General features: G+C 38.9%; 6 protein-coding genes across 17 annotated transcripts in view; 3 read left to right on the top strand and 3 right to left on the bottom strand.

Annotated features, from left to right (window-relative positions):
• Positions 1–32,258: 32,258 nt before the first annotated feature.
• LOC120426892 (uncharacterized) lies at positions 32,259–33,028 on the bottom strand. Its single transcript, XM_039591697.2, has 2 exons — positions 32,792–33,028; positions 32,259–32,736 (listed from the first exon to the last, which is right to left on the bottom strand). Exons 1-2 carry the CDS (start codon positions 32,957–32,959, stop codon positions 32,278–32,280), a joined length of 627 nt encoding a protein of 208 aa, XP_039447631.1. The 5' UTR covers positions 32,960–33,028; the 3' UTR covers positions 32,259–32,277.
• A 17,883-nt stretch (positions 33,029–50,911) lies between these two features.
• On the top strand, positions 50,912–66,843 carry LOC120426898 (tRNA-dihydrouridine(16/17) synthase [NAD(P)(+)]-like). The gene is made up of 7 exons (XM_039591708.2): positions 50,912–51,480; positions 51,860–52,030; positions 55,697–55,856; positions 65,364–65,559; positions 65,625–65,873; positions 65,932–66,412; positions 66,492–66,843. The coding sequence occupies exons 1-7, from the start codon at positions 51,157–51,159 to the stop codon at positions 66,738–66,740; spliced, it is 1,830 nt and encodes a 609-aa protein (XP_039447642.1). The 5' UTR covers positions 50,912–51,156; the 3' UTR covers positions 66,741–66,843.
• On the bottom strand, positions 52,047–52,453 carry LOC120426899 (uncharacterized). Its single transcript, XM_039591710.2, has one exon. It carries the CDS (start codon positions 52,411–52,413, stop codon positions 52,108–52,110), a length of 306 nt encoding a protein of 101 aa, XP_039447644.1. The 5' UTR covers positions 52,414–52,453; the 3' UTR covers positions 52,047–52,107.
• Positions 52,818–53,163, top strand: LOC128092725 (uncharacterized). The gene has a single exon (XM_052707162.1). It carries the CDS (start codon positions 52,850–52,852, stop codon positions 53,153–53,155), a length of 306 nt encoding a protein of 101 aa, XP_052563122.1. The 5' UTR covers positions 52,818–52,849; the 3' UTR covers positions 53,156–53,163.
• A 3,975-nt stretch (positions 66,844–70,818) lies between the features above and the next one.
• LOC120426896 (uncharacterized) lies at positions 70,819–138,167 on the bottom strand. 12 transcript variants are annotated; one of them, XM_039591701.2, is made up of 18 exons: positions 138,046–138,167; positions 105,273–105,477; positions 103,436–105,012; positions 99,694–103,361; positions 96,232–99,458; positions 96,084–96,171; positions 95,734–95,887; positions 95,389–95,674; positions 95,236–95,325; positions 91,372–91,581; positions 90,542–90,645; positions 90,210–90,397; positions 81,946–82,332; positions 81,536–81,711; positions 80,185–81,479; positions 79,558–80,118; positions 79,033–79,264; positions 70,819–76,913 (listed from the first exon to the last, which is right to left on the bottom strand). In XM_039591701.2, coding segments are annotated over exons 2-18 (16,731 nt in total). In that variant the 5' UTR covers positions 105,275–105,477; positions 138,046–138,167; the 3' UTR covers positions 70,819–72,427. The 12 variants fall into 12 exon arrangements, with proteins under 12 accessions (XP_039447635.1, XP_052564491.1, XP_052564490.1 ...); XM_052708531.1 differs by lacking the exon at positions 138,046–138,167 and adding an exon at positions 137,895–138,007; XM_052708530.1 differs by lacking the exon at positions 138,046–138,167 and adding an exon at positions 129,020–129,171.
• Positions 138,168–143,416: 5,249 nt separating this feature from the next.
• Positions 143,417–144,179, top strand: part of LOC120426893 (uncharacterized) — a 5,340-nt gene continuing 4,577 nt past the window's right edge. Inside the window, exon 1 of the mRNA XM_039591698.1 lies at positions 143,417–144,179. This exon is cut by the window's right edge and continues 4,577 nt beyond it. Within this exon, the coding sequence (XP_039447632.1) occupies positions 143,417–144,179 (763 nt within the window).

Here is a 144,179-nt window from a genome sequence, read left to right as displayed (position 1 = left end):
GCAAACAAAATACTTAGCTTTATGTAAAAAAGAAAGAAACAACGCAAAACATGTTAATTACAACACTCCATTGACCACTCTACCCGTGCCGGTCAACCATTCAGCATGGAGTTCCGTCCACTGCCGGGGCCAGAATAAGTTCAAGGTTGATGCTAAAAATACTTCCCTCTTTTTTTCCCCAACCAACCAACACTCGGGGACGATTGCTGCTGCTGCATGCCTGGAGGCATTATATCGGCCACCGTACACTAGCCGCGACCCATTATGCGCCATAAAGCCTCCAGGCGGATTATTTATGTTCAACGCCGACGGAGGGGGTTGAGCTTCTAGGGGTCGGAAAATGAAAATATGGATGAGAAAATAACCATTCCTGCAAGCTGTTGCTGAGAACTGTGTTTTTTTTTCTATCTGGGCGAACGTCCGTGGTTACTTTTGCACGTTGGACGATGACTATAGTTGGTGGTGGGTGGGAAATTATTCATGTACTAAATGTTGTAAGACAGGTGCACTGTTGCTCCAGGGATGGAACTGGACAATTGTCTAAGAACAACACGAAGTACATTTTTAATCTCTTTTCACTGTCATTTCAATTTGTCTATTTCGTTATAAAGAATCATACAAATTTATGAAATGATGAAAATTCTCCAACTAAAAACCTCCTTCGAAAAACGACTCCCAGCCAAAAAGGATGGTGCTTTGTGGTTTCTTATGCTAAGGCAATTACTCGAAGCCTTACATCCTTACATCGAAGGACAATTTCCAAACTTTTCATCTGTTCTAAACGGTCCACAAAGGTCGGAGCGAGAACGGCGGGAACAGGGCAAACCACAAAGCCTGAAAGTGATTGTCGGTTTCGAGGTGGATGGATTTCACATAATTGATGAATTGTTCTGGAAACGTCAGGCTCGTCGCGCGAGTCGGACGATGGACACGTGTCCTGCCGATTGTATGGACGGATTCAGTTCGGGGAAGTCGTGTAGTTCTCATTGCAAACGATGCACGCATGGCTTGTTCGAGACCAGCTGGCAAACCATGGGTGGTTACGTCCACCCCTGAATCTAATCACGGGCATGACGACTCAAAATACTGCAATGACGTGACTTTTGGGACAGTGGGGTGATACGAACCGGTTATATAATTATGATTAAGTCGAATAATATAAATAAAATAAAATTTAGACAAGACAGCTTATAGAGATCAGTTTAAAATAAAACTCGTTTACCTTAAATAGGAATAGAAATACTTTATTTTACCCCGATTCTCCTAGTCAACGAAAAGCTTCCAATGCTCACCTGTAACTGTGTACGGATAGGATTTAATATCGGATGGTTCTGATGTTTCGAGGAATCATCGATCCGAAAGTCACGGGCGGTGAACGTTGGCGGAGATTTATTGGCGCACCATTTGAGCTGAATGTGATTCCAGAGCACTTGATTTCCGCAGGGGGGAGGGCTGGTACACCCCAATTTCCCTATAGTGTACAACGGTTTCACGGTTCCGGATTGAATCGTGAATCGTGCTTTGTTTGGGGAGCTATATTTTATTGCATGACCTTTTGTTCTTCCACGCGCCCAGGGAACAATTCGGAGATTTATTGCGAGTACGCGTAAGCATTCTGGGTGTGCATTCCCGAGCTGGAAAACGTGCAATTCAGCGCGGGAAATCAATTAGGTACAAGGAAATTGACCGAGTTCAAGCTGCTTGAGTCCTTTGTGCAACTGTATTGCATGTCATTTTGAGTTTAAGCGTTGAAATTTTCATAATTTTGACTATAAAGATGAAATTTGTGAAATACAAAGGGTAACGGTTGTACGTAAATGAGTTTTTAGAGTTAAAGAATAAAATTTAATGCACTCAATAAAATAATTTGAACATTATCTGCTTACATTTTTATATCTGACATTTTCATGAACTGATATTTTTTTCGTATCTTTGAAATACTTGTTCACAAATAAAAACTAACAAAGACAAAAAAACACAGCAGCTGTAAGAAATGAATGCTAGTTGCAAATTTTTCCAACTCAAGGAAAATTCCGGGTCCTCTGGTGTCTCGACAAATTTCATTCGAAATGAGTTAAAATCTCTCAAACGTTTTAACAATCCGGCCGATTGATATCTGAGTAATCTGAAATAAATATTTTCAGAAGATTGCACACAAGTTCAAAAATTAAAATTCACCATACATCATGTTGAACAACTGCAACGAACGAAAATGGGACCCAATTGGTATGGCCGTGGTCCTGGTGTAAACATTGCGCTGTACTATTTGCAGATCACACGATATAGACGGCATTAAACTTCCACGAATAAGGTTATGTAAATCAACTGTACTGCTTGGTGCTATAAACCCCAACATGCTTTTAGATTTACAAATGTTTTCAATCTGGGTTTCCAAAAGCACACCGTTGAACATTAGTGGACACTTTTCAATCTCAATTCTGTTTTCGAGATCGCTGAAACGTTTGTCATATTTGTGAATACCCAGAAAATATTTCAAAGCGCTTCCTTCCTGGATGCACAACTTGTATTGAGAGTTTTCGACAAGTTCCAGTATACTCCGAAATGGAAGCAGATGCTTTTGAAGTGTTAGCACAGAGAACAAAACGGTTGAATGAGCCGTTAAAATGAGCATGCTAAATGTGGCAAAAATTATTTGCAGTATGCGAAAAGAGCAGGGTAAATGTGGGTCAATGATTTCTAAATAAATAAAAATGAATTAGTTCACCTTTCCATGAAAAAGGAAACCAACATTGATCGATTTTATTAAAATTTTAATCAAGGGTCCTGATTGCTCAAAATCAACCACTCCATTCGCGAGCACAAATAGCAGACGACGCGATACTGCCCTGATGAATTCCTACCGTTTGTCACTTTCACACCATTCGCTCCCGAACACTCTCTCTTCTACTCTTCTTCTCTCTCTGATGGGCTCAGTCTCCGAACGGCTCCGGCAGGCCGATCGTCTCCGATCACTCTTAACTGAAAACATTTTTTCTCTGATGCAATGCGTTATACTCATTGATTTGGGTTGCTTAAAATCAATGTTATCAATTAAATTTTGCATTTATTTTGATTTCATAACATTATAGACACCATTCAAAGAAATTTCCACCAAGAAAAAATCAAATTGATGGCAAACTGAGGGCGTGAAGACAAAAAGACTGCCGCTCTGGCATTTTGTGAGAATGGCTCTTCGCTGAGCATGGTATGTAGTGTGTGAGTGTCGTCGAGCGACGGAGTAGGCAAATATTTTCACGATGTATTTGTTCGCTGAGTGAACAGTTCGGGCCACTCGCTGGCTGCTTGCGAGTATCATTCGCTCATGAATGCTAGCGGGTTGGAATAGGCGACGAATGGATAGGCAGTGAGTGAGTGGTTTCTGTTCATTGAACCGAAAATCAGGACCATTGATTTTAATTTTGTTGAAAAAATCATTGTAAAATCGATCAAAGTTAATTTTTTTGACATTATTTAATTCATACCTTCATTAGTTAGCAATTCGTAGCAGTAAAATAACCTTTGAGGAATATGTACCATTTTTCTAGAGGCGAAAAAACTTCCTATCGGCACTGTACAAAAAACCGCCAGTATCGATATCCACAGCCAATTTGAAAATACTTGCAGAAAAAATGTTGGCTGTTCATCCAGTCCGATTGGTTTTGCGTAAAGGTTGTATCTAGAGTTCTTCATTAGTATCTGTCTTTCTACAAATATCAGTAAATACCTTTCAATTTGCAATGGTCTAGAACTCCTTCGGAATGGTGCAAACGATGTTAAAGTTATGTCCATATCAATTATACCAGTGTACAGAAGTTGCTTGATAGTTGGTATGTTTTTGCTAAAATGAAATTAAATATGTAAATTTCCACTATTTGTGATTTTTTGTTGAAACTCACATGGAGCGGATTCCAAGTTTCAAACCAAACACTTCTACCAATTCTTTCAACATACGAAACACAAATAATCTCGAAAGTTGCACCCTGTTTTGAATCTAACGGAAAAGGAGTTTATTTAGCGACAGATTTAATTTTCTACAACCTGAACGTTATAACCCCAAGTTGCAAAATTGAACTTCTGAAAGTTGTAATATTTCTAACACCCTCATTATGGTTTAATCCTTCAAAGGTGCATATGATTCCCATTTGGTCACTGTATATAAATATATTTTTATACTTGGACACATTCGTGAAAACAGTAAATATGTATAATCGGTACAAATTTGCCTGATTCCATAACATTCTTTCAATGCTGTGCAAAATAGAAGACTGACTGAGGGACAGGGAAATCAGATATATTTAAGATGCACTTTAACAAATTGAATCGAACTGAATTATTTCGAATACTTCATTAAAATTATGCATTTTGCATCAATATCTCTGGTTTCAACAAAAAAGTCTGTCGAAGCAAAAGAAAACTAATTTTAAATTAGCTCTCTTACAATACTCGCATTTAACCATATCTCACAAAACAAAACTGAGCCGTCAGCAGCTGCAACCATTCACAAATGGCAGTAATTTTCTCGGCCCTGCGCGCTATCCGGACCACCATAAATCACACCTGTCCAGAGGCTAGGGCGACATCCGTGTCCGTTCCTCGGTGGGTCCATTCTGCCGTTTGGTTCCGTTCGGTGTCGCCACGCTCGGCATAGATTTTCATTTCGCAAGTGCTTTTTTGTGTTGTGCCTTCTCGGACGATATCTGTAGGATATATATGTATTGGTGACTGTGTAGGTTGGTACTCTAGGTAGTAGTCCCTTGCGATGGGGGGAGAACCTTTTCGGGTCACAAGTTCACCCTTGTACAGGCTAATGAACGCGTAATGCGAATTATTACCTGTTGGCATACGTTTCGTTGAGATGGCTGAAATTTAAGTTTTTCAGGTGAATCATGAGATTTTTAAACTATGTAGATCCAAAAGAATCTCAACATCTACAATTGAGATTAAGGGTAACTAAAGAAGGATGTTTCTTTGCTTCAGAAGGACGCGAGGAGAAAGTTATTAAACAACGAAATAGCGAGCGACATATTGAATCACTGTTGCAGTCCATCAAAACAACATTTGGTCAAATACATAATGGTTTTGTTAACCCTTTCAACTTGTTTCTCGGAGTTTTCAGTAGGGATGCTTTAGCAAATTTTGGGCACCCTACTGTTCAGTAAAGGTACTGATAAAGTGTGTTCTTTCAAGTGCAATTGCACAAACCAACCAACCGGCATGCCCTGCACTGTTTGCACACTGTGTGTGCGTGCCGTCACACCGGACCTGGTGAATAGTTTCGGTAAACAGTGCGGTAATGCATTCTCCATTACACACTTGTGCCGGAGTGACGACCGACCACTATACGTTGTCATAGATGTTGTCCAACTTCCATGGAACTGTTTGTTTGATAAAACTTGTTTACTTCGGGAATGAAACTCGTGAGCTCCATACAAGATTGCAAGTAGTATTCGTAGAAATGTCCTTGAAACCATCCCCAAACAACGTGGTTCAAAAATTGCTGTTACAGTACAAACAAAAATCTTCTCAGCTTTTGTATAACTCAACCAGCTGAATCAAAAGCTGTTATTCACCGCAATCATTACAATATCTTGCTCACCTTTTGCCAACGGCACTCCTGGCTGCCATTTTGCCATGATTCAATGCATGCAAAATTGGCGCTAGGGCTCCATCGTTTTCTCGTACAGATAGGCACACCTCGCAACACAGGCAGTTATTGCTCGTCCTTCCGAACCTCCTCCTCCGGTTATGTGTCGAGCATATGCCTGAAGTGTAAACCGTTTTGCTACCGCTTTTCGACGCTTCCTCCCGTTAACACTCGACCACTCGACCTGTTCAACCTGCCCCCCCAACAACTCAAAAGGGCACAATTTGCCGCGCACAAAAGGCCCCACCACCTCTTCTTCAGAAAACAGTTGCTGCACAAAAGCTTTTGTTTTCCCTCCTTCTGCTACTGCTGCTGTCAGTGGAGCTTCCGGTGACTAGAAACTTCTCCGTGGTGTTGAGAAGTGCTCACCGGAGCGCATCTTCTGTTGGAAAGGACGAATGGAGCCTCACCACATCGCAACAGGGAAAAAGGATAAATCAACATATTTGAACAATTTGATTGCTTTACCGGTCTATTTGAACTGCAATCGGTGAGAACGGGGATGTTTTGAGGAGATAAATTTTGATGAATTTCGGATCTTGAAATTTTGGCATTTTTTTAAACACCGTGGAAGTGTCTAACCCTTCATAGATACGCATGGTGTTTAAATCCGTTTGACGTTACTTTAAATTATTTGAATAAAAATAAACAAATTTCAGATCCGGTTAATTTTATTTGGGTACTTTAGTACCACCAGTTTTTTTTTATCTTGTAAAAAAAAAATGTTTAAACGGTTTAATATCACACATAACCAAGGGTACTGATTTTTAGTTCAAAGATCAGAAATCACTCGCTCATCACCGAACGAATCTTTGCCGACTGGAGCGCTTGCTCAATCGCTTCACTCAGCGAAACAAATACTTCGTGAATTTCTTTTCCTGCTCCGTTCGTCAACCCGAGTCACACACAAAAATGCTCAGAGAGGAGAGAGCCTACAAAAATACTAGTGCGGCGCTCACTTGGCCTACAAAACAATAGTTTGCTGTCAAATAAAATTTGGCATGGTGGAAATTGCTGCCAAATTTGTCTTTGATGCTGTGTAAACAACAAAATTGCAAAATATCATTGGTATCATTGATTTTAAGCAATTTCTGAAATGATCAAAACAAAGCCGATCGCAAACTATTCTCAGTCAGGTTTGAGCGACTTAACGAAATCGGTACCCGATTGGAGTGAGAGGGAGATCAAAGAGAGAGAGCTGCTATTGAACAATTACTTTAAATTTTAAACATGCATTTCGAAACAACAATTACATACAAATATTTTGATGTATAACAAGTTAAAAAGATTGCACTATAAAAAATATAGTCTACCAACAAATGTTTTGTTCTAAACCCCGTTCTCTGGCTTTGGTAAACCCGATTTCCCTATTCAAATCCTCAATTTTTCATCGAAATGTTCAGAAGTTATTCTTCCCATCTCCCTCCCACACCTCTCGCAACTTCCCCCATAAAAGCTACAATGTTTCCGTATCCTTAGTTAACGGATGCTCATTGTTCCGACGTCAGGCACACTTGTCTTGAAAACAAAGATATACTGTAAATAAAACCATTAGAAATTTATAAGTAGCTTTCTGCGCTTGCCAGCTCAACCAAAGAGCAGCAGCGTGTATGAATGCCAAGCCAAGCCGAGAAATGCTCTCGTGATAAGGCTTTCAAAAACGAGGCGTTGTGGCACGACATTTCACGTGGTAGTTTTGTCATCATTCCTCTTCCTGTTGGCAGGGTGGGGAGGGATTCTCCCCTTTTTGAGGAAGCTAAAGTTCAACCACCCGTTTTTTATTTCCCTTTTTCTCTTGTGTGATTGTGATTGTGTATGAACGTGTGTGTGTGTCTTCAGCACTCGTGGGAAAATTTTCTCAAGTGGATGTATAACGGGATGGAAAACCGGGTGGAAAAGTCAAGTGGTTGTTCTATTGTTACATATTGTGTGTGTATGTACATTGCACTTACAAACACACACACACACAGCGATCCATCATATGGTGGCACCCCGGGTGAATTGTCGTGAGCCATTATCTCTGTCGCCTTTATGATAAGTGACGAAAGAGTGGGTTTTTGAATACGCTCGACGGAATCAGGAAGAAGAAGTAAAAGTTGCCATCGGGTGCGGATAAGTGTCACTTGGTTGTTTTTTTTTATCTTCGCTTCTGAGCGAGGAGAATACCGGAAATTTATGCAACACTTATGTGCTTGAACATTTATAAATGGATTAATGATGTTCAACAGGGTAGCTTTTGATAGGAATGGCGGGTGGATTCGTTTGAGGAAAGTTTAGAAATAGTTTTTTTTAAATGATTGCTAATGAGTCCATTGAAGGATCTGGAAAAGTTCGTCGTTGAAATCCAATAATAATAGAGGGTGACGAGCGGGAATTCCCGGGAAAAATTTCCCGGGAAATCGACCATTTTTGGACATCTCGATTCCCGGGAAATTTGGTCGAGACTCCCGGGAAATTTTTAACTTATGAATATCGAAGCAAAATTATATAAACTAATCAGAAAAACATTTGAAAAATTAAAATTTTTGTCTTTGGATGTTAAATATTCGGTGTTCAAGTTTGAGTAAATCAATGCATATCTAATCTTCTTATTCAGAAAGTGTCAATTTTAACTTAAGCATACTTAGCAGTTATTGTTTCTATTTATTATTTCTAAGAGGGAAAAGCCTTTTCAAGATAAGTATAATTTACATATCCTCTCTCGAGCATAGCAACCCTCTTAATCTAGTTTTTTTTTTGTAATCAGTTTTTGATATTGTGAGAAGATCGAAATATGTTATTGGGATGATCGGATTAGTTGTTAAAATAACAAAAATCAATAACAAAGATTTGTTCGAAGAATAACTTAAACTGTTATTATGTTGTTATTGCAAAAACAAACCAATAACACAGAAGGAATCATGAAGGAATAACAAGATTTGTTATTTTGTGCGGAGAGGTGGAGCAGCATAATAACAAAAAATGTTATTGAACTGGTATGTCTCCATAACAAAAAAAGTGATTGTTTTGGTTTATTTGTAATTTGCAAATAAACCTGCAGTTGCCATAACTCCTCTGTACTAGTCAGGGCTGCAGAGTTGGGTACCTCCAAGCGACTTTGAATCCATACTTGAAGACAACTCCGACTCTGGATGCAGGATATGACGTCAACGACGACTTCAGCTCTCCAAAAATACCCGACTTCAGAGACTCCGACTCCAAGTAAAAGTTGCTGAAAATTTGCTGAATCCGATGCAGTCTCCGAGGTCTCACTCCAGCTCGAACTTCAACGTCAGCTCCGACTTCCTGGCTCTGTGAAAATAATAACAGTTTTTGTTATTCACACTTCAAAAATTCTCAATAAATAAATCAATTCCGTTAGGGAATATAACAAAATTTAAAAAAAAATTAACTCTCAAAAGTTAATTTTATCGGATTAATTTTAGCTTGAAACCCCATTTCATGGTGAAATAAATGACCCCGATGAAATTGGTCAAAATTATTTCATAGTTCTAGCCAATTTTAGTAAAATCCCTTAGGGGGTATATCAAATAATTAAAAAAATCAACTTTCAAAATTTCAACTTTTCAGAATAATTTTAGCTTAAGGGCACCATTTCATGGCCAAAATAATGACCCCGACGAAATTGGTCAAAATTATCCCATAGTTCTAACCATTTTAAACAAAGTCCTTTAGGGGGTATATCAAATAATTAGAAAAATCAACTTTTAAAATTTCAACTTTTTAGAATAATTTTAGCTTAAGGACCCCATTTCATGGCCAAAATAATGACCCAGACGAAATTGGTCAAAATTATTTCATAGTTCTAGCCAATTTTAGTAAAATCCCTTAGGGGGTATATCAAATAATTAAAAATATCAACTTTCAAAATTTCAACTTTTTAAAATAATTTTAGCTTAAGGACCCCATTTCATGGCCAAGATAATGATCCCGACGAAATTGGTCAAAATTATCCCAAAGTTCTAACCATTTTAAACAAAGTCCTTTAGGGGGTATATCAAAAAATTAAAAAATCAACTTTCAAAATTTCAACTTTTCAGAATAATTTTAGCTTAAGGACCCCATTTCATGGCCAAGATAATGATCCCGACGAAATTGGTCAAAATTATCCCAAAGTTCTAACCATTTTAAACAAAGTCCTTTAGGGGGTATATCAAAAAATTAAAAAATCAACTTTCAAAATTTCAACTTTTAAGAATAATTTTAGCTTAAGGACCCCATTTCATGGCCAAAATAATGACCCCTATGAAATTGGTCAAAATTATCCCATAGTTCTAGCCAATTTTAGCAAAGTCCCTTAGGGGGTATATCAAATAATTAAAAAAATCAACTTTCAAAATTTCAACTTTTCAGAATAATTTTAGCTTAAAGGCACCATTTCATGGCCAAAATAATGACCCCGACGAAATTGGTCAAAATTATCTCATAGTTCTAACCATTTTAAACAAAGTCCTTTAGGGGGTATATCAAATAATTAGAAAAATCAACTTTTAAAATTTCAACTTTTTAGAATAATTTTAGCTTAAGGACCCCATTTCATGGCCAAAATAATGACCCAGACGAAATTGGTCAAAATTATTTCATAGTTCTAGCCAATTTTAGTAAAATCCCTTAGGGGGTATATCAAATAATTAAAAATATCAACTTTCAAAATTTCAACTTTTTAAAATAATTTTAGCTTAAGGACCCCATTTCATGGCCAAGATAATGATCCCGACGAAATTGGTCAAAATTATCCCAAAGTTCTAACCATTTTAAACAAAGTCCTTTAGGGGGTATATCAAAAAATTAAAAAATCAACTTTCAAAATTTCAACTTTTCAGAATAATTTTAGCTTAAGGACCCCATTTCATGGCCAAAATAATGACCCCGACGAAATTGGTCCATTTTAAACCATTTTAAACAAAGTCCTTTAGGGGGTATATCGAATAATTTAAAAAATCAACTTTCAAAATTTCAACTTTTTAGAATAATTTTAGCTTAAGGACCCCATTTCATGGCCAAAATAATGACCCAGACGAAATTGGTCAAAATTATCCCAAAGTTCTAACCATTTTAAACAAAGTCCTTTAGGGGGTATATCAAAAAATTAAAAAAATCAACTTTCAAAATTTCAACTTTTTAAAATAATTTTAGCTTAAGGACCCCATTTCATGGCCAAGATAATGACCCCGACGAAATTGGTCAAAATTATCCCAAAGTTCTAACCATTTTAAACAAAGTCCTTTAGGGGGTATATCAAAAAATTAAAAAATCAACTTTCAAAATTTCAACTTTTCAGAATAATTTTAGCTTAAGGACCCCATTTCATGGCCAAAATAATGACCCCGACGAAATTGGTCCATTTTAAACCATTTTAAACAAAGTCCTTTAGGGGGTATATCAAATAATTAGAAAAATCAACTTTTAAAATTTCAACTTTTTAGAATAATTTTAGCTTAAGGACCCCATTTCATGGCCAAAATAATGACCCCTATGAAATTGGTCAAAATTATCCCATAGTTCTAGCCAATTTTAGCAAAGTCCCTTAGGGGGTATATCAAATAATTAAAAAAATCAACTTTCAAAATTTCAACTTTTTAAAATAATTTTAGCTTAAGGACCCCATTTCATGGCCAAGATAATGACCCCGACGAAATTAGACAAAATTATCCCAAAGATCTAAACATATTTAACAAAAGAAAAAATAATAACAGGTTGTGTTATGGACACTTAGAAACTTTTCCATTTGTGCGATTTATGGTAATTTTATTCCTAAGTCAGTATACCGAACGAATAACAAATTTTGTTATTAGGAGATTTTTTGAAATGTATAACATTTCCTCTTATTAGCGTGTTATTAAACATTTTTAATATAATATCACTTCAATACCAAATTTGTTATTTTATCAGAAACTGTTATTATTTGTTCTTCTTTATGTTGAACTTCAGGATAAAATAATAACACTTTTTGTTATTTTAACAGGATTTGTTATTGAAATATTATTGATTTTGTTATTACCGTCTGCCCGGGATGCTGAGTAAGTTAATTTCGCTGTATCAAGGTAATTTTCTTTTTCGATGTCAATAAGTCATTTTGTGTTTTGCATCAACCTCATTTTTAATAAAAAAAAACTCTGGCAATCTTTGTATCGCCACATATGAACATTCGGATTTTCCTGATAACTTTTTCTTTAATGAATATTTACAGTTGACCTCAAAAAGGAAAAAAAAACAATTTTAAATTGTTGTTTTGAGTCCTTATGTATCAAATTGCAAAAATCCCGATACTGGGAAATTATATGTTAGCTATGTTTTTACATCACAAAAATCTATTAACAAGTTTGTGCAATTTATGAAAAATCACTCAGTACGAATTAAGATTTGTAAACATTTTAAACTACAATTAAGAGTCCCAAAAAGCTCAAGAAATGATCTTGTAAATCTCGAGAATCGTCACCCTCTAAATAATAAATATAAATAAAATAGTACAGAAGAATTTGAACTCGCTTAGGTATTATTTTTGCCTTTTTCCTTAAAATTACAATATTTTATTTAATATCAGCTATGTGATCTGGAAAAGAAATCAAAATATATTAAAATATAATCATATCAGCTCGAAACCTAGAGGAATCATATCAGCTCGAAACCTAGAGGAAGAACAAATCTTTTTGAAGAAGTAAAAACAAAAAAAGGAAAAAGATTCAACTGATTATACTTAGTCAAGTATTTAATCTCTTTAACATGCTTTTTTCAAATAATGTTCAGAAACCATTTAAAACAGGGGTGACAAAGTATGGCCCGCGAGCCATACGTGGCCTGCGAGGTCTTTTTTTTGTGGACCGCGGACCCATTTTGAATGATCATGTAAAATGGCCCCTTAACGCATCTTTAAGTAATTTTATATTTCCTAGAAATTAAGGTTAAGTTTATGCCTATTTTGTGAACCTTTTTAGATTTTGTTAATATTAAACTAATTGTATAATCGGGATCAAAGTATCGAAAAGCCATACTTTGATCCCGATTATATGAAACAAATATTGTGTCAAAAACATATTTTCATCAAATATTTAATGAAATTTTGTTAAAGAAGGAATAAATTTTGAAAAATTCTCAAGCAATCATTTATAATTAAGATTGCACTTAATTAAAAAAAATATTTACACGCTTTTACAAAGTTTGTGTCACCCCTTCTAAAATATATTTAAAAAATAAATAAAACAAATCGATTTAAATACAACTTTAAAACATTCACTATATTTGTGAAATCACGATAGTTGAGGCACGAAAGTTTCAATGAAAAGCAGATGAATAATATTTATGTTGGTTTTTTTTTTTTGGATTTTCTGATTTTAATAAATTTTAACCAATTGATTTAAGCCTTTTTTGTACAAACCTGTTTATTTATTTTTTGTTTTCTAATATTTTGTTTTTTTTTAGCTTTATAGATTGAAATTTAAAAAAAATCATGTGAGCTGGCCCGCCATTCAAAAATTGTGAGCATCCCTGATTAAAAAGACTATTTTCCTCAAATTTCGCATTAATATACGGAAAGAATTTTATAATAAATCCAACTACCGACCCCCCCTCATGGACAATTATCCATACAAAAGTTCCAGAGTTAGTTCCACTTGAAATAAGTAAGCTCTGCCAAGTGCCAAGCAAGTTTATACAACAAACTAAACTTAGATTTATTCAGGACAAACAATTAACCCATTGATTGTGAGATTTGCCTTAAACAGATTTATTCTAAAATCCTTACGTACTTAATGTTAACTTGAATTTACCTGATCTCTGCATTTTAACAGTCACCGAAAAAGTCTTAATTTATGTTGATAGGATTCAAACATGACCTTAAAATCCCATCCGATTTCAAGCGACCCATTCGCGTTCATACTGTATTTTCACAAATACTCATTGATTTATATCACTACCCATCAACCCAGAATATATGTAAACCAATTTCGTATTACGACAACCGAACCGCACATTTAGCCTCCGGAGTCGTCCCACAATTTGCATAATTGACCACCCAATGGATAATCTGCGGTAATTCCGTAAGTGCCGCAATTAGCTGGCCCCCACTTTCCCACGCCACCGAATCGTCCTGAACAAATTAGAGAGAGTCAATTTGGCGGAACATTATCCGACCATCGCTAGGCTAGCGACTTCATTCCACAACTAGCGAAATCCAGCCTCACGAATTGGTCTTGCCAATCTTGCCAACAATTTCAGCCATCCCCTTTCCACATTTGGAATTCGTAGCTAAATGGAAAACACCTTTCCCCATCCCCGTAATCAGGGGCATCTTCTTTTGGGAATACCTTTCGTTATCCCGTTTAAATATTTACATCTGTCCGTTTCGGATCGTCCACCCCGCAGCCTAGCACCTGTGCTAGGGGTTGGTCCAGCAGCATCCAGTGAAATCGAAACCGAAATCGGCACGTTCTATTGCTGGCAACATGCCAGTGCAAAAAACGGATAATGATGCCGATGGTGACGCTGATGGCGTTCCTTAAAATTTCATGTCCACCTTCACACCTAAATCCCAATACAGAGTGTCAAGCAGAGCCACCGATAATCATCCATCAACACGTGACGAGCACATTAGAGGGGAGTAGGAGTATAGAGCGTTTCGATTCATTTTCCATAAATATGGTCCCATGATTGAGTGGATCAATCGACCAGATGTACTGTTGTGCAGTGTCATGAAATTATCACCTCGATGCGATGTGCGGATTATGCATGGGCTGGCGTCATTATCGCCACGCTGCAGTGGAGCCACACTGACAATTATCTAAATTGAAATTAACGGTCTAGCGGTTCATATTTAATGAGCAAAAGGCGGGAAGCGTGCCAAAAATCTGACCATGCGTTACGCCCCCCTATACTCTGGTCAACCATAAAGTCTGGGCTTGCGTATGGTTTTGTGCGATATATTTTAATTAGTCGTGCATATCGGATTATATCGTGATGAAATTGGGTTCCTTTGTATCGAGATGCGGTTAATTTGTCTGCGTACTTTTATTGTTTTATTTTATTTATGGCATGGATTTGTTATTTAGGCCATAAATTTGTTATTATTTAAAAAGATTATTAATTGTTTTTGATTTTCTTTATTCCAGGAAACTTGCTTGGCGAAATTAAGGTAAGTTCAGCTAATATTTATAAAAAATTCACGCAAATTGCGTTCAATTTAGAGCGTCCAATTTCCCGTCCCGGGAAAAAATTTCCCGTCCCGGGAAAAAATTTCCCGGGAATTCCCGGGATTTCCCGAAAAAAAAATATTTCCCGTTTCCCGGGAAATTTGTAAATTTCCCGGGAATTCCCGAAATTCAAGAGGAAGTATACATTTTCTTAAATTTTTGGAACTATTTTTTGAAAATGCTCTACAAAAAATAATAAATGAACAAATTCAACATGATTTTGTTCAATTAAATGTATTGTTTGGTTTATATATAATTAATCAGATTATCAGATATTATGATATCAGAATTATTTCTGATAATATTTTTTTTTTAAGCAACTGGGAATAGATCTTGCTTAATGAGTATTAAATTATTACGATTAGGTTAGCTTTTAACAGATTGATGTTATTTCATCAAAACATTGTTAACTCCTTGCCTCCAAATTAAAATTGAGATTTTTTTACGTTTTTGTTTACCATGATCAAATGTTGTTGTTGTTTATTTTATTAACGTGACTTTAACCTAGAAAGGTCATTCGTCACTTCATGATCAAATGAGATGAAAATCAAATTTGTGCAAAAAGAATTAATTCAATTGGTTGAATACCTAGTACTAAAGAAATTGTTAGAGGGTTAAATGCTAAAAAATAGAAGACTTTTTGTGGAATGATGTTAATTTATCGTATAATTTAAATCATGTTGCATAATAATACAAAAAAAATCATTGAAAAATTACTTTCTATTGTTTGTTCTCTAAAAATGCAATAATAAATTCAAAGCTTGCTACAAATATTTGAAAACATTGGGTTGTTTGGAGTAAAACCAACACTAAAAAGCTTTACCATTTGTTCAAGAGCTGAATCCAGAATTAGTCATGAATAACATAATTTCTGCACGTTTTTTTTTTTTTCTCATTTCAATAAACTGGTCACAGAGGCAAGTTAAAAATGTCTCATCAAAAATACCACAATACATTTTCTTGTAGTTGGATGATTTTTTACATGCAGTCAAGCTGTTCATTGATCTTCACACTTATTTAAACCATTAATGTTGATATGCTATACAATTTTGATGCATAATATTAATTAAAACCACGATCATAACAATTTTCAATAAATTTAAAATTTCCCGGGAATTCCCGGGATTTCCCGGGAAATTGGCTAAAAATTTCCCGTTTCCCGGGAAATTTGTAACCCCGGGAAATTGGACGCTCTAGTTCAATTATTACACTGTTCTTAGTTTTTTAATATCTGCATAAAAATGTCATTCATTCGAAGATGGTTATTACTTTCCCAACATGTTTCCTTTTAATCTAAAATACCTATATTCAGATTTTCAAATGCTAACTTTGGAGGCCTGTACTGAGCTCCAGATTGCTCAAAATAAAAATGAAAACTTGCACAAGCATCTGGCCTACAAGCCAGTAATGTTGAAAATAATCCATTAGTGGCCGAAGTGTATCCAAAATTTACATTTTTTAAGGATTGTCTTTTTACATGTTACGTCCAATGAAGTTTAAAAAAAAATTTTTTTCGTTGTCTTATTTTTGATTGTTGAGCTTAAGTATGACCCCAAACTACTCTTAAGTGATTTAAAATTTGTTTATACAAATGGGCGGCGATTAAATATTGGAAAAATGCATTTTGTTATTTTTAAGGCAATCGACTGTTCAAATTTGACTAAAATGGGGTCGCAGAATTCGAATTTGATGTTTAAAAGTATGAAAATAAAAAATACGAAAAAAAATGTTTCGGTCGTGATTCGATTATCCGAAGTCCAAATCAAACCTTCGGATAATTGAAACTTCAGATAATCGAGGCTTCGAATAACTGAGTCTGGACTGTATTACAAACTTGCCGATTTCAAATTTCCACGGTACACTATCAACCAAATCATGAAATTTCTTGAAAAATTAAATATTCGTAAATGTTCTTCAAAAGGCCTGAGATCTAGAATAATATTACGATGTTAATAAATCTTAATTAAATATTAATCTAACAGTATTCAATTGAAAAGTAAAATAGTTAACATAAAAATGCTTAATGGATGAGAAAACTGTTGATTTACCCAACATTTCTAGAATTTCTGTGAATATCCGTGAAATCCTTGGTGAAATCATAAAGAAATCTTCTACCTTTTATATGCCTAACGGCTAGTCAGGATTAGAAAAATGATTCATTGGAAAGTCTTTCATTTACCAACGCAATGACTTGTAAAGAAATAAGTTTTTTTAGGGCTAATGCCGGGTGAAATGCCGCGAAATTTGAAATATTGAATTGATTAATCGCTACTCAGTACATTTAAGCTTTATTTTTTAATTCAAACATTTTAAAAGATTTTTAACAAGCATTCTAAATGCAGTTTACAATAAAAAAAAATCATATGGGATCTACAATTTTTTTTGAAGATATTCATTACAATATTCAACAAAATGCAGATAGTTTCTTTATTCAACAAAATTCCAAAAAGATTTTGAAAGAACATTACTCAACACTTCTTTGAAATAAAAAGCTAGCTTTTTTATTTTTAAATTTCTGTAAAATATATTTTAATTAATCAACGATATTAAACAACGATGAACAAATTGCATTTAAATATTTTGAATATAAATTATGTGTTTTAATTCAATTGATTAGTAAAATAATACATATTGAAATCATATTTGTTAATTAATTTGCAATTTATTATATTTGTTGTGCATTATCTTTAAATGTTAAACTGCTTTTAATGAAGTTTTGCCTGAGCTTTATTAAAATACTAAAATTTCCCTATTGCTGAAATTAAGGAAAGCAAAAAAATCTTTATTGCACTTATTTTAATGATTCTAGTTTTGATGAATTAGAGGTTCAGGACGTGCTTCGTTTTGGAGGTATTTAAGCAAATTAATTTTATAAAATCTCAATAAAATTAAAACAGCTGAATCATAAATTCTTGAAATTTTTATTAGGTCCTATAAACAAATGTTAACATTGAGTGTATCCCTTTCACACCTTATGTCAATGTTCATTGGAGTAAGCGGGATACACTCAATGTTTACATTTGTTTGTAAGACCTAATTAAAAAAATAGAATTCAACTGACGGAAATTCTTCAAAATTTCCCAAGATTAGTCCAATACTCGTTTTTCAAATAAATAAACTGTGACAGGGGTTTTATTTTGTATCTAGAACTACTGCTAACTTTTAAGACACTTTTCTGTTAATAATTTTGCTAAAAGTATACACTTTACCGTTTATTTTGAGCAAGTTTGAGAGTACCGTGAAATTGCCGTGAAATTTCAATGTTTTGTAATTGGCATGCCGCGTAATTTCGATTTTTTACCGTGAAAAATCGCTAGCCCTAGTTATTTTGAATGCCATTAAATTATTATCTTTATTTATAGAATGAATCAACATAATTTAAAAAGTTGAACAAAAACAAATAGTAGTCAATCTTTTAGCCTGTGCCAAATTCAACAAAAGCCTTTTATTCATTGCAAAAGTCTTTTAAATCCAGTAAGATTTAATCCAATTGCACTAAATCGGCAGTGCACGTAGCACGTTTTATAGCGTGTCATTATTAATTTATTTCCCACTCTTTCCACGAGATCTTGGCGGATCTTCCCGACGCTACACCGTCGTCAACTCAATCCCATTTTCAACTTCACTTTCGAAAGGATTTCCCCAAAGTTCCTCAGTGGCCCAGTTTGCCGGACGTGGGGTCGTAAGGATTTCGTGATCTTATTTTTACGACCCCGATTTTTCCGCTGCAGCGCGCAGCAGCCGAGTTGCACGAGGACGAACGCTAGCACGTCCCTTGTTTCTTCGGGGTTGGGATTGGCCTTTTTTTTCAACCCCGGACCCACATAAAACGATGGCTCACGCCGAGGGAAAAGTAAGTTAACAGCATTAAAATGTTTGAGTTGGTGGAGGAGGGTGGGGTTGACCTGAGTTTTCGGGGGGTGGAAATTCGAAATTATAGGCAATTTCATTGCCATTATCATAATGCTGATTGTGCGAGAAGCAGCAGGTTTCCAGGAACTGTTGCTAACTTTGTGGGACGTCCTTCCGCGAAGATTTTCGTTTCGGATTTCGAGACTGATGAAGTCGTCGTCGCAATCGGAGATGATTTAGGATTTGGATGTTTTTCATTAGAATTATTGCCTCTGGAGGCTGCGTACGGGCTCGCCTCGACGTGGAAAATTTCAAAGTTGCGGATTAGGAAATGGAAAGCCGCTGTCATTTCTAGCTGAGACGTGGAAGACGGCGGGCTTAAGCTCATCACTTCTTTATCAACGGTTTATGCTGAACCGTCTCCATCGCGTTGGTCGTCTAGGTGTCTCATGTCTCAGATGCTATTAAAAAAAACTCGTTATTTCATCACTTTCAGTCTCCCAGTGGGACGTAAACACGATTGTGATGAACAACAACAACTCTTCGAAGAACGACGACGAAGGCAGAATCCGTTAAGGGTTCATGCCATGTAGAGCACACTGAGGTTAAAGAAGATGTATCGCTTTTATCTACTTATATCGCTTCTGTAAGAAGCTAAGGAGCTTTTCAAAGGCAAAAGAAACCCAAGACTTTGCGCCATCCCGACCCGTAAGTCGTCCTATTGAGACACTTGAGACATGTGTGTAACGATGCCATATAAAACGAAGTGTGGAGCCTCAAGGTGGTGGCGTGTATTGCAGCATAAAAAAAGAACCGAAACACCCACCGGAGGGGATGGCGGAATATGTGTCACCCAGCCGGCAATGGCTTAAAAGATGAAGATGGAGTGTACGCTGAAATTGCAACCATATGGACTGTGATTCCTGTGTCAGCCGGCGCACGGCCGTTTTGTTGGCCTTGCACGTTTTGTGCTCGTGTGAGTCACTTTATGTTGACAGTCGCTCCGGGACCCGTTGCATAAAAAAGGATTTGCGATGTATTGCGAATTGGACAATTTTTGGAAAGTTGGAGGGTTTTGGATATAGACAATTTCAGATTTTTTTTGTTCTTAATATTGTATGCTCCTAATTGTAAAACATATTTTTATTTTATTGTGTTAGTTTTGCGTCTCTTAAAGAGTTGTGTTGTTCCTTTCAACTATGTTTTGCATCGGAGAAACTATTACTCGTAACCATTATGAATAAGAGTTTGTCGAGAGCAATGTGCGTAAGATGTGGAAAATATTGTCAATTTGAATGACTGAGCTGAGCAATTCTCTACCAAAACCGGAAATGGATTTTATTTGTATTTTTTGATTTTCCGATCTTTTCGAAAAAAATATTTTGAAAAAAATTAAATCAAGACTAACATTTTAAATGGGCGTAATATTCAATGTTTGGCCCTTTTAAAATGTTAGTCTTGATTAAAAAAAAAAATTCAAAATACTTTTTTCGAAAAGATCGGAAAATTTCACGAATGTTTCATGATTTAACATTGAAAATATAACCATTAGTTGCTGAGATATCGACATTAGAAAATGGTGGGTTGTTTGGGTGAGACTAAGAAAATTTCAATTTTCCTGTTTCTTTTTCATAAAGCCGCTGTATCTCAGCAACCAGAGGTCCAATCTTCAATGTCTCTTAGACAATTTTTTAGCAAATTTACTGAACTTTTCGCAAAAAAAAAAATATTTTTAGAAATTGTTACTCATGGTCACTATTTTTAAAAATCGAAAAACTTCAAATATTTCGCCAAAATCAAACTTTCGGTGGCTATATCTTGAAAACAGAGCCCTTTATCAACAAAATCTGTAATGTACTTTTCGATTGCAAAATAAATTTTGCATTAAAAAATTACGTCAAATTCTATTTTTTCAAAAAAACACAAACACTATTTTTTTCAAAAAATCATAACTCGGCGGCTGATTTTTTGACCATGTTTCTCTATGGCTCAAAAGTTGCGGGTTTTTGTCCCCTAAAAAAAATCAAAAAATCTCGAAAATCAAAAAATACGTATTTTGGGAAAATGAGTTTTTGTGAAAAAAAAGCTTATTAAAAAAATCTGCAAATTTTTTTCCGTGTACCTTTTTTTTCTCAATAGTCCTCAACAATACCTACAACTTTGCCGAAGACACCGAATTGATCAGAAAATTCACTCAAAAGTTACAGCTGTTTGAATATTTACGTACCATTTTTGTATGGACAGCAGCCAAAATTGTATGGAGACTTGTATGGGTGAACCAATGACACAAAATAGCTTATTTGGTCATAGGCAAGGCCCCCATAAAGTTTGAGCTAAATAAAAAAATACAAAAAATAAAAATGGTCGAAATCGGCCGATTTCGTAGAGAGTTGCTCAGCTTTCTTTATCCAGAAAAAAATCAACTTCCACAAACAAAAACAGCAATTTAAAATAATTGCTTCCAGCTACCATCAAAATGAAGTTTCAAATTCCAATTGACAGAGACTTACCCCCTGTCTGTGGGAAATATCCCTTCTCTGAAGCACATTCTACCCCGACTGCTGCCGCTTTGGAAATCCAATTCGCAGAAAGAAAGTTAAGCTAAATATTTAATAGATTATTGATTCATTCCTGGCCGAGATCACACCGCCCAACAACAACAACAACGCTTGTACACATCCCACAGGCCATAAAATGTGGGAGTTCAGTTTAATTGCAAGCAATAAATTTCAAATTTATCTAGCAATTTCCAGCTCTGGCTCGTTTCATCCTGACAGCAGGGCAATGAAAAGTGGGGTGGGCGGTGGTTTGGTGAAGAAGTGAAACACGAACCAGGTGCCATGGCAGGAGCTTTTACCGTATAATTAAAATCGATCTGTATGCGGTGAAATCGGATCCGTACGCAAACACTTGGCCGGGTCCTTCTCCCCCGTCTCTGTTTACCAGGTATCGACCATCGATCCGAGAGGGAATCAATTACCATAGATGCTGGGCGGGCTGGGGGTCGTCGTCGGTTGTCAATGTTGCCCCTCTGTTGATAGACAATATTCAACCGTTACCGGCTGATAGCAGGAAGAAACACGCTTTCTGCCTATGCGAGGAAGTTTGCATCCATATCGGTATCGAGAGAAGGGGAAATCAGCAACAACCTTTATCAATCATGATATACATCTGGGTCCAGGGAAAAAATAAGGAAAAGTACGAATTGTCGTTCCACTTGAAGTTTTCGGGAAAAAGAGGGAAAGCTTGTTCCCATCTACAGCTTCGCAGCAGTGTAGAATAGCAAATAAGGGACGTCGAACGAAGCAAAATCGTATTAACTTTTGTAATTTAGATCAAGATTCGATACGACACTAGGTTTTCATTCTAGCAATTTATATTTGTCCCATTGGACGATAACGAAATATGGAACCGAGTGGGGACAAATTTGAGGGAAGTATTCGGGAAATTGAGCTTTTGTATCTTAAAAATTTAGCAAAACAATCAATGCAAAAACAAACGTTTCGCAAAAATGAGCTGAGTTCTCCAAAACACCGAAAAAAAATCTCGAAAATCTGGAATCTTGCTTTTAAAAAGGACACGGATTTTTATTTAAAGAATCTCATGCCAGGGTTACCAGATCATAAAACTCGGATATGGTGCCAATAATTTGAACAAGATTTAATAAATATATTAAATTGGAGTCAAACTAATTCTCTGGGTAGTTCTCCGCCATCGCACACAGCAGTTATCCCAAACCCCTCTTCGATTTGCGTGAAACTTTTTCTCAAAAGTTGTTTTTGTACTTTATCATGAACCCGATTTTAATTTTTCGATATCTCGTTACGGAGGCGTTACGACCTCTTTTATTTTTTGAACATTGAAAAAAAAAGACATGCAATTTTCTTTTAAAAAAAAAAATGCCAAAAAGTGTCAAGAGGATGACTTTTCAAGTTATTCCTAAGCCTATTCGCAATTGAAGGCATAATTCATTTGTGTTTGTATTTTGTAATTAATACGTTTATGTTCTATTAAAGCACCTCCATTAAAAAGGGTTAAAGATATTACTTTTAATGTATCCACCAAACGACATCTAAAGTCTAGTTCTTTTTTTTTTATTCATAATGACTCTATCTGCTGACGATGGTTGAATACAAAGCTCGGTACATCCTTTTTTGCCTCTGCTGTCATCCCCCAAGTCTCAAGAGAGCTGAAATTAATTAGCGTCCATTACGCGAACCCATATCGTGACTCGGCCAAAACCAGACAATGAGAATACCTAGCTGGAGCTCTGGAATGACAGGAGGAAAAATTACGTGTCGAATGCAGCCGCCACATCTCACGCACAATTGAAGGATAAACGCCCCGGAGTCACGGACCCGTGAAAGCAAGATTGATGAGCCGCGTTGGTGTGCGGCGGCCAATTTGACGTCCGGAAAAACGGATCCAGAGGTCGAATAAACTAATTAGGAAATGTTTGAGTCTCTAGGACACGTCCGCAGGATTTGTGTCTTCGATTGATGGGTGTACGGGATGATGGGGAGGGCATCGGACAAATCTGCACGGATGCAATGGATCATAATTATGCACGCTTCCGTCGATTTAGCTGAGGACGTGTCAACGTCAACAGGATGACGGGGCCGGTCACGTATAACGTGTCATGGTCGCAGCATGGGCGTAACGGTACATTTTTAAACACTTGGAGTTTTCAATACTCTGAATTGCATGAACACTAGGGTGCCCAGAATATGGGACTTTTTCTCTAAACCTCGCTCCACAAGCTGAATATTGTTCCTTGAGCTATTTTAGGACTCTGGGCCAAATATGAGCAAAATCGGTCAACATTTACCCATTGATACTCGAAGGTGAAGTTTGTATGGGAAAAATCGAAAAAATGTATGGGAAAACCAATTTTCTTACAGTTTGGTCTGCACGGTGCGCTACTTCCATCAAAATATTCCCAAAAGTGAGATTCTTATTGAAAATTTAATGCTCCACAACTTTGTAGAACATACCAAAGCTGCAAAACTCGATCCTGAAAAGTTATTAGCGATTTAAAAAAGTCATTTTTGTATGAAAAACTTTTTTTTCACCAACTTCAGGCTCGGGTATCAATGAGTTAATCTCATCCGATTTCGCTCAAAATTTGCACAGATGCCTAAAATAACTCAAAAAACCGTTTTCCGCTTGTGGAGCAGGGGGTCATTTTTTCTGGGCACCCTAATGAACACTTAACGTTTAAACTTGAATACTTGAAAACTTGAATACTTGAATACCTGAATACATGAATACATGAATACTTGAAAACTTGAATACTTGAATACTTGAATACTTGCATACTTGAATCCTTGAATACTTGAATACTTGAATACTTGAATACTTGAATACTTGAATATTTGAATACTTGAATACTTGAATACTTGAATACTTGAATACTTGAATACTTGCATACTTGAATACAGTGAAACCTCTTTTTACACGGTGGGTTACGTTTTTCTAATTTGAAGATTTCTCTGAAACGACGCAACATTTTTGCAATGTTTTAAAAGCAATTTGTAGGTTTTGTTCAGATCTACAAAACGCTTTTAGAAGCTTTCAAAAATATTGTATGGTTTAAGAGAAATCTACGAAACAAAAAGCGTAACGCCACCGCGTAAAAAGAGGTTTCTCTGTACTTGAATACTTGAATACTTGAATACTTGAATACTTGAATACTTGAATACTTGAATACTTGAATACTTGAATACTTGAATACTTGAATACTTGAATACTTGAATACTTGAATACTTGGATACTTGAATACTTGAATACTTGAATACTTGAATACCTGAATACTTGGATACTTGAATACTTGAATACTTGAATACTTCAACACATGAATACTTGAATACTTGAATACTTGAATACTTGAATACTTGAATACTTGAATACTTGAATACTTGAATACTTGAATACTTGAATACTTGAATACTTGAATACTTGAATACTTGAATACTTGAATACTTGAATACTTGAATACTTGAATACTTGAATACTTGAATACTTGAATACTTGAATACTTGAATACTTGAATACTTGAATACTTGAATACTTGAATACTTGAATACTTGAATACTTGAATACTTGAATACTTGAATACTTGAATACTTGAATACTTGAATACTTGAATACTTGAATACTTGAATACTTGAATACTTGAATACTTGAATACTTGAATACTTGAATACTTGAATACTTGAATACTTGAATACTTGAATACTTGAATACTTGAATACTTGAATACTTGAATACTTGAATACTTGAATACTTGCATACTTGCATACTTGCATACTTGCATACTTGAATACTTGCATACTTGAATACTTGAAAAAAAACAAGTATTTCAGCGTATAAGTGTTAAAGTGTCCAATTGTGCATTATGTTCATTTGTTGAATTATTAATTTTCGAGTCTAAAAAAATTTAAAGTCTTCAAGTTTTTCAACGTTAACGTCTAGTGTTTTCATGTGTTTAAATGTTTAGGTTCAAGTCCTCAAATCTACAAATCTTCAAGTTTTCTAATTTTCACATCTTCAAGTGCTCATGTTTTCAATTGTAAAAGTGTTCTAGTGTTGTTGATATTTTTAAGCTATTAAACACTTGAATATCAGGTCCCAGCACCGAAAAGGACCTAATAAAAATAATTTTATGAAAAAAAAACACTTGAATACTTTAACATTCCAACTTTCAAATTAAGAGGCAGTATTTGTAAATATTGCTCGGTTTGTTCTAGAGGTCGTATCGAGGTGCTCCGATTTGGATGAAACTTTCAGCGTTTGTTTGTCTATACATGAGATGCACTCATGCCAAATATGAGCCCTCTACGATAAAGGGAAGTGGGGAAAAACGGGCATGGAAGTTTGAGGTTGAAAAAACCTAAAAAATCTTAAAATTGCTCGCATTTCCGTAAAACTTCATTAATTCTAACTCTCTTAAATGCATTCGAACGGTCGTTTGAAGCACTTCAAAATGTGCTAAAGACATCCAGGATTGGTTCGACTATTTCTCTTAGCTTTTGCAAATTACTTCAAAAAATTGATTTTTTTTAAATCTTAATATCTTTTTGCAACAGCCTCCAACACCCATACTCCCTTAGGTCAAAAGATAGGTAGGGGAGAGTGGGGAGACTTGATCCCCGGGGACACTTGATCCCAAGCCTGTATCTCGTCAGCATGTGGGTAAAACAATTAGCATTGTTCTAGAAAGTTGTGCGAAATTGACTAAAACTCATTTTAGAAAAAAAAGAAAAAAAATAAAAAAATGTTTAGATTGAGTTACACACATTTTTCTAAAAAGTGCTGCAAAAAACTTCCAAGAGATCTTTTTTCTTTGTTTTGATAAGCATAGATAACACTCAAAAATTATTCAAAAAAATATTTTTTATACATGAATTGTTTGATAAACATATCAACTCCAAACCCCTTACGCATTTGACGTTAAATTTATCGTCATGCTTTTTTTTACAATCAATTGTTTAAAAAAGTGTGTTCAGGGAGACTTGATCCCTGCATTTTTACAGTCACTGGAATCAGCCTCAAGATTAAAAAAATTGGCTGGGTTTTCGTACATAGTTTCCTTTAGTATAGTTGTACATAACTTACTGCAGTTTGAACCATTTTTCAAAAGATTTGTAAACAAAAATTACCAGCTTTTGTAAACATGCTCAATTTAGGTCTAAAAAAGAAAATTTTAAGTTTTTAAATATTTTGCATGCTAAACTTGTTATATTTTGAACACAAACGTACAGGTTTTATGTGAAATTGCTGTAACTTATAGAAAATTAAAAGTTTGGATGAATAAAAAACATTTTGCTTAAAATTTCTTCAAAATGTTGAAAGGGGGATCAAATTACCCCCAACATTTTGAAAATGCCGGTTTAAAATATGTTTTTAAAACGCTTGGCATGATTCGAAGAGTTTATCTGATGAAATACCCTTATCAGCCAAACATAGTTGAATGTTTAAGCTTTCAATTCATGCAAAAAGTTCATGGTTTTGTGAAAAATTGACAGAGTTATGTGCGATACAAAAAAAAGGGATCAAGTCTCCCCACTCTCCCCTAATTACATGGACTATAAGCCTACGGTGTTAACTTTTTGGCCAATCGCAGTTTTTCTCATAGTTTTTCGATTTTTCTAGAACAAACATTTTACAACGTTAGTTTTTGCCCTGCAGGCCAAGAAGACGGCACTTTTTGGTCTCAATTTTGTCATATTCGGAATCCTCGGACAATTTCACGTAACTTAGAAGTATTAGAGTTGTAAATTTGATTTAAAAAATAATTAAATAAAACATTTTTGAAAAAGAAATAGATCTTATTTACCCTGTGATCAATACGTGAAATGCTGTATCAAGTAGGAGAAAACCTGTTTTACCCCTAATCCAACAAATTGTTAAAAAATATTTTAATTCATTCTAAATGGCAATCTTTCCAATCAAATTTGCAACTCCAATACTTCTTACTTACGTGAAATTGTCCGAGGATTCCGAATATGACAAAATTGAGACCAAAAAGTGCCGCTATGGTGGCCTACAGGGCAAAAACTAACGTTGTAAAATGTTTGTTCTAGAAAAATCAAAAAACTATGAGAAAAACTGCGATTGGCCAAAAAGTTAATACCGTAGGTTTATAGTCAATGAAATTACCTATCTTTTGACCTATGAGAGTATGGGTGTTGAAGGCTGTTGCAAAAAGATATTAAGGTTTTAAAAAAATCCATTTTTGACAGTAATTTGCAAAAGCTAAGAGAAAAAGTCGAACCAATCCTGGATGTCTATGGCACATTTTGAAGTGCTTCAAAAGACCTTTCGAATGCATCTAAGAGAGTTGGAATTGTTGGAGTTTTACGGAAATGCGAGCAATTTTAAGATTTTTTATGTTTTTTCGACCTCAAACTTCCAAGCCCGTTTTACCCACTTCCCTTTGTCGTAGAGGGCTCATATTTGGCATGAGTTCATCTCATGTATAGATAAACAAACGCCGAAAGTTTCATCCAAATTGGAGCACCTCGATACGACCTGTTACACATTGGTGAAAAACTCGCTCTTAATGATAATTTTGATCAGCACAGGCAGACAATGATCCCATTACAATTACCTCCTCTGTTTAAAAAGCTTGGTTCTCAGCTTAAAATCCCGGCTTTAAAAGTTTTCCAATTTTCCATCCAACTACGCACATGGCATCGTTCCGACAGTGCAAAAACTTTTCATTTCTGCTACATTGAACATTTCTTCGGCAGCACGAGCAAGAACCCCCCAGCTCGAGAGTGTAGAACGGAGTGCGCAAACATGTCGCATTATGGTTGTAGGTCAGCCGGACATTCCAACGCTCCAAAGAACCATCGTCATCGAAGGGAACGGGGCCCGACAAAAAGCAGCAATCGTTCCGATTTGGTGAAATTAATTTTCAACTAATTTGATACTTTGTCTCAACAGAACGATCTTCCTGTGTCGAATGTGTGTGTTTTGTAGGGCTGACATTGGCCCGGGGCCAAATGGGTTATAATTTCTGGCCCTTGCCAGCCAGCAAGTGCCAGTAGATTCTCTACACTTTCACATGGATGCTGCGGCCAAACCAATTCGTCTATATATTCTGCGGTGATGCACTGCTCTCTGGCCGCTGGCAAACTGCTCTGGTTCTGCTGTTTGCAGTTCGGCCAACGTGGCTACAAGAAACATATGTATGAAGCATGACTATTGCGTTTTTTTCATCTCCACGGCCAAGAACGACCTAACTTTCAAGATATGTAGAGGACTTTGGATCAATATCAGAAGGGTCCTTGTACAACGTTTGACATAGTGTAACCCCCGTGGACCACAATCGGCCCGTTGACCCTATTCCCTCAGCATGCCGTCCCAATTGGTGGCAAACTTTTCACTGTTTGTCCAAAAAACGGGAAGACCTCTCTTTGGAATAACACACACACAGGGAACCACTCCAGCCTTGACATGTAGTCACTTTTTGGCACCCGTGCCGGGTTTGTCCGCAAGTGGCCACTGGCAAACCGGGCCTTGATATGAATATAATTTCCAATGAATACAAATTATGGCCCCCAAACTCCGCCCCTCTTTCAACGCCAGAGTCCCGCCGTGCACTTATCACAATTCCCGAATGAGAGAAGCTAAAGTTTAAAAGGTCACACCAGACCCGTTTTGGATTAAGGGCATTAGCAGTGTACGTCCGGTTTAGGCCGGCTTGTACGGCAGCATTTAGTCGAAGGGCATCGACAAAAAGTGTCCTCATCTGTGTTTGCAAGGAGTGTGTCGTGCTACTTGCTAGGGGAGCCCAAATGTAGAGGCAATTTTAAAGTCAAGTATATGCGACGAAAGCTCGGAGCTTTGCACGGGGGTTTTAGAATTAAGGCGTCTGCAGATGTTGAACGAGACGGAATTGGGGTGGTTTTGGGCATGCACAGCATAAAGAGACGTTTCAAATATTTATAAGTTTAGGTTTGTTTACGATTGTGTTGAGAGGGAACGGGCATTTGCTGCATCGTAGTTACAGAGCCAATTATGAAGAAGATGAAAAAAATTGATTAATGTTGCAGTATTTTCTTTTCTTTAGTAATATAGAAACTTAACATCAAATTTATTCAAAAAAAAGTACTTGAGGCATGGAAGCACTCATAATTTTGACAAAAAAAGAAAACTGAATCAATTAAAATTTGAAAAAAAAACACAAAGCACAAAAGATTTAATGGTTCATTTGAAACGTTGCCAGACTTTAAGGTTTTGTTTAGTTTGAAAAAAGAGAATGGCATAAAGTTTAAAACAATCGATTTCTGTATTCTTTCAAAAAATCATAATATCAGAAAGTTCATGCAAAATTATTTTTTTATAAGGCTTTATTTTAATTTTGTGAATTTGATGTTTAATACTAAAAATCTGCCTGATTATTTATTGAAATAAGATTTCATCCCAAATAATCCTTAGCTAATTAGGCAAAAATTGATTGTACACCACTGTAGGAAACTGCTGTATAATCTAAAAAAAATAGTATACGGTGAGTTTCTGTGCTAGCCCACAGGACAGAGCAAGAACGACACGCAATACAGGGCAGAATAAAACTGAAAAATGAAAGAAAATCACAAAGATTAATCTGATTAATTATCTGATTAAGGTCAAATTCAGTGGTGTTGATTTAGACACCGTCCGAACAATAATCTTTTTTTGTTTGTCAATCATTTCGATATCTTGGAAAACGATACAGCTGTTGTCCACATCTATCAGAAGTATATGGTTTTGATTTTGAAATTAAATGTACCAGAATTGAAAAAAAAATCAACAATTATTCAGATGAAACTGGCTAACAATATAAAATATCTGTTTAATAAGATCAATCTTTATTTATTTATTCAGATGAAACTGGCTTACAATATAAAAATCGGTTTAATATAATCAATCTTTCAAACCGTAAGGCAGATTTTGGGGTTTTTGCTAAATGGCACTATTTCGCTACCGCACATGGCAAAAGCTCTAGAATCCATGAGAATTATTTCATCTACTACAACCAGCTCTACATTTGTTCTCGCTTCAAATAATAGAAGAAATAAAAAAATTAGGAAAAATATGAAAACAATAGAAAATGATAATTGTATTGTAAAAACGTTGTAGCATTTGCAAATAAATATTAAAATTTAAAATTTTACTTAATATGGTTCAATGACACTGGGATCAGGAAAAACAGTGCATTAAAAATTATCAAATAAATATTCCTTAAACAAAAAATCGATTGTTCAAGGTATTGATTATCTCAAAATCGTATAAAGTTATAAAAATAATTCATCTTACAGAACACCAGGTAGTAATTATTGATCAGCACGACTGAGTGCTTCTAGCATATGCGGCGAATAAAGCTAATTTAGGTAATCTCAAATACGCAAAACTTTAAAATTCGATATCTCTGGAACAAAACATATTCCTTTCTGTCGATAAGTGATTCTTATGTAAAATTGGCCGGGGAATACGATGGTGAGGTCAAATTTAAAAAATAAATAGAGCTGTTTCGAGATACGGCCATTTAAAATTTTCAATTGCGCAATACAGGTAAAAAAAATCAATCTAAATTTTGATCACTGAAATGGATTCTACGTCCAATTTCCTTCAAAATTGAGTCTATGACCGACCCTCTAAGATTTGTGGTTCCTGAGTTATCGTCGTTTGAAGATAGGGGTTTCGCTAAAAAATCGCCAAAAAGTCGATTTTTTGGGAGGGTCCAACAATGGAGGGGGTGGTCCGATTTGGATGAAATTCGGGATTTTTGCATGTTTTGATAGTCTCAACAGCTTGGCCAAATTTGAGCAGAATCGGAGATGGTAATTTTCAAATGCTGTTCCGCTTCAGATGGAATGACCGATATTACAAAAAATTTCAAAAGATAGAAAATATTTTTTTAACGAGTATGCTAGGAATTCCAGACTTTTTCCGACTTTTTGACCAAAAATCACAAGTTTCCGATTTTTCCTGATTTTTTGCGGATTTTGGCGAATTGCAGACTTTTTTTCGACTTTTCCGAATTTCCCGATTTCCCGACTTGAGTGGTCACTAGGGCGATAAGGAAAACAAGTATCCTTGATGTCGATGTTTTTTATTGTTATCCTGGTGGCCACCCTAATATTTAGTCATCGAAAATAAAAAAAAACAACAGCAAAAACAGATTTGGAATTGACGATACAAAACGAAATCAAATTTATTACACCCTACACCCTATGTTCGTTTCATGTTTGTCCACATATTTTTTCAGAGTTTATGGTGAAACCATGGCTTGCCATAGTATTTATGAATTTTTAGATCCAATTGATGACAAATTGATAGCGTAGACTAGAATCCCAGAGCATTTTTCTTTTTCAACACACCCAATGTGCCATGGGTTTCTTATGTTCATAAGATCTTTTGAAAAAGTATGTGACAATTGTTCCACCTTCAATATTGCATTTTCAAAATAAGTTAAACAAGAATTCAGTTATCTCAAACTTCGCACTCCCTTCAATCTCCACAAAATGCAAATAAATCAAACCTGCCCAAAGTTTCACCAACTGTCTCATTGCACCTGTTCAGCGCAACTTCAACAATAACTGACGTAACGAGTTCCGAGCTCTTTCGGCCAGCGAGAGCTGTTTCATTCGAAAGACAGTTTCCCCCTCCACCGAGACCTGAAAAGGAAACAATCTCACCCTCCTAGCCTAGTCGAGAGCTGGGTAAATTTGATGTAAATTCCTTTGTTTCTTGTGGGTCCCCGCCACCGGTCGTAGTCGTAGTCTTCGGTGCTAATTGCAATCAAGCGTTTAACTTGTTCAGGAAGTGTGCGGTAAGTGGGTTGAGCTGTGATGGGTGCCAAGTAGGTGAGGTGAGGTTGGATAAGCAGCAGAATTACAACTGCTGCTTTCCGGGGAAAATTGTTCTTGTGGAACCAGCTTTACAAGCTCTTCCCGCTCCCGCGTGCCCCCCTTCTGGGAAAAGTTTTTCGTTAAGAACGGGGGGTTCAACGTGTCTCGTGTTGGCTTTACTACTTACTAGGTCTCATCAGGATTGGGTGGAATTATGTTTCGTTGCATAAGCAGAAGGAATTTTTAGATTTTTCGTTTATTTTCGTTTAAACATGTTTGAAAAATCTGGCTTGGGCTTTGAAAGCATATTGGTTCTGGGGCTGGCAACCGCCATCAGTGCTTCCGGTTTGACCGCGAACGGGTCCTGCTGGGGAAAGCAGAGGTACTGGTACTTTGGCCGTGCCAGTGACTTCAACCGGCCAAGGCCTTTGGGCAAAACTTGATCTCCCACGCACGCGATGCCCTGCTTGGGGAAGCACCGGACAACCTCGCGGTAGTCAAACTTTGGCTGACTCAGCATCTTGATCCGCTTGGTGGCCTTGTACTGCTGGGCCTCTCGGGATACCTGCCGGATGGGATCCGCTGCGTGGCAGTGACACCGTTCCGGGCCCAAATGGCACCGATGGGCAGTTATTTTGGGGTCGAAAATGGTTTTGGGACGAGCCAACCGGGTCATTTTGGGACGCAGAGCACTCAGGGGTAGCTTGCACTCTTTCTGGAATTAAATTTTCCTTAATTGTTACCTTATCGCTTTAATTGAAATTACGTACAGGGGTTTGCCTCAGATACTCCTCTTGGAAGTCCTTTTTGGGGATGGAAAGCTCCTCCAGGTATCGGCCGTGCTTTTGCCAATCGGCTTGGGTCCAACCTTTTCGCTTGGGTTTGCATTTTTTTGTTGCCGGTGTTGGCTTTTTCTTTTTTCGACCCCAACAGCCCATTTTTTTAGATTTTTTTAACGGAGAATTTAGCCGATGCAAGGATGTCAAACTATCTCTAATTTCAAATGTGTTACAAGCCTACTGTGTTTGCTCGTTACTTTCAAAAATTTCAAAGCCTTCAAAATTCGATTTTTCAATGTTTCCAAAGAAATTTATTTAGCTGATTTTTTTCCAAGCTAATGGCTTAACAGTAACATCTTCTTGAACCCAACACACATCTACGGCAGGTTGTTCTGGGGTAAAATATGGGTTTGGGACAAGCCAGCCGAACAATTCGGGGACACAGCGCACACAGGGGAACCGTTCGCTCTTTCTGTGAAAAATATTTGTTTAATTACAAAATTCTTTGATGCAAATTGAACCTGTACAAACCCGAATTTGACCTAGCAACTCCAGCTGGAAGTCCTTTTTCGGGGTTGCAAGTTTCGACAGATAGCGGCCGTGTCTCTGCCACTCGGCTTGGGTCCATGCTTTTCGCTTTGGTTTGCACGGCTTTGGAACCGGTGCAGGCTTTTTCTTCTTGCAACAGAAACAGCCCATTATGTATTGCTATTATTGATTTCCTTTTTTTTATCACGGGGAAATTTGCTAAATCTAAAATTTGGCTAAAATGTCAATAAATCTCAGAACTTCAATGGTCAGGAAGCCTGCTTTGTTTGAAGATAAGTTCGATAAAAATATAAATTAAAATTAACCCTCTAATGGCCAAATTTTTTTTTCAAAATTTTATTTTTCCCGTGACCTCCCATTTTGAGCAACTTTTGTTCTACGAAAAATTGGACTTCTCTTGTTTTATGTTTATCTTGTTTTATTTTTAGTGCAAATTTAAAGCATTTATCTTGTTTTTTGTCACTTTTAGAATGTTTGCTTTTTTTCACATTGTCTGATATATAATGGCACCATTATCATTTAAATTGTAAAAAAAAAATGCGTAGAGATATAGTCTGGGACACTACAAAAATTACTACTAACTTCTTTTTACTTTTTTCTTTTTTAAAATATAGGAAATGTTTGTGAAAAACACAGCCAAAGTTGACGCCTAAAAATTTACTTTTTTTTAAACATTGGCAAAGTCACATAAAACTTCCAACCCTAAAAATATCAAAAATTTTAAGATAAAAGGATTTTCCAATGCTTTTTAAAGATCAATAATTAGCTGAAAAAATGATGTTTGGTGAATTTTTAGATCGAAGCCCGTCTAGAGACGGGGTGTAATTGTAGTGGGTTAAATTAAGAGTTAAATATTATTTGTAGAATCTACTTCAGAAGCTAAAAGCACTAAATTACCTACAAAAAAGAACTCCCGCTAAAAATTATCAAATTTAACGCACACACATCCATCTTTCCGCGCAAACTTCCGGAGTCGAAATATAATGAGCGCGAGCCCACCATCAATCATCGACCCACCGGAAATGTAGGCCAAAAAGGCTAAAAGAAAAGTAATCTTTCACAACATAAAAGCTGCCCGGTCCCGTCCCGTTACGTTCCTCCGTAAGGGTTTTGGCACATTTTGCCTTTACGAGTGACGGCCGTTTAGGGATTTTTTTGTTGTTTGTGCTTTAATATATTACTGGCAAAATGTTGACTAAGTAACGATAAATTTGAAGAATGGAATCTCCCCCTCCATTAAGCTTCGTTATGTATACCACATTAATGTGGAAATGTGGTAGATAATGGCGGGATTCCTATTTTTCGCTCACGTCTCCAGCCCTGAAGATTTGCAAATTTTGCAGCCTGCAAAGAGACCAACATTTTCCCGCCACCCCCCTGCATAACTTCGTCTATCGAAGGAAGCACGTTCTTCTTTGCCTGCCTGCGCTGAGGAGAATACATAAAATACATAACTAACGGAATTAATTTGCATGTGGAAAACTATGCCCTACAGAATGTGGTCTACACAGAGAAAAAAACGAATTTAATTTTTTCTCATTGTATTTTTAGAGACAGTTTAAAAAAACAAATTTTGTCTGAAAATTTATTGAATGCAAAAAACTTTAAAATAAAACTTAAAAGACAAGATTGCAAATCTTCAACCCCCGAACGAGACGACTTTCTACTTGAAATTCCTTTGCGCTTTTGCGCTTTCAATTCACCCGTTCCTCGTTGGCACATGCAATATTTCCTATCATTATTGAAAATGCGTGACATGAATGCCGTATCTCAAGGAGCGAGGGAATGAATAGGCAGGGTTTTACCATCTCCGGGAACCGTTGAATGGCCGCCCCTGGAGGGCGACGGCGACAGATTCTATTGTGTGACGAACGTCTTCGCAAAAGGGCGAAGAAAGCTGCTTAAATCGGCTCGGTGGGAGGTTTTGCTTGAAAACTTTAAATTTCGGCAATTTCATCTCAGCCATACCAGGAATTATTCAATTAGCAAAGTAAACACCGTAACCAACTCCAATGGAAGCAGCATTCCATTGATGTGAATGTGTCCCAAAAAAAACCTCACAAACGCTATGAACTGTAAAGCTGTAATCCGATTGTGTTGTAGAAACAAACATTTCTTCGTAAAACATCTATTGTCAGCAGTGTGTCAGCAGCACCCTTCAGGCTGACTCCATCATCCCACCCTGAATGACCTACCCCAGCTCTGTCCAAGTATCTGGTGGCATGATTTCCGGTAAAACTGAGCATCGACAGGTTCGAGAGCACAAAGCAAAACCCGCAACAAAATCCGACAAAGGAAAACCGCTTTATTTCTTAGAATAAATACTAACGCTTCGGTGAGTTGCTCTGGCTTTTTTTTCATGAGGCAAAGCAGGATTTGCCACTGGCAAATAACGCAGCTGTACCATCAGTACTAGGTGGCACTCTGGTTGAGGTTTTGGTTTGTGTGCTTAGGGCGCCTTCGAATGATGTCAAGCAGATGCTCCCCGAGTCGGTTCAGTTTGAGTTCAGGACCTGAGGGGCAATGTAGTTCAACACTGGTGAAGGAATGTCGTACATTAGGTAGTTGCTCAGATCTCTGTCAGGATGATGGGAAGATATTTCTTGAGGTAAGGTGGGCCAAATCGTCTTGCGTAATAAGCGAAGAAAAAAGCATTATGATCTTTAAACGTTTTAAGAAGATGAATTTGAAAAAAAAATCTACTTTAAAATGGACCTAATTTTAGTTTTTTCTACAAATGACGAAAACCACTCAATACTGAGTGTTACATGAAAGTCATTCCCTCTCAGAAAATGCCACAGCCCAACCTCACAAAGAAATCCTATTCTTCCTACAACAGTTCTGTCATGGTAGAATTGAAAGTTCGTATCAAAGCACCATGCGCTTCCATCAAAGTTTAAGTTCCACATTTAATTTGCTGGAGACGCATTGTACATTAAGTTTCAGTGATGACGACATGAATATTTGTTTTCCTTTTCATAAAAAAAAAATCTTGGGGCCATTTTTTTCATAACTTTTTTTTCGTGAAATCGCGAAAACTCGTGATGGTTACAAGCAAACCCCTTATGTTTATACATAAATTTTTTCTGGTCTACAACTTTGTAGAACATTGTTACACTCTAAAAAATTACCCTACAAAGCTAAAAAAACGCGAAATTTTAAAATGAAATAAAAATTCTGATTCTAAACCCTTCTGGGTAATTGCAGATTCAAAAAGTATATTAATTTTCCCATAAAATGGCATGTCCCAAATTTTTTTTTTGACATATTTTTTGAAACTATTCTTGTATGTTTTTCAATGAAAAAAACGTTTTTTCCGAATTCTGAGTTATAGCCATTTTTAGGTAACTTTTTTGAAAATAGTCGCAATTGTTAATTTTTGTATTAGTGCCCATTTTTGAAAAGCTTAGAAAATTCTCTATATTTTGCTTTTTTGAAGTTTGTTGTTTGTTACTATAACATGAAAAAGGTGCACTAAAGTACTTTTTGATTGCAAATTCAATTTTACATCGAAAAATGAAATTGAAAATTTTTTGCGACCAACATTTCGATTTTTTGAAAAAAAAACAGAATTGATTCAAAAATTCATAACTCGGTCAAAGATTTGTTGAAATTTCTGAAAAGTTGGCATTTGATGTTCCCTAAACATATTAAAAAATAAAAAAATAAATGTTTTTTGCAAATCAAGTTTTAGTGACAAAAAGTGAAATTAAAAATTACCTAAAATACCGTGTATCATGTTTTCAGTGTAGTTCTTATCCATACCTACAACTTTGCCGAAGACACCAAATCGATCACAAAGATCCTTCAAAAGATACAGATTTTTGAATTTTCATATATCATTTTTGTATGGACAGCTGCCAAATTTGTATGGAAAATTATATGGACAAACTAATGATGCAAAATGGCTTCTTTGGACATACAGAAGGCACCAAAAAAGTTTCAGTCGGATTAAAAAATACAAAAAAAAATCGAATGGTCCTTTTGAAATTTTAGTCTAGATTACAAAAATTTCAAAATATTTTTTCGATAGCATCAGAAAATTTAACAAAAGTGCAATTTTTTTACATTGAAAATTGGCTGATGTTGTTGGATAAATTTACGACTCGTTCTGCAAAAATATCCAGGGTTATCAGGTCTGAACAGAAAATAATCTGGCAAAAATGTGGAAAAAACCTGGCAAGCCACTTTTCTCAAAGTAATAAGCAACATTTGTTCAAAAATGTAGTATTTTCTCTTTTTATACATTATAGCTTCACAAAATAAACATCATACATCAATTTAACAAAGTCTGGAAGAAATGGATATTTTTTCAAATTTCCACTCAAGAAATCTGACAATGCCAGATTTATCCGGCACTCTGGCATCACAAAAAAAAAGTGTTTTCCAAAAGAAGTAGAATTTGGAAAAATTTTAAATTCACCAAATGAGTGATTTTGATTTAGATTACACAGAAAAAAAAATTATGGTAATATTCATCAGGAAATGGTGACAGATTTTGTGGCAAAAAAAATGATTAATTTTACCCCAGAAAATGATGAATTTTCATCAGTTTTTGATGAATATTCATCAGGTTCACATTTTTACACATTTTTTATGTAATATTACTCAAAAATAGAGTTAATATTCAACCTACCAAATTTTCAACATTCCAAATTTCAACTTTTTTTTTCTGTGTAGTTGGGATTTTTTGTGACCTCACCGTGGTTACGAAGCTACATTGAAGTTATCGTCCAATTGCAGAAAATGGCTTCACTTTCCAATCAAAACAAATCAACCATTAACTGATTGATTCGAAAACCTCCGGTTCTGCGGCCTCATTAGCTTATAATCCAAAACTAAACATCGGCAACAAATTCGAAACCAATCTGTGAAAATGTTTTTGCACCTGCAACACTGATCATCACATTAAAGCTTTTGGGGCCAGATGCGCACCAGCTTCCCGAAATAAATCCAACACTAATCCGCAACCTAACGAGATAATTAAATTCGTTCGCATTATCGCCCTCGGTGGCATTAATTTTATGACAGGTGGGAAAAACTTCCGCATCAGTGCGCCACGTATTTCCAAAATAAGACAGAGAGAGGCTCGAAAAAAAACATTCTCAGTTAAATTGGTGAACCCAGAGCCAATGGTCCGGAACACTGCTGCTGCGACAAATGCGTCCAAACGGTCGTCATCGTCATCCTCGGTGGCCGTTAGAATCTGCGCTGGACAAATTGCCTGGGCGTTAATTTCGTTTTCTGCTTCATCGCATCCGACACCGTTCCTGGGGGGCCGTGATTCTCCCCAGGGGGCAGACGAGAACGGCCGTGGCCAATAAAGCGGTGCAGTTTATTTACGCGCTTATTCCTGCTTCAAGGTGTGGACCAGGGAAATCTCCGTGTGACCATGGGCATAATTTTTATCGTGTGAAATAATCGTAAAGGTGAATAGGTTTTTTCGGGTTGGCTTCTTTGGCACCAGCAGCGTTGATGACCTGGGAGTCACCAAAGGGACTTCTTTTTTTGGTCGTTTTTCTGAGTCGGCAGGAATGCGAACGATTTTTTGGCTCAGTTTCAATACCACTTCTCCGGGCTTTTCGCGCTGGTATGAAGTCACGTTCGGCCGACGATGGAGGGTGGCCGGACTGAGGGACAAATATTTTCACCAGTTTACACCTCCCAGACATTTATGGCAATGATGATGATGATGACCGTTGCGAGGGCGATGGCCAACGCAATCCCGGTGGTTAAACGTGGTTTCATGGGATTGGACTAGTCAGCGGTTTTTTTTTTTGTTGTGTTTTGTTTGATGTTTGTCATTGCTGAGCAATATAAATATATGAATGAAACATTTTTTCGCTGTATCCATTTCATCAACGTTGATTGACAATCTGGGAAATTCATCAACAGTTTGGGCAGCTCAATTAGTTCGTGGTTATTTTTTATTATTATCCGTTCATAACATTTTTACCATTATCCACCCTTAACTAAATCAAAATACAGTGAGTCAGTTTTTCAGCAAATCAACGCTTTGAAAGTTGTTGATGATAGATGCTGTTTCTCAAATATGAGGTATAATTATTTTCTGGAAATAATCAGAACGTAAAATAGTAAAATTCTCCATAGAAAAAATCGTTAGTTAAATTTCTATTTTGAGCCAACAAAATACGACCGAATTCAATATGAAATAAAATTACAGGTAATTACTGCAAACTACATTTCAAACGGGCGTATTTCCTTATCATCACTGCTTACATGAACATAGATTCCAGATTAGGACTCAGCGGCCAAATTTCAATAAGAAACCTTCTAAGTCAAATGTCAAATTCCTAGAAAAATTTGAAAATCGGTTTTTTTTCTGATTCAAAAGTAAAATACATTAAAATTTAAAAAAAAGAGTGGTAAAATTGTCTGCAAGCTATTTTATTTTGCAAGCTGGTTTACTGGCAAAAATCGTGTTCCCTAATTTAACTGAGCATTTAGGAAAAAAGGTTTTCAAATTACATTTTAAATTTAAATATCCATAAACAATTATATATTGAGCCATTTTAAAAATTAAAACTAAATTTGGAATTTTCAAAATATTGTTTTCGAAAATATCGGATAATTTCACGAATGTTTCATTTAAAAAAAATTAAACTGCAAATATATGGGCTAAACCTAAATTTTGGTGGCTATATCTTAAAACGGGGCACTTTTTCAAAAATCAGTTAAGTAATTTTCGATTGTAAATTATAAAAATAAAAAAAATTAGGTGAAAAATTTTGTATGTGAGCAATTATTCCATGCCAAAAAGGGAATCGGTTGTACCGGACCCTCTCCGATTTCAATGAAACTTTGTAGACATGTTATCCTACGCTTATATAAGCCATTTTTTGTATATGGAGCCAGTTTCACTCGATAATGACATTTGAGAAGGGCTAAGTGTTTTAAATATTTTTGCAATTCTGAATTTAAATATTTCTGTATCTCAAAGCCGTTGCATCGCATCAAAAAAGTATCAAAGACAAACTTGTAGGAAATTTGACGGGCTTTCCGAAAAAAAATACACTGAATGAAAAAAACACGCCACTTTTATGAGATTTTCTGATTTTTAAGTTTAAAAGTCAAATTTGAGGGGGAGCCCACGATTTTTTTTCGTTCAAAATTTTTGTGAAGATAGCCTAAGATGTTACAAAAAGACTCACGAAAAATGCAGGATGGAGCAACTCACCTTAAAAAAATACAAAAATCATTTACTGAAACTGTTTTTTTTTTTCAAAAGTGCTCTAAACATCAAATTTTCAAAAACCAAACACTATAGGCGATACTCCAGACAATTTTACATAAAAGTATCCATATTGACCACTGTCCTAAGTCCAATCCGTGTAAAGTTACAGCGGTTTTGAAATAAAAATGTTGAAAAAAATGTTTTTAATGGTTTTTGACAATTTCTATATGACAGACTTGATTTTTCAGTCTCGTAAATATGTTTACCGGAAAGCTCGTCGAATTTCCCATAAGATTGTCTTTGACCACATTTCAATTGGAAGTATGGACTCACAGATACATATAAGCGAATTGCATTACTGATAACAGAATATTTTTTTCAGTGTAGTTCAGTGGATGGTAAGAACCTGGATAGTAAATTAGCTTAAATTATCAAAAAAACGAGTTATTTCGAAAAGTGGTCAAAGACAATCTTATGGGAAATTGGACGAGCTTTCCGGTAAAAATATTTACGAGACTGAAAAATCAAGTCTGTCATATAGAAATTGTCAAAAACCATCAAAAAACCATTTTTTTTCAACATTATTATTTTTAAAAGCGCGGTAACTTCACATGGATTGGACTTAGGACAGTAGTCAATATGGAGACTAAAAAATTGTCTGGAGAATCGATTTCCGTATTCGGTTTTTGAAGATTTTGACGTTTAGAGCACTTTTCAAAAAATCAGTTTCAGTAAATGATTTTTGTATTTTTTTAGGTGAGTTGTTCCATCCTGCACTTTTCGTGAGTTTTTTGTAACATCTTAGGCTATCTTCAAAAAAAAATTGAACGAAAAAAAATCGTGGGCTCCCCCTCAAATTTGACTTTTAAACTTAAAAATCAGAAAATCATATAAAAGTAGCGTGTTTTTTTAATCCAGTTTTTTTTTCGGAAAGCCCGTCAAATTTCCTACAAGTTTGTCTTTGATACTTTTTTGATACGATGCAATGGCATCGAGATACAGAAATATTTAAATTCAGAATTACAAAAATATTTAAAACACTTACGCCCTTCTCGAATGTCATTATCGAGTGAAACTGGCTCCATGTACACAAAAATGGCTTATATAAGCGTAGGATAACATGTCTACAAAGTTTCATTGCAATCGGAGAGGGTCGAGAAAAAAGTACTTAAAAAAATCCTGTTTTGGGCTAGAAAAGCTCATGCATAGAATTTTGATTTTTTCCAAAATGTATAATTCGAAGGCAATTTTTTTACCGTACTTCTCTATACTTCAAACGTTGTGGGGTTTTTGTCCCCTAAAACATATCAAAAACTCACAAAAAAAATGCGGATTTTGGGAAATTATTTTTTGTAAAAAAAGGTTATTTAAAAATCGGCATTTTTTTCATGTACTCATTTTTCTGAATAGTCCTCATCAATACCTATAATTTTGCCGAATACAACTTTGATCAGAAAATTCCTTCAAAAGTTACAGATTTTCGAATATTTACGTGCCATTTTTGTGTGGACAGCTGTCGCTGTGTTGTTGTATGGAGACTTGGGTGAACCAATGACAATATGACACAAAATGGCTTTTTAAATGGCCCCCACAATGTTTGAGTAAAATATGCCGATTTTGTACACACCAAAAAAAAAGTTGCATTTTAGAAGGTTACAAATTTGGTTGGTTGGATTTTACTTTTTTTGCGTAACTTTACCCAACAAATTTGTAAAAAAGTGAACCTGATGAAAATTTACCAGAAACTAGTCAAAATAAGTGTCAAATTAGTAATAGTTTTGGTTAAATAAAAAAATCAGTTTAATTAATAAAAAGGTATTGCAATAATTAAAATTCCGCACAAATCCGTATTATACGGGAAAAACCATACAAAAAACCGGGCTGTTAAAAATCGGCGAAGGGGGTCTAAAATCCGTACGGTAACGAAAAACTCCGTACAGTTGGTAGCCTTAATATTTACGAGAGTTAAAAGCATTCAGTACGGCGGTCCATTATTTTTTTCTATACAGGTCTTCAAACAATTTTGGCAACCAGTTTGAGCAGGTGTTGTTTTTTTTTTCAAGTTTAGGAGCTATTCAGAATAAATGGTCACATTTGAAAAAGTCTATTTTTCAAATTTTATATTTTAATGACATGGGAAAAACATTACTTTTAAAACAATAAATAACATTCTTGTGAGTTTAGGTGAAAAACTGTGCAATGTGCATTTCATCCAAATTCTAAAAAAAATAAGTACTGAGACTATTAAATGATTATTTTGTAATGATTTTTCCGCAATTGTTTTAAATGCTTTTCCCTGTTTTATTAACTCAGAAGTTGAAAGTTTATTCAGGTCAAAAATATTCAAATCTAATTCGATTTAAAAAATGCATTATTTTTTTCTAAAGAGTATTGAAAATGTGGCCTGTCTGACGTCACGAGCTCCAACCCTCAACCATGAGCTCCAAGCGCTTCAACCGTCAACCACAGCGCTCGCCGTCTCATCAATGGGTCGCTGATCGATTGATAGACGAGCCTGGTACCAGGAAAGCAGGAGAGCAGGAGAGCAGTCAACAATGGCGCGGAGCAGCTGACTTCGTATATCAACAAACCGACTGGTCACGTGACCGATCGGCTGATTGCTGTGGAGCAACGAACAACGAGACAGCTGACCGACGATTGTTGCTGAACAAAAGGAGAACGAAGAACAGCTGATCGACCCGATCAGCTGACTGATGTCAACAGAGAGCCGAACAAACACGTTGTTGTAACGAAGAAGAAGATCGAACTAAACAGAGAAAATAACGTACACATATTTGTAGTAATAGGTCTAACAGTAGATTTTAGGTTAAAAGGTAGGCTTTTAACGGTGGCCGGCATATGTTAAAGATAAGAACCCTATTGCTAACTGTTATATTTAAGATTCTCTCGCGGCACAATTGCGTTTACTCTTTCCGCTCAGATTTATCTCTCGATTTCGCTATATATTGCCCAGTAAGCCACGTTCAGTCCTCTTAGTACGAAATATATCGCTATACCAGACGGAGATCATCTCCATTTCGTTTTCGTCGGGAATAAAATTTTAGTAGTTTTTTTTTACTCTACATTCCTCGCGTGTGATTTTTAGTTTAACCTTAATCCGAATATTTTTTTATTTAGGAGTAAAAGAGTAAATTTTAGCTCATTTGGTTGAATTCACTTATTTTGAAAAGAAACCGTTTTGAATGAGAATTTTACCCGTACAAAGTTATTATTTTCTCAGAATAGTCAATTTTGCGCTAAATTTCTAGAACAAAGGCATTTAGGCCAGATTCTTACGATGAATTTGGTAATTATATAAAAGATAAAATTTGAGCTTACTGCACTGCCGCTCTAATCGAGTCCGTCCCATATATAAAAACAGCAAGCTGAGAAAAACGCAAATCAAATTTGTCCCGTCCATAAAGTTACGTGTTAGTTTTTTTTTTCGAAAAATCGAATTTTCTACGGTTTTCTGGAGCAAAGTACAAAAGTTTATTGGTTTTTCTGTTAGTTCATTAATTCAAAACTGACGAAATTACATATGGAACGGACTTGATTTGAGCGGCAGTGCAGTTCTGAAGAGGTTTTCGAAGTTTGCAAACATAATTTTCAAAATTAAACTCTGAAAAATAAATTTTAGTATATCTTTGAATTTATCGAAAAAAATCTTAATAAACACTTAGTAGATCAACTCGAAGGTTGAAATACTCTTCCAAAACTAAAGCGGAATACAATCTTATTCAACTGTCATCAACTGACTTGATTGCTGTCATTCAAAATAAAACTTTTGATCAACTTTCAGAAAACGAAGAAAGAGAACTACTTATGCAGTCACGATATTCAGTGATCGAAATACACCCCCTCCAAGCCATCATCAAAAACTTTTTTGCTGAAGAACAGCTAAACATGCAGCACAATCGATTCCCTCCTTTAAAAACATCCGTCATCTGGGGTCGACTTACTGACGATAAAATCAATCGAAACGGAAAAATGAGAAAATTCGGAAAATCCCCACCCAGAAAACTGTGCGTTGGCTGGTCAAAGAAAATGAAATACCCGAGTGCAGCGCCAACTTCAGAAACCAATAGTTGGCATTAAAAAAGCTTACTTTTCAGCATGCTGCTCGAATTGCTGCTCGCTGATGATGCTGGCCATTCGCTGTGCGGGGGTGGTTTTCTCATTAGCTTCCTCACTCGCCCGGAAGGAAGCTGCTGGGCGTGGGAAGGAGGGGCGTGAGGAAAAGTGCAGAAAACTTTTCCCCAACCAGCTGGACTAGTTTTCGACTCGGATGGGCTTCCCCCTTCCGTAATGTTAGTAAGTTTCACTTTGCTCGCTTTGATTTGATATTTTCCTTACAGCTTTGCAGCGAGCAGTTTTCAAGAAACGAACAACTTGTGAACCAACTATTGAGCGGGGGCGGGGTGGTACTTTTGCGCAGGAAGATACGTCGAACGGAAAATCATTCGGGACGCGATTTAGTATATTTTATGACGGCGTGTGAGGTGGATTTTTTCGAGGGGAAAAACTTTGCCCGAGAAAATAACCCATCCTACTTTTTGATAAGAAGAACTTTATTTCCTAAACATTTCAAAGAACCATGTTGGCTGAATAACTTTTCACTAGTTTGCTGCTGAGTTTCAAGCACAACGCACTCGAGATTAGACGTGAACATTTTCCCCCAAAATAGTAAGAGTAAGTATACACACTCACACGACAAGCCATTTTTCTTGTCTCGAAAAGTTTTTCAACAATGGATTTTCCAAAGAAAAGGAGACGACAAAAGTGTGGTGTGGTCAAAACTACGAAAAAAAAAACATGAGAAAAGTTGGACTCAAACAGTGGCGAATGCCTTCTTAACATGACTTTTAGTGGACTTTAACATGGAAACTTTTGTTTTTTTTTATCTCTAACGACCTGAAACAGTGTTTGCAGGCAGAGCATATTTGAAAATTGCTGAAATCCATTTTAAAACAATTTCTTCATTGCACAATTTATTTACTGGAGTAATTCTTAACTTTTCTGCGATTAAAATCGCAATTTTCGATTGTCTTTTTTTTCATTTTTTGTCAAAGTGGAACCAATTTACTGTTCGCCAAAAGTAGAGAGTATTGTGAACGATCATTAAAATTGTTTATTGTTTTTTTTTTCGCAAGAATGAAAAATGTGAGACTGTTGAGGACCTGGGGTTGAAGTCATGAAACCTTAAGAAAGTTGAAGGCGAGATCGTATTTTTAAATAATTGTGAATGGAAGTTGTTTATGGAGTCAATGTGGTTGTAACCATCCAGAATCTGTCTTTATTGTTTGATTCCGTTTGAAAACCTGGTTTGATGAAAGTCCTTTCTGTTTGTTGGATCAGCTTCGCTAGAATTAGCGATGTTTTTTTCGCTGGACCAGGAAGATCTGCAGGAGTCCAAAATCAGCCAGGGAATTTATCTGTGACATCGCAGAATGACACTCTCGCCTCAGTTTGTCGTCATCCGTAAAAAAGTTAAAGCTCTTCTAACCGATCGAAACGCGAAAAATTTTCCAGCAAAAAATGTCAAAAACTGGACAAAATAAAACATATACTACTGATTATAAAACAGCTCATTTACCAGTAAGAAAAAAGTCATTCTTCTGCTTGAACATCTCCCTGCTTTGTAGATGTAAACAAAGTGGGATCATTTGAAAATCACGTTACGCATTCTCTCTATTCATCACCCAGGTAATTCATATGTCAAAATATGCTACTAGTCTTTTTTCAATCGTTGAAGATGTCTTGTCTTTATGTTTTTCTTGTCCAAATCCAAATCGATTTGAAAAATTTCAAGGATCAAAAGTTCTTCTGTATGTTTTCCCTTACCGCAAATCCGAATGAAAAATGCTATCTGACACGGCTCATCTCCTCTTTATTTGAATAGCCGCCCTTATCCTTATCATCCTACAAGGATGTTGTCCCCCCTCGTAACATTTCAAAAAAGCATATGAATAAAATGACCATAATGGAAAGGCACTGCTGCCGGACATAAGGAAACTGGTCCAAGTCACTGCGCTCCGCTCCACGACCTCCAACGTTCCGGCTCACCGCGCTCACTTGTTTTTGTTTGATTTATTATGTATAATCATTTAAGTGGCCTTTTCATCCTTGGAAGAGTCTCTTGGACTTGGAAACGGGCGCGAGCGCGTGCAGAAAAACTGAAGGCAGCAGCAACAATGCCGCTTTTCCAGCGAATTTTCCCACTCCCTGTGGACAAAAAAAAAGTATGGAGGTTGGGGAGAGGGCCTTGATGGACATTTTATTGCTTTGGGGACGTTTTCTGCGTCCCTCTGCTCGTGTGTCACTCTTTCCACGTTTTTTTTTTCGTGGGTATTGTTTAGTCTGCCCGTTGCAAACAACCAACTCCAACGAAAGAAAACGAAACAGTCATTGTCAATTTTTGTTATTTTGGCACGTTTGAGAACGACCGACTTTAATTAAATTTGGTAACGCATTTGTCGCACATTGCTGTCACTTGTAATTGCGGTTGATATTTGTTGGTAAAAGCACACTAGTTTGAACTACTTCACATAACATCAAATTTCGAAAAGCACTTGAAAAATGTTACGGTATTGCTAAGTGTCGAATAAAGTTACAATAAAAAAAAATTCGGCTCCTTTAAAAAAATCGGAAAAAACACAAAAAAGTAAAAAATATGAATTTGTAATAAAAATACTTAGTGGTAAAATTATGTTAAGAAGTATGAGCAATTCTCTACCAAAACCGGAAATGGATTTATTTGTATTTTTTTTTTATTTGGCTCAAACTTTGCGGAGGCCTTTACTAAAACCAGAGAAGCCATTTTGTGTCATTGGTTCACCCATACAAGTCTCCATACAATTTTGGCAGCTGTCCATACAAAAATGTGTACGTAAATATTCGAAAATCTGTAAATTTTCAAGGAGTGTTTTGATTGATTTGGTGCATGTCTTGGGCAAAGTTATAGGTATCGATGAGGACTATTGGGAAAACATAGGTACACAGAATTGCCGATTTTTTATTTAACTTTTTTTCACAAAAACTCAATTTCCCAAAATACGTATTTTTTCGATTTTCGAGATTTTTTATATGTTTTAGTGGACAAAAACCCGCAACTTTTGAGCCATAGAGAAGTATGGTCAAAAAATCTAACACCGAGTTATGTTTTTTTTTTGAAAAAATAGTGATCAAATTTTATTTGCAATCGAAAAGTACTGTACAGTTTTTTTTTTTTTTTTTTGAAAATGGGTTCCCATATAGCCACCGAAAGTTTGATTTTAACGAAATATTTGCAGATTTTAGATAGTTATTAATAGTAACCATAGTGATTTCTTAAAAATATTTATTTTAAGAGTTCAGCATATTTGCTATGAAATATAAAATTGAGGATTGGGCCTCTGATTGCTGAGATACAGAGGTTCAATTCAAAGAAAAAAAAACTGGAAAATTGAAGTTTCCTAAGTTTTACCAAAACAACTTGAAAACAACCCCCCATTTTCTGATGTCGATATCTCAGCAACTAATGGTACAATTTTCAATGTCAAAACATGAAACATTCGTGAAATTTTTCGATCTTTTCTAAAACAATATAAATATACAGCAACTCCCCACGAAAACAGCATGATTCGAAATTCGAAATTTTTCTGGGGGATCCTTGGCCGAAATAATTAGACCCGTATTTTTTTGTTTGGCCATTAGGGTGACCTACGCCGTGTTAGGGTGGTTCAAAAAATGGCAATTTTCGTCGATTTTCGCAAAAACCATTTTTTTTTTCAAAAAATCATATCTCCGCGCCATTTCATCCGATTTTAGCTGTCCTAGACGCAAAAGAAAGGTGATTAGTTTGGCTATTTGGGAAAAATAGTAAGAAGTTTCAAAAATCCAGCTTAACATTTGAAAAGGTCGTATGAAAACTTAAAATGCTGTTTTGAAGGTCTCGGGACCAAAGAGCCTATGTCTGAAAATATTTTCATCGGATTCCTCGGAAAATTTCACATAACATATCAAAAAATGGTGAAGTTATGTTTTCGATACTCTGAGATACGATTTTTTGAAAATAAAAACTGGGTTTTTCGACGCGCCACGCGCAAAAATGGGAAAATGACGAAAACGGGAAAAAATCGACTTTTTTCACTAAAACTGCGATAACTTTAAAATTTCAGCGATGACCTATACATGTTAGGGTACCAAAATTTTTGTAATTAAAAGACGCAACTTTTCGAATCATGCTGTTTTCGTGGGGAATTGCTGTATAAACAATTTAAAAATTTTAATAATATTTCGAATTTTTCCAAAAATTGGTATTTTTCACAAATTCATAACTCGGCGCCAGATTTTTTGACGATACTTCTCTATGGCTCAAAAGTTGCGGGATTTTGTCCCCTAAAACATATAAAAAATCTGACAAATAAAAAAATACGTATTTTGGGAAATTGAGCATTTGTGAAAAAAAAATCAATTTAAAAATCAGCAATATTTTATCCGTTTACCTATTTTTTCTAAATTGTCCTCAACAATACCTACAACTTTGCCGAAGACACCAAATTAATCAGAAAATTCACTCAAAAGATGTTTCAATATTTACGTACCATTTTTGTATGGAGAGATTCCAAAATTGTATGGAGACTTGTATGGGTGAACCAATGACACAAAATAGCTTTTTTGGTCATAAGGAAGGTCTTCGAGCCAAATAAAAAATACAGAAAAATGATCGAAATCGGCCGATTTGAAATTAAAATCAAAACCGGGAATTCCCAAATTTAATTTCAAGCAAAAGAAAAAAATATCCTATTTTTGGCATCAATATTTTAAAAATAATAAATGAATAAATAAAAAAAAATTAACTTAATTTAATTCAATTCAATTTTCTGTTCATATTGAACCACCATTTCCTGAAAATAACATGGAGTGAAAGAAAAAGTCAAAGTGGCCAGTTCCGTCATCGTCCTCGCAGAAGCAAGGCCATCTTCGATCGGTGGCGCTCTTGCTCGTTCGTGTCGCGATCTTTGGCGCTTATGTTTGTGCAGTTCCCAAGTCATACGAGTTGAGAGAACCTGGTAAGATCGGTCCATTGTGGACCTAATTGATGTGTTATAAAATATTCAAACATGCTTACTACTAAATACGTGCTGATCCCTGTTTTGCCTTATGGGATTGGAAGTTTAAAGATAGATCGAGTTCCCGTCTGGTTTTTGCTCTATGTTTAGGCGGGGCCAGACAATGCCCAATGACTTCGGAATTGGGCCGCTAGGATCTCTGCCATTCTGAAATGGGTCATTGGAAGCAGCGCGTGGGCTGTCACCTCCTAATACCCGGGACTGAGATAAGCTGTATCAGCATATTCCAAGCCTGATCCCATAATTTCGCTGCCGGCCAGCGGGTATTGGATAGGACCACACACACACACCATTTCCTGAAAATTACATCTCAAGATTTGATTTAAACAATCTTAATTCCTGAAGCATTCACAACTGTAAATAGGGTTTGCTCATTTGAAATGAAAATTTGCTAATACATTTTGGCTGAGCTTAAAAAGAATAATTGCTGTCAAATCATTTAAAAAATAAATATGGGTTAAGTTTAATACTTAAAGAAATAAGTTAGTAATTGCTTTAATAAACTGATTTGGATCAACCGATATAGATTTTCCTGACATAATTCGTTGGTGTCGAACTGTCAAAAATTGATCGCGGGGAACACTTTTCTATCACAGTTTTTTTTTGTGTAATCAATGTAAATTTGAAAAATAATTATTTACACTCTCACACCCAACCAGAACTGATCAGGAGCGTTTGGTACGGTATGTCCAGGCATCCTTCCTTCCCTGTTAATTCTGTGAAATGGGATCTTTTGTATGATGAATGTGTTCAAGATTTTTGACTGTTTGATGCTAACGAATTAATTCAAGAAAATCACAGTGATTATTGGAATGTTGTTTGCTCATCGCAAGTGTTCAAGCCACCGTCAAAATAATGTCTTAAAAGCTGAAATTTTCCGTTTCGTCACTGCAGAAATATAGGAAAAGAAAGTAACAATGAAGTTGCACAAAATAAATTGTTACTTTAAAAAATCTTGTAAAATGTTCTACAATATTTGAAAATTATTTACAATACATTGTAAATTATTTACAATTTATTTTTGTAATTTGCCTATTTCCAATTGAATCTACAGGATCACAAATTAGAAAAGACGTAAAAATCACAGGAAATAATAAATTTGCAATTTGTGTCAGTATCATAACTGCCATAAGCAATCGTCACACTTTTTGCATCAAGATTCTGATTATTTTTAGTTTTTTTTAATGATTTTTATTGCCTTTCTTCAAAGAGGAAACAAAATCTCTAAAAAGGTTTTTTTGTCATTTGTTCCAGGAAAACTCCCTCCGGATCAATCATCACGTTCCTGCCGTTACTCACCGGAAAGTGACGCACCAAATGTAAACAGCGCTGTCAGCACTTCCGGCCACTTCTGCTCATCCACGCAAGCAACAGTCGCAAAGATCCCGAAAGCTGCCCTACGGTGCTACTGCCAGCGTGTGCGTGTGCGATCGCACTATCCCACTCTGACCCTTAAAAGGATTTCCGGCGCATTCAAGCTCTCGGCGGAACAATAGATTATGGTTACCAGTAACGACGACAGCGATTTCAACCGTCAGCAGGAACATCCCGGCACAACTCTTGCTTCATTGCCACCGGCCCCATCATCATCAACGTCATCGTCATCCTCGATGTCAACGGCAGGACCGACGACGATGCCCCAAGGGCCAGAAGCGACTTCATCATCCCAAAACACTTTACCGGAATCTACGGGCGAAACACCTTTCGACGTGAAAACAGCCAAAAGGACACCAAAACAAGCCGTGGTGGCCACTAGACAGCAGCGACCCAAGCTGGCCGGATTCGAGTTTTACGAGAAAATTTTGGGTTCGCCGAAATATGTGGTAGGTGGATGCGCATTTCAGTACTAAGTTGAAGAGTGAGGGGAGGGAGTTCAAACGTTTCGGGTGGCATTTTTCGTAGAAATCTTTCGTGGGGTAAACAGTTCGAGGAAATGACTGATGGTAATAGATTTTAAGAGGTTATATGAGAGCATTTTAAGAAGTAATTAATTTGAACTTATTTGGCAACACTACATACAACAAATGTTTCCCCAAGTAGAGATTTGTTTCACTTTCAGTCTCATTTAGCAAAATTCGACCCTTTCAGCTAACCTAATTCAACCTAAACGTGGTCACCCCCTAAATGAGCTCCAATCCCAATGGAGCAATAAATTTGTCCCCCTCTTAGTACTAATACACGTGCCATCTCATCCACAAACAGGTGGCCCCGATGGTGGATGCCAGCGAGTTGGCCTGGCGGTTGCTGAGCCGCCGGCACGGTGCCCAGCTTTGCTATTCGCCCATGTTCCACAGCAGTTGTTTCACCAAGGATCCGAAGTACCGCAAAGACTCGCTGCAAACGTGCCCAGAGGATCGACCGCTGATCATACAGGTAAAATGACAAAGAGTTTTTTTTTGCCTTTCAAAACTGTTTATTTCACAAATCCAAAGTCATCACTTCAATCCAGTTTACAGCCAGTACTTGTTGTATCCGTAGCCGCCATAGTTCCACGCTCCATTATCAACGACCTTGGTCACAACTGGTGCCGCTTGGTATCCCCAGGTCTTTCCGTACACTGGCCAGCTTCCGTATGCTCCCGGGTAGCCGGCATAACCTCCCAGCACAGCGGACTTTCCGTACAGACCTCCGTAGGCTGGCCAAACCGAGCTGGAGACGGCCGGAACAGCCGCCGAGTAGGACACCACACTTGGAAGGTAGGATCCGTTGACAGCGACGGCCAGAGCCAGAGCCAGGACTGCGATGATGAACTTCATGGTGAAGATAGTCGGTTTACAATGCTTCTGATTGTAGTGAACTGAGAACTTTGTGCTAACTGATGGCTTGAAAAGTTGTGCCAATGCTTTATATACGATTAGGTCTGATTGTGAAAGGATAATTGTCGCAACAATTAGACCAATAAATTTTCTGGAATAGATTGGATACCACAGCTACGCTTCGTTGAGTGCAAGTCTACGTATCTTCCTTGCACAGTCATCGAAAATCACTCAAGCAAGACAAACTTGATGACCGTCACCTTCACTGAAACTTTGAACACCACAAATCAAAGTGAATCTAAACACGTACATTTACTTGAATGCACTTTTTTCAATATGTTTCATATATAAAGTGACCAACAAACCTCCAAAAGTCAACAGTTAGCAAAACTCACTTCACTACAATCAGAAGCATTGTAAACCAACTATCTTCACCATGAAGTTCATCATCGCAGTCCTGGCTCTGGCTCTGGCCGTCGCTGTTAACGGATCCTACCTTCCAAGTGTGGTGTCCTACTCTGCGGCTGTTCCGGCCGTCTCCAGCTCGGTTTGGCCAGCTTACGGAGGTGTGTACGGAAAGTCCGCCGTGCTGGGAGGCTATGCCGGCTACCCGGGAACCTACGGAAGCTGGCCAGTGTACGGAAAGACCTGGGGATACCAGGCGGCGCCGGTTGTGACCAAGGTCGTCGAGAACGGAGCGTGGAATTATGGCGGTTATGGATACAACAAGTACTGGCTGTAAACTAGATTGGATTGAGTTTTGATCTTTGGACAATAAATTGGATGAATTTTTAATAACATCAGATCGCTTATATTATCCGAAATTTTCCTTGTCTAAGAAGATGCCGGTTGGTGTCATGTTTTTTTATATTGTATATTTATTTTAAGACTTTCATTTAAAAATTGCTAAATAGGGGAAATATACCCATTTTAATCACTCTAAGCCGTTCGACCAATTCTCATAACTTTTGCCGTTTGCCGCTTTTAAATTAACATTTTCAGATGTATCAACAATGGAGAGTTACTTGCTCACTTTTATTTGAGCTATTTATAAGTTTGGAACAGTCAAAAACACTTTATAAAAGCTGTAATTCATGATCAAAGTGCTGATAGGCCGATAAAAGAAATAGGCTGATAAAGGGCATAGTTTCCCTATTATGTATATTGACCATTTTAAGACTTAGACTTGATTTTAAAATTCAAATAATAGTAGTTTATGCAACAAGTTGCAAAAAGAGGATTTTTTCAGCACGAGTCGTACATTTATCCAACGAGGTTCACCGAGTTGGATAAATACGAAGAGTGCTGAAAAATCAAGTTTTGCAACGAGTTCCATACAACATTTTTTTGCAATTCCGAAAAACACCCATTGAGTGAAATTTTGTGTCAAAAAATGTTGAAAAGTGTTACTTTTCGAAACAAGTGCTGAAAAGTTCAACTTTTCAGCACCCATTTCAGTGCTGAAAAGTAGAACTTTTCAGCATTTATATTGAAAAGTGTTATTTTTGGTACATAAAAGAAGGTTATTTCGTCGTTCAAGAATGATAGGAAAAGTAAGTAGTTTCACGACGGAATTGCAAAAATGTATTTTACGTTAAGGCCGTTCTAATTTTTATGTCAATAAACTTCAAAATTCATGGAAATAGAAGTGTAATCGACTGAAAACAATAAAGCATTTTCCTGCGTTAATAAATATATTTAGCATGTTTGAGATAGTTGAATAGTAGTTTATGCAACAAGTTGCAAAAAGAGGATTTTTTCAGCACGAGTCGTACATTTATCCAACGAGGTTCACCGAGTGCTGAAAAAATCAAGTATTGCAACGTATATACAACATACCATACAACATTTTTTGCAATTCCGAAAAACACCCATTGAGTGAAATTTTAAGTAAAATTTACATGTATTTTGTCAATAAATCGTTTAAATCAAAAGAATGTTGAAAAGTGTTACTTTTCGAAACAAGTGCTGAAAAGTTTTCAGCACCCATTTTAGTGCTGAAAAGAAGAACTTTTCAGCATTTATTTTGAAAAGTGTTGCTATTCGATTCTGTTATTTTTTGGTACAGAAAAGTATGCTATTTCGTCGTTCAAGAATGACAGGAAAAGTAAGTAGTTTCACGACGGAATTGCAAAAACATATTTTGAATTTTTGAGAAATTCCATTGCCGCAAATTTTTTTTTTTTACTCGCGAAAAAAATGTGTTCTCCTGTAGATAAACTTAGATATTTTGAAAACTAATTATTGAAAAACATTTTGAAACACAAATTTCATTGAAATGTTGAAACCATCTGTATCTTAGGTACGAAAAGAACAATACTAGAGTTTTTTTTCTTTTTAGTACTTTCATAAAACATTAAAACCTATCAAAAAAACTCTAAAATATTTGAAAATTTATCTCAAAATTGAACAAGTGGCAATAACTCTAAAACGGCACATTTTAATTTACATCAAAACATATACAACATGAAAAGCTTTTTATCCGAATAATTCTAGTCAATACCTACAACTTTACTATTTACTTCAAATTAATCAGAAAATTCTTCCCAAGATAAAGATTTTTGAATATTTTACCATTTTTTTTGGGTAGCTGCCAAAACTGTGCGAAGGAAGAATAAATCAACTTTATAATATTTTTTTTTTTTGTGATTTCGCATCTATAAAATCCGAAAATGCAACTAAATATCATTTGTTACCTATTTCAAAATTTACGACGCTTTTGATGTTTCAAAGCAGCTATTTAAAAAAAATCTTAAATATTGTTAAACCTTTTAGAAAATATCTGAAATTATGTTTTCTGTAAGGCCGCTGCAAATATTTTTCAAAGTTTATGTCGCATGGAACAAAAACAAATTTTACTGCGAGACTGTACGTAATTTTATCAATTGAGTCCAGTTTTTTTAACACACGCGCGCGAAGGAGAAAACTCGAAGTTCGAGGTCAACTCGACGGCCCAAATCAACTCTTTTTTTTTTGGTCAGAATCGAGGGACATAAACTTCAAAAAATATTTGCAATGGACTAATTGAGAAAAAAATGCAAAAACAGTTAATAGACAAAGTACATAAATGATAAACCTAATTAAACAAACAACTGGTGAATTCCAAACGTCCAGGCATTTATCACTGCAAGCACTGAATATCCCCATGTATTTTCATCAATTGATTGTGTTCATTTTTTTCTGATGGAGACGCACGGTCGATCAGCCCTTGCAGACTCTAGATGTACCTATCCAACTAAACATATTTCCCACAACAACTCCTCTACCCCTCTCTCATTTCCAGTTCTGCGGCAACGACCCGAAGGTGCTGCTCGAGGCGGGCCTGCTCGCCCAGGACCACTGCGACGCCATCGACATCAATCTCGGGTGCCCGCAGGCCATTGCCAAGCGTGGCCACTACGGGGCCTTCCTGCAGGACGAATGGGATCTGCTTAAGAAAATCGGTAAGCGTGAAATTTGATTTTGCTGCAGTCTTCTTTTTCTACGGCCCCACCCTTTTAGTTGTTGTTGTTGTTTTGGTAGAGGGCACGTATAGTAACTATAGTGGAGTTATGTACTAAAGGGAAAGGGGGTGATAAATTCTAGGGGGATACGCCTTCGGGATTAAGGGCGGCATAATCAACTTTTTTTTCCAATACAATCGATTCGATAAGCCTGAGGAGTGGGGACAAAAAACTTTGATTGGATGGTAATTGGGTTACGGATAAAGTAAAACTTTTAGTTGGATTTCCCTTTCTTGTATTTAAGGGAAGAGCACGTGCAAGAAGGTCAAATTTGGGTGCTTTGATCTACACCAAATATACTGTGGGTGAACTATGAATAAAATGTACGGTTACCGTGTCACGTTTAGTCAATATCATGAAAACTAATCGAAAAAATAACCTAATCGGTTTTATTACGATTAAGCCTAAATTAATCTTAAGCGCCTTAATTCACTCATCAATCTAACGATTAAGCACCTCTGACTAAAGCTAATCACGTGCACATTGAAAGAAATCAATCATCGTTACTGTAAAAGCGAAAACCTTTTCTCCGTCCCCGTCGTGTTATTTATTGATCACACCTGTCCCCGCGATCAAAATGTGTCCTCGCCCAAAGGTGATGGACAGCAAACTGACACGGAAGCATCAATCTGGTACACCGGTTTCATCTGGCACCGCACCCCTAAATGGATTGTGTAAAACAAGTTGATTGGACATCCTTGTTTATGATAAACTTTTGCCTGTCGTCGCCAATCTTCCTCCCCCGCTACCCAAAAACACCCTCCCATATTTTGCTAAACATTTGGTTCCAGCATCAGCCAGCCAGTAACAGTTTCCCACACCGCAAGATATAAAATAACAGCCAGCCATCAGCAGCAGTATATAGAACGTTCAACAAGTAGTGCAAAAAGAAAGTCTTTCTTTTCAACTCCCCTTCCATCAAAACGAATCCTTCCGGTTTTATGGAGTGTAGGGGAGAGTTGATCGTACTGGGCTTTGAATTTACGTAAATTCAGTTGAGTAGACTTAACCTTGAATTTTTATTTATAACCTTTTTAGTTAGGAGCAATTCTCTAGATCTCCTTATTTTTTTATGGTATGTTTTAGAAATTAATTCAAAAAACCTACAAAAATTGCCATTCATTTACGACTATATTCGCGCTGATCCCATTTTTGCCTTTTGCGATTGAAAGTTTAAGAAGAATCCTTCTAATTTTTAACTATGTTTTTGCGAGGCCAGACTATCGTTTTTGTTTTTTTTTTTTGGAAAAACTTTTTTTTTAGTTTTTATTTAGATGCATAACCAAATTTGCACTCCAAAACGAATCTATATGCAATATGGTCAAAAGACCCTCCGTGTATGCACGAGTGCAAGCAGCAGTGAAGTGCTCAGTGCTCCATCGTTTTTTCGAAATTTTTCGCCGTAATTTACCGGGATTAGCCGCGAGTTTGCTCCTGCAGCATGCCAAGGGCCGGCCGAGGCCGTGGCAGTTCGAGTGCGGCCTCGAAAAACCCGCGAAGTTCGTCTACCGGCCGTGTGCAAAAAGGTAAACAACCCAACGCCGCGTCGTCCGCCATCGCGCCGGGGAGTGTGTGCGCCAAAGGATTCGACCCGAAATTATTACACGCTAATTACCGCGTCCAGGATCGCAGCCCTATTAGGCTCCGTTCAGCTACTTCCGGCAATCCGTCGACCGATGGCGCTTCAACATCCGCCAACATTCCCACCAGTAACAAGTTCGCGAGACTGAGTGACGAGGAAAGCAACAACAACAACACCGACGGTAGCACTACCGACGACGACGACGACGACGATGGTTGTGCACGGAAGAAAGTGATTTCGCCAAAAAAAGTAATTACTCCAAAGGAACGACGACCACCACCAATTTTCGTTTTGGACACGTTGGCGGACGATGTTGACGAGCAGCTGGAAGGCCTCGTGTACTGCCTCAAAATAGGTAAATCGTCAGTGCAAGTGTTCACATTTGACCAAAAGAACTTCGACCTGGTTGTGGAGAAATTGAAGCGTAAAAACTTCAAATTCTACACATTCGACCCCGTGCAGAAGACCGCTGTTAAGATCGTCTTGCAGGGGTACCAAGACCGCCCGACCTCCGTCCTCAAGGAGCACCTCTCGGGTGTCGGAATAACGCCGCGAGACATAAAAGTCCTCTCGCGGAAGACAACAGTCACAGGTATACACACACTGTACCTGTTGTACTTCGATCGTGGCACCGTCAAACTTCAAGACCTGCGGCGGACTAAGGCGTTGGACGGTTTTTGGGTAAACTGGCGGTTTTACTCAAAAAATCCGACGGACGCAGCGCAATGTCACCGATGCCAGAAATTCGGCCACGGCTCGCGGAACTGCAACCTCCGGCCCCGCTGCGTGAAGTGCGGTGAGTCACACCTCTCGGAGGCGTGCGCACTGCCACGAAAGGCGGACTTGGGGGAAAATGCAGAACAAACCAAGCCGCGCGTAAAGTGCGCGAACTGCGGCGGTAACCATACCGGTAATTACCGCGGATGCGTCGCGCGGAAGTCCTACCTCGAGGAGCAGGAAAAGAGGAAGAAGAAAGCAGCAGCGTCCCATCCTCCTCAGCGAAGTACGAGCGCAGCCGTTCCTGCAGCTGGCCAGCGTACGGTTCCAGCGGACAACCCAGCGTTCCCTCCTGGATGGGGGCGGTCGTTTGCGAGCGTGGTCGCTGCCGGTAGCGGCGATGCGACCCAGCAAGGAGTCACCGGGGAAGATCTCTTCACCCTGCCGGAGTTCTTTGCTCTCGCGGGGGAGATGATGACGCGGTTTCGGAACTGCCGTAACAAGGCGGAGCAATTTCTGGCCCTCGGGGAGCTGATGATCAAGCACATCTATAAAGGATAAAAAATTGTGATCTAGTTTTAAGCTTTCTCTATTTCTATCCCCTTTCCCTTGCAATTTTAGTAAGTTTTTTTTTCTTATCTTTTTCTTACTTTCGGTAACCCTTTAACTACAAGCAACAATTGTTCGAAAATGGATTATGATGTAACACACAGCTGAAAGGAACTCCAAAACTCTGTAATGAACCTCAAAAGAACTTATTGTATCTTGATTATTCACCAATAAAACCGAATTGAAATTGAAATAAGCAATATGATAAATCGCTCCTTTTTCCAAGTTATTAGCACTGTTTGGTTTGAATTCTCGTTTCATTTCAAACAGATAAAAAATTGTCCTATTTTTGGATTTTTATGTTCATCACTTTTTACATGGGGATATAAAAAAAAATCATGGGAAAATGGATTGAGTAATTTCCCAAAATTTTCCATTTTCTTGGTAAAATTTTAGGTCCTGGACTACTCAGAAAAAATATATATTTTCTTTTTCAAATCTATTTTTATGATTTGCGGGAAAATATATTTTTTAGAAAATTTCGGAAGGCTTTGAATGATTTTTTGTTGGCTCAATAAAAAAAATCTCTTAATTATTTTTTAATGAAATGCATAGTTTCAAGTCAAAGGTACTTTCAGGTTTAAATTTACGAAAAAATATATTTTTGCAATTCTTAAATCAGGAGTTAGGTTTTAAAAGGTCCAAATAACCTTTTTTTATTTGCTTTTTGTGTGTTTTTGAATACTCCTGACTCAAGGTGGTTTCAAAAACACCCAAAAAGCAAAACAAAAAAATAGATTTTTTGGACCTTTTAAAAAAATCCAGAAATATTGTATAACAAACAACACCATTTTTTTTTTGTTTTTTTGGAAAAAAAACTTGAAAAAATCTTTCTGCTTTCTTTTTTGAACTTTGTTGCTGGTTGCTCAGGCAGCTTTTAAAAAAGTCAATTTTGTTAGAAAAATACTTGCTTTCATTGTCACCAACTAATTACATGCCGAAGACACCAAATCGCTCATAAAATTTCTTCTCAAGTTTAAGATTTTTATATATTTAAATACCAGTCAGCTCGAAAAAAATTATGAAAGCTTGTATGAAAAAACTTAATAAGCTAAATGGTTTTTTTGGAAAAACAAACAAGGACATTTATTTTGGGGTAATTCTCTACCAACTCACACAGCAGTTGCCCCGACCCCTCTTCGATTTGCGTGAAACTTTGTCCTAAGGGGTAACTTTAGTCCCTGATCACGAATCCGAGGTCCGTTTTTTTATATCTCGTGACGGAGGGGCGGTACGACCCCTTCCATTTTTGAACATGCGAAAAAAGAGGTGTTTTTCAATAATTTGCAGCCTGAAACGGTGATGAGATAGAAATTTGATGTCAAAGGGACTTTTATGTAAAATTAGACGCCCGATTTGATGGCGTACTCAGAATTTCGAAAAAACGTATTTTTCATCGAAAAAAACACTGAAAAAGTTTTTAAAATTCTCCCATTTTAAAACTTTATTTCGTAAAATCGCGATAACTCGTGATGTTTATAAGCAAACCCCTTATGTTTATATATCAAAATTTTTGTAATTGTCTACTCTACAACTTTGTAGAACATTGTTATACTCTAAAAACTAACCCTGCAAAGTTAGAAAAAACACGAAATTTTAAAATGAAAATTTTTGTTCTAAATGAAAAAATGACCCTTCTGGGTCAATGTAGATTCGAAAAGTGCATTAAATTTTTTACAGTCGAGTAACGGAAAATGGGAGAATTTTTAAAACTTTTTTAGTGTTTTTTTCGATGAAAAATACGTTTTTTCGGAATTCTGAGTTCACCATCAAATCGGGCGTCTAATTTGATATAAAAGTCCCTTTGACACCAAATTTCTATCTCATCACCGTGTCAGGCTGCAAATTATTGAAAAACACCTCTTTTTTCGCATGTTTAAAAATGGAAGGGGTCGTACCGCCCCTCCGTCACGAGATATCAAAAAACGGACCTCGGATTCGTGATCAGGGACAAAAGTTACCCCTTAGGACAAAGTTTCACGCAAATCGAAGAGGGTTCGGGGCAACTGCTGTGTGAGTTGGCGGAGAATTACCCAAAATACAAAAAAAGGTTTTAAAAACTCTGCCATTTTTTGTTAATCAACTGTAAAAAAATGGAACATGACATTTTAAGTAAATTTAATGTACATGTAACAAAAATGTAACAAAAAATTTCATTTTAAAATTTCGTGTTTTTTGTCGAAAAACGTCTTTTTTCGCCGCAATGCAAGTGGTCGTACCACCCCTCCGTCACGATATATAAAAAAACAGACTTCGGATTCTTGATCAGGGACAAAAAATACCCCTTAGGACAAAGATTCACGCAAATTAAAGAGGGGTCGGGACAACTGCTGTGTGAGTTGGCGGAGAATAACCCAGATTCAAAATTTCAAAAACATTTAATGGTTTTAAAAACTTTTAAAAATGATATATGGTACGGATTTTTCACTACTAAAAGCCGAAATTTGTCACTTAGTTGTTTTCCCCAGCATCCCTTCCATTTATGTTTTAGCCCTTCACCTCCTTTCGCTGGAAGATTCCATCACCCCAGCGTTATCGCGTAGTGTATATGAGGAGTAAAACCCGTCAGCTGTCTGATATCAAAGTTAGCAATAAGGCTTCTCACTCGACTCCCTTGCCCCGCTTGTTGGTGGTTCCCCTTTCGTCAACCGCTCCTCCACTGACTGACTTGCATTGCCCAAGCTGAATGTCCTTTTCACAACTGCTGGAATATTCCCGAGGGATTACTCGGGCGGAAGGAGATTTTTTTTTGCTCCATTCCTTTACCCACCATCAGCAGTTTCCTTTTCCAGGAAGCCGAGTTTCATCTGGTTTGTCTCCCCCTGCGGGGCCAAAGTTATCCAATTTTTTCATCTTTTTTTCTATCGTTTTGTCACTCTACTACAACTGCTGTATTTGTATACACGCTTTTGTTGCTAGTGATGGACCCCTCGGTTCAGGTTTTTTTTTGCCTCTTTATTTTTTGTTCACCACAATTATTTAAATTTTTAAAATGGCGTAACGGTGCAGAAGGTAAAACAAATTTAAATCAAGTTTTATATGTTTATATTTATTATTTTTAAAAAAATCACAAAGCATTAGTTTTAAGCCCGCTCAAAAAATTACCACCAAAGTGGAAGCAAGCTAGTAGGGCGTGAACGTGGACGCGCATATTTTGAATTACTTGCGGGTGACAAAACCTTTTTCTTTTTCTTCTTTTTTGCACCGACAGCTTTAATTTTACTACGCTTTAAGCCGTAGCAAAGAAAGAAGCAGGGCACGTTCAGGAAAGTTTTGGTTCTGGTTCAGGAAAGTTAAGAGACGGCCCCGCAGGCACGGATGATGGGCCTCTTGCTTCAGACGGCGGCGGCGGCTCAGTGTGTATTTTGGCAGATAATCTGCAGAAACTTGACAAATTTAAAATTCTAAGGATTGCTTTGTTGAACCGATAAGCTAAAATGCATAATTTGGGAAGACTGCATGAAGAGGCCGGCCCGGTGGCGCAGTGGTTAGCGTGGTAGCCTCTCACCCCAGTAAGGCCTGGGTTCAATCCCAGACGGACCCGGTGGCATTTTTCGAGACGAGATTTGCCTGACCACGCCTTCTATCGGATGGGGAAGTAAAACGTCGGTCCATTTGCGTAAAAGAGGTTTTGGGTGACTCACCACACATAACCTTTGGACGCCTAGAAATGAGCAGAAACTTGCAACAGAGACCACAAAAGACCCGGGGGTCGTTAAAGTGGATTACTTTGCTTTGCATGAAGAGGCAACTTCTTTTTTGTAAAATTTCTCAGATTCATGGAATCAATATAGGAATATTCGTTCTAAAATTTTTATTCTTCGATTTCTTCAACCTTAGCTGTGATGCAAAACAGTTTCGACAATTCTCGTTTCTTTTCTGTCTGTCAAAGATTGTAATAAAATCGTTAAAAACAAAGCAATAATCATTACATAAAATTGGTTGTAATTTGTGAAAAAAAGAAAAAAAAAACAGAATTTCCAAGATTTCAAAAAAAAAACAATTACAAAAGTGTATTTAATAAATGCTTTATAGATTATATTATCACAATTATAATTCTGTCCCAAATTTGCAAAAAAAATGGGGCATTCTGTTCTATTGGCCTTTTATTTTTGTCTAAGTCTATCTAAGTCCATTTGTTGTTAAGTCTATCTTTGTGTCCATTGACATTCTCAAAAGATGACTTTTCCCTCAACAAATTTACAGTAGATTATTTATAGTTGTTCGCCAATCGTGTTCTACAAATCTCCGAATAAATAATCGAATAAATTTCTATAGAGCAATTTTCTACGAAATCAGTTTTGTTTTTTGCAATTTTAATTTTTGATTTTTTTAATCCGGCTGAAATTTTTTTGGTGCCCAAAGAAGCCATTTTGCATTATTAGTTTGTCCATATAATTTTCCATACAAATTTGGCAGCTGTCCATACAATAATGATTTACAAAAATTCAAAAATCTGTGTCTTTTGAAGGAATTTTTTGATCGATTTGGTGTCTTCGGCAAAGTTGTAGGTATGGATAAGGACTACACTGAAAAAAATGATACACGGTAAATTTTTTTGGGTGATTTTTAATTTCACTTTTTGTCACTAAAACTTGGTTTGCAAAAAAAATACTATTTTTATTTTTTTTTCATTTTCTGATATGTTTTAGAGGACATCAAATGTCAACTTTTCAGAAATTTCCTGGTTGTGCAAAAAATCTTTGACCGAGTTATAATTTTTTTAATCAATACTGATTTTTTCAAAAAATCGAAATACTGGTCGCAAAATTTTTCCAACTTCATTTTTCGATGTAAAATCAAATTTGCAATCAAAAAGTACTTTAGTGAAATTTTGATAAAGTGCACCGTTTTCAAGTTAAAGCCATTTTTAGGTAACTTTTTTGAAAATAGTCGCATTTTTTTTCTAAATTAGTGCCCATGTTTGCCCACTTTTGAAAACAAGTTTTTTGAGTAGTTGAGGAAATTCTTTATATTTTGCATTTTTGAACTTTGTTGATACGACCCTTAGTTGCTGAGTTATTGCCGTGCAAAGATTTATTCAATTCAATTCGGTTTTATTTGTGAATAATCAAGTTACAATGAGTTCATTTAGGTACGCAACAGAGTTTTGGTGTTCCTTTCAGCTGTGTTTTACATCGTAATTCAATCGAAAAATTATTACTTATAACTATGTAATAGACAAGAGTAAGAAAAAGTTTTCAAAAAACTTACAGAAAGTGCAAAGATTTAAAAACAGAAATATTGATGTTTTCTAAGTCTCATCCAAACAACCCATTATTTTCTAATGTCGATATCTCGGCCACTAATAGTCCGATTTTCAATTTTAAAATATGAAACATTCGTGAAATTTTCTGATCTTTTCGAAAAAAATATTTTTAAAATTTTTAAACCGAGACTAACATTTTAAAAGTGCATAATATTGAATGTTTGGCCCTTTAGAAAAGTTAGTCTTAGTTTAATTTTTTTTCGAAAAGATCGGAAAATTTACGAATGTTTCATATTTTAACATTGTAAATCGGACCATTAGTTGCTGAGATATCGAAATTAGAAAATTGTGGGTTGTTTGGGTGAGACTTAGAAAACATAAATTTTCCTGTTTTTAAATTTTTGCATGGCAATATCTCAGCTACTAAGGGTCGTATCAACAAAGTTCAAAAAAGCAAAATATAGAGAATTTTATAAGATTTTCAAAAATATTTTTTTTCAAAAGTGGGCAAATATGAGCACTAAAAATAAAAAAAATAAAAACAGCGACGATTTTCAAAAAAGTCAACTTAAATTGATTTAACTTAAACATTTTATCAAAATTTCACTAGACTACTTTTTGATTGCAAATTTGATTTTACATCGAAAAATGAAGTTGAAAAATTTTTGCGACCAATATTTAGATTTTTTTGAAATAATCTGTGTTGATTAAAAAAATCATAACTCGGTTAAAGATTTTTTGCACAACCTGGAAATTTCTGAAAAGTTGGCATTTGATGTCCTCTAAAATATATCAAAAAATAAAAAAAATAAAAATAGTGTTTTTTTTTTTGCAAATCAAGTTTTAGTGACAAAAAGTTAAATAAAAATCACCAAAAAATTTTTTACCGTGTATCATTTTTTCCAGTGTAGTCCGTATCCATACCTACAACTTTGCCGAAGACACCAAATTATTTTAAGGGGTAGGGAGGGGGGGCGACATAAACCTTGATAAATATTTGTAACGGCCTAACTAAGAAAGGAATTTTCGATCACGTTCGATACAAACAATAAAAAAATAATCATGGCTCTACTCCATGCTTGTAATCTCTATTGGACTTTCAAAGAAATCAAATTTATTGCATTCCTCTTTCTTTTAAATCTCTTATTTCGTTCATAAAAATATGGAGACGCCCGGTTGAGCAGTCCTTGTAGTCATTGACCAAGCGTCCCCATATTTTTCACTTTAACCTTCAAACCCGCTGCACATCAAATTAAAAACGCAACTTTTCAAATAATTAGTTTTTTTTATTCTTGCTAATTTCCTTCTCCTCTTTCAATTTCCTACACAGTGAGCACGCTGCACCAGCATCTGAGCATCCCGGTAACGTGCAAGGTGCGCATCTTCGAGGACATGGCCAAAACCATCCGGTACGCAAAGATGCTCGAGTCGGCCGGCTGCCAGATGCTGGTCGTTCACGGCCGAACGCGCGACCAGAAGGGCCCGCTGACCGGTGTGGCCGACTGGAAGTATGTCAAGGTGTTGAAGTGAGTAGATTTTTTTAGGGTTGAGGATTTGGGTTTGGATTGAAGGAAAATGTTGGTTATTACAGAGAAATTATGAAAATTCCGGTTCTTTCAAATGGAAACATCATGTCCGTTGAGGACGTTCATCGCTGCATTGAGGAAACTGGCGTGAACGGAGTTATGACTGCGGAGGGCAACTTGTTCAACCCGTTCCTTTTCGAAGGAATCAATCCGACTAGTTGGACCGTTGCCCTCGAATATCTGGACATTGTGGAGAAATATCCTGCGCCGATTTCGTACATCCGAGGACATTTGTTCAAAATTCTTCATCATTTGTGAGTAAACTACACCATTCAATTTAGTTAACCATTTTAAGACAAACGTTTTCTCTAGGATGAACCTCAAATCCAACGGACCTCTTCGCGAGCAAATGGCCACCAGCCACTCGGTGGCCGATTTCCGCGCCATCGTCAAGCAGCTCGAGGCCAAGTACGAGCCGTTCCACGAGGGACTGCAACGCTGGACCGGCGAAGAGACCAACACCGAGCAACCGCCGGAATCCGAACCCGACCAACCAACCTACAACCTCGCCCTTCCACCGTGGCTGTGCCAACCGTACATCCGGGCCCCGCCGGAAGTCCACCGGCAAAAGATGGTCGACTCGGCACGGGCCGCCGCCGATCCGAACCGCGAAAAGCGCATCTTCCTCGACTCGGACGGGAACGAAATTTCCCGCAAAAAGATGAAAAAGATGCGCCGCGTCGAACGCAGACCAAACCGGGCCGGTCTCCTACCCTCCGATCCGAAGCGCGAACCCAGCCGGCGGTTTGACGATATCTGCAAAAACACCAAACTCGACTGCACCAATCCGATGGTAATTGATGTGTGGGATGTGGAATTTGAATTTTTGCAACATAAATTAACCCGATTTCTCTTCTCTTATTTTCCATCAGGGATTGAAGTGTGACCATCAGTTGTGTCGTGTTTGCTGCCGGGTTCGATGCTACCACGAGGATCGGGACTGCGCGGGCCATAAATTATTCATCAAGACCCGCCGGGATAAAGCGAAACGGCTTACCGAGGCGGAAAAACTGGAGCAGCAGCAGCAGCAAGCGAAGGCTGTCGATGAGGGAAAGGATGATGACAATGCAGCGGCGAAGGACGGACAGGAGCAGAAGCAGCTAATGGAGATTGAGAGTTGATGGTTGGAGATTTGGTTCGATAATGTTTTTCTTTTGTCCTGGACTCAACAGGTTGAATTTATAACTAGATAAATGTTTGTAAAGAATACATTAAAAATCTGAATAGTTTCTTTTATGCCGAAATCGCCTTCAGCCCACTCTTAAACAATCTCGAACAAGAAAAATGCATTTTTATTGCTTATGCTTACACTATTCTTAATTTAATTTATTTTTTCGATGGGCCTTTTTTCTTCTATTTAAGATAAAAAAAAAAACAAAAAATATCTTACTTTTATACATTAAATTCGAGTTCTGCGACCCCAATTCAGTCAGATTTGAATTGATGTATTGCCTATCAAATTACCAAATGCATTTTCTCAATATATCATCACCGCCATTTTAGCCGCCATCTTGGATTTAAAAATTCTAAATCACTTCAAGGGTAAGCTCGACAATTAAAAATAAGACTACGTATCGTTATTTCGACAATTCTATTGGCTATAATCTTATCGACGATAACGGACGATTCTAATATATTTCTAAAATTGATTTAATCCAACCAAATCTTTAATTTTTAAAGCCTTCACATTTTTTGTAAATAATATAGTGAGTTTCAAAGTATAAAAACTCAAATTCACACAAATACCACATTTTTTTCGAAAATACTCTAATAATGTATAATGGCAGGAAACGATGCGAAATTCGGTATGCATTTTCACTTTATTAGAGTTTGTTCGAGCAGAAACTTGCACTAGAGACCAAAAAAGACCTGGGGTCGTTAAAATGGATGGTTTGGCTTTTTTTTTTTGTAAAATCCTCAAATTTTCACAAAATACCTGTTCGACGAGATTTTGATGTGATCAGCTTATTTGTAAATAACCTTGATTCCGTTTTTATCGCCACCAATGTTCTACAGATTCTTGATTTTAAAACGTCAAGTTCAGGAACGGAAGCGAAATCAAGCGTTTTAATCTGCGTTCCAAACCGAAAATTAAAGTCCGCTTTAATTTGAATTCTGGAGGGACAAAGAAAATACATGTATTGAAAATATTTTATTATTTTTTTGCGAAAATTTTTGTATTTTTTAAGCAAAAAAGTCAAAAAATTTGCAAAATTTCGCTTCACTTGATACACTTATGGCAAATTATACAAATTTTAGTGTTTAAGAAAAAAAACGGTGTTTTGTGAAAATTTTAGTATTTTACAAAAAAAAACTTCAACTAATTAAAAATGGATTTAAAATTTCGTTTCGTTTGCTACCCATATTGCAAATTATGAAAATTGAAGTATTTTCGAAAAATACCGTATTTTGTAATTTTTTTTGTAATTTTACAAAAAAAAAACTCTCGTAGAGTGTAAAATGCATACATTTCGCTTCGTTTAATTCCCATAATACGATTCATTAAAAATTCAAAAAAAAACACTGTATTTTGTCAACACAATTTGAGTATTCAGCCATTCCACGTCAAACAGGAAGTCTACAAATCAAAAATGCTCCGATTTGGCGGGAAAAAATTAACTTTTTTCACCAAAACTGCGGTAACATGAAAATTTCAGCGATGACCTGGGACCTGGGACGTAGGTACCAAAATTTTCCTAATTAAAAAACGCAACTTTTGGTACCCAAACATGCATAGCGCTCTGAAATTGGTTCAAAACAAAAAAATACGGGTCTTACTATTTGGATCAAAGAACACCCACTCCAAATTTGAGCCAAATCGGAGCACCTTTGATTTGGAGACTTCCTGTTTGACGTGGAATGGCTGTATTAATAATTAAAACTTATTTACTGTCTTATAAAAAAAACATGTTCTTAGTTAAAGCTTTGAAAATTCAACATCATATGGTTGGATTAAGTAAATTTAAAAAAGATTTTCAAAATGAGTTATCGTCACGATGACGTACTTAAGATATAAAAAAATAGCATGTCTGATATTTGGCACCATGAAAGAAGGGCTCTTTCCTGACATTTTGTGGGTTCCGACAAAATATTTAAATTATGTAAAGCAACTTTTTTAAAGATATATTGTTTAATTAAAGTATTTTTCTTCAGAAAAAAAGTCGTTGAAAATCGATGGGAAAGAATATGTGTCAAGAGACTCTTGCTCTAAATTACATTAGTATATACCAGATTTTTAGCTTTCTTTGAAACAATCCAAAAATCCAAGATGGAAGCCACAATACGACCGAATAAAAATCTTTTCAAAAGGTTCTCAAAAATATTTTTTTTAATTCTCTGCCATATAACACTATGACATACACGCCATGGCTGAATAAGATTATTGCAAATCAATGTACCTAAAAATGTTCTTCGTCGGAAGGACGCCTAGAGAGTCCTTTCAAATTCAAAATATCCGTAACCTAGAAAAGATTTTACCTAGGGATTTTTGATTTGTTCAAATTTTGAATTTTGCCATTTATTTCAAAGGAGGCGCGTGATACTTTTTGAATCTTCACCTAAAACGATGCTTTATGAATGATCGTGCGCCTCCATCAAAATATATGGAAAAACTTTAAAGTCAAAAAGGTGGAAATTTCTGAACTTGACAGATTGATACATATCTTCCACTTACATTTACACACAAGATCCTCTGTAATTACTCTTAGCGCTAAGAAAAATGTTATTAGAAAAGCCGACTCGGTCCTAACCAGGTCCCAGCGCCGTCCCCTTCGGCTAATAAAAATAATTTTATGAAAAAAATGTCGATAATACGATTTAAAAAAAATATCCCCTTGGATTGATAACTTAGCCTCGTTGGCAAGGGTTCAGGGGTCACTGTCAACTTCGATTGTCCACGGTCCATCTAATCTAATCTAATCTAATCAGACCCTAGCGCAGCCAATCTTTCGAAGGGATCCTGGAGAGTGCCTTAGGTTAGATGACGCCTAGCACTCTTCTTGTCATTTATTAACATTTGTAGTGTGCCATTGCATTAGAATGCATTGAAACATCACAAGCGTTAAACCGGCCAGGCCTACTGCGTAAAGCCGTATCGCAGAGATGACTCGTAATTGGGTTGAGTTTGAGCACTGAGTGTTCGAACAACAACACAATTCTGAATCGACAGGGGAGGAAGAAGCGTGGGGACACACCACCATACGCTCCGTGATTTGGTTGTATTCGTTGGGAGCACCATGCTAAGAAGGTTTGGTACTCCGGGACCCTCTGGGATGGGACATTGTATTTCCACTAATGCCCTGGACTCTATTTGCCGTGGTTATAGCGCCACAACTCGCTCTCTGTAACAGTATTCCTAATTCCAGTCCACGCTCACCAAGTCGTCATGGCCTAGTGGTTAGCATTTTTGCTTACCAATCCAAAGGACGGAGGATCGAACCCCGCCTCGAGCGATTTGATTTTTCGTTCATATTCATCATTTCAAATTCATGTGTCCTTAACTTTCTCGTTGGGAGCAGATGGGAATCGAACCCAGAACCATTCGCTTACAAAGCGAACACCGTAACCAGTCAGCCACGGCCGCTCCTCAGCAGCTTCGATTGTCCACGGTCCATATAAAAAAAGATTGTCCTCATGAGGGTGGGGAAACGAGGTCTGAAATTTCTTTAAAAAAAAGTGTCCACGTGGTTTATGGATGGTCCCTAACGACATTCACCTGGAAAGCATTCTTCACGATAAGTGGTGGAATTTCGGATTCAATCAACGACCATGCAAAGAAGTACAACTTCATGAATTTTCATTATTTTATATTACTTTTTTTTGCAGATTTTTTGTATGTATTTTATAATTGTCACGTGTTTTTTTTCTTGCTAGAGCTTATATTTTTTATACTTTTGTAAACTTTAATTTTCAATATTGGAGATAAATTACTACTAGGTTCTAGGTTTCACTTTTTTGCATCGGCTTTATTTTCCGGTTTTTCTGTTATTTTTCTTCTTTCTTCTATTTTCCACGCGCTTCTGACAGGATGTGACAAACCCGACCGACTCTTCGTACCTCCTAGAGCTCCAGAGAGCGACGGCGCGCGCGCTTTGTCCTGACCATGACCTTCGCACTTTACTATTTCCCTCACATTCGAAATCTTCTGCACGAATAAGTCAAATTGCAAATAGCCACGTGTGGAAACTGTTGTGGTGTGTGTGTGTTTTGTGATGAGGAAATTCTGAGAGGGGATGAGCAGCTTTTTCAGCACAGTTTCTTGTGTTATCCTTGTGAGTTTGAAGAATGAGTACTAATTTTATTTTAAAAAATAACAAATTTACACGATACACACTTCGAATCAGCGCTTCCCCTCTTTTCACGAATACTTCAAATTAGGATCGCGCTGAAGCGCGCCAGTTTCCCCACCAAAGTTGATTTCCCCGCTCTTTCTCTTTTTTGTTTGTAATATTCAGTCTATTTCGTGTTGTTTCGTGAAACTCTGCAAGCTAGGTTGTTTTTTCTTTCCTTTGATTTCTACACGTTGTGAAGCTTTGAGGAGAGAAAGCCAATTCACGCAACCCTTCCGCAGCAGCAACCAGAATGAAAGGACGACGCGAATCTGACCTCCCTGTTGCCCTTTTCGCCAGCTTTCGGTAGAAATTCCCACAAATTATGCACGTGCAGCAGCAGCGCGCACTCAACAGCCGATTTTTGCCCCATTTTTTTTACAAGCACAGCTATTTTTTGTAGTTTTCTCGCTTCCCGTAGTGAATAAATGCGAAATAATGAATTGTGATAGTGAGTTTTTGTTTGTTGGTTTGTTTTTTTAATAATTTTAATGATTTTTATTTTTCTTCACATGAACTTGAGTGAAGACGTTTTTTAGTTTCTTCCATCGAGATTAGTCGATTTTTACATTGATGTGAGTGTGTGTGTTTTTTTTGTCTACAATTTAAAATAGCTTGTTTATTTATTTACTATTTACAGGTTTGTTTTGTGGCGACGAAACTGAGAATAAATTAGATATCTTAGTGTTGTTTTTGTTTTTTTTTTCCTTTTCTCTAGATGCTACATCAGTTAAGCCTTATACTTATTTTTTGTTCTAAAAGTATATTTATAGGGTTTGCTACTTGTTTTTATTTGCATAGGGCGCGAGTGAATCACTTGTCAGTTCTCTCAACTTGCAGTTGCTACTAATTTTGATAATAGTACACACTACACAGAACGCTTGATGTTGGTAGCTAGCGGAACCTCTTTCCTGCAGTGATTTAGCGCGATCTAAACTTACACACTACTAAGACAAGAATTATAGTACACATATAACAGCTTTTTTAGTGTAGATCTGTTTGCTTGATAAGACTCGTCGTCGGCACTGGCAGCTGCTGAAGCACGGACCAACGCGAATAGCCCACAACAACAGCCAGCGTGTGGCAAAAGAGCCCGGTCGAGAGCGCAATCCCCCACAAAATATTGCACAGCGTAATATTTAAGATCACGCTCTTAAGCAGCTCTTCCGCGCAGACACCTTTCCGTAATCTCTATCCCGTCGGACACGGCTTCAGCAGCTACAGCAATGCCGTTCCGTCCGAAATTTCTAAACCCTAAACCTATAGATTTTACATCGCGCACTCACTCTGCTGTTCTGCCCTCTCGCTCTCTCTATCGAGACTAATATTAATAAATTACAAATGTTCGTGTTTCTTTCTCACTGTGTCACTTTCTACACGACAAAACAAAAACAAAAACTTTCTTCGCCTAATATCAACTTTTACACAGAATCAAAAAACTTCTCAACCTAAAATTATAAGCGTCATTTACTCATTTTTAGTCATATAGGTTGCTGGTCCTCCTTGTCGGAGTGGTCCTGCGGCTGATCCTTACTCAGGTTGAGCGAACCTCCCTCGGCGGACTGGGCTGCGGCGGCCGCTGCCGCAGCTGCCCGGGCTGCCTTTGCTTCTGCGGCCATTCGTGCCGCTGCGGCCGCCGCTTGTCGTCCCGCGCTCGATCGCAACTCACGCTTTCGCTCCGGAACGCCCAGCGCCGCCTCGGATTCATCTCCGCTGCGTCGTCGCTTGGAGCGGGTCGCCCTTCGGCCACCGGGCCCCGAGGGGGTCGTTGGTTGAGCACTGCTCGACTCTCCGCCGGACGAGTTGGCCGCGTCCGTGCTGGAGCGGGTCGACTTGCGCGACGGTGGGTGATGCATTTCCGGAGTTTTCTCCAGGTCCGACTTGTTTCCACCGCTGCCGATTTCGTCGGGTTGGGATGGTGGTTCGGACGAGTGTAGGCTTCGCCTTCGGGACGACGATCGACGCTCGTGTCGATCCAGCTCGTCTTGTTGGCGCAGGTCCGATGGCAATTCCTGTTGATCGTGGGTGTCCATTTCATGGGCGGGTGCGGACTCTTCCAGCCTTGGTGCCTCCTCCGCAGGATGGTGATCCAGCTGAAGATGCTGAGCTGCAACGTCCTCACTCAGAGCTGCCGCTCGTTCCAGCTCTTGTCGTTTCAACTCACGCTCAGATTCTTCCCGTTCCCTGCGACGCTTGTGTCGCAGCTCACGAGCGTGCGCTTGCTCCTGCTCATGTTCCAGTTGTTGTTGCTGCTGTTGCTGCAGTTGTTGTTCTTCAGCGAGCTTTTTCTGCTCCGCTATCCGTTGCTGCTCAATGTGCCTTTGGGCATCCTGAGCTTCCTGGAGTTTCTTCATTTGTTCTTGCTGAAGCAGTTTCTGCTTTTGCTTCAGAATCATGATCTGCTTCTGCGGATCGTCTTCGTCGTTCAGTACATTTCCAGACTTTGACAACTTCGAAGGTGCTATCAAATCTTCCAGGTCCATTTCTGCGTTGTGTGCCGCGTCCACAACGGTCACCGAAGCGGCCGGCCCTGCCGAACTTGCCGAAGGCGTCGTCGCAGACAGGTTTTGTGGCGTCGCAGGAATCGGCACCGCCGTGACAGTGGCACCAGCTCCCGAACTGGACGACGAACCCCGACTCAAATCTGCAGCCATATCAGTGGACCGTAGACTTCGCTCACTTCGCTCGGCTCGTTCGTGTCGTTCCGTCCGCTCACTACGCTCGCGTTCCCGATCGCGATGCTCTCGCTCACTGCTCGCCGACGAGGTCGACAACGCTGCAGGACTCTTGGCACTCAGATTCAACGAACCCGCTCCGCCACTTCCACCGCCGGATGGCATTCCGACGGGCGACGCTAGCGAGATTGTGGTCTGCGAGGGCAACGAAGCAGCTATGCTGGCCGCTGCCACTGGAGTTAGCGTGACCTTGTCCAAGCTAGGAATCGAATCGGTTGAGGACCTGGTCCTTGGACTCTTCATTTCTTCCTGCGAAGCCGCGGCACCCATCATGATCGTCTTCGGGTCCAATTTGGACAAATGATGCTGCAGTTGGGCGGCCTGTTGTTGCTGAAGGTCGTGCTGCCGCGAGGACGAAGACGACGATCGCTTGCTGTCCGATGTTGACGTTGATGTGGATGAAGATGACGTTGGGATCAGCGAAATCGCCGGTCCAACGCCCAGGCTACGAGCCAACAGCTCGATCGGGTTCTTGCTCAGCTGTTCGAACGCTTCCTTGAGTCCTTGGTCGCGAGATTTCGACGACGACGATTTTGATGACGATCCGGAGCCAGACACGCCACTCGCGGACAATGCCTGGGCCGCCATCTCCGCAAACAGCGCTTGTGAAAACTCTGGTGGTAGTGGCAATTGTAGATCTTTAGCACTCATTGCCGCTGCAGCTGCAGCTGCTGCCGCCGCCGCACTACTACTACTGCTACTCTTTGACGACGATCCGTGACCGGAAGATGACGATGATGAACCAGGCATTTTGCCCGTGGCAAAAGCTTGCATCGCTGCCAAATCCGACGGGAAGGCTCCCTGGGAGAGCGTTTCCAAGATTTTCCTCCGCTCACGTTCCAACTTCTCCAGAGCTTGCTTGTTGGCCTGTTGAGCGGCCGCACTTTCACGGGCTCGCTTATCCGAAGCACTCGAACTGCTACCGCCTCCTCGAGAACTTTGCGTAATGTCAAGTCCGGCCGATCGCGTAAGCGAATCCAGCAGATGCTTATCGTGCGGCAAAAGCAACTGCTGCAACTGGGCAGCTTCCAGTGCGGCTTGTTGCGCCGCGGCCGCTTGTTGGCTGGTCAGACTGGAACTACGGCTGGATTTGCTACTTGGGGACGATGCCGACTGTTGAGAGCCTCCACCGCTCATTCCACGAGAGCTGTTACTTTGCTTCGACTGAGATTGGCGCGAGGTCGTCGTTGAGGATGATGTACTCGTCGTGACTCCGCTAGTTCCGAGTGGCATTCCGTACGGGTTTAGCCCTCCCAGTCCGAGGGGCGTGTACAGCAAACTCGGATTGGGGAAGAAGAACGGGAACTGGCTATTGGCAGCAGCTGCCGCAGCCGCTGCAGCTGCTTTGCTTGAGCTCTGCTGTGACGACGAACTGCTCTGGTCATTCGAAGATTTGTTAGACTTGCTTCTGCTGCTGCCACCACTCTTCGTTGGAGTCCCACCGGTTGCCGCGGCAAGAGCCGTTGCCGGATCCAGCCCAGCTGCAGCCATCATCGTGGCCAAACTTTGTGCGTCCATGCCGGACAGACCCGGCAGCCCAGCCAAACTGGCAAAGAGATTCATGTTGTTCAAGTTGCCCAGTCCGGCCAACCCAGCGAGGCCAGGCATTCCTCCAAACGGCATCAGATTGCCGAATGGATTCGACTTGGGGTCAAAGTTGCCCAACCCAGGAATACTCGACAACAGGTTCGCATTCAGACCGGCCAGCCCAGCAAACTGCATGTTGGCCGCGGCGGCCGCATTACTGCTACTACTAGCGCTGCTTCCGTGCTTCTTCGACGGCGTTGACGACGACGAAGACGACTGTTGATTGCCACTGCTTGAACCGTACTGATTGCTGGAGGCAGCCGCCTGTGCCTGTGCCATTGAGGACGCGGACGAGGACGATCGCATTTGCTTCGCCGATGGACTGGCCGAGTCGGACGAAGACTGCTTCGGGTGAGAAATGGGTCCGGTTGGTGGTAGGGTTATTGATTCCGCCCACTTGGGGTCGATTTCGTACGCCGGATTGTCTTCGAGCCACTGGGTGAGGCGTTTCAGCTGTGGCGCCTTGTTTCCAGTTAGGCGTTTGCCGTTGATTTTGTTGATGACCGAGACGTACTCTTCTCCGGTTAGGTTCTTCCAGTTGAACGCCATCGGATTGCCGGCATCACTTTGTTGCTGTTGTTGCTGCTGTTGCTGCTGCTGGTGCTGTTGTTGCTGTTGTTGTTGTTGTTGCTGAGCGTGATGGTGTTGTTGTTGGATGCTCGCGTTGGTGTTTCTCGTAGATCGTGATGAAGTTGGTGTTGTTGCTTGCGATTGGGAAGCGGACGATGAAGATCGTCGGGAGGACCGCGACAGATAGTCCATTCCCATGGCGTGTTCCGTCAGAGCAGCGGTCTGCTCGGCCAGCCACTTGTTGACCTTGGCGTCGTGAGCCGCCGATCCGTACTGGCCCAGTTTGGAGCTCAAATCTGCCGCTTGTTTCATCTCGGCAAACATGACTTCGTAAGCCTTGCGTTGCGGTGAATTTGCCGGCAGCGATTGGATCAGTTTCTGTTGCTGCTTCAGGAAAGCTTGTTGTTCGGCCTGAGCTGCTTGGGCAAAGAGCGCGTTCAAACTATCCTTGGTCGAGAGTGCTCCCATACCACCGGACATGTTCTGCAGAGCAGCCAGTCCACTGTTTGAGTTTGAGGAGCTAGACGATCCCTGGCCACCCTTCGAAGTACCCGGAACGCTCGTGACCGTAATTGTGAACGGTTTTTGTGGCGGCTGCTGACTTGCCGAAGTCGGCGCCGACGCCGGCGTAACGGAAACCGACGGTGGAATCTGCGGTTTCTTCATCGAGCTGCCGGAGAAGCTTCCACCGGGCGGCGTCGGATCTCCAAAGATGGTCTTTTGCTCCTTGGCCGCGGAAAGCCCCAGCACAATTTCGTCCAACTTTCGGCGCTTTTTCTCCTTGCCCAGCGGTGGCTCCTCGATCGGTACGCTCACGTTGTTCTTCTTCATCAGCTTGGACAGCATGTCGTTGAGTTTGCCCTTGCCAGCAGCGGCGGCCGCAGCCACTGCCGCCGACGGGGACGGCATCGAGGAACTACCCCCGTGCGCACTCGAAAGGCTGATGCTGGTGTTGCTCAGACCGCTTCGGCTGCCATCGCCGCGTTGTTTTTTGCCGATCGAAAAGTCCTGCACCTCGCTCAGGTCCATCGGACTCTTGAGCATGTCCGCCATGTTGACCTTGGGCAGGCCGTAACTGGAATGAGAAAGAGAAGCGACGATTAAAATCAATTTCTTGGCAGAGCAATTTTCAGCGTTTTTGGAAATCATTTTTGTTTTTTTTTTTTTAGCTGGATGAAACTTTGTCCATCGATTGCTAACGTCCAAAGAACACATTTTGCAACATTGAATACTCCATCTAACAAAAAAGTTGTAGGTTATGATCAGATTACTCAGAAAAAAAAGTTTCAAAATTTAAAAAAGTATTCAAAATTAAATCGACTCTCTGTCACCAAGTCATAACAGTATTTTTTTTTTTTTTTGCAGGTATCGCAAATGCACTAGAATTTTTTTTGTTCGATATCAAATGGAATTTACAATTGAAGATATCTTGAAAACTATTGATCAGATTTTCAATGATTGTAGTACATTCGAGCTTCATCGTGCTGTATTACACTCGAAGTGGGCAAGCCTACTGCGTTGCATTAACCCCAGAGAGGATTCTGGGAACGGATCACATTTTTCAGAATCTACAGGGAAGGGATGATGCGTGGACATACCGTACCAAAGGCTCCGGAGAATGTAAAATGTTCTCATATCTTTAGAAAAAAAAACATATTTTCAAGCTGACTTTTCAAAAATGTATCAACAATGTAATTCAGCTTTTTTTAAATTCGTTATTTTCCAGATAAGAATATTATTAACAGGGTGACCACTCAAATCCCATTTTCAAATTCCCGACTTTTTCCAGACTTTTCCAGAAAACTCAAATAGGCATTTCTTATCTAAAGAATGATTTCAAACAAAAAACTCTCTATAAGAAAAGTCAATATCAACCACCGAAAAAAAATCTAAATTGATTTTAAAAAATCCAACTATTGGCAATTTTTGTAAACACAGAAACTGAACAACAAATAAAAAAAATACTTCAAAAATGGAAATTCATTATTATGATTCAGAGTAGAAACACAAACAATTAGTCCTTGAAAAAAAATCGAAAGTTCAACAATACTTATAACTTTCATGTTATTTTTTAAATTGGCAAACGTATAGTTTTGAATACTTCGTTTCAAATGGAAATGGCAAAAAGTTAAAGATAACTGAATTTAAAATTTCATTCCTATTTTTCCCACTTATTTTAAGAAAAATGTTTGAAGAGACAAATTTTTAAACAATTTTGCAATAACTCAAAATTTCTTGGATTATTTTTTTGCCAGGTTAACATTTTCTTTATGTTTTCAAAACGAAAAAAAGTTTTTCAATTTTGGATTTTATTCGATATTTAAGTTTTCCGAAAGCTGAAAATCAAGCTTTATCTCTAGAAGGTAATTTACCCATACTCACAAAAAAAGTTCAAGGGCAACATTTGGAAAAAATAAACAATTAAAAATATTTACAAAAAAAAACTCAAGTTGGAATCTTTTTTAAATATTCAATCTATGTGACAAAATAAAATAGAATCATAACTCTAAGCTGGGCATTAGACTATTTTTATTTAGTTTTTCATTAACTTTACCTCTTGTTGATAAACAGAAATTAATAGAGATCATTTGATTCATAAAAAATATTATGAAAATCTGTGTCAACTGCATCCAATATTTATTAAGATTTTGAATGCCTTAAACAGCTTTTCGATACTCAAATATATTGAAATAGTGAAAAGAACCTTAAATTTAAAGTTAGTTACTAAAGCAGAATTGAGAATTGAAAATTGTACAAAATATTACAAAATTATTCAAGAGTTAAAATTAATTTTCAAGCAAGGATGCTTGGAATTCCCTACTTTTCCCGACTTTTTGACAAAAAATCATAAATTCCCGACTTTTTCCCGATTTTTAGCGGATTTTGGGGAATTCCAGACTTTTTCCCGACTTTCCCGATTTCCCGACTTGAGTGGCCACCCTGCTGTCAGAATATCTAAAAAGTTGGGGAAATTTGTTATTTTTTAAATAAAAACTTGAGTGTTTGTTTCCTAAATTCGGACAGGTTTCAACTTTATATGAAGACTTGTATGAATGAATAAATGTGACAAAATTACTGTTTTGGTTAATCATAGTGGAGACAATCACAAAATTTCAGTCAAATAAAAAAATACAAATAAAAACCATTTCCGGTTTTCGACAAAACATCGCACACTTCAATTTAGTTCAACTTACCCGGAGGACAAATCGATCGGCGTCAGCGTGCTCGACGTGCCCGGAATGAGCTGCGGCTTGGATGCCGCGTACGACGACATCTGGTTGCGCGCGGAACCGTGCTGGTGCGCAGGCGGCGGCTGCAGCCCACTGCCGGACGATGACGAATTTCCACCACTTCGGCGAGCATCCACAATATCGTCGTCGTTCCACGAGAGGCTCGACTGCAGCTGGGACTGCTTTTGGTTGGGCACTGGAAGGTTAGACGGGGGACGAGGTAGAGGATGAGATGGTTGCGAATTGGTTTGTGGTTTGTTTTTAGGGGGGAAACATCAAAACTAAGGGAGATTACAACATCGATTGAATTTTGATTTTCACAGAAGAAAATAAGCGACTAATTGGGGAATTTTGTATCAGGCGGCAAGCTTGTCAGAGTGGGTCTTGGATGGAATTTAATCTTTGGAGATGTCCAAGTCATTCTGACAAGCTCCCATGGGAACTTAAAACTAAAGAATAAAATAAGGAAAGCCAATTGATTATGTTTACCTGGACTCTGAGTATTATTCAACAAAGCATGCAATTTGGCCCTTTCTGTTTCAACATCAATAGCAATGTGTCTCTTGCGTTTCTTACTTGACGAGAGCGAAACACCGGCGGCGGCAGCGGCGGCCGCGGAAGCCGCAGCTGCCATCTGGCTCTGACTGAGGCCTTGCAAGCTACCAGACCCCGACCCACTTCCCCCGAGACCGACGGCGGACAGGGCCGCGGCCGCAGCCGCCGCGGTCTGCGCGGACAAAGCCGCTTGGCTAATTTGCTTCGCGCCGGCGTGATCGGTCGTAATGGTGATCACGTCCGGCGTGCTCGACGCGGACCGGCGCGAATCGCTGCCCGCGCCGTCCACCGGGATAATGCGCTTGATCGTCTCGTGCAGCGGAATGTCCAGATCGATGCCGAGACAGCCGGTGTACGCCGAGTAGGACTTGCCGACGGGCCACTCGCCGTGCTCGACGCAGTAGATGACGTGGCCAACGCGTCGCTCCAGCGCAAAGTCCCGGAACCACTTGACGATCATCGAGGTGTCGATCATGCTGGCGAATTTGGTCATTTCTGAAAGAAGGGAAAAATGTGTTAGTTTCGCACGGTTCAACTAGGTTTCCTCCGAATCAAACTCACGTTTAATGTCCTCCTTGGACACACTGTTGTCCAGCTGCTTCAGCTTCATCAGAGGCTGGAACACCTCCAGGTCGGGGAAGCGAGCCTTCAGCTCGGCGGCCTGCTTCGAGCACATCTCCTCGTCGGTGAGAAGCTTCGGCTTAGCCTCGCTCGCCGTAGCTTTCGGTTCGTCCAGAATGATCACGTCCGGTGACGACTCGCGCTCGGGTTCCGGCTTTTTCTCCGGTACCTCCGGCTCCGACTTCTTGGATGGCGAGCTTTCCTCGGCGTCTGTTGACTTTTCAGCAGGCTTCTCAGCAACCTCGGTCGTCGTCTCCATTGGAGTCTCCTCTGAGGACGAATCCTTCTCGGTTGGCTTTTCCTTAACCTCTTCTGCGTCAGATTTGGCCTCATCCTTCTTTTCGACATTTTCCTCGGAAGGCACCTTCTCATCAACCTCCATCGCCTCCGGCTTTTCAGCCGATTCGGCAGGCTTTTCCGCAGCGTCGTCTTCGGAGTCCTTCTTCTCTTCGGAGGTTTCCTCCTTGGTGGTCTCCTTGTCGGCTTCCTTCTCTTCCTCCTTTTCGTCCTCTGGTTCTTTAACTTCCTCGACCTTTTCCTTCTCCGGCTCATCGCTCTTTACAGCTACTTCGTCCTCTTTCTTGTCCTCTTCCCCAACCTTTTCCGCAGCGTCAGCTGCTTCCGGCTTCTCAACCGGCTCTTTCTCAACCTCCTTGGCAGGTTTCTCCTCTTCGACCACAGCATCATCCTTGCTGGCAGCGCTCGCGGCCGCCTTCTCGGCCGACTCCTTTTCCGCCTTGGCCGCTGCTTCGGCCTTCTCCGCCGCTTCTGCCTTGGCCGCCTGCATCTTCATGAGCTGCTGGTTCTGCAGCTGGATTTGCATCTCCAGATTCTGCAGGTACTTCTTGGCCGCCTCGTAGAACGGGAACTCCGGATCGGCCAGGATGAGCTGCTCGGACCGGTAGATACCGTACTTGAGCACCGCCCGCAGCAACTCCCGGTCGTGCTTGCCCGAGATCCACCAGTCGGGCGTGTCCAGGTTGTTCTCGCACAGCCGAATGTTCTCCTCCAGCTTGGGGTGTTTGATGATTTCGCGCGCCTTCGACAGCAGCTCCAGCCGGTCCAGGATCAGCTTGGCGTGGTCCTCGGTCACGTCGTCCACCAGCCCGTCCAGGCCCTTTTCGTCCTCGCTCAGCTTGACGCCGGCCTGGCGCTTGCACATCGCGATGAACACCTTGTAGAAGTCGCTCAGATTTTCGTCCGACTTTTTGTCCAGCTTGGCGAACGCCTTGAACCTGTGAAAGCAAGACGTTAAATTTTGCACCGAGAAACAACAATCGCAAGTTATTACCTGGACCAGTCCGGAGTCGGCTGCGACGTGTTCGGCAGCAGATCGATACCGTACCCGGTGAGAACGCGAATGAACTCGTTCTCCTCGCGGCGGGTCCACTTTTTCGGGATCTGCTCCAGCCGGACACGTTCGCGCTCGCGCATCACCTGTTCCGTCTTTTCGCGACGTTCCATTTTCTGCAATGTACAAGTTTTGTTTAGTCTCGTGTTTGACGGTACTTTCGGGATAAACTTGAACAAACTAAAAAAATAAAGTTCAAAATTCTACACAATCAAGAAACGAGAAAACTAAAATACCCGTAACCAAAAGACTAAAACGAAACTAACAACAGAGAGAACTAAAGAAAAAAAGAGACAAATATCTGTGTGTTTGTGTATCCCGATTGTCCGATCCCACCATTTCATACTAACCAAGTACATGGCCAACTTTTGCAGGTCGAGATTGGCCAGCTGCGAAGCATCGGCCGGGTTGAGGCCCAGCCCCAGGCTCAGCATGAGGCTGAAGTCGGCCGCGGTGGGCATTCCACCGGTTGGCGCCACCCCCGACAGGGACAGACCTCCGCCCCCGGCCGATACTTGCTGCTGTTGGCTCTTGCTCAGACCGCTAGTGCCAGCGTAGGAACCTGCTCCACCGCCGGACGAGCCCGCCGCCTGTTGGGACTGCTGCTGCTGCTGCTGTTGCTGGTGCTGCGGCGTCAGATTGCCGCCCATGATGGGGCCGGGCGTGGTGGACGGAGTCGACGGCGTGGACGACGACTGTCCGGTCAGGGACGACACCGGCGGAACGATCGCCTGGAGCTGTTGGGATTTTCGTTTACGTGGTGGTGATATTTCGCGTTTGATTTTGTTATTATTTGAGAAAGACAAGGGATAATACAAGGAAATTTGGTCATTTAAATTTCAAGACTCTCGAAAATGATAACTTTGTGAATGTCGCAGCAGATGGAATGGTATTATGAATTTGAAGTAATGGGACGGCACATATAATTCAGAGCGGACGAAATTTTCTTGCGACGATAGAATTCTTCAACTTTGACAAATGGAGAGAGAGATCTACTAATTAGTAACAAAACTATAGTCTAAACTCAACATTACAATGCACTAACGATACGAGAGGCCAGATCGGCTGCAACTACTTGGTGTTTGTGCAAGTCTTGCATTCAATTATCGTTTATGTTTAATTTTATTGTGACGATGCACGCGGGACAGGACTACAAAAATGTGTGACTCGGGACAATTACAAATTACAGTTTTACCATGCTCTGAACTATTTGTGTTGGTGTTTTGGTGATACCGTTATAGAGTGTGTCGTGTGGAAACGATTGTGATTGCGTGTTGATTGTACGATAGTACTCGAATTGTTGGGAAATAAGACTAAAGAAAGTTTCGAAAAACTTTGAGTTTAAAAAAGGTAGCGACATCTTTTTCATGTTTTAAATTAAAATATTTTCCTTTTACACAACTTTGTATAGACAAATCCAGCGAAAGCTCAACGCTGCTTTTTGATGGTGAGAGATTTGACAGCTCCCATACTAAATTTACTTTTTATTAATTTTCTTTTAAAATAAAATACTTAACATATGAAAACTATATATTTTTGGTGCACAAAATTTCTGCTGAATCGAATGGTATAGGGGCAGGGGGGGCAGAATGGCCCGCCTAAGTAAAATGCGCCAAAAACCATAGAAAAACATACAAATTTATGAATTCAGTGTAGTAGGCTTATGCTTTGGGATGTTCCCTTCAATGTTGTATACTTGGTTGATGAAAATTTTTAGCTTAAAACTATTTTTGAGCCACTTTAAAAAAAAAGTTTTTTCGACTACTTTTCTAGGGTGCGGGGCAGAATGGGCCACCTTAGAAAACAAGCCATTTCGTCTAATACAACGTTGAAGGGAGATAAAAAATGACTTAAGGTACCTTTCTAACATAGTTTCTATGAAGTTAGACCACTTTTATAAAAATAGTCACTTACCAAAACAAACATTTTTGAAAATAGTGTTAATGACCGATTCTTCGGCTCCTTTTCAAAAAAATCCCAATTTTTTTTCAGCGTTTTGGCTGTAGTGGCAAAATAAAAGAAGAAACCCCCCAATGTTATTACATATTTGGAAAGATAATTGATTTTCCTACAAAGAAATATCATGCAGAATTAACCATATAGTACCTGTGCTTCCTCTGAAATAAAAATGTAGCGTGACGGGACAACATCGTAAAACTGGACTTTTAAAAGGCACGCTACAAAAATCGCTACAGTTTTGCCAGTTTGATTTTTAAATATTTTTGCTCTTCTACACATTATTACAAATTAAAAAACGAATCTTTTGCTCCTTGAACTGAACGAATTGGTTGAAATTTGAGTTTTTGCCAGCAATTTCTTTTCGTGACGAGACAACGAAAGGAGCAGATTTATGAAAAAACTCCTCTCCCGTTCATAGCTTGCATACCACATTTGGTCAATATTCTTGGCTTTTAAGGTAAGAAAACGCATTTAAAGCACATTGAAATTATTGAATCATAATTAAAATGATTTTTTTCATATTAAAAACCACATTGAAAATTGAAAAATGTGACATTTTGCTTCGCTAAGAATCGGTCTAATATGTTGAAAAAGGACACTATTTTTTCAAATAATCATCAAAACAACTAACAAATCAAATAATGTTACATTAAACTACATTAAATTATTTGTGAAGCTACCAGGAGTGAAATAATCCATTAAATCCAAATTTCATAACTTTTGATTGTTTTTATAAGGCAGGATAAGGGTGGTCCATTCTGCCCCCAAGTGGATTTTATTTTAACACTTCCACCACCAAGCCTCTAAATGATTTTAAGGTTCCGTTGTTGATTGTATACCTTGGTAGTAACATCTAGTATCGTTATAAGCATTGAGCAAACTTTTTCAAACAATCCAACTTTTTAGATAGCTTATTTAAAAACCTCGAAATAAACAATAAATTTACATTTTTGCTCATAATTCGAAAAATACAATGAATTCAAACGTCGTTTTCGGTATGGTGAAGTTATTTGACGTCCTTTATAAGACCCTTGCCTTACAATTGGTCTAAATCCATTCTAAAGCCCAAAACCAAGGGTGGCACATTCTGCCCCCCTGGTCCATTCTGCCCCCCCTGCCCCTACTTATCTAGATTGCAAATTTTTCGAACAGTTCTTGTTTGAATGACATTCTAGACACATTTTGTACACCTAATCAATCGATACTTTTATCATAAATTATCATTTTATTGCTTGAAAATTGAGTTTTCATGAACTCCCATATTCAAATATATGGAGGCTGTCATTTCTGAAACCATTGGCCACCTCGCGGCCATTTCAAACTGGATTCGTCTATAGCAAAAAAGCTAAGTTTTTGACAACATTTAATTTTGTTAACTAGTGATCTTGGCAACATAAATTTTTTATTTTGTGTTACATGTAACTTAAGAAGGATTAGGATTAGAAAACGCACGCCACTTGAATTTAAATTCAAAAAATAGCATTATGTACAAACTATGCGTTTTGAGAAAAGAATGTTGGCCCCTTTTAAATCATGTTTTTATTCAAAAAGTCATAACTGCGTAAAAAAGTAATTGTCTATTCATTTCCTTGGCCCATTAATTGCCTCTTTTGGTTCCCTGAACGCAACAAACATATCAACGATTTTAAAGAATTACATAACAATGGATAAATGTTGTTTTATGTGTTACTAAGCCAGATAGATGTGTTGAGGCTGAAGGAGCTATTAGACTATGGCAAACAAACAAACAAACTCGCACTTTTGGCGTTTGACAGTTTGCCTATCTCGAAAACAAGACAAAATGTATGAAAGCTGACGTTCAAATGTGTGAGTTTGTTTGTTTGTTTGTTTGCCGTAGTCTAATACATCCTTAAAACTCCATATCCATGCCGTAGTCTAATACATCCTTAAAACTCCATATAAAAAACGCCCAAGAAACGGTCAAGGAAAGGGTCATGAATGATTTTTCTTAAGCGGTACAGAGCTGAAAAGGGAACAGAAACGAAAATTGGCGTTTGACGTTTCTTGGCGCGGTGCTTGTTTGCAATATCTAGGGATTTTTTTCAAGTCCTATAAACAAAATTTTTAATTTTTGCTTTTTGGGTGTTTTTAGAACCGCCTTGAGTATTCAAAAACACCCAAAAAAAAGCAAAAAAAAAAATGAAAATTTTGTTTATATGACCTTTTTTTAAAACTCCAGATGTTTTGATGCAAAAATCTAATAATTTGGATTCGCTGATTTGAATGCGAATGAAAATAACATACGTATCAAAAATTTTGAAAATTCTGAGTTGCCTTATAATGCCGAATCTTGAAACGCACAATATTAATATTAAATAAACGATTTTTTTTTTGCTCGACAACCAAAATTACCAAATAACCAAAAATTAAAAAAATCAAAAAAAAATAAAAATTCAAAGTTAAGGAATTTTATATTCAAAATATTCAAAAATTCAAAAAATCCGAAATTTTAATTTTGAATTTAACAAAAAAAAATCTAAATTTAAACAGTTATTAAATTAAAATTGCAAAAAAAAATTAACACTTTAGAATTTCAATGTTAAAGAATTCTAGATATATTCAAAAAAATATTTTTTTCATGGAATTATTTTAATAAGGTCCTTTTCGGTACTGGGACTTGATTAGGACCGAGTCGGCTTTTATTATTACATTTTATTTAACTGATATTACTTCAGCAGGGAAACGTTAGCAAGGAAAATTTTAGTTCTCGTATTGGCCACCAGATGGCGTCATTGAAATCCACCTTCCCTGCTCACTTCACATCGTCAGCAGGGAAAAAAATGTGAAGACAGCAGTGAAAGTGAAATTTCCCTGCTAACGTAAACAGGATTTTTTAAACTATAATTCGTATCGTAAATGCAATCTTTTCAACAATATACTTTGATGTATTTAAATTAGTTTTTTTACGTATTTCAATGTCTTCAAATCTAAAAAATCACTGCTAACGTAACAGTTACTGAGCAAAAAAATCATTTTATTTGCCAAAATAACAATGTCACTGCCACTTTGCTGTGACTTATTCTTAGATATTTGGAGTTCCTTGAAAATATGTCTTTACCATTAATCACTTAGTATTAGAACGTTTTTAAGAGCAATTTTACAAAAGCTAGGGAACAATTGGCCAAAACTCCATCTGAAATATTTAAAAACTCATGATTTTTTTTTTCGAGAGTCAAATTTGTGTCTCATAATTGATTCTCTTAACTGATATCTTGGACAAAACCACCCTGCTAACGCGTTCCAGAATTGTTTTTTTAAACTGAAGTCCCGAACAAATCAAAAATATTTTCCCTGCTAACGTAACAGTTTACTGGGAGAAGTGTTACTTCAGCAGGGAAAGCGTAGGCCACGCCCCCACAAAGTTATTAAGTCAGCAGGGAAAAAATCTACCATTTTTTTATTATGTTTTCAAAACATATTGGGGCATAATAAATTTTAGGTGGCTTTAATGTTTTTTGCAATCAGATATATTGCTTACAAACTAATATTTTCTTGAAATTACAAAAACAGAAAAAAAAGTTTTTCCTGGTTCATGAGAGGAACAGCCTTCAAGAGAATCAAGCCGATATTTACAATGCGGATTCATTGGCAATGTTATTACTTAACTAATGTTAACATGATTCATTTAAATGTTAAACTACTATAGGTCGACTTCCCTAAGGTGTCCAGATAAGGTCGGGAAAAATATCAACTGCAATTCTAGATTTTTTTTTAACATATCCTATAAACATATGAAAGACAATAGCTTATAGGACCTTTAAAAAAATTCTAGAATTGAACTCTCAAACTACCACATACGAGGTGAAAGCTTTGCCACACAGCTATACGTGGCTCTGTAAAAAACATAAATCTGCGGACTTCACAACTATTAGCCCTGCTGACGACGTTGTGGGACGTTTGCGGGGCGTGGCCTACGTTTTCCCTGCTGAAGTAACACTTAACTTAGTCAGCAGGGAGCACATTTTTGATTGGTCTGGGACTTCACTTTAAAAAAATCGGAAAAATTGAAATTTATTTGCTTTAAAATAACGTTCTAATACCAAGCGGTTAATGTTAAAGAAATATTTGCAAGGAAATCCAAATCTTTAAGAGTTATCTAATCAGAAAAGATGTGATATTGTTATTTCAAACAAAATATTCATTTGAGTTTACATTACAATCGTACTTTTATGAAAACATAGTAAAATGTACTAGCTCTGACACTGGTGTACTAGTGTAAAATTAAATAGATACCTACTCATTATCTAAAAACATGAACATCATTTACATGGACCTTTGCTTGTATAAAAAAAAAAAACAAAAAGCTTGGAAACTGTGAAGTTAGCAAGGAAAATGCTCATCACAAATGCCACGCCCCAATGATAGAATTCACTGCTGAACACTTGAAGAACAGGAATGATATGAAAATATTTTCACCAACATGTTTGAGTACCTTTTGATAAAAGTTTGATTGTAAATTTTAACTTAAATTATTATTTTGGCTTGAAAATGCCTATTTCTGTGATCCATGACCATGACTTTAAAATTTTCTTCTTGCTCAGTAATTGCTACGTTAGCAGGGAGAATATGTTTTTCAGATTTGAAGACATTGAAATACGTATAAAAAACTAATTAAAATACATCAAAGTATATTGTTGAAAAGATTGCATTTACGATACGAATTATAGTTTTAAAAATCCTGTTTACGTTAGCAGGGAAATTTCACTTTCACTGCTGTCTTCACATTTTTTTCCCTGCTGACGATGTGAAGTGAGCAGGGAAGGTGGATTTCAATGACGCCATCTGGTGGCCAATACGAGAACTAAAATTTTCCTTGCTAACGTTTCCCTGCTGAAGTAACATCAGTTTTATTTAAAATATTCAAAAATTCAAAAACGTTACTTAATCCACCTCTAGGTGGTTGGTGCCTTCCTCTCATTTATAGAGTGTTTCCAACCCCCCTAAAGCGTCCACATGATTTATGGATCGCCCCTAATGTGATCGCAGCACCAAAGAGGTCCTAATATAAATAAGTAATGAGTAAAAAAACAGACTACCTACAAACTTTTTGTCAAGATGATAGATATACCGCCGTTGGGAAATAGATTGAGGTTTTGTAAATTCAGAGCATTTTTTAAACTTAATTTTAGATAGGTAAGTTAGATCTAGAAAATTCTTAATCCACAAGAAAGGTCATTTCAGAACCTTTCTTAAAAATATATAATATGGCAGGTTTCCGTGCAAAAACCACCCTTTTTTGGAAATTGTGAAATTTATTTGCAACATTTTTTTAAGCATAATTTTTGATGTGCTTTACTAAATCTTATGAATTTCAATAGGGACTTATGAGACCCCAAGACGAATCGAATGAGGCCAATACAGTCAAAATCGGCTCAGTCAGTGACGAGATATTCCAGTGACATTGATTCGGTACACATGTCTACATACAGCCAAACACACAGACATTTGCTGAGCTGGTGATTCTGAGTCGATATGTATACATGACGGTAGGTCTAGGGTCTAATTAAAAAGTTCATTTTTCGAGTGATTTCATAGCCTTTCCTCAGTAAAGTGAGGAAGGCAAAAATCAAAGATTCTAATTTTGAATTTAACAATTAGAATTTTTCTAAATTTAATAATTTCATAATGTTATAATTTAATAATAAAAGAATTTAAATAATTTAATAATTCAAGAATTTAAAAGATTTGTAACTTTTAAAAATAGTTTTTTTTTATTTTCACTCCAAAATTCGAAAATCAAGAAGACAATCTATAAATACCTTAATTAAAATTTAATTTATTTAATTTTTTATTTTTTAAACGTGTGAATATGGCTTAAGCAAAACCAAAATCGGTATTTTCTTAGCAGAGAGAACTTTAAGTTAGCCTATGGTCACAACGCTTGCTTAGAGCGTATCCTTGATCTTATACTTTACCAAAACCAAGCGAAACTTATTTTGAGATACCGTGGAGATTTTCCCTTATCCTCTTAAAAAGTGAAGCATCAACAACAACACTTTCCGTTTTCCAAACTGAAGATGGGAGCGGCCAGAAATGGATGGTTTTATTTCGAATTATCAATTCCTAAGCAACTTGGACATAGGACAATCTTCACATCACATGGCGAAATCCAGTCTGCAATCCGCTAAAATCATTGTCTTCAAGCGAAGCGGAAGATCCTCAAGGTCTTCCCCAGAAGATTAAAAAATGAATCGCAGTTTGTTCATTCGTACTCAAACTTAGCCCACTTCAACGAATCATTTTTGCGGTTAACTTACCGCCAGTAGGCCTGGCCGTTGAAAAAATAATGTCGTGAGTGATTGCATTACATTATCCAGGATGTTTCTGAAAGATTCGCTGCGATAACAATGGATTCGTTTAGTTGAGAGATACTACTTTTTGAGAATTTTTGATATTTTTTCAAATTCGGTAAAAAGTTTGATTCTAAAATGGCTCACATCATCTTGAATATTTTTTTTTCTAAGAACTATCGTACAATCATTTAAAATATGTTTTTGTATGCAGCTGTTTGTGAGTATGTGTTTGTGTGAAATTCATGCAAAGTTGTGGATGCAAAACGGCACAAGAGAATGGATGATTTTTTATATGAACTGCTTCGACTTCCTTCTTTCAATTCCGAGAAAAATAAACTCACCTTGGCCTTCTGCTGCTGCTTGAGCTCCTCCTTCTTGTAGTTGCGCTGGTAGCTGGTGATGACGCGCCGCAGCCGCGTGTTGAGGTCCTGCATCGAGGGCCAGATCAGCTCCGGGTTCGGGCCCCCGTCGGACGGGGCCGGCGTCGGGGCGGCACTGGTGGCGGTCCCAGCTGTGGATTCTTCATCATCTGTATTAGTGTTTATTGAGCAATCCGTTAACAACTCAAACCTACTACAAACTTCTACGGTGGTATTTGGGGGCATGGCATTGGGCGTGGGTTGGAGATTTTGGTGGTGGGGTGGGTGGCCGTACGCGGGCCGTCGTAACTTACCGTCTTTCGACTCGACACCGGCCGACGAGGAGCGCGCCTCGGACGGTCCGTCCTCCGGGTCGTCCTCGTTGTCTCCCTGCTTGGAGTTGGCATCGTCGTCGGCTCTACAAGTTTGAAGAGGGAGGGAGACGTTTTAGTGATTTCTGCATAGGTACAGATATTTGGAGAAACTTATCGAAAATGGCTCAAGGGTGTATGCGTGTTTGTGTGTGTATGGTGATTTATATGAGTTAAGCCGTGTAGCTCTTAGTAAATGACCCTCGGGAAATGGATTTGGGAAAAATGGTCATGAGTTTGGCAAATGGAATGAATCCGTTGATTAGTTAACAAAACGGTGTCTGTGTTGTTATTGGAAACGAAGACGACGCTCTTCATGCTTCAAAATTTAGTAGAAGACCAAGCGCGGCGGAACCAGGAAGCAAATACTTACTTAAATTTGGTTTATTCCTTCGAACTTATATGGCAACAAACACACAGACACACACTTAGGAGAGAAAGGGACAAACACACATACACACCGAAACTCTAGCAAGAATTTTGGTAAAAATAAGAAACTAATCCCCTCGAGTTCAACACAACAAGTGTAGTTGAAAAGAATTGAAAAAGATAGAAAAACAAAAACTTCGAAAGAGGAAAAGTGAAAAAGAAACAAAACTTGCAACGAAGATCATCGCGAAAAAAAAACGAAAACACAGAGAGAGAGAAACAGACATAGAAAGTAAATTGTTTTGTGCGAGGAGCAGGAGAAGAGGAGACACGAGAAGACGCGCTAGTCTTTGGAAAAAAAAGATGCAAGAAAAAATAGAAACGAAAGAAGAGGAGACACTTACTCTTTGACCACGATGGACGCCTCCTCGACGGTGCCGTCGCCGGGGCCGCAGTGGCTCTGGAAGCAGAGCTTCGGGTCGGCCCGCATCTCGCGGTAGTTCTCGCAGCCGAGCCGGTACGTGCCGACCAACAGGCTGCGATCGCAGCAGTTGGGATTCCACCACGAGCAGGGCAGCTGGTCGGGCGTGGGCGGCGGCCGAATGGGGAGATCGCTACTCATTCGGTTCGACGGGTTTTTTTTAGATTTACAGAGTTTTTTTATTTGGATTTATATTTTTTTGAGGTTTTCAAGAAAAGGAAAGAGAAAAATAGAAGGGATCGTTTGAGGATGGTTGGAAACGTAAATTTGCTGACACTTGGTCAATTTGAAGTAATTGTAATAATTTTGCTAATCGTTATTCAATAGAACAGAACGGAGGCTAATTTGCCGCGTTTACGTACTGAAATCATAGATTTACAACGGTAAGCTAATATAGGAAGCTTGCGGTTCTACTAGAGAGAGATAGAGAGGTAGAAAGTATGGGAAACTAAAGTGTGTTGTGGGAAAATAACAGAAAAGTAGAGGTTTGCCAATTGAATTGAGGTCCGAAATAATCGTAGCAAAAAGTTTCGTACGAAAACAGTATGCAACAAATTATTTAAACAATTCCTGATAGGACGACCGAAAAAGAGACAAAGTTTCGCAATACTTATTTTTATCAAGAATCGTGCAATGGCAATCCCGTTTGTTTGGATCCATCGAAACGCGCACTAGACTCACAATCCAGAGGTTGCTGATTGGAATCCCATACAGGGTGCCCTAAGCTCTAAATGCAATTACAGTTCGAAAAAAAAAACATTTTTATAGTTGACTTATTTTGGGTCAAAAAAGCAAAGTAATCCACTTTAACGACCCCCGGGTCTTTTGTGGTCTCTGTTGCAAGTTTCTGCTCATTCCTAGGCGTCCGAAGGTTATGTGCGGTGAGTCACCCAAAACCTCTTTTACGCAAATGGACCGACGTTTTACTTCCCCATCCGATAGAAGGGGTGGGGGTTTGGGTCGATGAGTTCAAATATGTTCACAAAAACGCTCTAATGTGATCGAAGAATTTGTAATCCAAAATGGCGGCCAATATGGCAGTGAACAAGTCTTGAGCAAATGCTTTTGGTATTAAAACATCTACTATTTGTCTATGATTCGTTTATCCGATTCATCGATCGACAATTACAATCGAAATATATAAATTACAGATCGAAAGAATAATATCGAAATGCCCTGCTTCACAAATTTTCGTAATCGATTGTTCGAAGTCATCGTCAAAATTTCACACGAATAATCCAATCACGATTAGTTTAATCTATTTCAAATTTGGTTTCTAACCTAAAAATGACTTCAAAAAAGTCAGATTTTCTGTCATTTGAGATGGCGGCACTTGATAACTAAAAATTTTGAAATTTAAGAATTTATAATATTAAGAATTTAATAATCTAATAGTTTCATAATTTCATAATCTAATAATTTAATAATTTAATAATTTAATAGTTTAATAATTTAATAATTTAATAATTGAATAATTGAATAATTTAATAATTTAATAATTTAATAATTTAATAATTTAATAATTTAATAATTTAATAATTTAATAATTTAATAATTTAATAATTTAATAATTTAATGATTTAATAATTTAATAATTTAATAAGTAAATCTAGAAGGTTTTTTTTTATTTTTCCTTCTCTTGCAAAATCCATTGTTAGAATATCCAATTACATCAAAATGAACTATAGTACAAATCATAGTTGAAAGGTACTCCAAAACTCTATTAGGTTATAAGAATTACGAAATTGTGAATTGATTATTTACTAATAAAAACTAATTGAATTGAAATAATTTAATAATTTAATAATTTAATAATTTAATAATTTCATAATTTCATAATTAAATATTTTGATAATTTAATACTTTAATAATTTAATGATTTAATCATTTAATAATTAAATCATTTAATAATTTAAAAATGTCATAATTTCATAAGTCAATAGTTAATTCAATAAATAATTTAAGAATTTACGAATTTAAGAATTTAAGAATTTAAGAATTCAAGAATTCAAGAATTTTAGAATTTAAGAATTTAAGAATTTAAGAATTTAAGAATTCAAGAATTTAAGCATTTAAGAATTTAAGAATTTAAGAATTAAGGAATTTAATAATTTAAGAAGTTCACTGCCGTCCTACGCATAATTGTCTAATGTCAGTTTTGGACGATTTTGACTTTATGACATTTTTGAGTTTAGTTTGATGTGTACTTTAAGAAAAACACATAAAATCTGGTACTTTGTTCGAAAACTCATTAAAAACAACATTAAGTCTGTTTGTCCCATCGTTAAACTTCTACGCATAATTGTCCCACCAAGTATTTTCTTACACGGAATCACTAGTTTTACTAAGCATTATGTCTTGTTTACCTGTTTTATAGCAAGAGAATCACGAATAAGGGTGTAAATGCTAACTAGGGCGATAAGGGACACATAGGGCGAATAGGAACCCACGGGACAATTATGCATAGAAACGCAGAAATCGAACGAAAAATTTCAATCGCGTTTTTCTCAGTTGCACTTTTTTGAACATGGGACAATTATGCGTAGAACGACAGTTCAGCATTTAAAAACTTGAGAATTTAAGCGTATATGAATTGAGGAATTAAAAATTATGGAGTTCAAGAATTCAAGGACTTTTGAATTCAAAACTCAGGAATTTAATAATTTTTGAACTTAAAATTTAGTAATTTTGGAATTCAATTTGATATTAAAGGATTCTAAATTATTACATTATCAAATTTTTGTGATCGAAATTTTTAGTTTTTCGAGCAGTTTAAAAAATGTAGATAAAGATAGAAATTTTATTCGATTTTATTTAAGCGACCACAGTAAATATGTGTAGTGCTGGGACTTGAATAAATCTGTGCTCGATTTGCAGTAAACTTTTAGTATAGTGCCTGACGAAATATTTTTTCCGTTTTTTTAGAACGTTTAAATAAAAGTCGTAAAAAATTATTATCAATTTTGTTTTTCTAAGTTTCACACCAAAATGCATACTTTTTTCATACGAAACCTTTCAAAGAATATCACAAGAGATACTGTGATGACAACGCCATTCAGAATCGTCACTTTCTGTATTCGTTGAAAAAATCGCTCATCCAAAGTGAAACATCTCACCAAAAAAATCAAACCTTCATTCAGCAAATCGCCGCACGCTGAACTTGCCCGCGCACTCAGAGAAAATATTGTACAACAAAAAAGAAAAAACAATGTTCGACGAGAACAAACCACATGTCGAGAGACACCACCAAGAAGTTGTTTGTGAGAGATCGCAAAAGAGAGATAGAGTGAGTTAACAATCACAAAAAGGCGACAAAACACGGATAAAAACGTTATATCTGAGTTGAGAAGAGAGCGATAAAAAACACAGTGTTTTGCTTGAAATGAAGAAAAGGATGATCGCGGCGCACTAAACTAAATGAACGAAGGAAGGGGAGTAAGTGGTGAGTTCTGCGCGTAATGACACGAAAAGATGAGCGGGTGTGGGTGTGTGGCGCACGATCGATGGTTAGCTGAGAATGTGTTTGCTGCTTGTTCAAATTGTACAATCTATATTCAAGGGTCAAGAATCACAGTCAGAGTAAAAGTAACACAGTTAAAACATCTCAACGCGGGGTGAGATTGAACCAGCAAGATATTTGTATAAAAAAAAACACAGTTAGAACGATTGTAAAGATAGAGAGAAAGAGAGAGCGAACGAAAATGAAATGAATCTGATTTATCGAAGTAACGATTAGCAAAAAAATAAAATACGATAAAAGAAAAGCTGCCCGCGCTGGGGCAAATACCTCGCGTTGGCACCCTCGTTAATCTGCGTCACCAGGTCCCCGAGGACCTCGTGCCTGATGTAGTACAGCATCCGGACGCGCAGCAACACTCTGAAACGATCAAAGTCACGATCAGTTCCAACTACTTTTCTGCAACATATCCCGAAAACTCACTTGTTGGCGTGCCGGGTGAGATGCTTTTTGTAGTTGATGTCCAGCAGCGCATCGGCGTCGTACTTTTCGTCCTTGCTCCAGTGGCGCGGATCGCCAACCGGCGTCGTCGTGCCGCCGCTGTCCGAGCCGGACTTGGGCTTCGACGGGGTCTGCAGCTGCGACGTGGACGCCGTCGGTTCCTTGTGCGTGCCGGACGAGTTGGACGACGCGTCCTCGATCACCTCGGCCACACTGCCGTCGTGCCGGGGCGTAGCGGACGCCGACGAGGGGTTGGTAGATTTGCGACCTGAGGTGAAAAAAAACTCAGTTATTAATAAAGAAGAAGAGGATCTTCTCAACACTTACCCTTGGCGTTACGACCACGCGGCACCAGGTTGTGCAGGCCGCTGTGGTTGCGCGCGATCTCGCGCTGCTCGCCACCCTCCGATGGGGCAATCAAGTCCCAGATGAAGTTCTTAATCTTTTCGTCGCCCTGGTAGCGATCCAGACAGTACAGGAGCTGCAAGAAATTACAAGTTAGAATAAATTGGCCTATAACTTGAAGAACTTTTCTAGATGATCGCTCGAGAATCAGTTTTAAGTCGAGAAGTTAACTTTGTTTTACTCAGCGAAAACCTAAAGTTTCCTCAATATTAGCATAGCAATCATCATGGAAATACAAACACAGCAAGAAGAAATGATCCCACGATACTCACAATGACACGCGCGCAGTCTTCGACGTCCTGTTCGCGCCAGCCTCGCTTAAACTGTCCCAGTTCAAGAATTTCGGTCCAGCGAGCCCATCTGAAAGAAGGTCAAACGACGTTAAAACCAGCATCAACTCGCACCCACAAACACAATTACCCATGCGACAGCAGTCCCTTCTCCACCTTGAAGCACTCGGACCGGGCCCAGTTCCCGTACGAAACGTCCTCGAATCCGAGCGCCGCCAGCGTGTCACGGTCCCGCGGGATGTAATCGTCCTTCTCGTTGACCACCTTCCTGTGCTTGTCCTTGGCGCTGCGATTGCGCTTGCTGCGCGTCCTCAACCCGCTACCGTCCTCGTCTCCGCTGCCGTGCTCGCCCGACGAGTCCTCCGACATGTCCATGACGCCGTCGTCGTGACCGTACCGCTTGATCTGGGTGCGCTTGCGCGGCTCCGCAATGACCAGATCTTCCGTTTCGTCCTTTTCGCAGGCGGCCGGGTCGATTTCGGCCCGCTTCGCCCACTTGTTCCAAAAGTCGGGATCGTCAATGTTGATGTCGCTCCGGTTGGCGGCCGCCGCGAACGATGCCTTCGAGAAGGTCGAGCCCTTTTCGCTCTCCATCGTGATGACCTGCGTTCGGCGCAGCAGAATCGAGTCGATGTCCTCCTCGCAGAACTTGTCTCCGGCGTCGTCGTCCATGACCGCACCGTACGCGCCCTTCTTGAGCAGATCTTCAATCTCCTTCTTGGACAGCTGCTTCTGGCTACCGTCCTTGTTCTGGGATGTGTTCATACTCTGCAGGATGGCCTTATCCAGACCCAGCTTCATCGAAGCCTTGTCAAACATTTCCCGCTCGTACGTGTTACGGCACAGCAGACGGTAAATCTTGACCATCTTCTGCTGACCGATACGATGGCAACGCGCCTGCGCTTGCAGATCGTTCTGCGGGTTCCAATCGCTGTCGTAAATAATTACGGTGTCCGCGGCGGTCAAGTTGATACCCAACCCGCCGGCCTTTGTGCACAGCAGAAACACGAACCGGTCCGAGTCGGGCTTGGAGTACCGATCGATAGCTGCCTGGCGCAAGTTGCCGCGAATTCGTCCGTCGATACGCTCAAACGGATACTTTCGGTAGATGAGGTAGTCCTCCAGGATGTCCAAACAGCGCACCATCTGGCTGAAAATCAGCACACGATGCCCGTTGGCCTTCAGCTTCGGCAGCAGCTTGTCAATCAGCACCATTTTACCCGAAGAAACGACCAAGTTCTTGTAGTAAGCCTCAGCGTCTTCACCGTGCTGCATGCGGTAATCGTACTGAATCTGATCCTCCGCTCCGTTCAACAGGTACGGATGGATGCAACACTTTCGCAACTCCATCATGGTGTTCATCAGGTTCGGGATGTTCGCCGAAGTGGTGCCCTTCATCAAGAACGAAAAGTTCTGTTCCAAAATACCGCGATAGTACTTCTTCTGGATGTTGGTCAACTCGACCTCAACGATGGTTTCCTCCTTCGGGGCGAGCGACTTTTCGACGTCATCCTTGAGACGACGCAACATCATAGGCTTCAGCAGAGCTTGCAATTTCAGCACTTCACTTTCGGTCTTCAGGCTGCCAAACTCACGCAAGAATTCTTCGTTGCACGAGAACTGACTCGGCTCGAGGAAGTTCAACAGCGAGAACAGCTCGTTCACGTTGTTCTGCAGCGGCGTACCGGACAGCAGCACTCGATGCTCGAGGTTCAGCTGACGCAAGCCCTCCAACAGTTTGCAGTTTCGGTTCTTCAGCCGATGGGCCTCGTCGATAACGCAAGCGCGCCAATTGTACGGCTTCAAGTCCTGATAGTCCGTCACGATCATCTCAAACGTCGTAATGAGCACGTTGAACTTGTTAATGTCTTTGATGTACTTGCCGTTCTCGTACCGGTAGTACACCTCGTAGTCCTGAATCATCTGTCTGCTGTTGGCAGAACCGTGATACACAATCACGTTCATGTCCGTCCAGCCTTCAAACTCACGCTGCCAATTCGGAATCGTCGACAGCGGTGCGATAACCAAAAACGGTCCCCGGATTCCGTACTCGTACACCGAGTGGACAAAGGTCAAACTCTGGATCGTCTTACCAAGACCCATTTCGTCGGCCAGGATGCAGTTGTTGCCCTTGTACCACGAGTAGCGCAACCAGTTGAGACCTTCCAGCTGATACGGACGCAGACTGTTGCCGGCCTTGTAGATCGGTGACTGTGGCAGTGCCTTCCACTGGTCCGGGTGTGGTCGCTTCTTCGTCTTCCACTCGCTCCTCGGTGGAATCTTGTTGAACCTGTAATACTGCTCAATCTTCGGAAGATCCACATCATCCTCCAGCTCCCACGTACTGTCCTCGTACGGCAAACTCTTCCACTTGACCAAGTAGTGCTTCACCGTCTTGCCGTCGTCATCGGTATGTTCCGACACGTCCAGCACTCGGTCCACCTCAACAAAGTCCGGGTTGAACGGCTCCTCGTCCAAACTCTCAAAGATGTTGAGCTGCTGTTGCTGTTTCTGCAGGAAGCGCTTGATTTTGTTACCCACGCGCTTGTCTCCCTTGAACAGCTCGTCCTCCGTGCGCCACTCGCAGTGCAGGTAGGAAAAGTTACGATACTTGACGTAGTACTCCTCAACGTCGATGTAAACCGGCGGTTCCTTCTTCTCCTCCGGCTTTTCCTCCACCTTTTTGTCCTTTTCTTCCTTCACTGCATCAGTTTCCATTTTTACATCTTCCGTCTTCTTTTCCGCCTCAGTTGCTTCCTCAGCGCTGTCCTCCTTCTTAAATTCCGCTTCAACCTTCACGGCCTCTTCTTTCGGCTTTTCGCCTTCCGAAGCCTTTTCAGCGTCCACTTCCTTCTTTTCCTCCGCTTCGTCAGTGTCCATCTTCTCCGAAGCAGGTTCCTTACTCTGCGCCTTGTCACTTTCCTTTTCTTTGTCATCCTTTTGTTTTTCCTCGTCAGGTTTCTCATCCACCTTGTCGACTGTCGCTGCCGGAGCAGCTTCCGCTTCGTCAGTTTCCATCTTAACCTCGGAATCTTCCGCTTTAACAGCGTCCTCTTCCTTTTTCACTTCCTTATCGTCGTTCTTCTTACCCTCCGACTCTTCATCAGCGCCAACAGTCTTGGAATCCGCTCCTACCGGTTCCGTCTTCACCTCAGCGCCTTCCACCTTCGTCTTTGCTGCTGCTTCCTCAGAATCGGCGCCGGTGGCTTCTTCCGACGGTTTCTTCTCCTCACTGCCTTCGGCAGGTTCGGGCTTGACCTCCGCCGGCTCGGGAGTTTTCTCCTTTGGCGGTGGTGGCGGAGGATCTGGCTTCAGCTCACGCTTGCCCATGCGGACCGCGAGCACGTAGTGGACCACCTGCAGAATTGGAACGGAGCGTTAGAAATTAAAATTAATACTCGAAGATCGAAGGCTTCAAATTTTTCAAGAACGGTTACATAAAATCTTTGGTAGGTACAAGACCAAAACTCAACCAAGACGAAGATTTGTAAAAAAAAAATTGTGAAAAATCATACATTGATTAAGTTATGGTCGAGAACCAGCGAGTTCAAGTTACAGGCTTGTATCAAAAAACAACAACCAAACCACTTACCATTGAATCCTCATCGCCGGTGTTGACGTACACGTAGTTGGGTTTGTTAACTTCGTCGGTCTTCTGGTCACCGCTGCCGGCGGGCAACTCAGTCTTGACCTCCGAAGTGCTAACCTTTTCCTCGCCCTCGACGCCGCCACTGGTTCCGCTGGTACTTGCCGCGGCACCATCGGCCCCAACTTCACCACCGACCTCGCCGGCACTACTTTCGACGGCTTCCTTCTTCTCCTGGTCGGCTTTGCGCTCCCGCCGTGAGCTGCTCGGCGCCGGCGATAGGATTGCCGACTCGTCGTCCGAGAAGCGTAGCATAACATCGTCGACGTACTTTTTGCGTTGCGTGTTACGCGCAGATCGTCGCTTGGAGCTATCAATTTCAGGATCCGGAGGTGGGGACGGCGGAGGAGTGCTGGCCATATCTTCTCCCTCGCCGTCGGACTCGATGGTCATGCGGGTGCGTTTGCTACGCGAACTACTACTCTTGGAGCCACCGCCTCCACCCGATGAGCGGTTGCGATTGCGCGAAGAGCTCGAACTCTTCTTCTTGCCACCCTCGCCACTTCCAGGGTCCTTCTTCTTGCTGGACTTTTTCTTCTTGGGTGTTTCTCCCTCGGTGTCCGCACCGTCACCGGCGCTGTCCTCGTTTTCGTGCTCTTTCTTTTCGCTCTCCTCCAGCAGGCTCTTGATGGGAATCTTCGACACTGGAATGTCGTCAAAGTCGGTCACTTCGGTATCGTCCAACGAACCGGAAGCTTCCGGCTTGGAGTCCTTTTCCGGACCCGATGTTGCGTCGGTCGAGTTTTGCGAGTGCATCAACGAGGCAAGCGTTTGATTTTCGTCCGCTTCGCTCGTTGCCTTCGACAGGTCCTGATCGTGGTCTTGGTCGTGGTCCAGGCTGTTGTCCATCGAGTTGTCACCCTCGGAGGGTTGACTCTTTCGACCGCGTTTCTTGTTCTTGTTTTTGTCTCCGTCTTTCGGTTCCTTTTTCTTGGGTTCTTTCTTCTCCTTCGGCTCCTTGGGTTCCTTGGCCTCTTTCGGCTTCTTGGGTTCCCGTGGCTTGCGTGGCTTCTTGAGTTTCTTTCCGCTGGCATCGGTTGAGGTGTCCAGATCGCCAATCGACAGGTTATCCTGGGACTCCGTCTCGTTATGCTCTTCGTTGAAACTTTCGGACGTGACTTCGGCCAAGCCCGTGCCGGCGGTAACCGCGTCTTCCGAAACGGGAAGTGCCGTGATGGCCGTCGGAGTTTGAGACGTTTCATCGCCCGACGTAATCTGAGGATTGACCGAGGCGGCCGCTGCTGCTGCAGCTGCTTCCTGAGCGAGCTTCTCGGCCTTCTTCAGTCTGGGCTTGCGTGGTTTGTTGGATGGCGTACGACCTCGTCGACCGGTGGTGCTCGTCACCTGTGGACTGTCGATCATCGCCGACGAGTACATCGAGTGGGCCTGCATCATGCACTGCGGACCACCCAGACATCCGTCCGTGGTTTCGTGTTGCTGGAGCATCGAAATGCGTTCCTGCATGCGCATAATCTTCTCCTGATTGTCGGCCATTGGCAGTTTGTAGATATCCTGGAGTTGCTGCTGGATGGCAGCCCGCTCCTGGGCGTGCGTTTGATACGCCGGTGGGTACGGAGACATCATGTCCGGTCCCATCATTCCGTGCATCATCGGTCCGCCTGGGGGCATGTGCATTCCGTACATGGGCGGTTGACCTGGGGCCGGTCCCATGCCGGGTGTTCCCATTGGTCCGTACTGGGGATGCATTTGAGGGTGCATCTGCGGATGTTGTTGTGGTGGCATTTGCGTCGTGTTGGTCGGAATCGTCGTGGCCGGTGTACTTGTGGAAATGATCGGCTCTCCCGGCATCTGCTCCGCTGGGTACGATGGCAACGTCGGAGTAGACAACGTGGGCGTCGTGGTAGACGTCGGAATCGAATGGATCTGCTCGGGACTGGCCGTCGTAGTTGTGGCCGTTGTCACCTCGGGAGCCTGCACCTCAGTCAATGCCACCGAAGTCACCGGATCGGGGACCGCCGTTACCGATTCACTTTCAGTCTTCTTTGCGTCCGCAATCGAAGGCGCCTGGTTCGAGTTGTCCGAGTGGTAAATATCATCCCGCTTATCGTTGGCATCCGCTGCCACACTGTCCAACCCTAGCGTCTGCCCTTCCCGAATCGTTTCGTCCAACCCACCAACATCGGTACTCAGCAACGAACCAGCCGTTCCGCCGTTGTTTGCCGCCTGGTTCAACGCTTCAAAGTCCGTTCCGGACATCAACGAGCTACTCGATTTACTCTCGTCCGTGTTGGACTCTGCCGGCGCCGGCACAATACTGTCCCGCGACTCCTCATTGCTACTGTTCTGCTCCGAAGCCGAGTGTCGCTGCTGCATGCTATCACTTTCACTAACCGCCGATTCCGGAATCGAACCGGCCGCACCCAAACTCGAGGGCGCTTCGTTCGCATTGCTCGACGCGAGACTATCAATCAGACTAAGATCCGTCGACGGCTGCTGCTCGGCACTCGCTTGGGGCGCCAAACTTTCCGCACTCGGCACCGCAACCGGTTCCGCCGTGAGTGTCGAAATCGGGGGCAGTTCCAACGCCGATGGCATCGCTTGAGATTGTTGCTTTTGTTGTTGGGGAAGGGGCGCCGGTGGCGTTACCGTTTGCATCGACTGCAGATCGTTCAGCTGGGGTGCTGCTTGTGAGATTGGAATTTGCGACTGTTGTTGTTGTTGCTGTTGGGCTACGACCGACGGTGGTGCGATTGGTGAGGGAACGGAAGTGGCACTAGGATGGTGTTGCTGCTGCTGTTGGTGCTGGGATTGGCCGCTTGGCGACATCAACATTTCGTCATTAAATGACGGCGACTGCAGCTGCTGGGCTATCGAGTGCGCCGAAGGAACAGACGCAATTTGTGATGGTTGTTGTTGTTGCTGCTGCTGCTGTTGCAGGGTTTGCATCGATGGCAGATGCTGACTCTGGTGTTGCTGTTGCTGGGATTGCATTTGCTGGAGATGAGTTGGTGGTTGCAGCTGCGTCAACATTGGTTGCTGGCTCTGTTGTTGCGGCTGCACAGGTTGTGGTACGAGTTGGTGTGGCGTGTGCATCGAGGGAAGTTGTTGAGTTGTTGGTTGCTGCTGCTGCTGCTGGCTTTGCGATAGATGGGGTTGATGAAGACTGTGCTGCTGTTGTTGGGGAGTTTGCTGGACCGCTTCGACCATGCTCTTATCGTCTAGATTGCTGTACTGCAGCCCGGATGGTGGACCTTGTTGTTGTTGTTGAGTGGGTGGTATCACAGGCATCGTTTGCGATGGCGGTATCAGGCTGGAGATGTCGTTCAACTGTGAGATCTGTTGAGCGTGCGGGGGTGGCGGATGGGAAGCTTGTGATACGTGCAGGTGCGGCGCGTGGGAGTGCATCGGTGGCAGATGCTGGTTCCCGTGTTGCTGTTGTTGGGGAGGTTGTTGTTGCTGCTGCTGCTGTTGCATTGCGTGGTGAGCGTTTCCGTTGATTCCACCGCTGCCGGGTCGCTGTACCATCGGGGGCCACTGTTGATGATGCTGTGGGGACATCGGCAACCGGGGCCCTAACGGGGACAGGGGATTGTTTTGCATTTGCTGCTGGTGAGGTGGCCCTCGGTAGGCTGCGGCCTGGGAGTATTCCATTCCTGGTGGGTGGAGGGAAAAAGCAACAGATTAGTACGGGGATTTTGTGTCGATTTAAGTGACGCGTGGATCTTACCTGCTGCGGCAGCCGACGGTGGCATCACCATTTGTTCGAGCGCTTGCAGCGTGTTGACGGGTCCGGAAGGTCCGGACGCTGCCGTCGACAGTTTGGTGACCGGCATGGTTTGCTGCTGTGGTCGCGGGCTCTGGATGTTTCCGCCGCCGGAGCCGGTCAGGTGCGGATGCGAGGACATCGAGGTGGTCGAGAGCGTCGTTTGTGGGGCTTGCGACGCGACCGGTGGCTTCGCAGGGGACATGACCGGCCGGGGGGACATTTGCGTGTGCGGTGACATCTGGGGAGGGCGCGGCGACATTTGAGGGGACAGCTGCGGGAAGGGCGCCCTGTACTGGGGACTGCTTCCGTGCTGCTGTTGGGTTTGCTGCTTGCTGGCGACGTTCGGTAGGTACGACTGCTGCTGTGGGGCACTCGCACCGTAACTGTGCGACATTTGATGTCCACCGACAAGCGAGCTAGTACTGTGATGACTGCCTGGCTGTTGGCTGGTTTGAGATTGTGCCATGCCAGCTCCCAGCATCAGGGCGGCACTGTTTGGTTGCTGGGAGTGGGGCATGCCGGGGTGTTGACTCGCGAGCAGGCCACTTTGTTGTTGGCTCTGCTGTTGACTCAGTCCAGCCAGACCGGGATGTTGCTGAGGATGTGCTTGCGGATGCGTCGGTTGACTTCCGTGGGTAGGTTGTTGTTGTGGTTGCTGCTGCTGTTGCTGTTGTTGCTGAACCGGTTGCATCTGGCTGGCGTGCATTTGCTGTTGTTGGGTTTGTGGCGATTGGCCAGGGATCGGCAGGTGGGACTGCTGAGGTGGATGGCCAGGAGGTTGCTGCTGTTGTTGCTGTGCCGTACTCATCTGGTGTAGACTCGTTGGAACCTGGTTGCCACCGACCATGTGCTGGCCGTAACCGGTCTGATCGAGCTGGTGCTGGTTGTACACGTGCTGCGACGATCGGTTCGCCTGCTGGTGCATTGTGGGTGCGTACGACGCGTATCCGGCCTGGGCCGTCGCCGTTTGAGGCTGGACCACGGGCGCTCCCGGGTACATCGAGTGGCCCGCCTGAGGGTAGTGCTGTGAAACACGTTGCTGTTGCTGCTGTTGTTGGGGCTGTTGCGGTTGTTGCTGCTGTTGCTGAGTCGGCTGTTGAGGCTGACTCAACGATCCGTAGCCTTGCTGGGGCATCATGCCGCCCATCATCGCTTGCTGTGTGGGGTACTGAAGCTTTGATGAGTCCTGCTGGGGATAGCCGGTCATGTGTTGCCGATAGCTGGCCGGTGTCTGCCGTTGCGTGGGCTGCGGCCCTTGGGGATGACCGTAACCCATCGGGGCACCGTACGGATTCGCCTGAGGTGGTGGAGGCGGTTGGGCACCCCACAGTGCATCTCCCATGCCGGCCATACCGGAGCTGTGATCCGGCATCGAGTACATGTTGTCGGCCGTGGCCGGCTGGTACGTGGGATATTGTGACTGTGGCTGCTGCTGCTGCATTGGGTGGGGTGCCCTGTGCCGAGCGTAAGGCCCACCGGCGTTCCCAGGTGGTCCCATGCCCCGCGGCGCCGTCGGATCGTATCGATAGTAGGCGTCCCTGGAAGGTAAAATAAAAAACGCAACACTTATCACCGTGTTCAGCAGCCCAGAACGTCGCGAGAATCCGCGGCGATATTTTTAGCGCGCATCGAGAGCCGATGTGTCGCATGAAATCTAACAATCGATCCGGCTAAAAATAGCCTAATTTGCTCGACTGTCTATTTCTCCGCGCCACGCTCGACTGATTTCGTAACCGCCCAGAGCGCACGAGAGTTATCTATCGCACTGAAATAATTATATTTGGAGAAATGTACTTACATTTTGCTGTTTAAAAAAAATCTGGACAACCTCCGATCCCGATTCCGGCGTAAACTCCGTCTACCTTCTCAACTCGCGCGGGTCGGTAGATTCTGGTTCTGGTGTTCCGTTTTTTCGCGGAAAACGTTTAGCAATTTAATGAATAAATGCTAGCGGTTTCACTTGCTTCTTCTGACTGACTCATTTGCTGATGTCGGTGCTTTTCCTGTGTAGAGAATCGATTACATGTAACACGAATGTTTTTCTGTTTCATTTTTTGTGTGAGTGTGTTTTGAGCATTCAGTAAATGCCTAATCGTTCTAAATTCGTTGTGTTTGATGGTGCATTTTTTGTTTTGTTTCAAATTGCAAGAAAAAAGGAAATAATTGTGGCTGATGGTGAATCGCTTCTTCTTATCCCGGGGTGGAACAATTTAAACTGAGCGCTGCTTCAGTTGAGACCTGCAAATGGAGACCGGAGAGAAAGGTAAAAATCAATTAAAATATTGCCAATTTACATCCACACAAATGTGAGTATAATGTGCCATTTGGGGCATCAACGGGAAATGAGAGATATATGTATGGTACAAGGGAGAGGAGATGCTTTCCGACCTCCGAAAACCCAGCGCTTCGATGACGGTGGTGTTGGTGGTGCGGTGTCGAAATGAAAAATAAATGCAGTTTTGGTGATATGCGCAGTAGTGTGCTTTCTTTTTATTACGCCGATGGCCTCCCCCCACCCCTCACAACAAGTGTCTCCCTTTTCCTTCTTTTTATTGGATTTTTCTCGACCCTTTTTGTCGTAGGTAGACGAAATTGAAAGCAAATGTTATTTTTTCCACAATTGTTAGAGGTTTGAAGCACGTATTGAAATCACAATTATTACACAAATTAACACTGAATTAACACCGAACATTCCGAAACGTTGCTCACGGGCACACGCTGAATGGGAAAAGCTATACGCTTATGGGTCGATAAAATGCAACATAGAGCGCACAGGATTTCCCCCTTCAGAATCTGCCAATCGCCGCGCGTCTTATCGCGTGGTTGGTTAGTTCACACTTTTTTTTCACTGGAAGCTGTACCTATTTATAAAACACTTTCGTCACTTTTTGTATTGCTTATTGCTATAACATTCACATTTGCTATTTTCTGTTTTTATTATAACAATTATTTACATACAATAACGCAAATTCACACGTGCTTGACAACTCAAAACAAGTTTCTAACTTCCATTCATAAGGGGTGACATTGGGTCTGAAGGGTGAGATTGGGTCATACACATTTTTTAGAAGGACTTTCTTAAGTGAGACAACGTGTTATTAAGCAGATTTTTTGACTCATGTAGCCAGGAAACTTTCTTTTTTTTTTTAATATTCCCAACAAACCATTCTCCAGTATAACCAGGGGGTAGCGAAGAAGCCGCCATCTTGAAGTTCAGATAACAAACACTCAGAATCAGTATTATTCATATTACTTTGGTAACACGAAGTGTGTTATCCTGGTTAAACTCAAAAGTCCCATGCAAATGTGTAAAACCAAACTGAAAAATGTGTAATGCCGATTCACAGTGTACGGGCGCACTGTTTGATCGACCAAAAGAAAACAAGCAAAAAAAGGTAAACAGAAAAATCACTTTTTTCGATATGAATTTTCAGCCAATATTGGGATGGAATCTCCAAGGATATGATAGAATTTGCCATCAGCAACACAATTCACGTGTTTTTTCAGGTATTTATCGATTGAATTGCGGGAAATTTGAAAATAAAAAACCCAAACAATGATTTGTTATGGGCTACCATTTGACAGCTAGTGCTTTTGTTGTGGGCTCTCATTTGACAACCGTGCTAATGTCGACTGTTGTCAGTTTGCTTTGGTCGGAATAGGGTTGCCATCCCCCCGAGTATAACACAGAAAAAAATGATGGTAATATTCATCAAGAAAAGGTGACAGATTTTGTGTCGAAAAAAATGTGTAATATTACATCAAGAATTGAAAATGTGAACCTGATAAATATTCATCAAAAAATGATGAATATTAATCAGGTTCACATTTTTTTCACATTCATATTCACTCAAAAAAGAGGTAATATTCAACCTACCAAATTTTCATCCATCCAAAATTCAACATTTTTTTCTGGGAACGCTATTTTTTGCCTTTTAAATCATACAAAGAATTTATCAGTAGTAATTTTGGAAGGTTGAAATTTTGGTTGGTTCAATATTACCTCTTTTTATGATTAATTTTACTTAAAAAATGTGTAAAAATGTGAACCTGATGAAAATTCATCAGAAACTGATGAATATTCACCAATTCCTGATGTAATATTACACTTTTTTTTGACACAAAATCTGTCACCATTTCCTGATGAATATTACCATCTTTTTTTTCTGTGCGTACATTGCCGACCAACGAGTTTCACCGAATTGAATAAAAACGACAAGTGCTGAAAAAACAAGGTTTGCAATGAATTGCTTGCAACATTTTTTACGATTCCGAAAAAAAACTGTTTGAATGTAATTTTATGTCAAACATGTCTTAAGTAAATTCACTGTTCAAAACAAAAATTAAAACTGTTACTTTTCGATACTAGTGCTGGAAAGTTCAACTTTTCAGAACCCATTTCAATGCTGTTATCTTCTGTTATTTTTAGTTGAGAAAAATTATTAGTTTCACGACGAAATTGCAAAAAAAAAATTTAGGGAAAAAAATTCATCATTAAAAAAACTGTTCGAAAATAAATAGCAACGTTTAGCAGCTGAAATATTCACATTAAAAAAATGTGTAAATTTGAAAGGTGTAATTTTAGAAGGTTGAAAATTACCTCTATTATGATGTAATTTTACCTGAATTTAGAATGAAAAAGTGACATTAAACCAAAAAAGTGGTAAAATTACACATTTTCAGAGGTAAAATTACACATTTTTTTGACATAAAAGATGTACACAGCTAAAAAAGTAGTAATCCAGCTGCGTGTAAAAGGCCTAGGTGTAAAATAAATATTGCATTATTGTATGCAATTTTATGTGATTTTACACCCTGAAATATGTAGCCTATCAGTATGGGAAACCTACTTGACCGAAATGTCAAGCTCATATATGCGTTTATCCTTACAGCTTTTCATCGGCCTGATGGCCGAGTGGGCTAAGGCGCCAGTCCTTACTGTTGGTGCTGGGTTTGAATCCCGTCGGTTGCAACTTTTTTTTTGTGTTTCTAAAAATTGTGCATGCAGTGTGTAATATTAAGTGTTTATTTTGACGAAGGTGATGTGCATGCTTTTGCATGCGATTTTACCATCTGATTTTTTGCTGTGTACCCCTTCCCAGATGTAATATTACCATGTTTTTTTTTTTTACTTTGTAGGTAAAATTTATCTTATTTGGTAAAATGCCTGGATGTTTCGAGTTTTCGTTTCCATCAATTGAAAATGAACATGTGTTTTGGCAGATATTTTTTTTTTGTGATTAAAAAGTATCTTTAACCGAAAAATAGTGTTATTGTGGAGTCGATTTTGTTTTTCAAAACATTTTTTTTTCTCGAGGAACAATCGTTTATTTCAATTCGAATCACACAAATCAAATTTTAAAAACCAAACATGACATCCAACAAAACGATCGATTTGGACACATCGGCGATGCCAATCAAAATACTTTTTTGTGGCGCTCTCTTTAAAAAATGCTTTTGCTTTGTGTATTGGTGTGCTTGCGCGTCAGCTAGCCGGGTTCAAAGATGTGTATGCCGAGGCATATATGATAGGACTGTGACTGCTGAAGTGTACTCTCCACAACGGTAGCAAAAGCAACAACAAAAAGATAAAATAAAAGAAACATGGCGAATTACCGTTCGCTTGTTGGCAAAGTTGCTCTTGAATAGCCTGCTGCTTGATGAATTGCATATTGGAATAAATTATTGAATTTGTCAAAAATAATCGTTATGGTTGGAAATGAAGAATACATTTTAAGAAATCATTTCCCAAAGCAAAACGATAAAAAACTCTCACACACACCAAAAGTGCCGAGATTAACCAAATGGATTCGGAGGAGACCCATTAAACTGACGAACACTTTTAAGGCCTGACCTGCTTGCTCTTGCCTGGGACATTCGAAGGAGGAAGACGAAACAAAAAACCAAACGAAGCCAAACTCTCAGTAAAGAGTGATTGGAACGGTGTAACCGAGTGGAACCGAGCGGCTGGCTATAGTCTCTCGAGGTGAACTAGCGAAAGTTTAGTAGGTATGTGTCCCCTACTCTCCGTAATTCAACAACACAGTCGCCTGCTCGAGTACTGTACCGAACCTCCATTTGCCTTTTGCTGAACGCCAACAAAGGGAAAGATAATTGGGGGGTTAATCTTGGCAAGAAGAAGTGTTCCAAGTTATGCGAATGCTAAGAAAGTGTTTTACAGTTGCGACTTCGAAATTAAAAATTATACTTGACTTAATAAAATTTTACGCTTTTTTTAACTCAAATTTAGTGGTAAAAGTGGGTCTAGGAGGTAACACATTCGATTTTTGAATGATTTTATAGCTTTTCCTCAGTGAGGAAGACAACAATGTTTTCCTATATGATGTTATTTTGGGAAAACCAATCCTACCCAATAACTCGCTGGCCGGCAGCGAAATTATGGGAAATTGTAATTTTGTATCAGATCGTACTCTTGATTTTCTTAAACTTTTTGCAAAGATTTTTGTTTGAAAATTTTGAAATTTTTTAGCCAGGCAGCCGAGCCAATCGAGTGGGGTCAAAATCGAACCGTACTTAATGGCACCAGCTGGGTGGTTAAAACAAGTTAGAAAGAGAGCAAAACTTCAAAACAGGGCAAACCAAAGAGCAATTTACGAATGAAAAAGACAGCACAACTCAATGCTAGCAGCAGCTAACACGAGCGAATTGAGCAGGCATGAATTAACCAAGCCAGGCACAAGCAAGCCAACCCAGAGAGGTTAATAAACCTTTGATATAGCTGTGGATGATACACGGTACGTTTTCTATTTCCAATCTAATTACATAAATATCGGACTGGTGAGTACTGCGCTTCGGGTCAAAACTTAGTGCCGTGGTCAGGTTATTTGAACATGAAATAGAATTTCTATAGAATGTTTAAGATCAAACTGTATAATTCTATTAAATTGATTTCAACAATAATGTAATACGAATTTAAAATCCACTTGGTGGTTTGGATTGGGAAAAAAACTCAAAATAATGTGTCGTTTATTCACCCCAGATCAAACAAGGTGCAATCGAGGCATCACCCTGAACTCCCTGAACATAAACGCCCACAATGGATTACCCGACACTTCACAGTGGTGCTATCTATTGGTAAAAAATTAGTTCATCAAATGTACCAGAAGAGGGATATAGAGTACAACAAAAGCGAACCTGGCGGCAATTTGAAGAAACACCCCCGTCGGGTGTTCCATTGTCAACCCTCACCCTGGGCACAAGGATGAGACACTGATGCGCATGCTTAAAAATTAACAAAACAATAATTCATTTGTGGGACCACCTCCCACCCCCCTCCTTCATCACTCAGGCTTCGATTTTTCATCTCTTCCAAACCAAAAAAAAGAATCCGTTTCCGGGGCCACCCAAGAAGCGGCAACTCCCGAAGAAACAAGTGTCTGTCACCCTTCTAATCAAGAAATCGAAGAGTCCCCTCATATCACGCAATCAAAGCGACAAAAAAGGGGTAAAATCAACCCCTCCGAATTCGAGCCAAACTCCGACAAGGACGACTTCTTCTCCCTTCTTCGAAGGAAGGGGCTCAGAATAATGACGGTCGACATTGCTCAACTCTGGTGAGATTCGACGCCCGTCACCGCGCGCACCGAAAACGCCACCCGCCATCAACAAACATACAAGTCGCTTGATGGTGGTGTGTGGGTTGTGAGGGCGCGGGAGGTCGGTCGAAATCCCCGTGAAATTAGGCCAGAGGAGCTTTAGATTCGCCTTTGATTCATCATTGCCGAAAAAAAACGTCCGAGTCAGCGGATTTTTTGCAATTAGGGTGGGTGGATTCGAAAAAGAATGAGATTTGAATAATATAATGAATGAACAATTCTTACTCCTTAAAAATGATCAATGTTAAGCAACTGTAAACACCAAGCGAATTTTAGGGTTAGATCCTTTTGGGATTCAAAAAATAAATAATAACCAATGCAACATGAACATTTTTTTATTTGCATAAATTAATTTTTTTTTAACAGTTCTATATTCTAGATAGTGACAAAGAAAGGCTCATTCAGTTGCTAATATCGAATTTATGTTAGCGTTCACATTTTATTCAACTACGGGTAGACACCAATACATAGTGGTCCAGATCGCAAAATTAAGTGGAAAATTGATTTTCAGAAAAATGGTAAAGTTTTGAAGCTTTGGTGTCTTCAAAAGAGTTCTCGGATTAGTTTTCAAAAAGCCGTAAGAGCCAATGGTAAACAAAGCCTTTTTTTCCTCGGTATTCGAACTACTTACGAAAAACTTTTCAAAAATGCTTAAGATTGTTCATCTACACGTCTTTCAAGTGCCCCAAACTAAAAATCAATGAAATTTTGTTACAATTTGGAGAAATACGAAAATTAGGAATATTTTTGGGATTTTTTGTCTTTTAGAAAGTTGTTGGGCTTGCCAATCCAAGCAACTTTGTCGAAGACATCAACATTTTATCTCGTAATCTACGCCTTCTACGACCAAATTAATAGAAAGCATCTGAGCAAACCTTAAAAAAAACAGTTTTTTGAACGTGGAAATTCAGGGTTAAGTTTTAGAGAAAAGTGATATTCGGGGCACTTTTAGTGCTCTTAAAAACAAATATTTTTAATTTTTGACAAGTCAATTTCAAGAGTTTTTTTTAAAGGTCCAATAAACTATTTTCATCCATATGTTTATAGGACCTATTAAAAAAAAACTCTGGATTTGGACTTAAGGGTAAAAAGCTACAGCCATTTTAAGGTAAAAAAGATGCAAATTTAAAACTCAAGTATCTCGAAAAGGCTCAAGCCAAAATCTAAGCGCTGGTTTACATTTGAAAGATAAGATCCAGCTTGGATCCAGCACTACAAAATCTCAGGGGTATTTTTCTTTAAACTCGAGATATATTCATTTGAAAAAGTCAAATTTTCAAGGGAAACCCATATTAGACCACCCTAACGAAATTCGAAATTTGTCCAAATATATGTTTTTCCATGTAATTTTGCCCGCTGAATCCCTCTGAATTGAGCTAAAGTGTCGAAAAATCGATTTTTGGTTTTGGGTTTCCATGTGAAATTATCATTTAAACTCGAAATATGACCAAAAATCGATTTTTTAATGAGTTTTTGGTTTCAGTGTCATTTATTTGTTACAAACATGTATTCCTGGAGATATCCAAAGTTTGTTTACAGTTGTTCGATACAGTATTCGAAAGATCACAAGAAAAGCTTAAAAATTAAGGTAAAAGCGAATCATTAAGTTCAATTATCGAGTTGCTATGATTTTTTGAATATTGGCTGATCTGTAAACTGTTCCGAATATAAGGAATGACTGTAACGCCATTGTAAATTTCATATCCCCTTCCTTCCCCCTTCAAAACATTCACAAAAAATGGAGGTGCGAAAAAAAATATTGATTAAAATTTAAATATTCATTGAAAAAACTTGTAAAATCGTTTGCAAAATGTTTCGAAAACTAAATTAGACTACAGTCCAGAATCGATTATCCGAAGGCCGTGGCAAAATTTTACTTCAGATAATCGAATCACAAAACAACTTTTGTTTCGCTCTCTTATTTTTAATTGTCGAGTCGAGTATGACCCCTAAACTATACGCTTAAGTGATTTAAATTTTTTTTGTAATCCAAAATAGCGGCGGTGATGGAATAATGAAAAACTGCACATTGTAGGGGAGAGTGGGGAGACTTGATCCTCGGGGACACTTGATCCCAAGCCTGTATCTCGTCAGCATGTGGGTAAAACAATTAGCTTTGTTCTAGAAAGTTGTGCGAAATTGCCTAAAACTCATTGTAGCAAACAAAGAAAAAAAATAAAAAAATGTTTAGATTGAGTTACACACATTTTTCTAAAAAGTGCTGCAAAAAACTTCCAAAAGATCTTTTTTCTTTGTTTTGATAAGTATAGAAAACACTCAAAAATTATTCAAAAAAAATATTTTTTTATACTTGAATTGTTTGATAAACTTATAAACTACGAAACCCTTACGCATTTGACGTTAAATTTATTGCATACTATTTTTACAATCAATTGTTTAAAAAAGTGCGTTTAGGGAGACTTGATCCCTGCATTTTTACAGTCACTGGAATCAGCCTCAAGATTACATAATTGCGCTGGGTTTTCGTACATAGTTTCCTTTAGTATAGTTGTACATAACTTACTGCAGTTTGAACCATTTGTCAAAAGTTTTGTAAACAAAAATTACCAGCTTTTGTAAACATGCTCAATTTTGGTCTAAAAAAGAAAATTTTAAGTTTTTAAATATTTTGCATGCTAAACTTGTTATATTTTGAACACAAACGTACAGGTTTAATGTGAAATTGCTGTAACTTATAGAAAATTAAAAGTTTGGATGAATAAGAAACATTTTGTTGAGATTTCTTCAAAATGTTGAAAGGGGGATCAAATTACCCCCAACATTTTGAAAATGCCGGTTTAAAATATTTTTTTAAAACGCTTGGCATGATTCGAAGAGTTTATCTGATGAAATACCCTTATCAGCCAAACATAGTTGAATGTTTAAGCTTTCAATTCATGCAAAAAGTGCATAGTTTTGTGAGAAATTGACAGAGTTATGTGCAATACAAAAAAAGGGGATCAAGTCTCCCCACTCTCCCCTAATTTAATAGGCAATCAACCATTCAAATTTGACTAAAACGGGGTCGCAGAACTCTTATTTGATGTTTAAAGCAAGAAACTAAAAAAAAATACGAAATTACGAATTCATCATTTCAATTTGATGTTCAAAGCAAGAAAATAAAAAAAATACGGAATTACGAATTCACCACCTGGTGATGATTCGAAAAAAATGTTGCCGATCGGAACCAAAATTGGAGTGAGAGTTCCTTGGCCGAAATAATTAGACCCGTTTTTTTTTTTTTTTTTTTTTTTTGTTAGGCCCTTAGCCGTGTTAGGGTGGTCCAAAAATGGCAATTTTTCGTATTTGAAAGACGTAATCGAAAGACGCAACTTTTGGTACCCAGAAAAGTAAAGGTCATTGCTTAAATTTAAAAGTTTTCGCATTTTTAATAAAAAATCCGGTTAATGAAACTTCACTATTTTGAGATATGTTATGTAGAATTCTACGAGGAATCCGATACAAATATTTTCAGGCATATGCTCTTTGGTTCCGAGGAATCCAAAACCGCATTTCAAGTTTTCAAACGACCTTTTCAAATATTAGGCTAGATTGTTGAAACCCCAAGCTATTTTTCTATGCCCAATCAATCACTTTTCATTTACGTCCAAAGCTATAAGCAATGATTTTTTGAAAAATGTGGTTTTTGCGAAAATCGACGAAAATGGCAATTTTTCGGACCACCCTAACACGGCGTAGGACACATTAAGGGCCAGTCAGAAAAACGGATCTAATTAATTTGGAAAAGGATTAGATTCTGTTCTGTTTCAGTGATTTAAAAATTTTACTATTCTAACATTTTAAAAGTATTTTCATAAAATCGAGCAACCCCAAAAAATCACATTTCCATTTGTCTTCCCCACCACCATTAGGAAAGTACAAACCAAGCACATTCGAATGCTTTTTAGCTTGAACAGCTACAACAACAATCATCCTTTCATTCTCATAGTCGGAGGATGAGGATGAGAGCGGGGGATGATGATGCTCTCTAACCAACCCCAAACCCAGCGCTTGGTTGGTATTTTTCCAAAGTGAGAGGGCGCGCGCTCGCCGCAGCACAAAAAAAGGTCACTTGCGATGTGGCAACACTAAAACACACACAAACACCATCCCCAGCACACAATTGCCAAAAGAGCCAAATCGATAAACACGATGCTCTTCGCCAAACCTGAACCAGAGTTTGGCAGTTTGGGGAGCGCACACCTTGTGATTGAATCGCACCCACCACAAAACTCCACCACTTTCCAGTTTGACAGTTCCTGGGGCCACGAACAACTCTTTCGACCGAACGTCGATTTCTCTTCTTGACAGCACCACACAGCTCAAGTTGGCGCTGGGCGATTAGAACGCCTGTACTTGGCGTGGTGTCGATGTCGTTGACGTCGTTTTACGTAATCCAAGCAAGCTGTGCTAACGAAGCAGCAAAGAAAAGCAAAACTACTAAATGGATCATACAGGGTGAGACCGAACTGAGCCAAAGGCAGCTACCTAGTTGGAGTTGCGAGTGAGGCACCCTGTGCGGAAGCCTCTCTCAAACTCCGCTCTAAGTGCTTGGCCAAAAGTAAAAACACACATTTTAAACACGAACGTAAACTTTCATTTCCTCCATTTTAATTCGCACTCATCGTCGTCGTCGTCGTCCGTCGTGTACACACAGAGCACAGCTCGCCAAAGCTCAACTCATGACTCTCGTCGTCGTCGTTTCCTCTGTGTTTTTTTCTCTGTTGGCTCTTTGCTTCGAAAGGTAGCTTCTGCTGCATGTGTTTGTGTATGTATGTGCCGCCAATGCTTCACTTTGCTCTTTCTCAGCGCTTTTAGTGCGCTACATATCGAACGAAAAGTCATCATCGTCAACGTGGTTGACGTCTCCAACTGCTTTGCACATCGTTCAAGACTCAAAGTGCGCTGCTCCAAAGTGCACACGTCTCGTCGCAAACCCCAACTCCAACGCTGTCCAAAGTGGCGTTGCACCACCTGCCGCCTGCCCCCCACCAAAAGAAACAATAACCAAGAGCTCAACGACCTGAAACGTCCTTGACCTTCCCCGTGCCACACACGACGCACCACCCCGCTGTCGTCGTTCCGACGACCTGTCTCGTGTGTCATCCCCGCCACCACACAACACAGCTGCTACGCCAGAAACGTCAGAGTAATAGAGAATCCAAACCCAACAAAACAAAAACAAACCCACCGCTCAACGGCCCGCCGGCAGCGCACACCAACCCGTCCACAAACACCACCAGCCCCGGCAGCCGGGAGATTCCCTGACACAATTCGGCTGACGTCACAAGCAGCAAGCGCGTTTAGTCACAGAGTCAGAGAGGCAACCCCCGGCACCGGCTTCGAGCTCCGATGTCGAGCACCAGCTCAAAGGAATAAAAACAAAATTTTGCTGAAAATATGTGCGCGGAGGAACGACGACCAAGACCAACTTGGTGCGAGGACGACTACCAGCAGGCAGGCCTGTGTCGAGTTGGGTGAACCGAGCAACGCGTTTTATGTATGAAACGGCGAATACACACGTATGTATGTACGGGCCATGTATAAAACACGAATGGGGCTTACTGACAGACACACAATGGCCAGAGTATGAGGACGGTGATGATGGTGTGGTAACGACGCCCACAGCCACTGGTGGTGGTATGAAAACAGAGTGGAACAGGGTGTAAGTGCTGTTTTGCTGATAGCGGGAGGTGGGACACAGTGGCGTCGGAGAATCGAGAAGACCCTCGAAAATCTGTTCAGATATGAAACAAGATATCTAGCAGTACTAGAGTTAAAAATATGGATAGGTTACATGAAAGTGCCTGTAATTTTAAAAAATTCCATAAAACTATGTAAAATGTCTTTTACACGCAGCCTGAAGTAACTTATATTGCCTACATGAATTATTTGAAAATAATCGACCACTAATGCAAAAGCACATCACTTTTGTGAGAAAAGGCATTTAATATCACACACTGAATATACAGTTTTTCCACATACAAAAAAAAAAACAAGCCTGCGGAATTCAAACCCAGCACAAACGGAGAGAACTGCGCCTTGGCTTGCACGGTTATCGGACCGTTGAAGAAAGGGAGGAATAAGCAGGTGTCCTTTACTGACGAGCTATGTAAATTTAAACGTTTTCTGCTCACATTTTCGGGCACGAATCGAACATATCAAACACTTAACATTGTATGCCAGTTTCAAAAGAACTAGGTTTTACAGCGTGACGTCACGAGCGCACACGCACGCACATTTTTACAGAGACACACGTGCAAAAAATGTAAACAGTGCAGCCAAGCTGCCAAATTTCTAACCTCAAAACCGAGTCGGCGTAAAACCTAACTGCCGTTTTTGGTAGCGAAAAATGCTAATCTGAACATTTTTTTAGTGACTTTACAATATGATGAAATTATTTTCATCATATTGTATTTTATAATTTTTTTACCGAAACAAAGCAATTTTCTAAGCCGAGAGGTTCAAGTAGCCAAGTGAAACTAATTTTGCAGTACAGTCCAGACAAGATTATCCGAAGTACTTGGAAATATGTCACGTCGGATAATCGATTTGGATTTTGCTTATTGTTGTTGTCTTGTTTTGAGTCATTGAACTCAAAATGTTGTTTAAAATATGAAATGGAAAAATTATCGATCTGCAGGGTGACCACTCAAATTCCTTTTTCAAATTCCTGACATTTCCAGAAATTCAAAGAAAAGCCACAAAACTCAAATATCAACAATCAAAAATCTAAATAAATTCAAAAATCGAACTATTTACAATTTTCGAAAAATTCGAAAAAATACAGGAAAAACAATTAGTCTTTGAAAAATAACCGAATGATAAACAATACTTGAGATTGCAATGTTTATTTTTAAAATTAGCAAACGTATAGGATACTTCGTTTCAACAGGAAATGGCAAAAAGTCAAATATAACTTAATTTAAAATTTTACTTTTTAAATCAAATAGCGCTTAAAACATAATTACCGCTATTATTCTTTCAAAGAATTTAAAAATATACATGAATCCGTTTAAATTTTTTGAATCAATGTTTGAATTTGTCTTGTTGTCAGTATTTAATAGTTTTGTTAAGTTTTTTCAATGAAAAATTCAGTTTGATTAAATTCTTTTTTTTATCACTTATTTACAAATTCTTTAAACATTATATTTGCTTTTTATTTTATTTTGTTGTTTTTTTGAGTCAGATGTTATCTCTTGTTTAATAAACTAAAATTAAATTAATTTTTTAATTCATAAAAAAACATTATGAAAATCTATGTCAAATGCATCTAATATTTACGTTAATGTCTTAAATAACCTTTGCATTCTACAATAGATTGAAATTTTGAAAGGAACCTTAAATTTCATGTCAGTTACTAGATTAGAATAATTCAATTATTGAGTGAATTAAATTTGAAAATTGTATAAAATATTACAAAATTATTCAAGAGTTAGAAAATAATTTTCAAACAAGTATGCTTGGGATTCCCGACTTTTTCCCGATTTTTGGCGTATACGAAAGGGTCTCCCTGGAACCTTTTCAATAGTTATGCTTGATTTTAATATTTTAAAATTGTTTCTATTGAAAAGATCACAAAACTTTGAAAGTTTCATTTTTTTAACATTGAAAATCGAACCAATAGTTTTCGAGATATCGTCAGTTAAAAATTACAGGTTAATTAGGTGACACTTAAATCTTAAGTTAAATTACGTATTTTTGGAATTGAATAAAAATATAGATAAAAAATCGTTTTTTTCGTGTTCAATTACAACTTTGCTGAAAACACCAAATCGATCCAAAAATTCCATCTTAATTGACACTTAAGGTTTCTTTACATTTGATTTTCAAAAGGAATGAAATATAATGTTTAGAAAAAGATTCGTATTTCGGTTCAACATTTTATTCTTATAACTTTTGATAGGGTTGTCAGAACTCGGAAAGTTATGTCCATGGGAAGGTCTCTTGGTTACCCATTCAACGAAGAGTTAATTAAGGAGGTATTAGACTACGGCAAACAAAGAATAAACTCGCACATTTTGACAGTTTGCCAGTTTGTCTCCAATTTACGCAGTGTGGAAGGCAAAAATTTAAAGTTCGCTTCTTCTTTAAATATATTCTCATGAATCAATTTTCCAACGCCACTGCCTCCCTAAAAATCCGTACAAATGCACTCAAACACCAAACGACCACTTTCCGTGTGTCTGTAGAGGAGGTGCGATGATAATGGTGTTGTTCCTTCGTACAACACGTTGGCTGCGCGTTAGTGGTGGTAATGGCGACGACGACGACGTGAACCCAACAACTTCCACTCCGCTTTTTCGAATAATATGTATTTTCCTGAGCGAGTGCGCGCGGGGGAGGGTGCTGTCTACCAGAATCGACTACGTGCCGGCTCTTGCCTGCCGTCACACCAGCAGAGTAGGGAGGGCTGTCAGCAGGAGGTTAAAAGAGGGGGGATCCTCAGGATGACGTTACAATGATGGTGTGGCAGAGTCTCGTGTACGGCGGCCGACTCCGACATCGATTTAGAGGGAATCAGCTGAGCGAACCCGGCGACGAAATGTTCCGGGAGGGTGGGCGGTGTCGGGGTAGACACAGAACAACGCGTATAGCTGGAGGTCGTCCCTGACACGAGCACGTGTGGGTTGAGCAGCGCCCCTCAGACACAGGAGACGGAAGCTGATTGGAATCGATTGGCGGAATGTCGGACACGCCACGCCAGGGCGGCACACAGGTGTTCAGTGGCTTGTTCCTCGACCCAAAAGCAAGATGGCTGCCGCGTTTGATAGTCGTCGTCTTGGTCTGCTATAGCTGCAGCAGACCAACTCTCGAGAGTTTCGGCTCTCGGCCGGTAATCAGAAGCGTATTGACAACAACAACAACCGAAAAGGCGAAGAAGGAGAATGGCAACGACCTCGGGGCTTGGGTCTCGTTTTCTTCCTCTATGAACAACACGCGACACACCGAGATACACCTGCGAGGTCTGACGTTTTGGGATTTGGGTGACCCCCCCGGCAAGACTGTTGGAAATTGGGATTTTTAGCTCATCGCAATCGGAAAGTTTTAAATTGAAAATCTTTGGACGGCAGGGCAGGACAGTCAGAGTTGTGAGTTGTGTCTATAAAATGGACGACGACGAGAACCGACGCTGCGACACAATGAGAGCGAAAAAAAAAAGCCAAATGGAAATCGTAATAATGCTCATTTGATGGGAGTCTCATGTAGAAAATGAGAAGCGGGACGAGGAGGAGGTAGGTGGAAGGGCCCAATGGGAAGCCGAGAGAAGCCAATACCAACTCTTGGTTTTTAAGCACACAAATGTACACGTTCGAGCGAGCCCCGGATGAAATAGGACTCCGGAAATATGTGTGTGCGCGGCGCTGGAGAAACAGGATTGAAACAAATTTCGAGGGGTTAGGGCTTGGTAAAATTATGTAAAAAGGTTTGTACCGAAGGCAACATTTCGCAACGGCATGTTTTACGGCAGGGGGGGATCAAATTAATTCGGTTGGGTACACATAAGAATAGATGAAAATAAACTGGAAAATGATTCCTCAAATCCGGGGCTTTGGAGTCGGATTTGAAAATCCTGAGAAACAGGACTTAAATTTTTTTTTTTTTGTGAATTGTATATAAATATACAATATATATATTTCTCAAATTATATATAAAAAAATGTAAAATTGTAAACTATTCATGCCTCGATTATCCGAAGGTTTGTATGGGACTTCGGATAATCGAATCAGGAACAAAAATTTTTTTTTTCGTTTTTTTTTCTTTTTCTTGTTTTAAACATTAAATTTGAATTCTGCGACCCCATTTTAGTCAAATTTGAATATTAAAAATAAAATACATTTTTTAATATTTCGTCATCGCCATATTGGATTTAACATTTTTAAATCACTTCAGAGTAGTTTAGTGGTCATACTTATGCTCGACAAACAAAAATAAGACAACGAAAAAAAAATCGTGATTCGATTATCCGAAGTGAAATTTTTCCGAGGCCTTCGGATAATCTAGTCTGGACTGTAATACATTGCAAAATGCTTATTTATGCATTTTGATTCAAATAAAGACTTTTTATTTTTTTAGTTGGTTAGTTTGCAAAACGCTGTAACAGCCATTTCGACCTCCGACTCTTTTTTTTTATTTTTTTTTTTTTCTTTAACTCAAATAGAATATTGATTGTTTTTCAGTAAAATACATTTAAAGAGCGCCCAGACGAAACATTCACAGCCAAAAAAATGTGTGATTTTGGAAGGTGTAATTTTAGAAGGTTGAGTATTACCTCTTTTATGATGTAATTTTACCTCAATTAAGACTGAAAAAGCGACATTACACCAGAATAGTGGTAAAATTACACATTTTCAGAGGTAAAATTACACATTTTTTCTGACATAAAAGATGTAATATTACCATGATTTTTTTTCTGTGTTCATAGCATTATTTATTTTGATAATTTATAAATTGATCGAGAACGAGAATTTTCAGTGTAAGAACGGGCCTTGACCGAGCTTATGCACTAGGTTCCCGATGAACACGCACTGCCCTTACACCTACATCTCACCCTTGCTCTGAGTCAGTACGAGCAACACGCTAGAACACGCTTTGAGTGTTCGTGCCAGGCATGCACACCTTCTTTTCCGGTTACGCATTTTAACTCGGCCGGGGGTGGTACATTACGTAGGGTTTGATGTAAGTATAAGCGCCTAAACATTTATAGTGTGCCTATCAACTTTCATTAAATCAAAAACTGTTATATTTTGAGTTTGAATTCAAAAACTAATTGTTATTTACTGTGTATTGTTTGCTCCTGAAATCTTCCCTATTGTTGAGTCGGGTTTATCTGTTGCTATTTCTTTTGTCGCGGTGTTTTGTTACAATATTTTGGTCCTAAGCATTTAATCATTCCATAAATTGAGTAAGGGCTCGTCATCAGGGGTGACATTGGGTCTGGGGGTGAGATTGGGTCATACAAAAATGGTGAAATTTGTATGACCCAATCTCACCCCACAGACCCAATGTCACCCCTGATAACGGTATTTAAAAAAATCATTCTCACCAGGGTTGCCAAATCCTCAAATTCACGACTAATCATAAAGTTCATTCCAATGTTATCTAGCGATGTAAAGTAAGATAGTTTAGAGCAGCGATTCTCAACGGGGGTACCGAGCCTACTTGATTTACATGGAAGGGGGTACCAGCCTAGAAGAAGGTTGAGAATCGCTGGTTTAGAGAATTACTTTTATTAATTTAAATTCAATTCAGGTTTATTTGTGAATAATCAAGTTACAATGAGTTTATTTAACAGGGTTTTGGAGTTCCGTTTAGCTGTGTGTTACATCGTTGTTCAATCGCTAGCATTATTACTTATAACTGTTGAATAGACAAGAATAAGTAAAAGTTTTCAAAAAACTTACAGAAAGTGCTACACTTTTATTAAAATTACACAAAATCTAGATATGAAAATCAATTTAAATCAAGTACTAAGTATTCTTAATTTAAGGCAGAGTTGCCAGATCTTAAAATATTAACTTTTTTGATAAGTCTTGGAAAATTTATTTTACGATGTTCAACGCATCGCGGTTGAAAATCAATCAAAATTTAATTTAGGTGCTTTAAACTTGAGACAGAGTTGTCAGATCTTCGATTTCCTTTGCACGTTCAAAAGTAAGTTAAAAAAATTAGAGATCCGACCATAATCATGCATAAACCAGGTGTACACATTTTAATTTTTATTTTTCCCTGCTGAAGTAGACAAACAAGCCAATGCATGTACAGAAAAAAAACCAACAAATCTTTAATCAGAGGATCTTTTTTGCGTGACAAGAATTAGGATACACGTTTTTTCAAGAGGCATGTTATACAAACGTCGCAAAATTTGGCACTTCCCCCTCTGTCGTGACATGTCGCGGGATATTTTTAGCTCGAATGGAAAATTCTGAGCCAAGCAACTTAGTACAAGAGAGAGAAAGAGAGGTATGCACGGAGTACAAGTACTTTTAACGACAAATGTTTGAAAATGGTTTCTGGTTAGAATGATGAATTTGTCAGTGTTGAATTTTACGCTGATTTTTTGTCAAGGCAATCATGTGGATAATTAATTAGGACCCTTTGAAAGTTCACTCAAGATTTTTTAATTTACCATTTTCGAAAGTGGCCACAAAGATGGTGATAGCCGATGCAAATGGTGCAAAGGCGTCACAAACACATCTCAAGAAATGTGTGCGACACTTCAACGCGAGAGAGAGGACATGCAAAACTCTGTGGCGTGGTGAGAAATGTGTCTGTTTTTTCACTGCTGTTGGCATTCATTACGGCACTTTTGAGTGTGGATGAGTGCAACAACGACGACGACATCAACAAGGCAGACCCAAATCGTCGAATCCATCTTCATCGATCCGGACATGGTTCGATTAGCGTTGCTGGCAGTATGGGGCCGATCGTCCGTGTATGCATGTGTAAACACGTACATCCCAAATACACAAATACGCCACAAGAAAACGGAATTAAAACCCCTCTCAAATCGTCCAAGCTCTTGCCCAATTGTCTTCTTGCTGATATTTTGCCTGTTTTTTTTTTTGCTCGCTCTCCGCGTTCCACTCAGTCTCTCTCGCTCTCGGCAGAAGAAGTCGTCGTCAAGTCCAGAGTCGGAACGGCCGCGCCGCCGCTCCACTTGGGTCAAGCTTCACCAGATCCGCCAACTCCCAAGTCCGGGCCCTGGAGGTTCGGTCACAAAGCGCTGCTATTATGCTTCTTTGCTCACCTAAAACGTGTGACGACCACACGACAACGACGACGCAGCAGACCTGGCAGAGCAGATTGTACAGTTTTTATCTACGTGTACAGTTCTGTGGGATCTGGTTTTGCGAACGGGGTGGGGAACTCGACGGTAACATTTCAAAAGGCATCATGTACATTTTGACACTTTCTGGGTTATTGCATATTCTAAAAGTACTCCTAATAAGCTACCTCTCCACCAAAAATGAGCAAAAGTTACTTCAGTAAAGTCTGTTTAATCATGATTTTAAATAAAGTAACATAAACAAAATCTTTGCCATCAGCAGTCCCTGTTTATATAGCCCTGTCAACCTGTCAAACAAAAGACTACATGAACCTCGTGACGAAAAAAAAGCAACATGAACAAAGCGCCATGTACATTCGGCGAAGAAAAACGAATCATAACAAAGCGTCCCCCTCAATGACAGCAGGGTGATATAGACGTTGGTGATTTCAAAAGAAGTTATGTTTGTTTTTCTCAAATATAATTACGGAAATGATGTTTTATTGAATTTGGATGATCAAGTATCAATAAAAGCAACGTTTTTCATCGTTTGTTATCATTAGAACATCTTATTTTGCTTTTATATTAAAATGGGAATTGAAAATGGATGCTCAACATTCAAATACGTTTTTCTCAAAACGCATGGTTTGTACATGATGCTTTTTGAAATGTTGGCGTCGAACTCTGAAGGAACCTGATGCCGGGACACGACCGGTATCACTTCCGGAGCGCGCACGTCTCGTCACCCCTGGCGATTGATTTGCATGACTGTGTGAACGAACTATCAAATCTCGATTAAATTTTCAAAAGGCCCTATCTGCATAGGAAACCCATGAGGGATAGGTTGTTTTGAAAATTTAATTTAGAAATCAGGCCTGATGGGTCATATATGACCCAAAAATTAAAGTTTTGAAAACTAGCCTATAATTTTTGTATGGTTCTCAAAATCATTTTCCCATCATTAGATAAAAAAATATTTTTTTGAAAATTCAGGCCTGTAAGGGTTAAATCGAGCAACAAGCTAGAGCCCGCTGTCCGCAGAAGCTGAATCTGCCCTCAGATTTGAGCCGAAGTGTCAAAATATCGATTTTCGGTCATACTTTGGGTAAATATGATAATTGTACCTCGAACATCACTTATCTCGCAAACGTAATCCTGAATTGCTACGTTCAAAAAACTTATTTTTGAAGGTTTGCTCAGATGCTTTCTCTAAATTAGGTCGTAGAAGGCGAAGATAACGAGATAAATTTTTGGAGTCTTCGACAACTTTCTAGAAGATAAGAAAAATCCTGAAAATATTACTGAGAAGTGAGTTTTCAAAATCATGAACCACCCTAATTTTCAACCAAACCCAAAGTTGCCGCGGCTCATTTGCAACAACTCTTCTGAAGACACCAAAGCACCAAAACTTCACAATTTTTCGGAAAATCCATTTTTCACCTAATTTTGCGGTCCACGTGCACTGTACAGTGTACCAATGAAAAAAAAAATCATGGTAATATTACATCTGGGAAAGGGTGTATCTTTTAAGTCAGGAAAAAATGTGTAATTTTACCTCTGAAAATGTGTGATTTTACTATATTTCAAGTGTAATGTCACAATTTCAAGGAGATTAGACTATGGCAAACAAACAAACAAACCCACATTTTTTCTCGTTTGACAGTTTGACAAACTCGCAAACAAGACAACATGTATGCAAGCTGACGTTTCTGCAAACAAATGTTGGCGAACAAACAACGTAGACTGACAAACTGTCAAAATGTGCGAGTTTGTTTGTCGTAGTCTAATACCTTCTTAAGTCTAAATTGAGATAAAACTACATCATAAAAGAGGTAATGTTCAACCTCCAAATTTACACAATTTTTACTGTGAACATTAGAACTTTGTCGTAATAAAATTATCTTAAAATAATTCAGAATACAATTAAATTAAAAAAAAATGCACAAAACTTGCCCCTCTCTCAACTTTTAGTTCATATTAGAAGTCAGGGGGCGAACAAATAAATCGCGAATAAAAATATATATTTGTTGATTAAACAAACTCGTACAACCGATAATGTTTATGAATTAATCATGTAATTCCATCGAGTACCTAAAGTTGGCATATTATCAATTTGACGTTCAATTAACGCTTTAAAAAGGCGATGAATTAATGAAATTAGGACCAAATCCTCAATCCTTCCAAACATATTAGAATTTTGCCTAGTTAAAAGACATTTTAAAAGGTTTATTTTACCAATTTTGATCAAATCGATGCTAACATTTCAAAAAGCATTATGTACAAACCATCCTTTTTGAGAAAAACGCATTTGAATGTTAGGCATCATTTTTCAATTCCCATTTTAATATAAAAGCAAAAGAAGATGTTCTCATGATAACAAACGATGGAAAACGTTGCTTTTATTGATAATTTATCATCCATATTCAATAAAACATTATTTCCGTCATTATATTTGAGAAAAACAAACATAACGTCTTTTGAAATCACCAACGTCTATATCACCCTGCTGTCATTGAGGGGGGCGCTTTGTTATGATTCGTTTTTCTTCGCCGAATGTACATGGCGCTTTTTTCATGATGCTTTTTTTTCGTCACGAGGTTCATGTAGTCTTTTATTTGACAGGTTGACAGGGCTATATAAACAGGCACTGCTGATGGCAGAGATTTTGTTTATGTTACTTTATTTAAAATCATTATTAAACAGACTTTACTGAAGTAACTTTTGCTCATTTTTAGTGGAGAGGTGGCTTATTAGGAGTACTTTCAGAATATGCAATAACCCAGAAAGTGTCAAAATGTACATGATGCCTTTTGAAATGTTACCGTCGAAATAAGACACTTTGGGACCACATATCTTACAAACTTAAAAAAAATGATTATCTTTTGGAATTCATAGGTATTTGACGAATTTTTGACAGTTGCATAAACTGTAATCATACCTTAAGCATTTGAAACTTTTTGGAAACAAATTAAAAAAATATGAACTTGGAATTTGATTTTTCGTTGAAGACTCGACCTCGACCAGAGCCGAAGAACGAAAACTTCATATCAAATTAGTAAAGACCTTATTCCATCGCTAGAAAAATAACACAGTCCAGACTCGATTATCCGAAGTTTTGATCATCGGAAGAACTTCGGATATTCGAATCATGAACAAAAAAACATGTTTTTTTATTTTCTTACTTTTAACATCAAGTTCGTATTTTGCTACCCCATTTTAGTCAAATTTTAATTGTTTATTGCCATAAACATTATTGTATGCATTTTTACAATACTTAATCCGAGGCCTTCGGATAATAGAGTCTGGACTGTAATTTCAAACTCATTCACCCAAGGCCACTTGCAGAATCCGATACCGTACCACAAAGAACAAGCTACATTTTCGTTCTCGAAATGTGTGCTTGCTGCTGACTTCAACCAGTCGTCTTCTCTGTGCCACAGTTCAGACGTCAATCCATCAACCCCACACTCGCTTCTCCTGTCTCTCTAATCGCTGAGCGCATATACACATTTTGATTTCACAAAATGGAATCCTACTCCTCTCAAGCCCCGTACTGTACAGCGCGCGCCGCGAGAGGATTCCAAATTGTTACGATTTGTGTAGTAACATTGCGATCCATTATTTCTTCTTGTTGTTGTTGCTTTTGCTTTCGCGGTTCCTCCTCGGTCACGAGAGTTGTTCACCAACATTACCGAAATCGAAAGAAGGAAAAAAAACAGAAGAACCTTCTTGGCTTCTCCGCTGCACAGCAGTTCAAGTCAAGTCCAAGTCCGCACGGGACTTGCAGCTTCTTTTGCTTCCACTGCTGGACTCGTTTCGAATGTCCGAAATAGGTACGGCGGTTGCTACTTCTGCTGCCGTTTTTCGCGTTTTCATCATTCTATTAGCCGTTATTGTGTGCTGTTGTTTTTGGTGTTGTTGTTGTTGTTATTCTTTGTGGCCATTTGGACTTGCTCTCTTTCAAGTTGGGACGATGTTTCTTCTTGTTACTAGTTTGCATTTCTTCGTCCATTCACCACCACCAGAAAGAGAGGACATCTTCGTCGTCACACACTGTGTACACACAATCACTTAAAAGGAGGCACTTTGGCGTCTCCCAAGTTCACTCATTTATGGGACTTTCTTGTTTTTTTTCTTCTCTTCTTTTCCTCACTCCCGAAACCCCGCAATGGTAGGTTACCCTATTATTTTTCTTCTTTTTCACCTCTGCTCCCTTTTTAGCCTCTATTATTACCTCTCGGGGCTTGTGTATCTGCCTGTTCTGGCTGCTGCTGCTGCTACAACCATTACCAACCGTCGACGGACGACTCTGTGTAAAGGTTTTTTTTTATGACGGTTTTCGAAAGCACACTTTTCGCTCTCCGAGTGTCATACACTGCTGCCAACCCACCAACACTGCCCGAGACAATGCTCTAGATGATTCTAACCTCAAAACTCATTTTTCCAATTAAAAATGTCACCCGCATGCAATCGATTTTCTCGAGCCGAAGGAATTTTTCTTACTCGCAAAACACACACTATCGAAAAAAAAACTTGTTTTTCTTGCTTCTGTTAAGAAAATTTGTACAAAAACATGGAATAGGGCAAAAATAAAACTCAAATCTGACATAAGCGTGTGAAGAATGTCACGAGAAAGAGGAGACGAAAAAATATTTTGTTTTTCACACTGAATGTTTTCTACGTTATTTTGTTTTGATTTTTTACGAATATTTTGCTTCAAAAGTTACACACACTCGCATCTAAATAAGTTCCGACATGTTGGACAACTTTCAGGTTGGCACCTTCCAAACTTAAAAGACCTTTGCTCATCACCACCGAAGCCACAATCACAATCGAGAAAAATCAATGAGAATTTCAGACCGGACCCCAATCCAGTACTCATACCAGAAAAAAAAAGAAAAAACGCGATTTCACTTCGTCGGAACAAACGAACAGATTCTTCTTTTTTCCCCCCACTGGGTTTCTCTCTTTTCAAATGGTGCTCCAACCATTAACATACCCGAATGGCCGACGACGACGACGATGGCGAATGAGAGCGAGCTGTCTCATTGATTAATTTTCATCGTCACAAAATTTCATCCCGATCGAGAATCCCGTGTGTTCCGACGTCAATCCAGGCCAAATTCCACCGCCACGACGCACCGAATCCCGCGAACTTACTTTTCCCGATATGCACGACCACGTCCGGACGATTTTTCCACGACAAAAATCGCCTTTTCAACTTTAGCTCAAAGCCACTAAACTCACAATTAAAATTAAAACATACGCCGACATCATTGTTTCTCCGTACCTCTTTCAGAGACGAATGTGGCGAAAAAAAAAACTTTCAATTCAATAATTATTATCCGACCGAAGCGCGCTAACACGCACACCATCGCAAAAATCCCAAACGAATCTTGCCTGTATTGGTGCGATCGCACCCACCTCACGCACACCACCAAACCCGAACGCCTATCCGGACACGAGGGCAAAGCAACTGCAACTGTAACAGTTTGTGTGAGAGGAGCGGGATCGCGCGTATCTCACACCCACACTCGTAAATAATATCAAATGTGTATTGGTGAAGCCCTCCCTCCCGGCATCCGATACAGGAACGGAAAATGACACGGTGCGAAAATTTAGAGAAACATTGCCTGCAGGAACTGTTGTTTTTTAGTGTGTCAACCTCTACGGAGTTTTGAGAGTTCTGGAATCGGGATATATGGGTGTCCTGTCGTGTAACGAGAGCAAAGTGACAGGCAGCAGGGGGTCTCCGTTCATTCATCTATTATGGAAGGTTACATTTGGACGAACGGGGGATTCCGTACACGAAGAGGAGGATTTTTCAACGATCATACCATGATGAAAACGGCGGTACTTGTTTATTGACTATTTTTCAACGATCATACCATGATGAAACCAACAATAGGCACTTATATAAATTATTTTTCAACGATCATACCATGATGAAAACAGTAATATAATAAAGATATAACACCTTGACTTGATAAAAATTTAACACCAGCAAGTTTCAACACTTTAGAATTAGGGTTAATCTCTAACAATATAAAAAGCACAAAGTAGTTATGCCGTGACACAATCCTGAATAGCGATGAATAACATAGTTCATGTTGGTTTAGTTCATCGAGAGGTTAGATAAATACAATTACGGGTAAGAAATGAATTCTAGGTACTTGAAGTTTCAATCCGTGTTAGGGAAGCGCATTTTTTGTGACCAATTTTATGCATTCTAGGTACTTGATCTTTCCACATTTAGACCTTCAGAGCCTCAAAATTCGATTTCAATCCAAAGATATTCAATAAAAACCGAAAAATCCGAGCATTTTTGCCACTCTTTATATGAAAGAAGTTTCAATGTTATCGTGCTCTCTTGAGACATCCTGAAAGTTGCTATAAATGCGACAACTGGCTAAAGAGATTTCAGGTCAGAACACGTTTGACACACGTACATGCCCGACTATCGCGAACATTTTTTAATTATAACTCGGGCAACCAATTTCAGCCAAACTTCAGGACAATGAATAGACTAGTCATCCAAATACTTTTTGAAGAAAAAAAAAATCAATTTTTAGGGGATTATTTAGACAACAAAGTGCAATTAGCACAATACACTCAATTTTGGTCGAATTATTTTTAATTTGTAGTTGCAATATACTGCCCCTGATCGCATAAATGTCCCATATGCATTTCATCACTTTTGAGATACTTATGTAGTTTGGTTCAAAATCGAGTGCTCTTTCAGAAAAGCCTATAACATCCAGTACTTTGTTCTAGAAATGAAGAGGAAATCCGGGTTTTTCGCGAAAACTTAACACGTAGCCTTATGTGTGGGACAAACTTGTTTTGCATTTATCTCAGCTTGCTGTTTTTGCATATGGGACATTTATGCGAACATGGGCAGTATAAATATCTGAAATAACAACCAAAATATATATCTGGAGTTTTTTTTTTTGTTTTAAAGGTCCAATAAACAAAATTTCCAGTTTTTGCTTTTTGAGTGTTTTCGAAACCGCCTTGGGTCAGGGGTATTAAAAAACACCCAAAAAGCAAAAACTAAAAATTTGGTTTATTGGACCTTTAAAAAAAAAAACTCTAGATATTGTATGGCCTATCTACAATCAGCGTACGTATCTGTCACTTATGACCCTGTCAAAATAGTAAAAATTGTGTTGCCAGAACATCGTAGCAAACTGGGCCTGATGTTTGATTGACATCTTACAACCTTGTTGACGGCTTCCATATAAACCTACACAGAAAGAAAAAGTTGAATTTTGGAATGTTGAAAACTTTTTTAGGTTGAATATTACCTCTTTTTTAGAGTAATATTACATAAAAAATATGTAAAAATGTGAACCTGACAAATATTCATCAAAAACTGATGAAAATCCATCATTTTCAGGGGTAAAATTATTTTTTTTACCCAAGTCTCTCACCATTTCCTGATGAATATTTCACAGCAAATAAAGTGGTAGTCCAGCTGCGTGTAAAAGGCCTGGGTGTTAAATAAATTTTGCATTATTTTATGAAATTCTGTGTAATATTACACCCTGAAATATATAGCCCATCAGTATGGGAAACCTACTTGACCGAAATGTCAAGCTCAGATATTCGTTTATCCTTTCCATTTTTCATCGATCTGCACAGAAAAAAAAAGTTGAATTTTGGAATGTTGAAAATTTGGTAGGTTGAATATTAACTCTATTTTTGAGTAATATTACATAAAAAATGTGTAAAAATGTGAACCTGATGAATATTCATCAAAAATTGATGAAAATTCATCATTTTCTGGGGTAAAATAAATCATTTTTTTGCCACAAAATCTGTCACCATTTCCTGATGAATATTACCATCATGATTGTAGATAGCCCATTACCAAGACCATCGTAGGATTTGGCAGTCCTGTTATTGAATATTAATCCTTGAATTCTCACTGGAAAGTGGATTAAAAACTATTTTGATTTTTTTTTTAAAACGATAGGTAGAACAAATTGCACAATGTCATCGGCATTTGAAATATGTTTTGGTTCTGAGATTCTGAAACACTTTTACACTGAGAGAAAAAATATTGAAAACCGAGTCTTTTTTCTTTTTTCTTGTCAAAAAATATTACTGAAATCGCTTATGCCTACTAGGCAAGTGGGATTTATAAGTTGCGCAAGGTTGTGAAATAGATGTGATCGAAATCCAAACATTTTTGATATTTTTGTTTTTATTTCGGAAATATTGCAACAAAAATACTTTTATTTGACATTCGAATCATACGACACAAACTTCCCTACATTCTGGAAGGTTCAATTCCAGATCAAACAGCATATCAAGCAAGAAGGTTGAAAAAAAAATGGCATTCCGGTAACCCTGGGGGAACGCTATGCTGTGCGCGCATCCTCCCCGAAACACCGTTGATCCGCGATGACTTCCCATCGAGACGAGCAAAGGGGAGTGGCAAAAATTAATTAACTTTTCGGGTTTCGATTATGGCGGCGACGGCTCCGCTGAAGCTGACAACTTTTTTTCGCACGTTGAATCACATTGGATTTGTAAGTTTGTGAATCTTAGGGACCATCCATAAACCACGTGGACACTTTTGGGGGGGGGGGGGGGGTGGTATGGCGATTGTCCACGCTCCATACAAAAAAGATTTTTTTTGTATGGACAATTGTCCACGAAGGGGGGGGGGGGGTTGAGATTACCAAAAAAGTGTCCACGTGGTTTGTGGATGGTCCCTTAATAATTTTGTTGAGGATTTTCAAAATTGTCATTAACATATTAGCAAATGCGCTTTGCGTTTTACATTTTCTACAATGGCCGATACGGCGATAATTTACATTTCATCTGGTTGTGGTGTTCATCTTTTACCTCGTTTGATTAAAAGCCACACCAGTGCAGCCAGTTTGAGCTTTTCATCATCAAACTGGCACCAGCAATGCCACCTGGACCGCTGACAGCACTGCTGCTGGGTCCCCTCTTCCGGAGAGCGAGATCCGTTCATATCATCATCACATCGGTACACCTTACGTCCGTGGTCGACAAATGATTCGAATCTGCGTCGTTTTCTGTATTTGTTCGATTGCTTTCCGGGAGGTTGCACCAATACATTTGCATCCCGGCCGCGTAGCGAAGGCTGTGGGTAACAAGAAGTCGGGAACACCGTCGTCGTCGTCGTCGTCGAGACTTGGCGAAAAACCGACCCACCACTGACTACGGGCTAGCTGTAACATAACTTCTCCTCTATACACAAACTCTCAACTCGCCATCATTATGCTTGAGAAACAACAACAAAAAAAGCAACAGCGACATCATCCACCAGGTCCACCTAAGCCACGCCAGCAGTGCCCGAGAGTTCGCTTTTTTTTCGGATAACCGGAGGGAAATGACGACGAAAAAACCAAGAGCCCTCAAAGCAAATGGGGAGAGCCTCACAAGAGTCGACTAGAAGATGCGACAGTGTCGACCACTTTGAAAACCACTGTTTCTGCTAATACAGGAGGGGTTGTTGCTGGCTGGAAAGCCAAGCTTTGATTTATTAAGCATCGCACGGAACAGGTGCCCTGCGCAGTGCACGAAATTACTTGAATCAATACAGGCGTTGATTGTGCGGACAGAAACTGTGGGTGACATGCAGTCGAATCAATCCTCATCGTTAATTTAAATTTCAAAAAAAAAAATACATTCCCGTGATTCTAACTGACAACATTAGAACTGTATTATTGTTTGAACACCCCGTGCTCAAACTTAACCTAGGTACTTCAACGAAAGATCTATGCGGTAAACTTTACGCAGTAGGCCTGGCCGCTTTAACGTTTGCGAATTTTAATGCATTTTAATGTAATGCTGCGCTAGCGTTTGATTAGATTTGACCATCTAATCTCGGGTAGTTGAGCTCCAAATATTATAAGCCGGCTGAACAATCTAATGCTGTAATCTTACATGCAAACAACGGGGGGGCTCGACCATCAAAAATAAGGCAACGAAAAAAAAAATCGTGATTTAATTATCCGATGATATGATTACCCGAAGTGAAATTTTTCCGAGGCCTTCATATAATCGAATCTGGACTGTAATAAGAATAAGAAGAAAAAAATATTTTTTTCCATGATTTAATTAGCCGAAGAATTTCAAAGACATTCGGATAATCCAAACTTCAAATAATCGAGTACGGACTGTGATTGAATTGAGAGAAAATTGCATACTGGATTTCGTCATGTTTACATGTAGTACGGTACGAAGATCGGAAGGAACGCGGTCAAGAAAAATTGCGCATTATTTTCGTTGGTCATATTTTAGCCTGATTGATAACTCAAATTTAGAGTTCGGCAAATTTGACGAGGACTTTGTGGAATAGAGTACGAACTGTTTTTATTTATTTTTTAATTTCTTGATTTTTGAATATTGGTTTCTGAATTTTTGAACTAGGTACTAAACTTTTAAATTTAAATAGTTTTTGAAATTATACCCTGGGCTTTGTCATAATGAGTGTCATAGGTTTGATGCTTGTTTGCTTGGTTTGATTTGATTCGATGTGGAATTAAAATCGAAGTGTTCAGTATATTGCTGAAGCTTCCATTTTTACACATGGACACCACTTCATGCTGCGAGAACCCACTTTGGCGTAGTCTCAGGGCTTAATCGATGGCCAGTAAGCTATCATCGAGACAAGGAGGTTCTCCGATAGTGGACATATCACATTTGTACAATGAACCGTTACATATGTGATTTTTCCCTATCTTAATGTGGGTGTCAGGTTAGGATGCGGGTTTAAAAAAATAGTGTTTGTAGAATTTAGGATTTTAACTATAAATATCAACTTTTTATACTTTGCCTTTAGTTATTTAGGGACAAAATTAGTAACAGTGAATTTAGTAATTCTATCAGAATCGGTGATTTTCATTCGAGTAGCATAAAAACCATTTTGATTTGTCAAAATTTCCATAGAGTCTCGATCAACCAATTGTGAAATGATATCGGACTAAATTCGTTGATCTGTTGAACTAACGGTTGTCGGATTATGATTGTATCGACCATTGTTGCGAATCGAGGATCTACTGGAATTCTGACGAACAAATGGTCGTCTCTTTTTCAATTCACGACTTGTAAAATATCAACTGTTATTTTTTTTTTGTTTTTTAAAAGAAGCCAGACAGGTTTTAAAAGAAAAGTTTTTTTTGGTTAATAATTATAATGTCGGAGATTTGAGATAAGAGTAGCTTTCGGATAGCTTGCTTTAAATCTTGTATTCAATTCAAGTTAGGTAGTTAGCCGCAAATGAATATTTGGACTTATATGAATAATTGAACATTTTGGACTCATAAATAACACACAACTGTGCATTTATTCTAGAGTCAGATCCATACAGCGTCAGTGTTTATTTGGTCGAAGTGTACTAATTCATTGGCAGATCTGATTCTAGTTGTAATGTACGACAAGACTACTGACGGACGTGACAGGACGAGGGCCCAGTTTAGAGGTTTCGACATCAACGATGTGCGGCTGGGTCACCCTCCCAAAAAAAAAAAAAAAAAAAAATAGTTTTTGAAATTATAATTTCTTAGAACTTTCTAATTGAAGCATTGTTAAATATTTGAATTTCTGATGTTAACTTAGAAACTTAGAATTTATGAACCTTTGCATTTTTTTAAATGTTTTATTTTTTTAATTACTGAATTTTTTTTTGATTATGTCAATTTTTGAAGCTTTGACCGTCAACGTCAAAAACAAACGTCAAAAAACAAATACAAACCAAAATGACCAAGGGGTCAATGGACGCAAATATCAAATGTAATACATGAAACAAGTTTTTTTAAAGTTTTTTTTGTGAAATTTCAAGTCAGAATTGCAGGAAACTAGTAAACCTAGCTTTGGATTCAATAGAGTCCTAAAGCTCTAAGTAAATTTGTATGTACAACGATTAAAACACGCTTAAAACCATTTATTTCTGATCACTTTTTGTTATTTTAATGCAAAAAAAAAAGTTGACTAGACAACATTTTTTCGATGGATCAACTATGATCCCCTTGGAAAGAGCTATCAAGTATAGGACATTTTCTGTCAAAAAGGACCGCGAGGTAAATTTTTCAAAATTGATTTCAAAATTCATTTTAAACTTTTTGTGGTCGTACAAAGGGTCATTGTACTAAGAAAAAAAAAAAAGCTTTATCGCTGTAAACAATAATATCAGCAATCTAAGATTCATTTTAGGACCCAATGCAAGGGCTACGTTTTCAACCCTGTTACCGAACAAGCACTGTATTTGTATTTTAAAATTTCTAAATCTTAGTTTTTTTTTTCTCAGTTTAATAATATTTGTAATTTGATTTTTTGTTTTTTTTTTATATTACAAATAGTAAAAAAATCTAGCAAAACATTGTAATAGGGCCGAAGCCGAAGTGTAAACAAAGAGTCTATCCTGCTCGTTCCTAATGTAAACATCAACTGACGTGAGCAGGATAGACTCATTGTTTACACTTCGGCTTCGGTCCTTTTACATTGTTCTGCTTGAAATGTCTTATTCATTTTCTGAAATTCAAAATTTCTGTGTTTCAATTTTCAAATTTCAAGATTCTGCGTATCTAGATTCGGCATTATAAGGCCATTAGTAATTTTCAATATTATTAAATCTCAATTTTTACGGGAAAGCTTTAATTCTTATCTCACCTTTTAATGGATGGATAAATTCTGTAAGTCGCCCATGCTATTTTCAGCGTGATAATGTAAATTCTATTTTCAATGGGCTTACGAGATAGTTTTGCAAATCTTAAATAGTTCTGAATATTCAATTTGTGTTCTTGTCCGATTCTTGGAATACACAAGTTTCATCGGTCTTCTGTTAAGCATTTTGCTCTCATTATTTCAATGAGTACACTCAAACCCCGGTGGTTGGTCACTTTTTTGTTTGACACTTTTTTAGTTTGTACTCTTTTGATTGATCAAAGTCAAAGTAAAAAGTGACGAAATGTCACTTTTTACACGTGACTCACACTTACTATCATACCAAACGTTTGGTAGTTTGTGTGAGCTCCGTGTAAAGAAAGTGTCAAACTCAAAAGTGATCCCGTTCGTTTGACAAAAGTTGTTATCAAACCATCGTGGTTTCGGTGTACTCTTCGTTGAGAGCAGATGAGAATCGAATCCAGGACCATTCGCATACAAAGCGAACATCGCAACCATTAAGCCACGACTGCTTCTGAACACCAACTCTCTATGAATCAGCCGAAACCCATTGACGGGAAGGTCAAGTACCTATAATGCATAAAATTGGTCACCGAATAAGCGCTTCTCTAACACGGATGTGAACTTCAAGTACCTAGAATCAGAATGCATAAAATTTTGAAGGAAATCTAGAATTTCCTGGACCTCTCGATGGACCAAACTAAAATTCTACGCCTTTCCTGTTACTTCACGGCATACGTACTTTGACTGACTTTTAATGTTGTTTGATTATTGTTTTGCTGTGGTGTAACTTTTTACCAAGTCAAAAAAAATAAATAAATACAAGTTTAGGATTACTTACCAAAATGTCCACGTCTAGAATCACTGTTCACCATAAGTCCAATTATTTGAAGTTTTTAAAGATCGGCGGAGGTGTTCACCGGTAATAGTTCCAACCAGAGTAAAAACTTAACACTTTACAAAAAAGGTAAACAAAACAAACAAAAAACACCATCACAAATTTACAACGAAACCAAAAACAATAGCACAGGTGCTAAAAATAGTCCGATAATTGCAGACATTTCCCGAAGCCCAAAAAACACTGACGGTATGAAAAAGTTGCCAATCTGTAGCGTTTTTTTCTGCTCTTTTATTTTCCTTTTTCACTTCCTCAACTGCGCCTCTCTTCTCTCGTGCTGCTGCTGCTGCTGCTTGCGTGCACTTCTTGTTCTTCTTCTTGCAAGTGCCGTGTTTGCTGCTGCTGCTTCTTCTTTTTTTCTTCCTCCTCCTTTTGTGGCTCCCTCAAACACAGCGCCCCAGCGCAGCAGCAGCAGCATAAAACGAAGTCGTCGGGCAGAAAATGAAGAGAAAAAAATCCTCAAATCTTCACCAAAACTTCAAACACCATTTTCGCCCAAAATAACACGGAAAAGTGGCGGAAAATATCGCCAATCCGTCGCCGGACACTCGCGCTACAGATTGAAAGTATTTTCGGCCCGGTTCGAGTTGTTTTTCCGGCACTATTTAACAATAAAACGCACCTTTATAAAACACCTCCATTTTGTTTCACACACATTCTGGATTTCACACAGTCGGAAAATCGGAGAGGCAGCCGCGCCGTGGAGCAGAGTTGCCAGACGAGCGGAGTTTGGTTTGACAAACACACGGTGACGCACGCACACAACCAAACATACACGGTTGTTTGAGGTTGCGTAAAATGCGCGAGTTCATGTTGCGTCAAAATTTATGCTACTCATAAATGCGTACTTTTCGCATCAGATTACACTATTTGACAAATACGGAAATAGAATCACAGAGAATCACATTGAAAATACTTATAATTTCATCGAATTCTGTTTCCGCTGTTAGGGGAATGCAATTTTCCACAATCTGTAATTCTCATAGGAGAACTCATTTGTCACAGTCATTTGTCATCAAAATTAGTTCACAGACAATGAGATTTACTGGCCTTAGAATACAGAGCAGATTCGCTACTTCAAGTGTCAGCTAATTGGAACGTTTCGAATTAAACAGCACTCAACCGTTAAAATTAATCGTTAAACGGATGGTGACATTTTAACCCTATTGTTAGACGATTTCAAGGCACGTGGTTCCGTGCTATTGACAGCTGTCAGTCGTTCCAATTAGCGAGATTGGATGCGCTAGTTTAATGCAGTTCCATTCGAATTAACGAATATGCTCTGTATTATTTTATTTTTTATAAGGTTATAAAATTGGAATAAGACTAATTTTGGGTCGGTGAGCACAAATTTGTATTCAAGGAAAAGAAAATATTCTATTATTCATTTTATTTAAGCGGTATACGCACTTCGGAAGGAACCGGTCAAGAAAAAAAATCAAATGGGCAGCAGCGGCAGCGCAAGCAAGTCAGAGAGGGTGAAGAAAAGCCCCAAGAAATCGCTCCCTCTCCTTTGTTCTGCTGTTCGTAAAGCTGTTTCTTGACCCCTTTCCTTCCGATCTGCATACTAGCCTTTAGAACGGAACAGAACAGATAAAATTAAAGTTGAGGGCAGGGTTGCCCAACCATTTGATTTTTGTTATAGTGTTTTATAAAAATGTAAAAAAATTAACCTAAAATATGTTAATAGGACATTTTTTGAAAAAAAAAAATTAGGTAGTGTTACAAATAATATTAATATATTCATTTTTCAAGAAAAAAATGTATCGGAAACTTTAAAAAATATGTATGTATTATTACCACAGACACAGTCTGTGTTATTAATTTGGTCGACTGAAATGTTTTAAAATTTACTTTGAAAAATATTACATCTGATTTGAAAAAAAAAATCATCAATTTTTGAAAAATATGTGTACTGATTTTTATTTTTGGAATGAAGAATTTGCTTATGCTTTTTTAATCAAAAGTTTTAATATGACTAGTTAAATATTACAAAAAATGCATATAATTTACATATCACAACCAAAAAAAAAAACAATTTAGTTCATCATAAAAAAAAAACAAAAACTTCATATTTGCATTGAAAACTGAAATATTAAAAGTTTTCTTCTGTACATTTCTAGAGTTTTTTTTTTTATTAGGATACACTCAAACCCTGGGACAACACCAACTGTTGTCAAACAAACGGGGTCACGTTTTAGTTTGACACCCCTTTTACACGGAGTTCACACTCACTACCAAACGTTTGTTTTGATAGTGTGCGTGAGCGCCGTGTAAAAAGTGACAGTTCGTCACTTTTTAGTTCGACTTTGACCAACCAACGGGGTACAAACTAAAAAAGTGTCAAACGAAAAAGTGACCAACCACCGGGGGTTGAGTGTAGGACCTATGAAAGACAATAGTTTATAGGACCTTTTAAAAAAAACTCTAGTTGTAGTAAACAAGTTTTTTCAAAAACAAATTCACGGTTTTACGAATTGGTTGTTTACTGGTTTCTTTTTTCCATGAGAAATTATTCTGAAAAAGTTAGAATAGAAAAAACTTGAATTCAATTCAAAAATAGATTTGAAAATACAATAGCTTTTTAAAATATTACGTTCAATTTTCTATTTGGCATAATAAACCAAATTAATGTTTTCTATTCAATATTTATTTCATAATGTGAATATTTAATATCAAATTTATTTTTTGAACCTGCACACTCAATTTATTTATTCAATATCTCATAAGGCTAATACAAATTTTATTTAAAGTTTTTGTCACCCCCTTCAAAGTCGGTCCGAAAATCAGGCGGCAAAATTTATTTTTTTCAAAAAACTTCCATATTTCAATGTAAATTTAAGTGCAATCAGCTGAAACCAATGCATTAACCTGCGTTTAGAATAATTTTTAACATGTTTGGATTAATTTAAAAAAATATATGAATTTTAGAAAATTTTCGATGCATCGAAAAAAGATTTTTTTCGCTGAAATTTTTGTTTTCGTCAAATCTTTTATTTTTTGAAAACTAAAGATTTCAAAACAACTGAACTAGTGTAAAATGCATTTTTAAACACTTTTTTCAATGAAATGTTAAGACTATGGCTTGTTATTTCATTTTTTTTATTTTGTTTTTCCCTCTGGATTGTGAGTCTAGTGCGCGGTCCGATTGATCCACACAGACAGACAAAAACTATTATACCATCTCTTAATAACAACTTTTTAGTAAAATTTACAATATTTTCAATGTATTTCAGCAGGAAAAAAATGAATCGAAGAAAAGTACATGGGCATTGCGTGTAGTACTCCAGTATTTGTTTTAAAACAATTCTATACACGAGCCTTAACTGTTTAACAATATTTTTCAGTTTTATTTAATGTCTAATAAAATATTTTTTCATTTTTTAAACACAATGCGGTTTTAAAAATACCCAGGTAGCAAAACAAGAAAATTTAGTCCAAAAAATCCAGATTTAGTTTGAATTCTTTCAATGTCCCTTGAGTTACAGTTACAGAACATTTCAACAGATTTTTTTTTCTCCAAAATTTAAGTTTCTTATACAAAAAAAAAAACATATATGGAATTTAAAAGAAACTTCTATAAGCGAAAAATTTCATGTTCAAAAACTAAGGGGTACCAGCAGATTAAGCAAAACGAAAAGGGGTACCTAGCCAAGAAAAGGTTGAAAACCGCTAATAGCATAGCATAGCATAGCATAACGGGTCTGCACCACGCTGTAGGGGGTGCCACAATGGTCAATTCAATATTCTTAGACAATTTGATTGCTGCCCGGTACATCCAAAAATATCTAAGAACGTAAATTTCCACACTGTGCTCCAAGGCTACGCCCATACAGTCCCGTGGGGATTTGGGACGGGATGTTTTTGTTGTTCACTAGTGGCAAAAGTGCAGGGAACCCATGCGACTTTTAAAAGTGAACGGAATATTTTTGGGAGGTTTGGAATGGGGGTTAGGGGCATTTCATCGGGCCGATGAAAATGGTTAAATGCGTAATGTATTAAATGATTTGGAAGTTTGTACGTGTAAATGTGAGTCTTTAGTGTATTATATAATAAGCATGTAGTTTTGTAAAAATAATAAACGAAACAAATATAATACATATAGGGGAACTATACCCTTTCTCAGCCTATTTCTATTATCGGCCTATCAGCACTTTGATCATGAATTACAGCTTTCATAAAGTGTTTTTGACTGTTCCGAAATTATAAATAGCTGAGCAATTCTCTGAGATTTCGGTCATTCGATTTTTTTTGTATTTTTTAATCCGGCTGAAACTTTTTTGGTGCCTTCGGTATGCCCAAAGAAGCCATTTTGCATCATTAGTTTGTCCATATAATTTTCCATACAAATTTGGCATCTGTCCATACAAAAATGATATGTGAAAATTCAAAAATCTGTATCTTTTGAAGAAATTTTTTGATCGATTTGGTGTCTTCGGCAAAGTTGTAGGTATGGATATGGACTACACTGAAAAAAAATGATACACGGTAAAAAAAAATTTGGTGATTTTTTATTTAACTTTTTGTCACTAAAACTTGATTTGCAAAAAAACACTATTTTTAATTTTTTTTATTTTTTGATATGTTTTAGAGGACATAAAATGCCAACTTTTCAGAAATTTCCAGAATGGGCAAAAAATCTTTGACCGAGTTATGAATTTTTAAATCAATACAGATTTTAAAAAAAAATCGAAATATTGGTCGCAAAAATTTTTCAACTTCATTTTTCGATGTAAAATCGAATTTGCAATCAAAAAGTACTTTAGTGATTTTTTGATAAAGTGCACCGTTTTCAAGTTATAGCCATTTTTAGGTAACTTGTTTGAAAATTGTCGCAGTTTTTCATTTTTTTTAAATAGTGCCCATGTTTGCCCACCTTTGAAAAAAATATTTTTGAAAAGCTGAGAAAATTCTCTATATTTTGCTTTTTCGGACTTTGTTGATACGACCCATAGTTGCTGAGATATTGCCATGCAAAGGTTAAAAAACAGGAAAATTGATGTTTTCTAAGTCTCACCCAAACAACCCGCCATTTTCTAATGTCGATATCTCAGCAACTATACGTCCGATCTACAATGTTAAAACATGAAACATTCGTGAAATTTTCCGATCTTTTCGAAAAAAATATTTTCAAAAATTTAAAATCAAGACTAACATTTCAAATGGGCGTAATATTGAATGTTTGGCCCGTTTGATAAGTTAGTCTTTATTTTAAATTTTTGAAAATATTTTTTTCGAAAAGATCGGAAAATTTCACGAATGTTTCATGTTTTAACATTGTAAATCGGACCTATAGTTGCTGAGATATCGACATTAGAAAATGGTGGGTTGTTTGGGTGAGACTTAGAAAACATCAATTTTCCTGTTTTTTAACCTTTGCATGGCAATATCTCAGCAACTATGGGTCGTATCAACAAAGTTCAATAGAACAAAATATAGAGAATTTTCTCAGCTTTTCAAAAATATTTTTTTCAAAGGTGGGCAAACATGGGCACTATTTTAAAAAAATGAAAAACTGCGACTATTTTCAAAAAAGTTACCTAAAAATGGTTATAACTTGAAAACGGTGCACTTTATCAAAAAATCACTAAAGTACTTTTTGATTGCAAATTTGATTTTACATCGAAAAATGAAGTTGAAAAATTTTTGCGACCCATATTTCGATTTTTTGAAAAAATCTGTATTGTGTTCCGGAGTTCCCGAACGACCCCTAGCAGAACGACGCCGTCGCAATCGCAGTGGGTATTCCCACCTTTTCACCGCCGTGTGCAGGAGCACGCTGCCGCCATCATCATTCCAAACCGAGACGCCGCGACGAACGGACGCAGAACAAAGTAGAGAAAAAGTACCGTTAGAATAAAGTTAGTTTTGTAGAATTCGCGCGCGTGGTTTATTTGAGTTCCTCTTCCGAATCCGGAAATCTCGGTCCAAGTTCGGGAAGTTTACAGTCCGCTTTTTCACCGCAACATTTGGTCCTTCAGTGCCGAATAGTGATGGACATGCAAGCACTGAAAAGCCGTAGAAACGCCTTTATGGCGCAAGTGAGTGGGGAGCTGTCAGTCGCGGAGAGCCTCAAAACGCGGAAACCGTCTCAAAGTGAGGTTAAGGACCGCCTGACCCAGCTCAACAAGCTTGCCGAGAGGTTTCGCGAGACGCAAACTGGAATCGAGGAGCTGCAAGAGGACGCAGCGGCCATTGCCTCTGTGTACAGCGTCCGGGAAGAGTTCTTCCACAAGTACTACAAAGCGAAGGACGCCTACGAGGAATTCCTGGATGTGGATTCCGACGGCGATTCAACGGCCAGTCAGCGGACCGTGGCCGGAACGACCGACTGGAAGCAAGCGATGCACCTGCTCATGGAAACGCAGCGGCAGCTGCTGCTGAATCAATCGGCGCAACGAGCAGGACAGGCATCGAATTGTTCACCACACGGCGGTCAGGTGCAGAATGGGTTACCCCAACTGAACGTTCAACTACCAGCCATCAGTGTGCCCAAATTCACCGGAGATCGCAAGAAGTGGACGACGTTCAAGGACCTTTACGTGTCAACCATTCACAACCGCGATGACCTGACGGACACTCTAAAGATGCAGTATCTCTACTCGTATCTGGACGTCGAGCCCAAGCGTCAAGTCGCAAGGTTCTCTATCTCGGAGGCAAACTACAAGCTGGCGTGGGAGGCTTTGACCGATTACTATGACAAGAAACGATTCACTGTCTTCTCGCTGGTACGTGAATTCATGGATCAACCCTCAA

This window comes from Culex pipiens, chromosome 2 (genome assembly GCF_016801865.2).
Source record: "Culex pipiens pallens isolate TS chromosome 2, TS_CPP_V2, whole genome shotgun sequence".
NCBI classification, from domain to species: domain Eukaryota; kingdom Metazoa; phylum Arthropoda; class Insecta; order Diptera; family Culicidae; genus Culex; species Culex pipiens.
Note: the sequence above shows the minus strand (reverse complement) of the source record. Positions and strands in the feature narration are given on the sequence as shown.

Bases quoted from the DNA above. Each gene is read 5' to 3' on its own strand.
- LOC120426892 (XM_039591697.2), bottom strand. From the start codon at position 32,959: ATGGGCTGTTGGGGTCGAAAAAAGAAAAAGCCAACACCGGCAACAAAA. The intron at 32,737-32,791 runs GTACGTAATTTC...ATTTAATTCCAG, and splicing joins AGTATCTGAGGCAAACCCCT to AAAGAGTGCAAGCTACCCCT.
- LOC120426898 (XM_039591708.2), top strand. From the start codon at position 51,157: ATGGTTACCAGTAACGACGACAGCGATTTCAACCGTCAGCAGGAACAT. The intron at 52,031-55,696 runs GTAAAATGACAA...TCTCATTTCCAG, and splicing joins ATCGACCGCTGATCATACAG to TTCTGCGGCAACGACCCGAA. The intron at 65,560-65,624 runs GTGAGTAGATTT...TGGTTATTACAG, and splicing joins AAGTATGTCAAGGTGTTGAA to AGAAATTATGAAAATTCCGG.
- LOC120426899 (XM_039591710.2), bottom strand. From the start codon at position 52,413: ATGAAGTTCATCATCGCAGTCCTGGCTCTGGCTCTGGCCGTCGCTGTC.
- LOC128092725 (XM_052707162.1), top strand. From the start codon at position 52,850: ATGAAGTTCATCATCGCAGTCCTGGCTCTGGCTCTGGCCGTCGCTGTT.
- LOC120426896 (XM_039591701.2), bottom strand. The intron at 90,398-90,541 runs GTAAGTTACGAC...ACACTAATACAG, and splicing joins CGGTGTCGAGTCGAAAGACG to ATGATGAAGAATCCACAGCT. The intron at 81,712-81,945 runs GTTAGTATGAAA...TGTACATTGCAG, and splicing joins AAAAGTTGGCCATGTACTTG to AAAATGGAACGTCGCGAAAA.